Source organism: Trachypithecus francoisi, unplaced genomic scaffold (genome assembly GCF_009764315.1).
Source record: "Trachypithecus francoisi isolate TF-2019V2 unplaced genomic scaffold, Tfra_2.0 Lachesis_group0, whole genome shotgun sequence".
Classification (NCBI taxonomy): Eukaryota; Metazoa; Chordata; class Mammalia; order Primates; family Cercopithecidae; genus Trachypithecus; species Trachypithecus francoisi.
In genome coordinates this window covers 140341312-140474081 of record NW_022681453.1, presented here as the reverse complement: position 1 = coordinate 140474081, position 132770 = coordinate 140341312, and the positions used below count along the sequence as shown (strand labels likewise).

The following is a 132770-nucleotide window of genomic DNA, read 5'->3' as shown; positions in this document are numbered from 1 at the left end:
AAAGTTAGCCCAAGATCAAATCTGTCCTGAAGAAAGAGGAGTTTGGGCCTTTTATTGTTGGGGAGACCTGCTGCAGGTCTGACTCCTGTAAGGGGCAGAGGGAAAGAAGCTGGGAAGAGGAGGTGGAGTCTCAGGCTGTAGCTCAGTGCTGAGAACCTCTCAGCAGGCTGATCGGGGAGTTCTTGAGCCAAAGGTGTCCATTAGATAAGTATCCCTCCCCGCCACCACCACCCAGTGCTAGTCGTCACCTGGGAGCTGCAGTGGGAAATGTGGCCTCAGCATCAGTACTTGGTGGATTCAGCATGGCAGCTGGGCCATCCCTTGTTCTCTGCTGCAGGAGATCTGAATGGTGCATTTTCATGGTCACCATGGATCTTTATGACATTCCTTTTACCCAGAATATCTTTCTCCCTAACTGTAGCTTCCATCTGCCACCACCATAAACTGCCATGAGAACCCACACATCAAGACTCAGCTCAAAGCCAGAGATCTCAGACACTGCTGGGGCTGGGGGAGTGAAATGGTACAACCACTTGGAAAACCATTTGGCAGTTTTTACTAAAGCTGAGCACTTAGTTGCCCTATCTCTCAGCAATTCCACTTCTTGAGATATACCCAAGAGAAATGAGGGCTTATGTCAGCAAAAAGACATGTCTTCAAATGTCCATGGTTCTACTCTTAACGGCCAAACACCATAAACAATTCAAGTGTCCATCAACAGGTATATTCATACAATGGACATGACAATTTTAAAAAGAATGAAGTGAATCTCAGACAACATTGAGTAAAAGAAGGCAGACCCAAAAGAATACTTACTGTGTGATTGCATTAGTATGAAGTCCTAGAACAGGAATACAAACTTATAGCGATGGAAGTCAGAATGGTGGTTACCGGGAAGGGGGGTAAAGACTGGGATGGACACAAGGGGGTTGTGGGTTGGCAACATTGTGGTCTGGATGATGGTTGCACCGTGGACATTGAGGAAAGCCACCATCTTGCTTACACGGTACATTAGTGCATTCACTCACCTCTGCTTTCTGTACGGCACACTTTGATTTAAAAGGAAGACCACTTAGCCCAAGGGCCAGCTCTCCTGAAAACCCAGTTTGTCATACCCACAAAGCCTTACCCCTGCTGGCCCCACCACTGTCTCCCGGGAAGCACTTACCTCTCCACGAGGCATTGCTCACAGGCTGGGAGCTCAGTGAGGGTTTGTGGCATGTGGGTCACAGCCAAGTCAATGAATGGTTCCTTGGCTCAATGAATATATGTGTCTCTGCCTTTGTCCAAACTTTTTTACAAATTAGGAATCTGCTTTATGTGAAACTTTGCCCCCCCAGTTTTTTCCTCTAACATTATGACATGACCACTGCCATGTCACTGACAACTACTCTTTGGAAACAAGACTTTGGTTAGCTAGAGAATGTTGTGTACAATCACTAGGAAATTAACCTTCTTCCCCCAGGCTCCACGGAGGAGCTGGATCCATGCCCAGCAGCCAGGCCACCCCTTGACAGCACTAAGTAGTAGCAGCATTTTTTCTTTTGCTGCTGCTGCTTTTTTAAAAAACCATTTACTGGTGTTTATGTTGAAATACACAGATCTTCAGTGTAGAGTTACATGAATTTTGACAAATACATACATCGATGTAACACATACATCCCTATACAATAGAGACCATCTCCATCATCTCCATATTCATAGGGGGATGAATGTATAAATAATCTCTTATGACTCCTATACACACACACACACACACAGGAGTGGTAAGAGCTTATGTAACATCAAGGGCATTTACATTTCTCTATCCTGTTTATTATGAATCTGCATCTTAACCATCAAAGAGTCAGGTGAAGGGAAGAGCACAGGAGAGAGCTGAGGTCTGGGATATGCAGACAGCTACTAAGCCAAAGTCTTACAAGTAACCAGTGGCTCCCGGGGCCAGAGCTCCTCAGCCCTTGGCCTCTGCTCCTCTTCCCCCTGACTTCCGCCGTAAGTCCGCTCTGAAAGCATTCTGGCTGTAGGTGGGGTGGCAGCAGGGATGTGCCACGTCTGGGCAGGGGGCCCACATGATAACTTAAACCCATAAGGAATGCCTCAGGTGTTCCTCAGCCCCTGACCAGCCTCCAGGTGTTCCAGTCAGCCACAGCCCGATATAGTCAGGCTATCCAGGTGCCCAACAGTCCATGTGGCCTACAGCTGATGGAAGACCTAGTTAAGCCAGGGTTTCCACCCTTCAGGACAGGAGGGCAGTTTCAGGCCTCCAAGTAGTCCTTTTCCAGATGCAGGGAAGGACAGAAGGGAGGCAGCCTCCTGCTGCCACCGCTGGTCTCTGCTTCGAAGTGCAGCCCTGCACCCTCCCAGTCCAAGCGATGGTGATGATGATGGCCTGGCTAGGCCCCTGCAGTCAGCACCAGAGGCAGCGAACCAAGGCTGCATTGACCTGTGGACCGGCACTGTGGGCCTCCGTTCAGGAGGGTACAGGTTGTGGGGCCCAGGTCCCACCGCAGAAGCAGCACAAAGCCAGCCTCGCAGTCCGCTCTAGCCACACTGAGCCTGTGGGAAAGCAGGTGGGCAGAGTGAGTTACCTTAAAGGGACGTGGTCTGAAGCCTCCTGTGTCGTTTCTGTTTCCATTATGTTTATATATGAATTTTTGAAAGCCAAATTCGAATTAACATTTTAAAAAACACAACCCTTCCAAACAGCAGCATAGTCAGCTGTGTGTGTCCTTTAACCAAAGGAGTTTCATTTCTCAAAAAACTTCATGAAGTCACACACAACTAATTTAGAATTTGAGATAATTCTCTCCTGGATCCTGGGAATAAAAAGTACAAGAAGATGTAATCTTTGCCTTCTGGGAGGTTACATTTAGTGGAAATAATCAAATGATGCGTTTTTGAGTGTTGTACTTTTAGACTTTTGACTGGTTCAGATAGGTCAGCCTTTTCCTAGGGTTGCTAAATTTGGCAAACAAAAGTAGGGGACACCCAGTTCAATGTGAATTTCTGATAAACAATATTTTGCAATACTACCTTTTCCAACTAATGGAAAATGGGGGTGGGGGTGGATTACTGTATAACCATGAGGTTAATATCCCCCAGTATCCCCAAATCATTCCCATTTTCCAAGTTCAAATATAGAGACACTGGTGGAGAGGGAAGACTCAACCATGCCACCACTAAAATAAGAAACAGCAACAATACCAAATGCCAGCAATCATGCAGAACAACTGGGTTTACATTCATTGCTGGTCAGAATGGAAAATGGTACTCTGTGAAATAGATGAGCAGTTTCTTGAGAAATTAAACATATACTTATCCTATGACTCAGAAATTTGACTCCTGGGCATTTACCCCAGAGAAATGAAAATGATGTTCACACAAAAGCCTGTACACAAATGTTCCAAGCAGATTTGTTTGCAATAGTCAAGAACTGAAAATGACCCAGATGTCCTTCAATGGGCAAATCGTTAAACAAACCGTGGCACATCTGTACCATGGAATACTACTCAGCAACAAAAGGGATTGGGTTACTGATACATCAACAACTTGGATGGGTCTCAAGGACATTGTGCTGAGGGGAAGAAAAGCCAACCTCAAAAGTTTACATCCTGGGTGGTTCCATTTATGTAACATTCCTCTTGAAATGACAAAATTTTAGAAATGGAGAACAGATTTGTGGTTGCCAGGGATTAGGAATGAGAGAGAGTGAAAGGGATAGGTGTGACTATATAGGAGTGCAGGAGATCTTTGTGGCAGTGAAACAGTTCTTTATCTTGATTGCCGTGGTGTTTGATGAGTGTACACGTGGTAACAGGACTGTAGAATCACACATATTGTACCAATGTCAAGTTCTGGGTTTTGATATCACACTACAATTAAGGAGGATGTAACTACAGGGGAAACTAGGTGAAGGGTACACAGGACCTCCCTCTACTATCTTTGCAACTTCTGTGAATTTATAATTTTTTCCAAAACAGAAAGTGTTTAGGAAATCCTTGGAAGGGCTGGGGGAGTGTGCTCTAGAGTGAGCCTCAAGGAACAGTTCTGCAAACACCACAACCCCAGCAGCTGCTGCTGTGGCTGTGAGTTCAAGAACCACAAATGGAGCTGGGATGTAGGGATCGGGATGCTGTTACCAGTGTCACAACCACCTCTCAACCATCACAAAGCTGGTGACTGGGCACTGGAATCATAGTCCAGCCCCACTCTGCCAGCCTCCCACCCTTGGGACCCAGAAAGCTGGCAAGTGGATACTGAAGCCTGCTCTAGAACACCTCTTATCTCCACCACTTTGCCTGTGAACTGAAAATAGCTAAAAGGCACAGGAGGACATCCACACAGGAAGACAGCCCTCCCAGGACAGCATCTGAAAGGTAGAGTCTAATTTGCATCCAGAGCCCAGCTGCAAGGGAGCCTGGGTAATGGAGTGTGCAGCATTTCAGTCTCAGCACTGCAGGAGGCTCCGTAGAAAGAGGGTGGGGTGGAGGTTGGGCAGCCCAATTCCTGATTCACCATGGTCACCCACCAGAACTAGATGTGCCTTCATGTGGGCAGCAGAACTTCCATGTGGGCAGGACAGAGAAAGGATGCATCCATTCATTCCCGATGTGAAAATCATCCAAGATGCCTGGGATCCTACCCCACTGTTGTGTGTGGGTGCGTGTTTTAAATGAAGCAGCAGTCGTGAGAACCAGGCAATCAGATGTCCAAGAAGCAGGGCACCCTTACCATTCCCTTTAGGCGTGGCTTCCCGGGTCATGCTCCTCATACCCAAGGTGATGCCCAGTGCACCACTCACCCGACACATGGACACAGGGAGGGCAAAGCCTTGTGTCCTGTTGTTATGCAGAGTCTGTGGTATACAATGATCCATGGCAAATGTGGCTGGGAACACACACACACAGGAGACTGTAAAAATCCATATCCTCATATCCATCAGCTTTAAGTGACTTTACCTGTACCTACACCTTGAGGGGCCCTGGACCTCCATTCCCTCGGGCACTAGGGACCTTCCAGAGCTCACCCACCTTAGCCTGCTCTGGGTCAGGGGACAAGCCTGCGTTGGACCTATCACTCCACCTTCTGCTCTCTCCATGCACCTGCCTCAAAAGGCCAGATGTTCCCTAGGAATCCTTACGAGGAGTTAGGTCCTACAGTGGAATTTTGGACACTAGCAGTAGGTCAGCAGGGCCAAGTTAGACTTTCCTAGCATTTCTCAGATCACACCTCACATGTGGCTCCTTCTCCATCTACAAGTAAGCCTGCTTTCTTGCAGGCCAAGCCCCTCCCATCACCAGCACCCCTCCAACCAACACCACCTCTGGGGTTCCCTGGGCCTCACTCCACCATCTCCCCGAGAGGTGCTTCCTCCTCTGCCCCACAGCCTCCCAGAGTCCTGGTAGTCCAGCACTCTCCCCTACCCAGATTCTTCCAAGTCCGCTGGACCCATGACCCCTACTGCTATTTTCCTGCACAAACTGGGTGCTGCTACCTCTGCTGCTGTGTGAGATGTGTCGAACCCTGAGTTTCTACCTAGAGACACTTTCCTCTCTGGTTACATTGCCTTGGAGACTCAGTGATTCTTCCCTGGTTGGGCAAAACCACCCAATGTGCCCTGCCCAGAGGTCCCAGAGGCTAAGCTCTCAGGCACCCCAAAAGTCTTCAGTGCCTATACCCAAATGCCATATCTCCAGAACCCCCAAATGAGCACCCCTGAGCAATGCTAACCGGAACCCAAGATAGTTCAGGAGAGGCCTCAGGCAGCACTTTTGCTGGTCCAGGGTTGGGAGAGGGAGGCAACAGAGGAGGAAGAACTCCACAGTTCCTCGGAGAGATCATAAGAAATCCCCCTGGGCCTCCTCCCCATTGAAGAGACCTTGGGGCAGAGTAGGTGCATGTGTGAGAGGAGGAAAGACCAGTGTCAGTAGCAAGGCAGGCTTCAGAGCCAAAACCTCCTGCCTGGGCAAAAGGAAAATGGGTAGTCCAGGAGTGGGATGGAGGAAGTCTACCTGAGCCGGCCAGCGCACCTCAGAGGGTCAGGCGGTGGCTGTTTACTCACCCACAAGCCCAGGCCAAGTGGAAATATCTCCAGATATTCACAGAGGTCTCTCCTGCATTTCTGTGTAGGCAGAGATCTTCCTTTGACCCCCTTTTGCCAACAGTGCTTTGTCTACCCTCCCAGGCTTTCTGGATCCTCAGTTACAGGAGACGTGCTTACCATACACAACACCAAGACACAGACTCTGACAGCCAGACGGAATATGGAAGACTGGGCCTGTCCCCAAACATCTGGAAAGTGGGGCCACCACAGCATGGCCTCTTACTCCTTCCAAATTCTACGTTCTCTGTGGGAAATTTGCTTGATAATAATTGTTGAATAAGTGAATGAACGAATGAATGAATGTAAGAAGGAAGGAAGGATGCTATAGTGGTTGGGACCAAGGGCTCTGGAGTCAAACAGACCTGGGTTCAAATCCCAGCTCCACTAGTTACCTGCTCTGTGACCTTGGGCAAGTGACCCAACCTCTCTGAGCATTGGTTTCCTTATCTGTCAAATGGGAACAATAATGCCTACCTTGTGGAGTTGTGAGAGTTTGAGATGAGGAAGTATCTAAAGCTCCTGGCATGGCGTGAGACCACTGTAAATGTTCAGAACATGCCAGGTGGTGCTTATGGCTGTCTTAGAGTGAGCCTCCTCCCTCAGACAAGCTCAATGCTGCCCATTCACAAGGCAATGCAAGGGTGACATGTTCCAGTCAGGGATGCAGGGACAGGCTTCTCACGAGCAGAGTGGTTTATCGTTCCCTTCATACCCTTTGAAACATCATGTGGCCTGGGCATCCCCTCATCCCACACCACCTGCTTCTGCCACCAGCCCCTTTGGGGTAAGCTACATACAGCTCCTGGCAGCTGCCTCCCTGGAGTCACCCAGGCACTCCTCTGTTGAGGAACAATGACCATATTTCTCTCCACCAACAGGGGGCAGCATTTTCTGCCTGGGATTCCTGCAAGGAGCAGGTGTGGCTTCCCCATCCAGCTCTCTTCCCTAAGTGGACCTGAAATCTGGAGACCCGCTCTGGCATTCCTCAGGGGGACCATCCTTTCCAGCAGCTCTCCAAAGCAAAGAGCCCTGAATTGTAGCATTTACCGATGTCCTTAGTATAAATACTCCTACCGTGGCAGATTCCAGGCCACCAGTGTGACATCACTGAATGCAGAGTTGGAAAGAAATGCATAGTAGCGCACACTTACACAGTGTTTCCACTGTACAGATATACAATAGATGTAAATAAGCTCGAGGTCATAGATGATAGCAAAATATAGTAAAATAATTGTAAGTGGCATATTTTGAATACTTATTACTTTTGTTTCAATGTAATTTATTTAATGGTAACTATATATAGTTTTTTTTTTCTCTTTTTTAATACCCTTCAATTGGGATATGCTTTTTAAAAAAAAAAAATGAGGTGGGGCCTCGCTATATTGCCCAGTCTTGAACTACTGAGCTCAAGTGATCCTCCTACCTCAGCCTTCCGAGTAGTTGGGATTACGGGCATGCACTACCACACCCAGCATATAGTTTAATTTTTTTAATCATGGCTGTGCTTTACAACATAAGCTCTTGCAAGCCAGTATGAACAGACTAGAGTATTTCACTGTGGCCGGCTGAAAGAATGGCCTTCCAAAGAAATATTCACTTCCTAGTATCCAGAATCTATAATTATTACCTTAAATGCAAAAGACTGAATATTATTTTATTTGGTGAAAGTGATATCTAAAAATCCTGAGAGGAGGCTCTTACCTCCTTATCCAGGTGGGCCCTAGATCTAATAACAAGTGAAGTGTCCTTGTACGAGCAAGGCCACAGGAGATTCGATACAGACACACATGGAGTGGAGAAGGCAACGTGAAGACAGAGGTAGGGATTGGAGCGATGCAGCCACAAACCAAAACACAAAACAAGACCAGGCGTGGTGGCTCACGCCTGTAATCCTAGCACTTTGGGAGGCCGAGGCGGGTGGATCACCTGAGGTCAGGAGTTCAAGACCAACCTGACCAACATGGAGAAACCCCATCTCCACCAAAAATACAAAATTAGCCAGGTGTGGTGGCATATGCCCGTAGTCCCAGCTACTTGGAAGGCTGAGGCAGGAGAATCACTTGAACCTGGGAGGTGGAGGTTGCAGTGAGCTGAGATGTCGCCATTGCACTCCAGTCTGGGCAATAAAAATGCAACTCCATCTCAAAACAAACAAACAAACAAACAAGACAGGAGAAATGCCAAGCAGCCAGCACATGCTAGAAGAAGCATGCGACAGATTCTCTCCAGAGCCTCAGGTGGCAGCACGGACCTGCCAACACCTTGATTTCAAATCACCCCCAGAACTATGGTTTTGAACCACCCATTGGTGGTAGATTGTCCTGGCAGCCTGAGAAAACAGTTACAGGCCTGACGCTTCTTCTCACATGGACCTCAGGTATGTCTTGTCCTTAAGCAAACCAAAACCAATGGCTGCCTTCTTTGCAGAGATTTCTTCCTTTGGATTAAAAGCTGGGTTAAACTCCTATCCCTCCTGAGTCTTCCTATCAGTCTCCAGACTCTCCTTTTGGAGGGACTTACGTAGTTCATGTTTTGCTAGAATAAGCTGTTTGCTTAGTTCTCAAATACATTATAGAATGATTCCATCACAATTTCCAAATTGCCTGGCATTTTCATAAACTCCGGAAAGGCTCCACCTTTTCCTTAACAGCAAAGACTTGAAAAATGTTGTCCCTGCAACAGCAGTGCCAGTAGTACCTGAAACTTGATAGAAATGCAGATTCTCAGGCCAGGTCCCAGGCCCACTGAGTCAGAAATTCTGAGTGTGGGGCCCAGCAATCTGTTTCAACAAGATCTCCAGATGATTCTGATGCTGGCTCAAGTTCGCAGCTGCAGCCACAGATGGATGGTTTCAGAGTCTGCTCAGGCTCTCAGACTCAGCAGCAGGCCAGGGGACCCGGGATGATGCCTGAGAGTTGGGGTGGAACTCGCCCAGAGCTCCTGCACTGAGGAGGTTGCTCAGGGCTCCAAGCATGTGAGCTGCACACTGCAGGAATTAGAGCACAAGGAAGAGACCAGATCCTGCCAGGAGGGGCAGCCCCTCCAGCCTGGGTGGAGCCCTGCCATCCAGATGGCTTAGGCTATGGGAACTTCTGCCCATTCTTCCGACTGCCACTCTCATCCATCGGAGTACTCACTCTCTGGATCAGCCACAACCTCTCTGGTGCCTTTGAAACACAGAGTGCCTGGAGATGTGGACAGAGGAGAAGCAGCACTCATGCTTCCTACTTCCACTCAGTTGATAGGAGTCTGCCCAGAACTCTTATACTGGGCCTACAGTATGGCGGAAGTCAGTTAAACCTCAGCCCACTGAGGCACGTGGGCCAGCTCCTCACATCCTTCTAGCCTCATGGAGGATGAATGGGCCAAGGGGCTGCTTGGCTTCCTTCCAGTCTCCTGGCTCCCAACCCAACTCAGGGAACCCACATCTGACATTCCACTTAGGGTGGGGGCCGTGGCTAGAGGAGGAGGAGCATCGCATTCACCCCTCCAGGGAAGAGCCATCGCCTGCATCCTTGGTCAGGCCTTCCTATCCCTGGACTTCAGGATCCTTGTCTGCAGAACAGAGGGGTTTGAGCCAAGTCAGGATGGCTCACAGTGCATCTTGAGGAATGCTGACAGATGTTACTTAACGCTTCTGTGCCTCATCTGTAAAACGGAGATAACAACAGCAATACAAAGGCCACAAAAAAACAAAGAAAGGGCTCTTTGACAAAAGTTTAGGAAGGGCTGCACTGAACAGGGCTGTAGCCTCAGGATCACAGAGCCTTCAGATGCTGCTGTGGCCACATGGCCAAGATGCACCACACCCAGAGCCTCCACCTTGGAAACTTCTGAAGTCAAAGATCTCAGGATCCCTGAAGCATCTGTCCAGCATCACAGGTTAAAATCTGCTGCTCCCATCTGTGTGGCCTCAGGCAAGCCACCTCTTTCTTTTCCCTCCCCTGCTGCTCCCATCTGTGTGGCCTCAGGCAAGCCACCTCTTTCTTTTCCCTCCCCGCTACCTCTGTCATTCGTTCCTTATCTGTAGGGTAACCGTAATCAAATTGGGGTTGTTGTAAGTCATTCATGAAATAATCTGTGTAAAGCCCGTAGTAGGACTTATTACAGGTCTGTCCAGAATCCCACACTCAAACCCTGGGGGCCAGATTTGATTCAGAATTCGGAATCTTTCAGATTTAGAAAGGTAATATCGTGCACATGTCGTGCATTATGCAGTACCCTCAGCAGAGTCCGAGGGTACACCCAATAACAAAACACATCGCTATTTCTGCAGTAAGTTGTATAAATATTCACACTGAGTGAGACATGAGTTTTGGCATCAAACATAGAAAAAAGCTTTTGATTTTCATGCTCTCGGGAATTGTTGGAATTGCATCTGGAAGATTGTGAACCTATGTTACTATCATCAGCTCCTCCAGCTTGGAAACCATCACTTTTCTTGGAACAGCCCATTCAGCTGGGGATGCAGGAGGAGCAGGTTGGACCTGGGATGAGGCCTGTCTGGCAGCATGGAGGCTGGCAATCGTGATTGCCTCAGCAGAGCCTCTGAGGCCGGTTTGCCTGAAGCGGAGCAGAACCCCCACCCCACCCCACCCACTGCAGACCCATGGCAGCTCCAACCCTACAGACTCTTGTAAGGTTAGTGGGAACATCCTGATTTCCAGCTGTTTGCTTCACTTGGCACATGGTTCTCATTCCAGAGGGAACGGCTGGGTGAACAGCAAGCACTGAGGTGAAGAGCCTTTCTTGAAAAGGATAAAAGTGGATGAAGTTTCCAGTTTGCGGGAAAGACACAGCTAATAGATTAGGCAGACTTTAACAAGCAAAGAGCCAAATGCATGTGAATGTGCTTGACCAGGAGTTGCAGTTTGCGGCTCCCTAGTCCAGAGAACCAGCCCTGCCACATCATTAACAGAAAGTTATTCTGCTAATCCTTCTGAATCCAAAGGGATTAGCAGAAGAGGAACTGTCAGGGTGGCTAGGTTGGGGAGTGTGGTGGGAAAAGTGGTGGTCTTGGAGGCGAGACTTGCTAGCACAGTTCCTGCTGGGTTTGAAGTCCCACCCTTCTACCTACAAGCTGAGTGACCTCAGGTACATTATTTAACCCCTCTGTGCCTCATCTGTAAAATGGAGATGGTAACAATCACACTTCCCCATGTGGTTGCTGTGAGGTTAAAAGCTTTGATCCATGTAAACCACATATCCTAGGGAGCCTGTCCTTCTCCCAGCCCCAAGGAGGAAGAGGTCTGTGTTGATGGGAGTGCCTGGAAATGGTGTCCTTGCCAGATAAGCTAAGGAGGGAGTGCTGGCCCTATGCCACAGTGCTACAAGTGGTTGCTGTGCACTGGGCAGGCTGAGAGGGGTCACTCCATATCTGCCCACATGCCTCCTGTCTATGCTGAGCAGACCTGTTCACGTCAGCACACAAAAGGGCTTGGTGCAAGCTGGGGCCTTGCTCACTGACAGGAAGAGTCTGGTGTGGTCTTTTCAAAGAGAAACTCTACACACACACACACACACCACACACACACACACACACACAACCAGGCAACCCTGCCAGGCAGATTTCCCCTCCTTTCTTAGGTGGCCACCTCTGCCCCATTTCAGTGTAAAGGAAATCTGCTCTCAGGATGTGGCTCAGTTTGCCTGCTCTTCCAGGTGCTGGGCCACTGCCTTCACCTGGATTACCAGCTAACTTTGTTTAATGCTCACAGCCGGGCAGTATGGAAATCAACAAAGACCATCCAAGGGAGAATAGACAGAGGCTTGCTACGGCAAGGGGGTCAACACCATCACTTGCATTTGGCAGGGACTCCGAGACAGGCAGGGACTGGGAAAGCTTTATAGTGAGAAAGAAAGGGAAGGCTCCAGGTGCCCCTGATTGGAGGCTGCTGGCATGAGAGACACTGGAGGAGGGCAAACTAGAAGTGGGGCATCCTAAGTGATTGGTTAGGGGAGCATATTTGGCTTTCTCTGATTGATCCTGAGGTGGAAGTAGGGACAAAAGTAAGGAAGCTGGCAGTCACTGACTAGGTCCTCACCCTACTGGGCAGATGCTACAGACATTGTGGTTGGTTCTCTGAGCTGCTACAGAGGCGGTGGGTAGAGTGTTATTATTATATGTAGTTTGGTCATTGTCCACGTGCATGTTCAGTCTCTCGGTGGTGAGACGGGATTAGATCTGTTTTATTTCAAAGGGGCTGTTTAAGTCACAAAGTAGAATGAGCCTCATCCCGATGTGAGAGCTCCAACTCTGCTTTGCAATGAAATGTTTCTTTGTATTCCTTTCTCCTTGACATTTTCTAGGATGACAAGTGTCTCACTCCCACCTCTGGCTGAGTGTAGGTCTACCAGGCAGAAGGCAAAGCAGAGACTGTTAAACAGAAACTGGTTGAGGCCTGGAGGAGCAGCATCACTTGATAAGGGTATCCTTGGAAAGAAGTGAGAACACAGGAAGAAGAGAGGAGAAAAGACAAAAAAATCAAAGTCAAATAAACATTGGTGACCTTAAGAGAAATGCCTGAACTCTCTAAATCCAAACTCCCTTTTCCAAGGGCCTGAGTCTTGCCCAGGACACTTCTACATTTCCACACCCACTGAATATGCCAGGCATGTTGGTTTATTGCAGGCCCCTGCTACCTATCTCCTACAGGAGGTTGTAAAAGACCTAGCAAAAGGCACAGGGCCCGGGTGGTTTTATGGGAGAGTGCTATAAAACTTTTGAGGAATAAATGGTTCTTATTTAAACTGTTACAAAGCATTGAAAAGATAATATAATTCTGAATTTATTTTATGAGGTATGTTTAAATTTAATAGTAAGACAGCCATGGAGTGCCCAAAAAAGAAAACCTTATGAATATATATGCAAAGATTCTAAATAAAATATTTGCAAGTTAAATTCTGCAGTTCCCAAAATACTAACATACCTCAGCCAAATAGGTTTATTCTGAGAATGTAAAGATTATTCAGCATTAGAAAATAAAGGAGAAAAGCTAAATGCCCAATAGATATTGAAAAGGCATTTAATAAAATTCAATCCCCATTCTTGATTTTTGAAAAAGTATTTTAGTAAGCTAAGAATAAAAAGAAACTTCGTTAACTTGATGAAAGATATTTATCAGAATGATTTCATTAAACCTGACAAAACTTAATAGAAACCACAGAGGTGTTCCCATTAAAGTCTGGAATAAGATGTGGATGCCTACTATTGTTGCTCTCCAGAAAGCTCCCAACCTAAGTAATAAGACAATATAAATAAATGAGAGGAGTACACAAACACACTTGTGAAATATAAATGTAAAATTATCATTATTTGAAAGTATTATTTTCTACTTAAAAACTATAAGATACGCACCTAAAAGTCTATCTAGAAAAATCTAATCAAGAAAAAGAACTCATTCTCAATAGGAGTAAAAATTACAAGCTAACTTTAAAATGAGCTTATTTGTCGAAGAAAACTTTAAAATGTTACTAGAGGCAGGGTTCAGTGGCTCATGCCTGTAATCCCAGCACTTTGGAGGCTGGGATGGGCAGGTGCTTTGAGCTCAAGAGTTCAAGACCAGCCTGGGCAATATGGCAAAATCCCATCTCTACAAAACAATACAAAAATTAGCTGGTCATGGTGGTGTGTACTTGCCATCCCAGCTACTCAGGAGACTGAGGTGAGAGGATCACCTGAGCCTGGGAGGCTGAGGCTGCAGTGAGCTGAGATCTTGCCACTGCACTCCAGACTGGGTGACAGGGTGAGACCCTGTCTCAATAAACAAAAAAATATTGCTAGAGATTATCAAAGAATAGGTGGATTGATAAACCAAGAATAGGTGGATTGATAAACGTGAATGAGAGCACTCAATATTCAAATAAGTCAGATTCCCACTAATTATAAATTCAATATAATCACAACCAAAACACCAATGGGATTTTGAGGATAATAGGAGAGGGGTGGCATGCTTCATAGATTGACATTATCACATGAAAGACAAGTGCACAAAAATAGCAAAGGAAAAAAACTAAAGTAGAAGAAAAATATGGGAACTCAGTCTACCAGACAGCAAAAAAGAAAAGAATAAAGTAACTTTAATTAAAACACTGTCATACTAATGCAGGAACTGAAAAATAATATCAGAACAGAGTTCACAAATGGAACTCCATGCATGTGGGAACCTAGTATCTGATAAGAGTATACTTTCACAGCAGTAGAGAAAGAATAGACTATGAAATAATGTTATAGCAACTAAATATCCATTTGAAGGGAAATGAAACTTGTTAGATCCCTAACTCACACCATTCTCTGCTTAAATCCACCTATAAAATATAGGTTTCATATATGAATTTACAGGGAATATATAAGAAGTATATGAAAATATATAGTAAATACTATATAATATATAAGAAATATTATATAATACTAGAATAAAACACAGGAGATTATTTCAATAATCTTGAAGTGGTGGCAACATTTCTAAGAAGGCATGAAACTCAAAAGACTTAAAGGGAAAGATAAACAAATTTGACTACGTGGAAATTAACATTTTACACTTGGCAAAAGACTATAAACAAAGTTAAGAGACAAATGACAGGCTGGAAGAAAACATTTACACCAAGTCAACAGAGAAAAGATTGATTACACTCATTAGAGTCAAAGATTTCCAACAAATTAACAAGAAAAGGGCAAGCATCTTAAAAGAAAAGGACAATGCAGAAAAGAAAATACAAATGTCTGGCAAATAAGTGGAGAGATGATTTCATTCATGATTAAGGAAATGCGGTTTTTAAATAGGTTTTCCTCCTAAAAACCAAAAGTCTGAGAATGTTAAGTGTTGGTGAGGGTGTAGAAAAATAATCAGTCTCCTACCCTCTTGGGAGAAACGTAAATTGACACCACCACTTCGGACAGCAATTTGGCAGTTTCTCTCAGAATACTGAATGCCCATACCCTTTGCCCCAGAAATCCCTTACGGAAATCTGGCTCGCAGAAATACTTGCACGCCACGCAGTCATGTTCACGGCAGCAATGTCTGTAATTGATGAAAAATTGGAGCTACTTAAATGTTCAGGATTATGGGACCAGCTAAAGAAAATATGACACATCCCTGCCTTGGAATTTCATGCAGTCACCAATAAAGATTGGGTCAAATCAGATGGCTGACACAGAATATAGTTAATAAAGTAAAAATATAGTGAGTTGACAAACAAAGCATAACCACACTTTTATTTTTTAAATTGCAAGTAGTGTGACCATGAATAACACACACACACACATACACACTGCTAGAGAGTTTGTGGAACTTATGCTTTTTGTCCTATGCTTCTATTATTTATGAACTTGTTTTTACTGAGCATGTATTACTTTTAGACTTTTATAATTTTTTAAACCAAAAAAATAACTGAGTAATAATTGAAAAGTTAAAGTCTATAAAGACAAACACATTATGTGTCATTTATTAGACCTGAGTCTATTTTCAGCCAAAGCAACTCTAGGCTGCAAGTGCAGTTCTATGAAGATTTTGCCTTTATTGGGTTTGTCTCATGTATTGCATGCAGGCATGCACACATGCCACCCACACCTACACACCTCTACACACACACAAAGTTCTCCAGCTCTGCATATGCACATGCATCACACATTGTTACAGTATCTTGAGCAGCTCCAGAACATTTTTTAATGTATTTGTTGGTGCAAGGGAATAAATAGCCAGAGCCGAGAAAGCAGAAAGGGATGCACTGATATTGAAAACCCCATGCTACCTCCACCATCCCGGGCAGGTGAAATATCCCATGACATCCTTGTGCCCCTCTGGCTTCTGGCTTTTCCCATTTGTCCTCAAGATGGGTGAGCCCAAGAAAATGTGGCCATCAGGATGGATGCTCATTGACTCAGGGCTGGTGTGAGGCTCACAGGTCCTCGTCCCTGAAGAGTGTGAGGTTGTGCTTTCGGATGTGTCCCAGCAGCACCTGTCCTCGCCGCTCCAGGGTCTGGAGGACCTGCTTCAGCCCCTGGGCCCCGCCTTGGCTTTCCCAGAACACGGGGTCCATCTGCAGCGACTTAAGCAGCATATTCTGTAGACACCCTGATGTGAGAACCTTCACGGCAGACTCAGGAAACCTGGAGCGAAGGTCCCAGAACCCCATAACAGAAAGAAAAAGCAACAGTGATCTCAGAGAATTTCAATAACAGGTGAAGTCAGATGGCCAGAGCTTGCATAGTTGAGGAACTCTGGCAAAGTCACCCTGCAAACTCCCCAGGCCTGCACCTCCTATCTCATTAACAGAAGACCCTTTGCCTAGCTCTGCTGTGAAGGCAGGGGATAGACCTTTCAGATGGGTCCCATCCTACAGAGAAGCCAGGTGAACAAATTCTGCTATCCCAGGCTCCATTTGGCAAATGCAGGGCCAGAAAGAATCCTGGGAAGGCAGAGCTGCCTGCCAAGAGTGAGCAGGGAGGGGTAGACTCTTCAGCCTAGCGCTCCCACCCAGAACAAGGGAAGGACTAGCCTCTCCACACCGCAGCAATGCAGCTAGTATTCTGCAGGCACAGGAGGCCCTCTGGATATTGGGGTAGGCCCTGCCAACTGTGTCCCCTCTCAGCTTTCCCAGGGCTCCCCACCACCACCTAAAGTTCTGATCCAACAGCTTGTCTGATGGACCGTGGGCTTCTCAGGGCCACAGTTCAAGGTCCCAAGGTTTGCAGCAAGGCCATCAGGTCTCAGTCCCGTGAACTTCCACCCAACCCTTTTGACCCTCACCCATCTATGCCTTCCAGCAGCCGAAAATTCAGCTTGTCCTCAGGGTGCTGAAGGTTGCCAGCGTTATCGATGTAGACCAGGTGAGATGGATTGCTGCTCCGGACCTCAGGGAAGAGGGCGGACAGAGACAGAGGTGGGTAAGGGTGCAACTACGGCTGACACCTATGGACTTGGTCAAGATTAAGGGGCTGAGAGCCCTGAGCTGTCGGTCCCACAGTCCATGCTAACAAACAGTCCTCACAGCTGAGCACTTACTCTATGCTGGGCACTGTGCTAAGTGCTTCCAGGCATCCTGTCAGTTAATTCTCCCAGTAACCTTAGGAAGCGGGCACTAGTGTTAGCCCTATTTTACAGAAATGGTGGCACCTTAAGTTAAGCAATTTGCACAGAATCACAGTTAGTAAGTAGCTGGACTGTTTCAAACCTAGACCCATAGGGCTAAGGCAGAGCACCATCTGCTAAATTGCAAGGCCAAAGGACTGATCCTGTTTTGGTGGCTGAAGGGGTGAGGAGCACAGGCGGGAATCGGCAGGTGCCGAGGGAGCCTGCTCCTCAGGCCCATCACTGTGAGAGGCATCACACATGTGCTGCTCACATGTGTACACACTCAGTCACCCCTTTGTGCCACCTGTGCCTATGCACCTGGGCATCTCCCTTAGCATCACTGAGAGCACACAGAAATGTCCCTTATCCTCGAAAAGCAGTGACCACACTCTGTTTCTACAGAAGAGTTTAGCAGCTCCTAAACATTTTGAAAACTAAAATTAGCACCAGAGAATTCTTTAGTACCTTAAAGAATATAGTGTGGTTGTGAATGGGAGACCATCTCTTCTGGTCCCCACTCCCATGCACGTACTCCTTTCCCACAGAGCCTCCAAAAGCCCATGGGCATTTCCCACAATCCTCTCCAGTGGCCTAGGCTTAAGCTATGAACTTCTGTTTCCAGGATCCCAGCTTCCCTTCTCTCTGCCTCTTCTCCTTTCTCACCCCACTCCACATGTCAGGATCACTTTTTGCTCAAAGCTGGGTGGCTCTTCCCTCTAGAAACTGCTGTCTTAAAAGATCTGTGAAATGCCTGCTCACCAGGGGTAAACAATGGCTATTAAAACTTTGTCTCTCCTGTGGATATTTACCTTTGACAAGGGAAAAGGAGAGATGGCTCTGGGGTAAAGGAGGAGAATTGCCAGCACCCCCACTAAGCAATCCTGGCCTCCGGGTGATGTGGCCTCCCTGAAGCCCATCCCTGGACACCATGCTGACAGCTACCCTCCAAGAGGAAAGGGAGGCTATGGGGACACTATGCCTCACTGCAGGAGAAGATAGAGAAGCCCTTCCCTAGGGGAAGCACCTTGCTTCTTATGCAGAAGAAGTGCTTATTCTGCCCTCTCCGATGGCCACAGCACATTGCTTCCCACCCTGGACTCTAGTTTTGACAGGAGCAGCAGCAGCCTGTGAGCCACTGGGGTCTTGGGTTCGTGCCCTAATGCTGCTACCATATGGCCTTGGAGATTCCTTTCCCTCCAGACTGCAATTCCTCATTTACTGGCACAACGAGGATGTTCACTAGACACACCATTCTCAAACTCTACTTCCAGGAGCCCTAGTTGTTCTCTGGAGTCTCTTAGGGGCAGTGGAGACAGTGAAAACGGGGCTCCAGCCCTCACGCCACACTCTTCCTCAGGCACATTCTTAAAGCTCCATTTTGTCAGTTTATATATTGCAGACTCCTGGAAATATTCAACCAACTGGTTTTGCTGAAAAGAACAAGACTGGGAAACCCCAGCATCAAATGATCTTTGAAACTTGTTAGCATCTTCTGAAGGACACAGGAAGACCTGGTTCTGGGGTGACAAGGGGATGGTGCGGAGACATACCAGGATGTGGACCAGCCGCAGCTCGGCCGGGTTCCGACATTTCTCTCGGAGCCTCTCTTCTACACAGGGGTCTGAGGGCTCAGGCTCAAAGCCACAACAGTAGCGATCCAAGCGGTCGTGGACCTGTGGAGACACCCAGCCTTTGGTAGGGTGAGGCAGGGCACGGGGCCTGCCTCCACTAGGCACAGCACAGAGGCCACCTGACCTACTGTTTCCTACATGACGCTGGGGCCACAGCAGGGGTGACCCTCAGTGGTTCTCTGTGCTGGTCATTACTAAATGGGGCTTCCGCTTTCCTCCTCTGGCCAGCTCACTCTGCACACCAGGAGCTGTTTGCTCATGCCTCGGGCCAGTGTGGATTTTCACCCAGTGCCCACCGCTTGGCCTACACTGTTGCTCTTGAGCTCTAGCCCGGCACCACTGGGGCTCCAAATGCTGACTGTCTGCCTGTCTACCCAGGGAGATTCCACATCACTCTATTTTTTCTTTAAGCAGCAAATGCTACATCAGGGATTCCTCCTTTCTTTAGAGGTGCAAGTCCTTTAATGATCATCTCAACAGCTCCAACTGGACAGCTCTTTCACCCTGCAGCAGGCCTGAATCAAGCCGGGGAAAGAGGAGGGCATCCTCAATGTGGTGTGCGGTCAGTTCTGAGGAACTTTGCCACCCTTCCCCTGAATAGATACATACAGATGACACCCACAGCACTTTAGAGTGGATCAGAGGATTCCTAGAATCACGCTTCCCACTCACTTGCTTCTGGGATGCTTTCTTCAGAAGGAAAGTCACAGCCTGCAAGTCGGCAGTAGGAAGAATCGTGGTCTGCCCCAGCCCTGACCTACATGAGGATAGTATCTGCTGTAAGTATCTAGGACAAAGAGATTGAGGATGGAGAGGCATACAAGCAGAAGTGGTAGAGTTCCTCTGAGGATAGTTAGGGGAGGGCTTGCTGTGGGGAGAAAGACAGGAAAGGGAGAATAGTCGAAGTGAGGAGTTGGTCTGGAAAAGGCTTGGGAGATGCTAGGGAGTGGATGAAAGATGAAGTGAGGGTGGCTGAGCAGCACGGAATCACCATCACACACAGGATGTGCAAGCCTGGGAAAACTCACTCTATTTTCCTTTTACAAAGGAAACTTGGTTTGATGCAATACCCTGATGAGTGCTTAGGGTGGAAGGTGAAATTACAGGAGGTCTGGTTGCATTGCTTTGCATGGGACAAGAAGAAAAGTTAGTTTCTTGCTGTGGAAGGGGGAGGACAGAGGAATAGAGAAGGTGAAGGGAAGCAGGGAGCAGCAGAAGGCTGGGGCTGTGAGATGTACCCTCCCATAAGTTCTCCATCCTGCAGTGAAGCTGCCACCCTTGTGAAATGTTTGGTGGATGCTGAGCTTTGAGTTCAGGTTTGGTGTGGGGCAAGTCAAGGTAGTGCTCATGGCACATCAAACAGAAGGAGTCCATCCACTACTTGGGATTTATCCAAATCCTAGGAAGGGCTCCAAACCCCACAGGTTATGGGACCAGGGGTTTTAGTTGTTTTCTTAAATCTCTCAGGTGGTGGTGAAAGTCAGTGGGGAGGCCTTGAGGACCTCTGGGATCTACCAATCAGGACAATGAATCACATAGGTAACTAACTCTCAGGCTGCAAAATGTACTAAGTTCCTGAAAGAGCCTGCTGTGGGGAAGACCTAGATTGGACACTCTGATCCCATCTTTGCAGAATGGCTAGTCTGAATTAGAAAGCCTAGGAACACCACTGGAGAGGAAGACATCAGCCTGGGAACCTGGAAACTCAGTATGAAGGGAGCAGAGCAGACCTCATTTCAAGAAAATTGTCATTATCTGAACTGTCTGGTGATTCCCTGGTAAATTCCACTAAAAGGCATGGTTTTTTTTTTTGGTTGCCCAGTACTAAAAGCCTTCTCCTGGACGGGTAGAGGACATGTGTTGAAAACATTTACTGGCAAATGTTTCAACAGCATGGCTGTCTGAGACAATGGATAACAGTTGGGACAAACAATAGATTAACCAAAAAGCTTAAAAAGGAAGAGATAAGAAATGAAATGTCCAAGGGGCTGTGAAAAGCTCCAGTATGTTCCTGGAAATCTGGAAGGCCACATGCACATGTGTAGGACTGTGCACATGTTCAGGAAAAAACTGAAAAGACCCTAAGCTCTCACCTCTGGTTGACCTTGAGACTGTACAAGCATGAGTGAAGGTCAAAGCAGATTTATCAACTGCATACATATGTGTTGGAGATGCCTCAACACACACACACACAGACCCTTTGGCAAACACTAGGAGACTTACTGGCTCCAGAAATTCATGAAAATCTGCTCGATCATCAGCTGATCACTGACCTAACTGAGCAGAAATTTCAGTGGCCATATACAATAAAGAATACAGATGAATATAGAATGTGTTCATAAAAATAAAACAAGCAAATAACAAAGAAAATAACTATAAACAAAAAAAATTACAACAAACAGCAACAATAAAAATCCTGGGGAAAAGAAGAATCTGATTTTCAGAGTGGCCACCTTATATTATTTAAATACTCAGTTTTCAACAAAAAATATGAGACAGTCAAAGTAACAAAGTATGGCCAATATGCATGAAAAAAGGCAATCAATCAAAATTGTTCCTGAGCAAGCCCAGATGTTGGAGAAAAAATTTAAATTAGCTATTTTACATATATGTTCAAAGAACTAAAGGAAATCAGGCCTAGAGAAGTAAAGTATGAGAATGATACCTCACCATAAAGACTACATGAATAATGAGATAGAAATTATAAAGAGAATCCAAATATAAATTATGGAGTTGAAAAGTACTATGGCTTTTAAAAATTGACTGAGAGGATCAAACAGCAGTTATGAGCAGGCAGAACAAATCAGAAAACTTGAAGATAGGTCAACTAAGATTATCAAGTATGAGGAATAAGAAGAAAAAAATGAAGAAAAATAAACAGTGCCTCAGAGACCCATGTAACACCATCAAGTGTACCAACATATATATAAGAGGAGTTTTAAAAGGAAGGGAGGAGGATGTGAAAATAATATTAGAATTAATGTCCAAAACCTCCCCAAATTTGGTGAAAAGCATTGATCTACACATCCAAGAGGTCCAGTGAACTCCATCGTTAATAGAAACTGAAAGAGACCTATACCTAGAATAAAACTGTCAAAAGCCAAAGACAGAGAGAGAATCCTAAAAGCAGCAAGAGAGAAGTCACTCATCACACAAAAAGGATTATTTCAAAGAGTGGTTTGGTATCAGATTTATCAAAAACCATGGAGGCCAAAAGACAGAGGACTAACATTCAAAGTGTTGAAATTAAATTAAAAAAAAGAGAGTCAGTCAACCAAGAATTTTATATACAGCAAAACTATCCTTCAAAAATTAAGGATAAATGAAGACATTAACAGAACAACAAAAACAGAATTTATTGTCAGCAGGCTTGTTCTACAAGAAATACTAAAAGGGGGCCTTCAGGATGAATGAAAGGATACTAAGTAGTAACTTAAATTAATATCAAGAACTAAAAAGCTCTGTTCAAGATAACTATATAGATAAACATAAAAGACAGTATAAATGTATTTTTTTTTTGGTCTGGACTTCTTTTTTCCTCTCTGATTTTAAAAAACAACTGCTTAAAGCAATAATTATAATCTATGCTGATGGGCAGAAAATGTATAAAGATGTAATTTGCAACAAGAATAGCATAAAAGTGGGAGGAGAACAGATTTATATAGAAAGAAAGTCTTTTTACATTATTAAATTGCTGGTAATCTGACCTGGATTGTTATAAATCAAGATGTTAATGGTAATCCCAGTGCAACCAACAAGAATATAACTATAGTCCTAGTCACCAACCAATCTCACAAAACCAGATGTTGAGAAATGAGACAGCATTCAATAGTCCCAAGTACTGTCCCCAAACATTATTTTCTCTGTTTTATACAGTTGAAAATGGAGAAATCACCCCTCAGGTCTAGATAGGCTGAGGGCATTTCTGTGAGGCCACATTAGTAGCAGTAGACCAAATGGATTAAATATATCCACTGATTCTAGTAAAAAAGCAAGTTTATGCACAGAGGCCAATGCACAAAGCCCAGAAGATTGGTCCAGCTTGGCAAAGAACCACAGCCCTGTTTATGCAGTGAGCCAATTAGCAAGACTTCCTGAGGAGGACCCTCTTTACTGCTTTGGCCTCCTGAACTTTGGGTAACCAATACCCAATTTTCCTTCTTTCCTCTAATACCCTATTATGAAAAATTTCAAACATACAGCAAATTTGAAATAATTTTATGGTGAATACTCACATACCCATCACCAAAATTCTACCATGAATATTTTACTTATTTTATGACATACCTAACCATCGATACATCTCTATATCCATCCATTAAATCATCTTATTTCTTATTTTTTATGCATTTCAAAGTAAGTTGCAGACATTAGAAATTTCCCTCTTGGCCGGGCACGGTGGCTCAAGCCTGTAATCCCAGCACTTTGGGAGGCCGAGACGGGCGGATCACGAGGTCAGGAGATCGAGACCATCCTGGCTAACACGGTGAAACCCCGTCTCTACTAAAAATACAAAAACTAGCCAGGTGAGGTGGCGGGCGCCTGTAGTCCCAGCTACTCGGGAGGCTGAGGCAGGAGAATGGTGTAAACCCGGGAGGCGGAGCTTGCAGTGAGCTGAGATCCGGCCACTGCACTCCAGTTCGGGCGACAGAGCGAGACTCCGCCTCAAAAAAAAAAAAAAAAAAAAAAAAGAAATTTCCCTCTAAATATGTTGGCATGCACACCGCTCATTAGAGTTCCTGGTTTTCCTATAAGAGAACCAATCTTCCCTGCTAGATACAGTCTGGTGGCATCATCAATCCAAGTACCCTGCGCATCCAGCCATGAAGTGAAGATGGGGTCCAAGCTCCTCTAACCATATATCCTTCCCCTGACTCTTCAGGCTTCCCAAGCCTTTTTCTTCCATTCCTTGACGCCCTTAATGTCTTACCAAATACAGATTCTTTCCTTGCTTATGTTAATCAGAGTTAGTCTCTGTTGCTTGGAATCAAACTCACTTCAAGTGATGTACCGCCTGAATTTTCTTTCTTCCAGGTTAAAACACACTTGGGTTCTGAAACTATGGTAGATGTTTTTGATGCCCCCCACCCATGAGCCTAGGGCTCACCTACAGAAGGTCCCAACCATACAGTGCCCATATGTAGAGGTACTCTTGCCCATAACAGGCTTAACCCACCCACGCAGCAGGCTGAAAGTGCTGGAAAATCAATGCTCCCAGGAGCAAGCTTCAACCAATGACTTATGGCAGTTAGTGTACAAATATTATAGCCCCTCATCTCCCAGGGGAATGATACCCTACAGCAGTGTTCTACAAAGTCTGTCAAGGGCCCTCATCTGGGTTCAGCCTCACTTGCTCATGGTGGCAGCCTGCTCTTTACTGTACCCTTCATTAGCTTTTCTTCCTTCCCTGTTTCACTTCCCCATTTGCTCACCAGGTTTCCTAGGACCACCTCCCAAATAAATTGCTCTATTCAAATTCTAGTCAGAGTCTCTTTTTGGGGAACTCAAACCTAGATAGAAACCTGTCACAGTCTCTATTGCTGTCACATGTCCAAGTTCTTGTTGGTCAATATTCTTGTCATACTTTAGTACCTAGCACTGGACACAAGTACCTAGCTGAGAATCAAGTTATAGAGTAGCACAGAAACATTGCCTCCCTGATTCCAGATGCTAAGACTAGATTCGCATCTTTGCCAATCTCATCATATTGTTGACACCTATTTTGCATGTCCAAAATTAGCAAGTCTCTGTCTCATATAAGTCCATTCAGCCAGGGCTTCATTAACCTGCATTTATACCACTGACTCACAGGCCCTCAGTAGAAGACTTTGCATTTAACACTATTCCATTTCCTCCTTTAATCTTTCATTACAACCCATTGAATATTTTTTGGATGGTTTTGTTGTCACATTCATTTGCTTTTCCTTCCCCTGCCAATTTTAGGTTATGTGCCAGCCAGATCAGTAAGCTACTATACCAATGGGAGTGTTTTCAGCCACAAGTAACAGAAAACCTGACTCAAAATGGCTTAAACCATAAGGAAGATTGAGATTATCTATAGAAGGAAGTCTTGAGGAAAGGCAGACTGGGTGGATTTAGCAGCTCTATATTGTCATGATAAGGACTTGGGTTTCTTTCTGCCCTCCACATACCACCCACAATGTTAACAGCATCCCAGTGTTGTCTTAGGATGCCTGCAGGTAGTTGCTGTGGGAATGTTTCCTTGTTCTTGTCCAGCAGGAGAGAAAGAAAAAGAGTATGAGAGAAGGGGAGACAGAGAAGGAATCTCTCCCCTCAACAACCATGGAATAGAAGGCCTTCCCTTCAGCCAAATTAAGAGGCACACATTCTTGGACCAATAGCACTCAGTGGAAGATGTTAATGCACTGATCCTTGAACCCATTGCCTCTGAATCTAGGAATAGGTGGAAGGTGAATCAAATCAGAGCTCCGTGAGGAAGGACTACAAGAGACTGGTTGGGTCCCCTACAGCCCAGATGTCCTCATTCAGGCTACTAATAAAAATGTTGGCTAGGACAGGATTAGAGAGCCCTGCAGCATACCACCAGAGACCTCACAGCCTTCCAGTTCATTTTAAGTTACTAAAGCTAGTATCATACCACCTGTATTAGTCTGTTCTCATGCTGATGCAAGAGATGGTCTCCCAGTCTTGGGCAGCTCTGGCCCTGTAGGGTAGAGACCCCTCCTGACTGCTTTCACTGGCTGGCATTGAGTGTCTGCAGCTTTTCCAAGTGCAACAGTGCAAGCTGTCAGTGTATCTACCATTCCGGGGTCTGGAGGATGGTGGCCCTCTTCTCACAGCTCCATGAGGCAGTGCCCCACTGGGGACTCTGTGTGGGGACTCTGACTCCACATTTCCCTTCCACACTGCCCTAGCAGAGGTTCTCCATGAGGGTTCCACCCCTTCAGCAGACCTCTGCCTGGACATCTAGGTGTTTCCACACATCCTCTGAAATACAGGTGAAGGTTCCCAAAGCTCAAGTCTTGTCTTCTGTGTAGCCACAGGCACAATGCCATGTGGTAGCCAATAAGGCTTGGGGCTTGTACCCTCTGAAGCAACGGCCTGAGCTGTACTTTGGCCTTTTTTGGTGCAGCTGGGATGGAGGGCACCAAGTCCTAAGATTACACAAAGCAGCAAGGCCCTGGACCCGGCCCACACAACCATTTCCTCCTCCCAGGCCTTTGGACCTGTGATGGGAGGGCTGCTGTGAAGACCTCTGACATGCCTTGGAAACGTTTTCTTCATTATCTTGGCATTGACATTTGGCTCCTCGTTGCTTATGCAAATTTCTGCAGCCAGCTTGAATTTCTCCCCAGAAAATGAATTTTTCATTTCTACCACATCATCAGGCTGCAAATTTTCCAAACTTTTATGCTCTGATTCCATCTCAATCATAAGTTCCAATTCCAAACCATCTCTGTAAATGCAAAAAACTGAATGCTTCTAAGAGTATCCAGGTCACATCTTGAATGCTTTGCTGCTTAGAAATTTCTTCTGCCAGATACCTTAAATCATCTCTCTCAAATTCAAAGCTCCACACATCTCCAGGGCAGGGGCAAAATGCCACCAGTTTCTTTGCTAAAGCATAGCAAGAATCACCTTTATTCCAGTTCCCAACAAGTTCTCATCTCCATCTGAGTCCACTTCAGCCTGGACTTCACTGTCCATATCACTATCAGCATTTTGTTCAAAGTCATTCAACAAGTTTCTAGGAAGTTCCAAACTTTCCCACATCTCCCTGTCTTCTTCTGAGCCCTCCAAACTGTTCCAACTTCTGCCTGTTTCCCAGTTCCAAAGTCACTTCCACATTTTTAGATACCTTTATAGCAGCACCTCACTCTTTGTGGTACCAATTTACTGTATTAGTCCATTTTCATACTGCTATAAACAACTGCCCAAGACTGAGTAATTTATAAAGGAAAGAGATTTAGTTGACTGACTGGTCTGCATGTCTGAGGAGGCCTCAGGAAATTTACAATTATGGCAGAAGGTGAAGGGAAAGCAAGAAACCTTCTTCACAAGGTGGCAGGAAGGAGAATGAATGCAGGAGGAACTACCAGGCACTTATAAAACCATCAGATCTCATGAGAACTCACTATCACAAGAACAGCATTGAGGAAACCACTACCATGATTCAGTTACCTCCACCTGGTCTCTTCCTGGACATGTGGGGATTATGGGGATTACAATCCAAGACAAGATTTTGGGTAGGGACACAGTCAAACCACATTCACCACCCATATATGAGCCTACTCCATGCTTTCATATGCACCCTATCCTTAGCAAGAGTCACCAGAGGCTACCAACACAGTGGTTTACTGCAGAGATCAGAAAACTTCTCTATAAAGGACCAGAGAGTAAATATTTTAGGCATTAGAGGCCATACAGTCTCTGTCATAACTACTTAAGTCTGCCACTGTAGTGCATATCTTATATATTATAGATAATACATAAACAAATAGGCATGACTATATTCCAATATGTTGGTAGAAGAGCTGAGGCAAGACTGGCTTGTCTGTCATAATATGAAAGAGTCTCGGAAGATGTCCAGGGTCCAGGGTCTAAAACTCCTTGTGGCCTTTGGAACACCAAGCTCTATGCCAAAGGGTGGAAGGCTACCCTGCCGCACCACAAATCTAAGCCCAGGGCATAAAACCCCTCATGACTTGGATGGAATCCAGGGCTCAGGGCATAAAACTCCTTGTAGCCTCTGCAATATGCACAGACTTGTTGGTTGCTCTCCCAGGCTCGTAAACATGCTGTACATTATCTCAAGCAGCAGAGTATATTATATATGTGTCAAAGAAAATGCTAAACCATCACAGCTACTCTTGATGTACCGCTACATTTCTACCCCCACATCCTCACGCCCTCACCTGTTTACCCCCACGTCCTGAGCGTCTTCACCACCTGCTTCTTTGTTTGATCACCAATAAATAGTGTGGGCTCCCAGAGCTCAGGGCCTTTGCAGCCTCCATACCAGCATTGGCCCCCTGGACCCACCTTATGCCCTCTTAACTTGTCTTTTCTCATTCCTTTGACTCTGCCGGACTTTGTAGCCCCCACAGCCTGGTGTTGGGTGTGATCACCCCTTCCCCTTCCACTCTTTGGCACAGAGCTTGGTGTTCCAAAGGCTATGAGGGGTTTTAGACCCTGGACCCAGGACATCTTCCAAGACTCTCTTATATTATGACAGACAAGCCAGTCCTGCCTCAGCTCTTCTACCAACATATTGGAACACAGGTAAAACCTTATGTGCACTGAAATTGAATTTCATATAAATTTAGATGTCCCACAATATTATTCTTTCATTTTTTTTAACCACTTAAAAGTGCTAAATCATTCTAAACCATTCTACAAACAGGTGAGGAGTAAATTTGGCAACGTTGTGGGCCATGGTTTAGTTTGTGACCCCCAGTTTGAAGTTCAGATGAATTTGGGGATGAATACTGCCTCCACTATGTCCTGGCTGTGTGAATTCAGGAAATTATTCATCTTGCTGTGCCTCAGTTTTTTCATCAACAAAATGGGGAGGTGATACTCCCATGGGGCCGTGTTGAGGATCACACAGGATGTAATGCAGGAGGCAGATGTTATGGAGAGTTCCCAGAAGTCTCTGGCCCTGGAGGGGACAGGTCAGTGCTTCTCTCCTAAAAAGCACTGGCCTCACCCCCTACTCACCCAGCACTACAGGCCTGAGAACCAGAGTCTAACATAAAGGAAGTTATGATGGTCTAGTATCTCTTCCATGCACAAGTCTAGTGTTTGGAGCATGGACATATCTGTGAGACAGAAACCCACCAGCTGAATTACCTTGGGCCAGGAGAGCAAATGTCAGGACAGCTCTAGCAAGCCTGAAGTGCAATAACTGCTCTGGATTTTGCTTCACACCAGCTGCGTGGCCAGCCAAACCACCTTGTTCCCACCAAACCCTCCCTGCTCCTGTCTCAAGGCCATTCTATGCAGATTTAAACTTGCAGCAGCATTTATTTCCAGAGGAAACTACAAGAAATACTGGCCCATATGATGCGTGCAGTGCTGGCTTCCCAGAATCTATACCCATTTGAATGTTTCACAGTGAGGGCTTGGCTGACACACTTGCCAGTTTGATTATTCTGCTATGCTGTCTGGTTGGTTTTTTCTACAGAAGAGAAATTAGGTTTAAATAGTAGAAGACTAGCAGCCAAACAAGACCAAGCTTAACTTTCATTCCCATATTCCTTCAAGATTTGATTTTTTCCCCTTTTTGAAAAAATGAAGAGATACCAAGAAAAAAATGATACACCTTTAGAGTTTGGGTTTTCTGGCAGTGTTACATAATCGTGTGGACTGAAGTTTTTGTTTAATTTTAGTTAAGCCATTGTAATGCCCTTACTCTGTGCCAGGAATTATCCTTAGTGCTTTACCTATCACAAGTCATTTGACCCCTGCTAGCAGCCAAGAGATAGATACTGTTATTGTTCCCATTTCAAGGATGAGGCTGAATAATGAGTCACAGATGCTGAGTAATGTGATCCAGCCCCCAGAACATGTTTGTCATAACCAGAGACTTAGTTGAAGGTTTTGGATGTAAGAACAAACTGAAGCACATGAATGGCTGCCAGCATGAAGGATATAGTAGGGTCATTGTTTCTGTGACCTCCCAAACAGGACATCTGGATGGGACAAGATACTGCAGGCTGCCAAGGAGGGATACCAGGTCCAGCTGTAGGGGTGGGATGGTACAGGGTGAAGGCTCTGGGGCCAAGACTCAGGTTCCTCAATGAGTGCCTGATTTGGGTCTGGTGGAGTCCAGAAGAGCCATCTGCTGTCCCTGGTGTCCCATGCCCCCAGCGCAGAGATGCTTCCCCAAACTGGGAGCAGTCACAGGCCTGGGACTTTCACGGTGGAAAGGGTGGCTGCTGGCTAGGCAGGCTCACTGCCTGGGGGTCAGAGAGTTGCAGCATAGTTGGAGGCAGGAGGAGAGTCAACTCCCCTTCCCATACCCCAAAACCTCTCTCCAAGGAGGGTGGCAGGCTGCTCCCATACTGGCTGGCTGGCTGTTGAAGAATTTGGTGAGGCTTTGGGAAGGTCAGAGTGTGGAAGAGGAGGGAGTTACTCGGCACTGACTCTCACTCTCCTCTAAAGACTCACCTTGCTGTGCTCCTTGCCTTTCCACATACACGGCATCTTCCCTGGAAGCTCCAGGGAGGGAACATCTAGACTGCTTCATCTGCCCAAACCCCAAGGCCAGAAGTCTCAGCACCATCTTCGGAAGCCAGTGAATAGACCAGCTGATGAGCTTTGAGGAGCTGGATTGAGAAGGGCTGCGGCTTATCTAAAAAGACATCTGTGGAGCCTCCTAAATTTTAAACATCAACACAAAACCCAGCAGCTGTTAAAAGATGAATCCACCACAGCAAAATAGGTTCCGACCAAGAAAGCTAAGATGAATCACCATTGGAACACTGTCACAAAATATCCCCACTTTAATAATTAGGGGGGAAAATATGGTGACCTCTTCCACAATACCCAAAAGGCGTTTGATAAAATTACAATCCATTCCTGACAATGAAACTTTTTTTTTGTTTTTGTTTTCTTTTGAGACAGGGTCTGGCTCTGTCACCCAGGCTGCAGTGGTGTGATTATAGCTCACTGCAACTGCCACCTCCTAAGCCCAAGAGATCCTTCCCCCTCAGTCTCCTGAGTAGCTGTAACTACAGGTGCATGCCACCATGCTTGGCTAATTTTTAGTTTTTAATTTTTTTTTTAGAGACAAGATCTCCCTATGTTGCCCAGGCTTGTCTTGAGCTCCTGGGCTCAAGCAATCCTCCCACCTGGCCCACTCAAACTGGAATTACAGTGGTGAGCCACTGCACATAGCCTGAAAACTCTTAATAAAATAGCAATAATGAAGAATTCCTCATATCTTCAGTCAAAAGCCAGCATAGTGTTTAATGGTGAAACACTAGAAATTGTCCCAAATCTGTAAGAAACATGTCATGTCTCTGGGGCCAAGACGGGTTCCTCAAGCAGTGCCTGATCTGGGTCTGATAGAGTCCAGAAGAGCAACCTGCTGTCCCTGGTGGCCCATGCCCCCAGCACAGAGACGCTTCCCCAGACTGGGAAGAGTCACAGGCCTAGGGCCTTTAGGATGGAAAGTCCTGGGATTACAGGCGTGAGCCACTGCACCTGGCCTGAAAAACTCTTAATAAAGCAGGAATAATGAATAGTTCATCACGTCTTTGGTCAAAAGCCAGCATGCTGTTTAATGGTGAAACACTAGAAATTGTCCCAAATCTGTAAGAAACATATCATGTCCATCATTCCATTAATATTTACCATTGCTCTGTGACACCTGTAAATGTAATGAGGTAAGAGTAAGAAAGAGGAAATGAAAAGATACAATCCCATTTGTTACAGATGAAATGATGGTATGCAGGGGAAGCCCAAGAGGATAAACTGAACAAACATTAAAAGCAAGATGAAGTCAGAAGGTGGATGGTGGCAAAGTTAATATGCAGAAGAAATAGCTTAAATATGGACAAAGAGCTACCAGCCAGAACATGTAATGAAAAAAAAGATCCTATTTCCAATAGGCACAAGAAGACAAAATGCCCAGGAACAACCCAACCTGAAAGTGAAGACCCAGCTGAAGAAAACATCAAAATGTTTCCGAGGAACGTGAACAGATGGAGAGGCATAACCTGTTCTCGGCTAGAGTGACTATATTTCAGGATGTAAATGCTCTCTATATTAATTCACAAAAACTTGACTTGATTTCAAGAAAATCCCAAAAGGATCTGGGAAGGGGAAGGAAGTAACAAGCAAAAAAGTATACAAGAATATCAAAAAAATTCTAAAAAAGAGCAGTGAGAAGGATCAAGTCCTACTAGTTATTAACATAAAATATAAAGCTCAGTAATTCAAACAGTGTGACTCTGTCATATAAATAGACCCTTTCCTGGAACAGAAAGGAGTCCAGAAATAGACCTAGATACATATGGAAATTGGCTCTATGGTAAAGGTAGCCTTTCAAGTTGAGGGAAAGATTGATTATTCAACAAATGTCACTGGGACATTTGGGTTGCCATCTGAAAAAAAAAAAATAGTTGTTTTATACCTTATCCTTTACTCCAAAATAAATTCCAGATGGATCAGAGATATATCAAAAACATGAGAGAATTTAAAAAATAACCCTGAAATGAGAATAGCCTTTTAAAATATAACACATGAACCTAGAAATCAGAGAAAAGCCTGGTCATTTTAACAATGTACATTTTTAAAACTTTCTACACTGCAAAAAGACTACAAACAAAGCTTAATGACAATTAATCTAAGGGAAATATTATATACTACAATGGAAAACAAAGGGCTAAGTTCCTTAATTTATAAAAAGCTCTTAAAATCATTAAGAAAAAGACCAACAACCCAACAGAAAATGGGGCAAAGAACATGGATGGAGCTGGAGGCCATAATGCTAAGCAAACTAACTCAGGAACAGAAAATCAAATACCACATGTTCTCACTTATAAGTGGGAGCTAAACATTGAGTACACATGGACACAAAGAAAGGAATCACAGGGGCCACACAAAGAAGGGAACAACAGTCAGTCACAGGGGCCTACTTGAAGGTGGAGGGAGAGGATCGAAAAACTACCTCTCGAGTACTATGCTTATTACCTGGGTAACAAAATCATCTGTACACTAAACACCCACGACACGCAATTTACCCATATAACAAACCTGCACATGTACCCCTGAACTTAAAATAAAAGTTTTAAAAATAAATAAATAAAACCTACCTAGGCTGGGCACAGTGGCTCACGCCTGTAATTCCAGCACTTTGGGAGGCTGAAGCGGGCAGTTCACCTGTGGTCAGGAGTTCAAGACCAGCCTGGCCAAAATGGCAAAACCCCATCTCTACTAAAAATACAAAAATTAGCCAAATATGGTGGTGGGCGCCTGTAATCACAGCTACTTGGGAGGCTGAGGCAGGAGAATCACTTGAACCTGGGAGGAAGAGTTTGCAATGAGCCAAGATTGCGCCATTGTACTCCAGCCTGGATGACAGAGTCAGGCTCCGTCTCAAAAAAATAAATAAATAAAAAATCTACCTGGTGGCAGATTGTGCTGGTAGCAAGAAAAATAGATGTTTTAAAAAAGAAAAGAAAATGGGGCAAAGAATATGTATAGTATTTTTGTCTTTTAAAAGGCTTTTAAACAGAAGCAGGACTAAGATTGAGGCCAAAAAAAAAAAAAAAAAATCAAAAGAGGTACTCACTTTCTTTTTTTATATATATATACTAAAATAATAAAGATTTTTATTAAGCATTGTAAGTTGCATTCAATAGCCTTCAGATACACCACACCACAATCCATCAACAGTCAATCAAACCCAACAGCAGTTCATTCTTGCACAATCCATGAGTCAGGGCCGAACTCCCTTCAACTTACAGTAAGATCCTACTTAGTTCTTGTGGGCAGGGGTGGGGATTACACCTCATTTCTCATCACTAATGTGATGAAGAGCATCAGAAGTACATGAAAATGATAAGAAATGATTCTGATTTCAAAGTACATTGTTTGGAAACATTAACAAAAACATCAAAATGATAGGAATATACCTGCTTCTACTAAATTCTCAATGGGAAAGTTCTCAAGAACAAGCAATTTGTTTCCTGCTACAGAATGGTGTGTGTGTGTGTGTGTTTTTTAAAGATCAAAGGGTTTTTTTCACAGAATTTCGTATTTGCTAATATGAAAGCATAAAACAGGAACAAAGAACAATAGTGCATACAGCAGTGAATACACCAGTGTAATATTGATGTTCGAAATGGCTAGATAATTTTGGGGGGCTTTAGAATAAATGCAACAGAAGTCAATAATCATAAAATTGCAAGGTTAGCGCAAGATCAGTCAATGACTAAACAGAGTTAACATCTTTTCTAGGACTATTACTAATTATTAGCATTTTTGTTTTGCAAATGGACACATACTGATAAGAATGGAAGAAAGGATGATAACATGCATAATATTAACTATACACTTCAAAAATTACGAACTATGCAGAAGTTTAGCTCAAGTAGTAGTACTAAAGGTCTACATCCGATTCAAAACCACATAGTTCATTGATCACAGATGCATGATGTGAGTCACGAAAAGTTTCAGAACACATTGTGTTGATTTTGAAAGGTCATTTGCATCTTCTATTTCAACTTTATCTCCATTTAACTTGCTCACAAGTATGTATGATGTATTGTATATTTAAAATCAGCAGAACAGCAATATTACTCTATAATTTTTTAGTTTTGATAGTTGCACTTTTTTTTAACACAAAGAACCACATCAACAGTGATGAAATTTAAGAAAGAAAAACTGTGGTTGTGCCTTATTTCTTTCATAATCATAAAAATCAAACCTTAAAGAAAGCTTCATTGTGAAACAGCAATGCAACATCAAATATAATGGCATACATATGGTGCCAAATACGAAAAATTATATTTTAAACTATATATACTTCAAGACTGCCAAAATTTGTTTTCTTTATACTTCAAGAAACACAACTATAGGCTTTTGTCATAACCAGTTTATTAAACTTGATGTGTACCTCATTTTAAGAGTGGGAGTCAAATGCTCTTCATTTTCTTTCTCTTTTTTGTTTTATTATAGCATTTTGACTATAACTGGTTAAAATTTTAAATGTATTGTTTAAATCTCTGATATTAAAGAGGGATCTGAATTTCAAAGTCCTCATTTTTCTCTTACAGAAAGGACAAAATGTACATAACTGCAGGTTCTTTCTCTCCAGATATTCCTAAATCCTTACCTTCCAGCATCCTTCACCCTCTATAAAAAATACATTTACTCTTCTTTATTTAAGACAGCTGCCTCCAGAGCAGCTTCTCTGCCACAAGGGCTGTCTGTACTTAGTGCATTTAAATGACGATTTGTATCGCACGTTTTAGAGTCATTATTCAAGACACTTTCAGAGTAGCTGGGGGCCCAGGCATCACCTGGGGTCCCGTTCATCTTGGGAGTCGGCTTCACTCCATTCCTCAGCCATCACTCCATTTTCAGCCAGGGACCCTTCTGAAGACAGAGGACTTCGATTCCCCAGATTTTAACTTAGGTTCTTTGGCTGCTTCTTCCGCTGAAGCAGCATAAGGAGGTCTGCCCTGAATCGCTGCCTGGTTTGAGGTACTCACTTTCAGTGTTGTGCAATCACAGGGTCAGTACCCAAGAGTGAGTATGCTCTTAATTTTCTGCACCTTGGAAACCTCCCTTGCCTCATGTGTTAGTTTTCTATTGCCATGTAAGAAATTACCATGCGCTCAGTGGCTTAAAAGAACATATCTATGATTTCACAGATTCTGTGGGTGAGGAGCCTATACATTTTTGCTAGGTTCTCAGCTCAGGGTTTCCCCGGGCTACAATCAAGGTATGGACCAGGGTTGGATCTCACTCTAGCTCAGGGTCCTCTCTTAAGCTATTCAGGTTGCCAGCTGACACCATTGCTTGCAGTCGGAGGACTGAGGTCCTCAGGGTTGCCAGAGTCCTTCTAGATGTCTCCTCTCCCCATAGGCAGTTCATAACATGGCTGTTTACTTTTTTCCTTGAGGCCAGCAGAAGACTCTCTGGTGCTTCACCTTCTTTAAAGATTAGGTCAGACCCACCCAGGATAATCTCCTATTTGATTAACTCAAAGTTAACTGATTAGTAAACTAATCACTGGAGTAATATTCCTTCATATTTGAAACTGGCCCAATTGTCCAACCAGCTGGATGCCCATAGAACTGAAGCTTAAGAAAAGTACATTTGTACAATAAAATGTACCTGCCGCCTGTCGACCAGCTCCTCTTCCATACCCCTAATTCCTGTTTTCCCCCACTGGTTACAATGACGCTAGACCACCTGCTGCCTATTAACCAACTCCTCTTCCTTGCGCCTGTTGTTTTCCTTCCTGGCTATATAAACTCTTCACTTTGGTCAGGGAGGAAGGATGGATTTGAGATTTGGTGCTCTGTCTCTCTGGCTAGCATCGCTGGTAAAATAATAAAGCCTTCTTCCCTGGCAACACTTGTCTCATTGATTGGCTTTCTGTGAGGCAAGCAATGGGACCTAAACTGAAACCCTGGTGTTCAGTAACAAAGTTTGGTTCTGACCAGAAACACCTTACTTGTGGGTCAGCTGCCACAGGCTGGGAGAGTTTCAGCAGCCTCCGAAGCTGCTGCCTGACTACATTTGACTACATTTGGCCCAGTGGTTGGCTTTGGGCTCTCTCTCTGGCCTTGTCACCGCTGGCCCCAACTGCATTCCTGATTGTCTAGGAAGGCTTTGAGATTTGACATGTGCATCCAGACAAGTGAGTGGCTTTTGTGGGTACCAGACAGCAGGACTGGCTCCTCTCAATTTGGGAGCTGAAGGAATATCCATTTGAATGTTGAACACACCCAACTGACTGAGAGAGGAAAACATCCTGATTGTTTCAGTTTGGAAACTCTTAGGGCTTGTTGCTTGTTGCAGCAGTTGAATTGTATTTTAGTGACTCTGTGTGTGTGTGTGTGTGTGTGTGTGTGTGTGTGTGTGTGTATGCATGTTTAGATGTATTTACACATATTATACATTGTATCTACCAAATTGGTTTATAAATACAAGAACACTCATAAATAAGTCCAAGTGTTTTTCAAGTCCATGTGACTTAAATAAATTTTTAATAAACAAACTGGCCCTGAGATTTTGGTAAAATAAAAATAGGAATGGCTTTGGAATTGTCAGCATACCCTTTTGATTGGGTTTTATATGTGTCTCTGCTAGATATTTTGAAGTGTCACGGTTTGGCACAGAGGGTTATAAAACTATGATAAACCCAGCCACAACAAAATGATCTTTGTGTGAATTTGTTTTCAGCCTCGGCCCCCAGAATGAGAGCAGACCTGAACCCAACCCACAGCTTGCAGCTCAGCTCAGTTGAACCCAACTGACCCATAGATCCTGGAGCAAGAATAAAGAGCTGGCATTGTAAGCCATTGAGTTTTGGAGGTTTGTTACATACACAGTGTTATTTCAACAATCCCTAATAATACAGAGTGTTATATGGGATTTGTGAAGCATAGGTAGGCTTTATAGGGTGTATAAGAAATGTGTATGTGTGAAGTGCTTGTGTTTTGTACCTAAGTAAATGGGATGTGGAGATGTACACAGAAAAGCAAGGGTTTATACAGGATAAAACCTACCCCAGAGTGGGCTGAATGCAGTTTATACCCAGCCCCTCATCAGAAGGTTCCTGGGCAGGAAAACCCACATTCTATAGCCCTGCATCTCTCTGACTTGTCAGTGGTTTCTAGGAAGGTGGCATTAGCCAGACAGGGGGTGTTTGACTGGACTGGCATTCAGCAAACCAGGGAAGAAGTGGCACGAGTCCAGCCGAGTCATGTCTGCCCATACAACCAACCTGTGTGTGTTTTGGCTACAGAGACTTGTCCCCACAGCAGGGCTTGGCAGCTGAGGAAGAGTCCCACGCTGCAACCCTGAGAGGTGAACAGAGGGGCTCTGTGTGGAGCAGAGAGCAGCTGCGAGCACATCAGCTCGACTGGGGCTTTGCAAGGAGCTGTACCTCAGAGATCAAGGCCCCAGGACACCCCTGCAAGCATCCCCTTTTCCTGCCCTCGTTCATGGACAGCTGAACAGTGACTGTGGTTCAGAGACTGAGCTCTAGAGTCAGCCCATCCAGGCTGCTGCTCAGCCTACCAGCTGCCACCTTGGGCAAGTAACCTAACTTCTCTGGGCCTCAATTTCTCAACTTTAAAATAGGATTAAATGTAGTATCTCACTCATAGGTTGCCATGAAGAGTGGATGAGCAAATTCCCATAAAGTGCGATGGTACCTGCTTATTATTGAGTGTGTGCCATCAGCCAGGCACTGTACTAAGTACATTACACGAATGACCTTGCATCCAGAAACTATGCGTGATCAATGTTATTATCTGACGAAGGCTGGGATCCCCAGAGGACAGACCAGGATTCAACTGAGAGCAGTTTACTTGTGAGCTAACTCCAAGAAACACAAGTAGAGTGGGGAAGAGTCAGCAGTTACCACTGTGAATAACTGGGCTCCAATCCTGCTAGATTAACTGAGAGGTGTGTAGAATATGCATACAGGGCATCTATACACGTACTCTCCTCAGTTACAGTTGGAGGCTGCTCCTGGAGACAGCATGACCAACCTTCCTTGTTTGCTCACGACTGTCCCAGCTTCAGCCCTGAAAGTCCTACGATCTACGATCTGGGAAACCCCTCCTTCCCAACCTGCATGGTTGGCCACACTACTTGGAGTGTGCTCATTCCCCAGCACGTCCAGTGCAGCAAGCAGAGCAAGCCTGCAGATGCAGGTGCCAGCAACCAGGAGTATACCAGGTACTAAATGGTCAGGCTCAAGAGGATGAGGTTGGGGTGCACAACCCCATTTTGGGGTGAGAAAAGTAGAGCTGAGAAAGGTTAGATAATCTGCCCAGGAGTACACAGTGGGAAGTGGCCTGGGGGTGGGGGTTCAAACCCATGTCGGTCTGATGCCAAGGCCCGTGCTCTTGACCATCAGGGTCCATAGCTCCTCCTTCCACAAAGTAGCAACGGGGACATAGATTGGAGGAGCTGGGAGGACGACAGGAGATCAGCTAGTCTTGTGACTGGAAACAGACTTATCTGTAGGCAGACTGGGGTAACATTCAAGAGGCCAGGAGGACAGTAGGTGAGTGTCGAACAATAAAGAGGTAGAGCCTGTGGCCAAAAGGAGAGTACAGCAGCCTCCAAAGTGGGCAGCAGATGCTCAGCTCAGGCTGCTTTCTGCTGTATAGGAATGAAGGACCAGTATTACTAAACCATCCAATTTTTCAAGGGAAGCTGGATTTTTATGGTAAATCTCTGAAGTATTACATATTATCTAAGAATTTTCTAAAATAGAAACCCAAACCCGTGTGAATGAAAACACCGCATATTGGTCCACTCACCTCTGCATGTAACCCTAAGGGCGGACATTGAGGACCCTTTTCTTCAACAGGGGTCTCTATAGAAATGGGGGCTGGCTCCATGTGCATTTGGTGCACACATCCACCCTCACTGAGCTTTATCTGTTTTTTGTCTTTGTTACTGTCTGGCCATGTTTCCCCACATGTATATCTATGGTAGACATCCAGCTCATGGGCACCAGAACAGCCACACTGGTTGTTAACAGACCAGTTAGTAAATAGCTGGTGCCTGTAGTCCCCCAGTCAGCCCATGTACCCTGACAGTCCAACCCCTTCCCTGGGATTCCCACACTACCCCTCGATCCAGCAACTCCAGGGTTAACTCCTGACAGGTCAGGGGCCTCAGCAAGCACAGTTCCTTCTCATTCTTCAGTGCCCAAGCATCCTCCCTTTCTCTCTCCCTCTCTCACTTTTTAAAAAATTATACGACCATCTTGAATCCCTGTTGAGTCAAAGATGTAAAGTTATAAACAGTGGTGTGCTGGTAGATGTGGAAAAATCAGCTCTCCAGGAGTAAAGGGGAGTCCTGATTGGTAGCATTTGCTGCTTTCCATGGTGTAAACAGATATTCACACCCTGATGGATTTCAAGCTACCAACATGAGCAAATGTGGAGTTGTTGAGAGATGTGCAGTGGCACACCGTTAGCCAGCATTTATTTCATAGACACGAAGCTGCAAAAGCACATATGATAGGAAAATACTTAGGAAATAATGCATTCTGAGTAGTTATTACCTTTGTTGCTAATATAACTTATTATTGTTTCTACAACTCATTTTTTTCATAATGCCTGTGTTTCACAACTAGGTACAAAATTCCTGAAAATTTTAGCCATCAGCTCTTGTGAGCCGATGAGCTGGCTCTGGTAACCACTGGATAAATAAATAGAGGAAGGAAAATTACAAAAACAGGTGCTTGGTGGTCAAAAAACCAGGACCTGGGGGAGAGTCACCATCCAACCTCAGGTGAGCAATTCAGGCCTCTCCACCCGGAACCCCCTACCTCTGCAGCTCTCTACCCCCACTGCCCAACCCTACCTACCTGCAACAGGAAGTCAAAGAGTGCCAGGCGTGCCCACTCGGTATGGTGGATGCCCAGGCATGGGGCCTGGCCTGGCCAGCTGCAGCCGTGTGCCAGCATGGCCTGGTACTGCAGCCAGCCCAAGGCCAGAGAATTCTGATCCTCATCCGGGTCACTCAGGTGCTGCACATCGGGCGCCCACCAGATGACAGGCCTCGCTCTACCGTCTGTGTAGCGGTAGGGCAGGAGGGGGCTGTGGAAGCGGCGGGCCACAGCAGGTAGGCTCCGGCGCAGCCCCAGCACGCGATCTACGTGGAAGGACAGGACCTCAGGCAGGTCCCTAGGCCTCTTGATCAGGCCACAGAACCCCTGGGAGCAGAGTTGGCTGAGCCTGGGAGAGGACGTGCCCTGAAGGGCACCCTCAGAGGAGAAGCCAACCTGTAGCACCTGCCCATGGGCAGGGACCCTGGCTTTGCTCCCCACCTCCCCCTGTGCCAACAGCCGGAGCATCTGCAAGTCATGGTCTGTCAGCCATGGGGGAGCCTGCCCACCAGTCCTCGAGCTGCTCAACAGCGTCTCAGCGTCACACCATACTGACCCTTGCAGCTTCTCAACAGAGCCAGGCCACTGATGAGCCCCTGAGGCCAAGGTGGGATTCTCTGCTTGTCGCCCACCAGTCAAGGCTCTGTTCTCAGCTGCCAGCAGATCCCTGCCTTCTGCTGTATGGAGCCAGAATGTCAGCCCAGCAGTAGCTCTCCAAGCCCGTAAAGCTGCCACGTCGCTCCCTGCGAGTGGACCGACCAGGGCAACCATCTCACTCTGTGTCTCTTGGATGGGACCACCATGCTGGGGGTGACCCAGGTCTTTGGCTCCTGGATCTCGGACCTCATCCTCCCTCAGGAGCACAACATGCTGAGTACTGAGTCTTGGATGCCCTGACAAAGTAATGTCCCTCCTGACCCTCCCTGGATGCCTGAGGTCCCCTCCTGGGGACTCCCTGCTTCTGTCCACTCTTGCTCTATGGCCTTGCTCCTCAGCACAGACCAAGATGGAGTTCCTGGGCAAAGCACAGCGTCTCCAGAAGCCCATGTTTCTTGCCTGCTGCCTCCGACTGGAGCTCAAAGCCTGCCGGATACGGGTTGCAGGGGTGCCAGTTACCCCCTGAGGCTCCATGGGACCAGGGTCTATGCTGGCAGATGGACGCTGTGGGGGAAAGCGGGTGACAGCCATCGCAGAGAGGGTCATCAAGAGGCAGAACGCTATTACTGGCCGCCTCTTGCCACGCAGCCTTCTCCAGAGCCAAGATGCCTGGGAGACAGGGTAGAAAAAAAAACTTGAGACCTGGGAAATATATCAGCCCAACCCACCAAACAATGGGGATGGTAAGCAAAGGAGATGCCCAGTTCATGAGAGACTGAGAAGAGCACAACCCAAGTGGAGGGACAGCTGGCTGCCTTCAAGAGAGGAAATGGGCAACTCCAGCCAACTGCACTCCTGCTTTTAAGCTTGGCTTGCTTCTCCTTCTAGGGCAGCCTCTGCTGAGGCCTGCAGACCCATGCTCTTCTGCCCTATTCTCCCTTTGAATAAACTGCCATTACAACACCGTCACCTTGCACCATAAGGGGCTTTTCTCACGTCTGTCCCCACCACCAAGATCTGGCCTTCTCTTTTTGTTCCCATGTGATCCCATGGGCCCATTCTGGCAGATCTCTTGATGTCCCCACATACATGCCCTTACCCTTTTCCAGGCACATGGAAACCCAGTCAGAGATGACTTTGCCAGCCTCCTTAGCAACAGGGTGTGACCACATGACCAAGTCTCTGACTATGTCATGAGAGCCAACCACTTTTGCTGACCCCACATGCTTAAAAGGAAGTTGGCCGCCCTGGCCTTTCTCTTTCGCCATCCTTGCTGGTTGCACACAGATGTGGCAGCAACAGCTCTGCACATGTTAGCAAGGACACACCCTAGGGGCAGTGATTTCTTAACACGTAGTCCTTGGACCAGCAGTATCAGTGTCACCTGGGAACTTGTTAGAAATGCAAATTCTCAGGGCCCCACCCCAGAACTACTGAATCAGAAACAGGGGCTGGGCAGCCTGTGTTTTAAGAAGTTCTCTGGGTAATTCTGATGCGGGCTTAAGCTTGAGAGCCACTGCTCTAGGGCATCATGAGCCACAAGAGGGAAGGAACACGGTGTCTGGAGCAGTGCAAGCCTGCAGCTGGGAGTCTCTGTACCTGCGAGCCTTTATGTGACAGACCTACAGGCAGAGCCCTGGTACATAATGGAATTCAACAGATATGTGACTGACAAAATGCATGGAAAATCTAGTCCAAATCACAAAAAAAACTCCCCAAATTAAGTTTACTTATTAAATCCATGAGATATTCCTTAGAGATTTTTGCTACTATATGCAGTGTGAGGCAATTGGCTGGCATGTACAGAAAAGGCACACAGGTAAACAGAATTATAAAGATGTCAAAGAAACAACACCCACAAAACAAACCAGATTCCACTCTTTCCCCTGCATGTGCTTGCTCTTCTGAGAAGCTCCCTTGTGGATGTCAAAAGAGGATTATCTGGGATCTGCAGTGGACATGTGGGTGAAGTCCATCAGCAGCAGCCTCCTGCGTTCTCTCAAAAGTGCCACCTCTATCCCCTACAATCCACCCAAGCCATATCTATCCAGGGACCCCAATCCATGACCTAAGCTGATGGGGCCATCCTGGATCCTGACCCACGCTGGACCAACAGATCCTCACCCCCAACCCAGCCCTGGGAGCATGGGCTTGTGATAAATCAGCAAGGCTGACTTGTCCTGCTCATGAAATAGAGAGCAGGGGCCCATTGCCACCCAGCCAGAGATGACAGCAGTGGGCCATACTCTGTTGAGAGCCAGTCTGCAGGGAGAGCGAAGGAAATAGTTGCATAGACAAACCAGAGATGAAAACAGGAGGAAGAGCCTTGCCCAGCTTTCTGCGCTGCGGTTCCAGTTCTGAGTCGCGGTTCCAGTTCTGAGGCTGGCCCAGGAACAGCAGTAGCCACTGCCTGGGGCTCTTCGGGACTGAGCAGCATCCACGTAACCCATTCTCCCTCTACACTTGAGCTGTGGGTCATGGGTACTCCTGCTACATGCAGCCAAAAAGGCCTAATTCAGATCATCTCTGAGTTCTCTTTCCTCTACAATTAAAAGAGCATTTCCTGGCCAGGCGTGGTGGCTCACGCCTGTAATCCCAGCACTTTGGGAGACCGGGGTGGGTGGATCACTTGAGGTCAGGAGTTTGAGACGAGCCTGGCCAACATGGTGAAACTCTGTCTCTACTAAAAATACAAAAAGTAGCTGGGTGTGGTAGTGCACGCCTGTAATCCTAGCTACTCGGGAGAATCACTTGAACCTGGCAGGAGAACCGCTTGAACCCGGGAGGTGAAGGTTGCAGTGAGCCAAAATCACACCATTGCACTCCAGCCTGGGTGACAGCAGCAAAACTCCATCTCAAAAAAAAAAAAAAAAAATCACAAAAGAGCCTTTCCTCCTTCAGTACCCATTTGACCTTCCCCTTCCTTCCAACCGCATGGCCTGGAGGAATGTCGCCCCTCATGAATTTTCTAATTTGTCTGTATTTTCAGTCCCTTCTAAGTCAGTGACAGTTTCTGCAGGAACCAAAACATTTCTCAGCACCGTGAACATCAGATAATAATCAAAAGGAAGGGGAAGTGGGAAATCTCAGTTACAACCCAGCCTTAAAAAGTGCCCATGGCTGCCTCCTACCTCCAGTTCCTCCACACTGGTTCTCTCCCTGTCCTAACCCCTTCTGCCTCCTGGACATGAGGCCAGCATCTCCCTCTTAGTGCCTCAATGAATGGTGCACTGATGTCTCTTGGCCCCACTTTCGCCAAACACCTCAGCCACAGGAAGCCAGTGTGTGGTGGTGGAAGGAACGCTGGACAGGAGTCAGCAGGCTGCAGTCTGTGGGGCCACCTTTACCCACTCTCTGGACCAGCTTCCTCATCTACAAGGGGTTGGGTTGGATGAAATAGCCTTTGAGGTCTCACTTCCCCCAATACCCAGTGATGCTAACTCTTGGGGGACAGTGGAGGTGAACTGACTCAGCTGTGGGCTCCCCTGAACCTCCTCCTGTCCATGACAAGCACCTGTAGCAGAATAAAGCTGCACAAGAGGACCCACACACCACCATTGCCCAGTAAGTCAATGTAGGCCCTTAAGGGTGGCTTTCAGAGAAAAGGGTTGAGATAAGGGTTTTCTGCCCCTGCCCAGTCACCACTGGGAGACCCAATCACCCACCTTGGCCTGAACAGTAAGACCATGATAACCAAAGCCTCCCTTGCAGCTCTGAACTGATCCCCCAAGACTCAGCGGGACACGCCAATACAGGGTGACTCAGGGCCAATGGACACTTTCCATCTACCTGAAGTTGCTGCTGGAGGGACCAATTAAGCTAACCTTCCCTCCCCCACAGGTGGAGGGGAGGAGACAGTAGAGAAAACCCCTCTGGCCTCTGGCACCCACGTGCTAAAATATCTTTCCCCATCACCTGACACCCCATGCATTCATGCTTCTGTGAAGCCAGCAGGTGAGCCTATGTCCCAGGGCCACAAAGCCCTGCTTGGACACCTTGCTTAAGGAGGGGTGGGGTGGGGACCAGCAAGCTAAATAAACAGTGGGGAAATCAGGTGAAGTCATGCTTCTGATATCCCCCTCACTTCAGCCAGGGCCTCCAGGACCACAGGGCAGGACAAAGCCTAGAGAATATTTTCCTTGTCAGTTGTGTGGTCCTCTAGACAACCTTTGCTCCCCAAACCTGGATTACATCTGGAATCTCTCTCTGGCTTACCAGAGATGGGACAGAACAATGGTTCTTAAACTTGCTCTGGGGCTTCCTTCATGTTCTACCATGGGGTGGGGGGTTAGGAGATGACTCTGTGTGCTCTGCATTTGCCACCGCCACCCACACCCACATACACTTCCACCAAGGGAGCTCTGTGTTCTTTATGGTGGGTTTAGCTAATTTACATTACTTGATATGCCATACATGTTTAGTCTTAGTTCTGTTGTAATATTTTGTGGTATATTTTCTGTATTGTAAACTCAAAATAAAATTCTAAGCCCCCTTACCATCTGAATGGACCCCTCCTTTTGGCCAAGGGCCTTCCAAAGTTAACCTGAAAAACTGGTTGAGGCCATCATCGGAAGAGGAAGCCAGACATGCCTCATTATACCCTTATCCCCTTTGAAATTTAGGCCCAGTTGACCAGCATTGACATAAACACAGACCTTAAGACTGACAGAACAGCCTCTTTATGTCTGATAAGAAACATTTACAATCTATTCCCTCAAGCCAGCTACCTAGAAGCTTTTATCTGCATGATAAAACCTTGGTCTCCACAAGCCCTTATCTTAACCCAGACAGTCCTTTCTATTGATTCTAAGTCTTTAGACAATAACTTAACTCTTTCAATTACCAATCAGAAAATCTTTGAATCTACCTATGACCTAGGAACCCCTGCTTCCAGTTGTCCTTCCTTTCTGGACCAAAGCAATGTACATCTTAAATGTATTGATTGATGTCTTATGTCTTCCTAAAATGTATAAAACCCAGTTGTAGTCTGATCCCCTGTTCTGAAGATCTCCTGAGGGCTGTGTCACAGGCCACTGGTCACTCATATTTGGCTCAGAACAAATCTCTTTAATATTTTATAGTTTGACCTTTTCATCAACAATATTTATAATATTTGAAGTCTTATACTATGTTTTCTCTTCACTTACTGTGACTTTGTCTTTTGGTGTATATTCCTTATAATATTTAGGACATTTTGATTTGGGTCCTAATTATTACCTTTATTATTATATGCCCTTAGTTGTCTGGTTCTTTAGACTGTAGCTCTTAATCCCCTAAAAAGAACAATATTAAAATTATTTCCTCTTCCCCCTCCTCCCCCTCTCTTTCCTCTACCAATCAATTTTCATTACTAGTATTACCTTTTTTAATGTTTATCTTTGTACAATTAAATATGTTTACATTTCTAATATTTCTCAGCTTTAAATGATATTCTTTAGTTCTCTGCTATTATTAATGAAGTAAACAGCATATTACTTCTTTCTCCCACTTTTGCCTTCATCCCCCTTCCAGTTGTTTATATTTGTGTCATTTCTGCATTGGTACAATAGGAAGCATATACATTCAGTTCCATCACTCTAATACCCACATTTATTCAGGTCTTAGTTATTCAGTTAAATATATTCTATGCACACTCCTGTCCCCTTGGCCCCAGTTTCCCATTATTTCTTGGTTGACTGAAGTTCACATGGGAACAATATTCTCTGATTTCTTGCACGTTCAAACTGTTTTCTACAGCATTCGTACGTGAAGTAAAGTTGCTTAGATAGAAAATACTTGGCTCACAGTTTCTTTCTTTGAACAGCTTATGGGTTCTGCTCCACTGTTTTGTAACGTTAAGGGAAATCTAAGATTAAACTGATTTTTTACCCTGCCTGGCTGCTCTAAGAATTCCTTCTTTTTCTTTAATATCCAGTAACATTCCTAAGATCTATCTGTGTTGACTGTTTCAGGTCAGCTTTTCTTGGCACGCAGTATGCCCTATTAGAAAAGGTAAACACAAGTCTTTTTATTTCATCAGAATTTTCTTGAACTAAATATTAAATATTTTTTCATTCCATGACTTTATTTTTACTTTTTTCTTTAGGCTCTTCAATTATGTACATGGTGGCTCTCCTTTATCTTCCTTATATGTTTCTTACCTTCTCTTTAATCCTTTCAAACATTTTCATTTCATTTTGTTCACTGTTCTTGTTTTTATACTCTATTTGACTTATTGTGTTTTATCTAATATTTATTCACCCTTTCCGTTATTTTCCACTTTTCCCTACTTCTTTCCAACTCATATTTCACATCTTTCCATCTTACCATTTTTTCTTGAGTTCTTGCATTTCTGCTTTGTGGTATTTATTCACAGAGGGTATTTTAAGTTTTAAAAATTCACTGTGATAAGATTGCTCAAAATTCCACTGTTTCCGGGTAACATTTTCAGGTGACCAGCCCTCATCTGTTAAGAAACATTGCTGTTCTTTGTTTCCTTTTTTCTCACAGTGTCTCTGTATAGCTGCTGAACTCTTTTTATTGTATGAGTTGGACCAGTCAATTGAAAGAAGTTCCTTTCAAATTCTGGTGGAATTTGAAATCATCTGGTTTTCATAGTGCAGATACTCTCTTCTTCTCATCTACCCCATGGCCAGGCTGCATCCTGAAATATGGCTTGTTAGCATGGCTCTTTATGTATCACAGTGTCCTCTGCTTTTCTAATCCCAACTGTCCAGCTGGATCCTCTGAGCCACTAAACTTACCCCATCCCATTTCCACACCCTCTTTTGCAGACAAGTGGGGGATGGTGATTCTGCTCCTCAGGCGTGTCACTCACCTTCAGGTCTATTTCATTGGTGCTTTCTGAGATCTGCCAACTTGGGCTCCCTCTTCCACTCTTTCTCACTTCCTCCAACACTGCACCTGCATGAAACTGGCTGCTGCTTACGCTGTTCCCAAGTATTTTGGTGACTGCCTCCTAATTTAGCTGAAAAAGGAATTTGCATTTTGTCTTCTATCTTCTTTGTTGCTTTCTGCTAGTTTCCAGGATAAGGTGAGGATGCAGAGTTTATGCTGCCGTGTTTATACCAGCAGTCCTCAATGGCACATTTTTAAAAAGAAAGGAGTGCGCCCTTACTGAATGTAGTGACTAATCGGCCCTCAGAGCAATGACCTTTTTCCAACTTCCGTGCTTGGGAAACACAGCACCCAAACAGCCCTGAGAATTCCAAGGATTTTGCTCCTGCTGCACATTTCCACAAGATCTATTCACCAGCTTTGTGTGAATTGAGTGCAGCCTCCAGGCTGATCACTTAGCAACATTCTTCTGGAAAGACCACCCTTGAAGCCCTTTGGAGTGACATGGACCAGGAAGTAAGGTGATCCACCTATCCCAGTTAGACTTCTAAGAGTCAAGGGGAGAGGGAGGGACCACAGGGTCACCTAGCAGTTTTCCACTTTATAATTTATGCACCATCTCATTCCCTCTCCTATGGATGCCCCTCCTTCTGTTTCCAATCTGGCTAAAAGGTAGCACTGTCCACCCAGATACCCAAGCCAGAAATCTGGGCCTGACCTTCATTCCACCTTTCCTCTGCCCCAGACATCTAAATCTTGCCAATTTTTTCCCCTTAACAGCTCTTGAACCAGTCCATTTCTCATTAGACCCTCTGTGACTGAGCCCAGGTGCCCTCTTCTTTACCAGGACACCTGCAACCGCTCCCTTGGCTCCCACTCCTGCTCCTCTGCAGGCCACTTGCCACAAACTGGATCACACCCTTCAAAATCTCTTTAGAGAAGATCTAAATGCCAGAACGGCTCTAACCATACCAAACTTCTTTCAATTCTGGACAGTGCCAGACCCACTCTGTCTCCAGACCTTTATATGTGTTGATCCTTCTGCCTGGAATAGACCCCCTCCTCCTGTTTCCATTGCTCAGGTCTCAGCTTAGACACCACCTCCCCCAGGAAGGCTTCCCCTGAGACTCCTCAATGAATTGGATGCCCTCACCATGTGCTCCCGTAACACACTGTTCCTCCCCAAGCACACCCCTTTTCACTCTGTACTGGATTTGATCATTTAATGTCTGTCTCTCAATGGATAGGCTGATCCATGCAGGCAGGACATGGGCTCACAATTGCATCTCCAGACTATCACAGTGCCTGGCACGTGAGAAGCTCTCTGCAAAATGAGCTGTCAGATAAGAGGGGTTATCAGGGAGGTGGAAACACTGTTGCCTGGCCTGTGGCACTGCAAGTCTGCTGGTGAGGAGGGCTCCTCCAATCTCCAGTGCTCTTTTCTGTTTGGAATGCCAGCCACCCCCACCCACGAACCAACACAGCAGATGTGTTTTGTGCTCCATTATTTTAAAATGCACACAGAATTTGTTTCAAGCCGGTATGGTAAGACATACAGACACAAAAATAATTGCCATGAAATAAATTTTTGTTACATTCACAATCCACTAGAAACAGGAGGTGCGGCATGCCACACAGGGCCACACAGGGCCACAGGAGCTGAGATGGGCAGGCAAATTGAGACATCAAATGCAGCAGAAGCCTTTACTGTGGTTTTCACAGTACAGAATGAGCAAGGAAAGTGAAGCAAACTGAAATTGAATAATTTCAGCAGACTCTAGGCTATAGGTGATAGGGCAGAATACAGACAGAAACCTGATAAAAGAAGACGGGTGATATAGACTCAGAACTGGTTGGTTTGCACACGAATGGTATGCTCACAGGCCATTTGATTACTCTCTCTTCTTAAGAATTAGCTAACCCTGGGAGGCACAGTCCTTCCCTGAGTCCATAAGGCACCAGACACCAGAGCATCAAAAAACCAGAAAATAAGAGAATATAGTGAACACACCCGTGTTATGTCCCCGTGGCCCCCAGTTGACTCCAGCTGCCCCCACAGCAGACAATCTCCTGTGCACTGCCAGTCCCCACCTCAAGGACCTGATCGCTCCTGCTTTCTTGCCTGCTGTGCCAGGAAGCTCAGGGGAAATTAACACCTCTGGTGACAGCCCTCAACCAATAGGGGACAAAAGTCAGTGGGTATATAAGCCATCCTCCCTTTTGAGAGACATTCAATATGGTTGCAACTAAGGGTGCTCAATAGGACTGAGCCTCTTTTCTATAAAACAAATGATGCCTTGTCACCCCCTAAGATACCTTTATCTGATGATTTTTCTGAAGTGAGAGCCTAAATTTCTGTCCCAATTAGATATGTTTTTAATTTGGTCTCTGTTGCTAATTTAAAAAACACACAGGTACCACATGCGTAGATATGCACTGTTAAAAACCCATGTAATACCAAATAAATCAGGGCAAAATCGAACATCGCCTTCCCCTCCCCAGAGGAAGCCACAGTTAGCAATTAGGGTGTGCATCTTCTCAAGCTGTTGCTTTTCTTTGCATTATAATATATGCATATGTCACAGTGTATTAGTTTCCTGTAGCTGCCATAACAGACTACCACGGACTTGCTGGCTTAAAACAACATAAATGTATTCTCTCACAGTTCTGGAGGCCAGAAGTTCCACATCAGTTTCACTGGGTCAAAATCAAGGTGTTAGCAGAGCCGTGCTACCTCCAAAGGCTCTATGGGAAAATCTATACCTTGCCTCTTCCGGCTTTTGGTAGCTGTCAGCATTCCTTGTCTTGTAGTCACATCACTCCAGTCTCCGCCTCCACGGTGTCTTCTTTTGTTTGTGTCAAATCTCCCTCTGCCTCTTCCTTACATGCATATTTGTGATGGCATTTAGGGTCCACCTGGGTAATTCAGGATAAGTTCCCCATCTGAAAATCCTAAATCAGATCTGCAAAGATCCTTTTTCTAAATGATGTAACACGCACAGCATTTGGGGATAATTTTTCAGCCTATTACACGTGGTAATTATTTTCAGCATAGAGGAAATGACTATGCTACCACTTGCTTTGATTGACATAAGAGGCCCTGAAGCTTTTTCCATACGTATCCATATAGAGGTACTTTACTCTTTTTAACTGCTGCATAATATTTCACAGTGGAAATGTGCCATGATTTCTTTACCCATCCTTCAACAGAAGATACTTAGATCATCTCCAGTTTTTTATTATAACAAACAATATTGCAGTGAATATCCAATACATGCAGCTCTTGGAAAGAATGTAAACATTTCTATAGAGGAGATGCCGCCAAAAGAGGAAGTTGTTGGGTCCAACTCCTTCTTATTGCCCTTACCCTTTCATCATATGTAAGTTACTATCTCCTTTAATCCTCACAACAACCTAGAGAAATGGGAATTATAAAATTCCTATTTTACAACTGAGAAAACAGAAAGGTCCAGAGTGCCAATGTTTGCCCAGGGCCATATAGCTGGCAAATATACCAACATTTTAAAGTAACACTAAAAAGGAAAATGGCCATGGACAAGTTGGCTTGGGTTTTTTTTTTTTTTTTTTCTTCTACAATGAAAAATGTGTTGAATTCCTAATCTGTATTCTCAAAGTATTGGATACCACTAGGGAAAAATAAATCATCTTTTAAAAATGTTTCAAGAAGACAGGCTGTTTTGATCCTTCTTTCAGCCTCACTTGGCTTCAGAAAACGTGGGGAAAGTTGGCAGTTGTGCAGAAAGAAAAGTTTGAAATGACCATGAGCAGATGTCCCAGGCAGGGCCACCCAAGTAAAGTTTTGGGAAAAGAAAAGCAGCTTTGATCAGACTGAAAGAAAACATCATCTGAAGAGAAATATTCAGCTGAAGAATAAAGAGTACATTAGAGAAAACATAAAGGGGAATGATGCAGAATCTACTACAAAGTTTGCCAGTGAGACCCAAACTGACCCTGTCACTGCGGACATGCTGGAGGGGGTGGGGGGGCCCACCTCCTCCCCTCAATTCTGACCATCCAAGTAACACACCCTGTCTCTTCTGCCCTGCAATGATCATGGCAGAAGGGAAAGAGAAATGGAGTTACCTTCACTGTCTGATTCTACAGCTACCCTCTTTCTCCTTCCCTGTCAAGCCCCTACCTCCCACCCCTTCACAAATACCCATCCTTAATTCCTCAGAGAAGATGCCCACAGGCTTAACAGTCCCATCCACCGACAGTTGCAGAGGAGGAGCAGTGAAAACAGGGGGATAGCCAGATAAATAGACACACAGGTTTTGTGGAAGACACCTCTGAGTTCTGCTTCTGCTCTTCTGAGCTGTGTTGCAATAGGCAAGTCACACAACCTTTCTGCTCTGTTTCCTCAGCTGTAAAATGGGGAGAATGAGATATCTTCTCCCTCCAGGAGTTGGCACAATAAATAAACGAGTCAAAGTATGTAAAAGCCCACTACATGGTTGGGTATATTTATATGAGTTGTGGGATCCGGAATTTTCTGTCCCCACTTCTGGATACAGTCTACCTTTCTGGGGTCTGAAAACACTTCTCTTCCTGGGTTTTGGCTCATCGTAAAATCAGAGTAAAAACGAGGATATTTGGGAACATAACGGAAGGTAGAGACAGAAAGAGAAGCTCTTTCATTGTAAAACCACAAGCGTCAGCCAGGAGGAGGCCACCTGGGTAGTGAGAAAGTTCTCACTGTCTGCTGAAGCTGCCTCCAAAGATAACCAGGATGGAACAAGAAAGAATTTCTTGACCTTTTAAAATCACGTGGGAAGGTGAGAAGGGAAAGGGTGGGAGCCAGAAGGGAAGTATGTCAGGGAGTTAAAGGAGAAGACTGAGATTCTGACAAGAATGGAGTTGGGGCTGCCTAGCAATTGAGGGAAGGGAAACCAGGAGAGTTCTGCCTGAAGGAACCCAGCCCACTGAGAAGCTGGGGAACTATGCGGGGCAGGGGACAGGAGCCACTACCAAACTCCCTGCCATTGCCTCCATAAGGGTGGAAACAGCTCTCAACCGGGAAGTTCACCTCTCAACCATGAAGTTCTAACCATCAAGGGCAGTGTCCTTAATGGCATTATTTGTTTACAATTCTTCCTTCTTCCCCACCTTACCATGGTTGCACTGCAGATGCAGTCTACTTCCCTGCCTACTTTCTTTGACCTTGGCCATGTGACTTGCTTTAGCTACCAGGATGTGAGTGGACATAACATATACCATGTCCTATGGGAGGCTTTAAATGTGCTTTTGTGGTTTGGCTTGCCTCCTTGCAAATCTGTCCTCATGATGAGAAGAGCTTGCCCCAGGTGAAGCACCTGGAGCAAACCTGAACTCAACCTCCAGCCTGGAACCAACCCAGCCATGCTCAATGGGCCCAGCCTACCCAACTCCTATTACCAAAATATAGGCATATGTTTTGGTTAGCTATTGAGACTTTGAAGCTCTTGGTTATGCAGCATTATTACAGCAAAACCCAACTAATACACACCTTTTGGTGGCATCTCTAGGGCTCAATGTGTGCCCTTGGTCAGATAACAGGCAGGCAGGTTAGCAATGAAACCTAGCACCCCTCCCTCAGTTAACAAGAGTGTGGTGCTGTCTCTACAAATGGGGCTCAGGCTGTGATGAGGATGATGGTGCAACACAGTCACAGATACATCTCTTGAACCAGTTTCCCCAGTAAGAGAGTATGGAGGGAGGCTTCTGTCAAATGGAGGTCTTTTAAGAAGGACTTTTCTGAAAACGTGTAGTACAAGTGAACTTTGCCCAGAGACAGCTTGAGAAACAGGGACACTTGGAGGAAAGGACTGAACTTACAGTTTATAGTTTGTACTGTAATAGGCAGCAGGAGATTTTCCTCATTTTGTAGGGAAACGAAAGCTCTTCTTTGGGGAAATCCAGTCAGGATCTTGCCTGACAGTCTGGCACTAGATCACCACTCCCCAGATTGCCTCTACGCCCTGCACCACTCTACACCCTGACACCTCCACTGCTTACAAATATGACTAGAGTTGGCTGACTGCACAGGGACCAGCTGGCAGAGACAGAGGCTAAGTCATCTTTCCTCAACTACCAGATATCAAAAAAGGATGACAAAAATCTGGTCCTCCACCAAACTGCCATGGACAATGGATAACATGTTGGGCAGGGAAGATGGGGAGAAGACAGATCACATGCTCTTCTCCCCACCCAAAGAGAAAAAATCACAAAGCCCTTGTAAAGTGTTTTTTAAGAGTTTTCTGGGTGGGAGAAGGGGTAGAGGGAACTATGTGATAGTGTGTGTGTGTGTGTGCGTGTGTGTGTGTGTGTGTGTGTTAAAAACTGAATTTGGGTCTAACTCTGGAGTCATCACTAAAGGTGTGACAACCCCTTAGTTTCTGTTCCCCGACCTTTGCCCCCTTCTAAACAGCCACCCTGTCCGATTCATCACTACTTAAGCTCTGAGTTAAACTGGCAAAAATTCGGGAATTTGGAGTTTCTGTTCCATTTCTTAAAGTGCAGTTTGTCATAACAAAACTATGGCTGGGGTGAAAGGGAATATATGAGCAGACTTTCAGAGGGCTGGATTAAAACCACAAGTCCCAGCCCTGGGAGGAACACAGCAGGCAACCCTGCTTTCCTTGACTTCCCAAAGTCAGACCCCAGGCAGGGAGAGCTGAACCGGCCTCTGGGGCAAAGGCAACAGACACAACATCCCTCTCCAGTCGGATCTGCTGGGTCCTGGGAGACTGGGCTGTTTGCTCTACTGTGGGCAGAATAACAGGCATCCTGTCTCCAAAGCTACCACCAGGCCAGGCTCCCTTGCTCAGCTCCATCAGAGGACTTTGATTTTTCCTTACACATCAGCAACTTCAAGACAAGAGTGGACTTTTACCCCTATAATTTCTGGCTCAGCCAATTCCAGGAAAAAGAAAGAAAACCAAAGGAATGATAACTAACATTGATTCACCATTTGCTACATGTCTGAGACTGCTTGAAAACCTTACTTATAATTTAATCCTTATGCCCGTCTTATGAGGTATATACTACTGTTATCATCTTTATTTTACAGGTGAGGAAAACAACACATAAAGAAACAGAGAGGTCAAAGGTTCACACTGCTGGCAAGGGCAGCACCAGGACACGAACCCAGGCAGTCTGGCTTCAGTGCTAGCTGACCTAGTTGCTGTGCCACCCTAGGAAGAAGCTGCCACCTAAAGCCCCTGCTCCAGCCCTAATTCTGAAAGACTGCACTAGGTCTCAGGAGTGGGCCTTCTGTCAAAGGAGGCTTATCTGTTCAGGACTAACCAGTTCATCCATAAAGTGGGGCTTGAATGAAGTCAAAGGCAGGTTGCAACCTTTTTGTATCAGGACAAATTAAGGAAAAATAAAAATGTTTTCAGGCTAAATGTTTTTCATTCAAAATGAAAACAGCTTTGTTATGTCTCTTGTCCTCCTTTATTCGTTATTTGAGAAATAGAAGAATATCAATGAGAAAAATGCCACCACACTTGATACACTCCAATCTGGAATATTTGAGAGGTAGTATCAGAAGCAGCTTACCAATAATCTGTTATCCTCCAATTAGTCTAGGGCTTGATATCTAAACCAGGCAGGTTCTATGCTTCCTGCTCATTCCAGAACCAGATGGTGCCTCAGTTCCATGTCAAGAATTCTCCAGACTGTCAGTCAGGAAATTGAAAACATCTGACTTGTGAGGTGACTACAGCAGATCCCAATAAAAATGATCACTTACTGAGCACATACCATGTGCCAGGAACTCTCAAAATCCTACAACATATGTGCTAATATGATAACATTACAATGGTAGAAATTCAGATTAGTGGCAGGCAAGATTTAAATTTTTCTGATAGTCCATGTACTTTTCACTTCACACACAAGGATGAGGGAAGAATCCAGAATCTTGGGATAAAGATGTGAGTATAGGGGGGTGCTAAGCACGGGGAAGAAACCTGGAATTTTGCTGTGATTTTTGCTGTCTTGTTCAACAACTTCCTGTAACTTCACACAGCCCTTCCATCTAACTAAATACAGCCACTTCCTGTGACCTCAAACAGCCTTTCCTGTGACTTCATACGGCCGCTTCCAGTGACTTCACACAGCCCTTCCTGTGACATCACACTGAATCTTCTGAGGCTTAACACTACCTCTTCCCATGACTTCCCACAGCTCCTTCCTGTGGCTTCACCCTGGCCCTTCCTGTGGCTTCACACAGCCCCTTCCTGTGACTTCCCACAGCCTCTTCCTGTGACTTCACACTGCCACTTCCTGTGACTTCACACTGACCCTCCCTGAGACTTCCCCTTGCCCCTCCCTGTGGCTTCAGACAGCCCCATCCTGTGACTTCACACTGCTCCTTCCTGTGGCTTCACACAGCCCCTTCTTGTGACTTCACACAGCCTCATCCTGTGACTTCACACTGCCTCTTTCTGTGACTTCACACTGCCCCTTCCTGTGGCTTCACACTGCCCCTTCCTGTAGCTTGACACGGCCCCTTCTGTGATCCCACACTGCTCCTTACTGTGAACTCACACAGTAACTTCACACAGTGACTTCACACAGCCCCTTCCTATGAATTCACACTCCTCCCTCTGACTTCCCACTGCCTGTTCCTGCGACTTCACAAAGCCACTTCCTGTGGCTTCACACTGCCCCTTCCTGTGACTTCCCACTGCCTCTATCTGCGACTTCTCACTGCCCCTTCCTATGACTGCCAATTCCTGTGATTTCACACTGTCCCTCCCTGTGACCTCACACCACCCTTCCTGTGACCTAACACTGCCCCTTCCTGTGACTTCACACTGCCTCTCCCTGTGACTTCACACTGCCCCTTCCTGAGACCTCACAATGCCACTTCCTGTGACTTCACAATGCCCCTTCCTGTGGCTTCACACACTTCCTGTGACTTTACATGGCCCTGTCCTGTGACCTCACACAGCCCCTTCCAGTGGCTTCACACAGACCCTTCCTGTGAAATCACACAGCCCCTTTCTGGGACTTCACACAACCCCTTCCTGTGACTTCACACAGCCCCTTCATGCGACTTTACACTGCACCTTCCTGTGGCTTCCCACTGCCCATTCCTGTGGCTTCACACAACCCCTTCCTATAATTTCCTACAGTCCATTCCTGTGACATTCCACTGCCCCTTCCTGTGACTTCACACACTCTTTCTGTGACTTCACACAGCCACTACCTGTGACTTCCCACTGCTGCTTCCTATGACTTCACTCAGCCACTTGCTGTGACTTCCCACTGTCCCTTCCTGTGACTTCCCACTGCCCATTCCAGTGGCTTCAAACAGCCCCTTCCTGTGCCTCACACAGCCCCTTCCTGTGAACTCTCCCAGCCCCTTCTAGTGGCTTCACACAGCCCTTCCCTGTGACCTCACACAGCTCCTTCCTAACGCTTCACATAGCCCCTTCCTGGGGCTTCACAAACCCCTTCCAGTGGCTTCACACAGCCCCTTCCTGGGGCTTCATAAACCCCTTCCAGTGGCCTCACAAGCCCTTCCTGTGGCTTCACACTGCCCCTTCCTGTGACTTTACACTGCCCTTCCTGTCACGTCACACTGCTCCTTCCTGTGGCTTCACATAGCCTCTACCTGTGTCTTCACAGGTCCACTTCCAGCGTCTTCACACTGCCCCTACCTGTGGCTTCACACAGCCTGTTTCCCTGTCATCAGAGCCCCTTCCTGTGACTTCACACTGCTCCTTCTTGTGGCTTCACACAGCCTCTACCTATGACTTCACACTGCCCCTTCCTATGACTTCACACTGCCTCTTCCTGTGACATCACACAACCACTTCCTGTGACTTCCTATGCCCCTTCCCATGGCTTCATACAGCTCCTTCCCGTGACCTCACACTGCCACTTCTTCTGCCCTCACACAGCCCCTTTCTGTGACTTCACAGAGTCCCTCCCTGTGACTTCACACTGCCCCTTCCTTTGGCTTCACACTACTATCCCTCCCTGTGGTTTTGCACTGCCTCTTCCTGTGACTTCACAGTGCCCCTTCCTGTGGCATCACACAGCCCCTTCCTGTGGCTTCACACTGCCCTGCCCCTCCCTGTGACTTCACACTGCCCCTTTCTGTGGCTACACACAGGCCCTTGCTGTAGCCTCACACAGCACCTCCCTGCCTGTGGCTTCACAGTGCCCCTACCTGTGACTTCACACTGCCCCTCCCTGTGGCTTCACACAGCCCCTTTCGGTGACTTCCCACTGCCCCTTCCTGTGGCTTCACACAGCCCCTTTCGCTGACTTCTCACACACCCTTCCTGTGACTTCCCACTTCCCTTCCTGTGATTTCACACAGCCCCTTCCTGTGACTTCTCATGCCCCTTCCTGTCACTTCACACAGTCCCTTCCTATGACCTCCCACTGCCCCTTCCTGTGACCTCACAAGCCCCTTACAGAGGCTTCACACAGCTCCTTCCTGTGGCTTCCCACAGCCCCTTCCTGTGAATTCCCACTGCCCCTTCCTGTGACTTCCCACTGCCCCTTCCTGTGATGCCATGTTGCCCCTCCCTGTTATTTCACACCACCCTGACTCTTTCTGTGACTTCCCACTGCCCCTTCCTGTGGCTTCACACAGCCCCTTCCTGTGACTTCACACTGCCCCTCCCTGTTATTTCACACTGCCCTGTCCCTTTCTGCGACTTCCCACTGCCCCTTCCTGTGGCCTCACACAGCCCCTCCCTGCCTGTGGCTTCACACAGCCCCTTCCTGAGGCTTCACACAGCCTCCTTCCTGTGACTTCACACAACCCCTTCTTGTGACTTCACTCTGCCCCTTCCTATTCCTTCATACAGCTCCTTCCTGTGACTTCACACTGCCCCTTCCTGTGCCTTCACACTGCCCCTTCCTGTGCCTTCACAGAGCCCCTTCCTGTGACTTCACACTGTGACTTCCCTGTGGCTTCAAACTGCCCTTTCCTGTGTCTTCACACAGTCCCTTCTTGTGACTTCAGCCTGCGCCTTCCTGTAGCTTCAGAGAGCCCCTTCCTTTGGCTTCACATTCTGCCTTCCTATGGCCTCCTATGCCTTCCTATGGCTTCACACAGCCATTTCCTTGAGTTTACTCTGCCCCTTCCTGTGACTTCACACTGCCCCTTCTTGTGGCTTCACACAGCCCCTTCTTGTGACTTCCCACTGGCCTTTCATGTGAGTTCACACAGCCCCTTCCTGTGACTTCACACTGTGGCTATGCACAGCCCCTTCCATGTGACTTCAGAATGTGCCTTCCTGTGGCTTCACATTGCCCCTTCCTGTGGCTAAACACAGCCACTTCCTGTGACTTCACACAGTCACTTCCTGTGACTTCTCACTGCCCCTACCTATGGCTTCACACAGCCCCTTTCTGTGACCTCACATTGCCACTTCCTGTGACTTCACACAGTCCCTTCCAGTGGCTTCACACAGCCACTCATTCTGACTTCCCACTGCCCCGTATTGCGACTTCACAAAGCCACTTCCTGTGACTTCCCTCAGCCCCTTCCTGTGACTTCCCACAGCCACTTCCTGTGACTTTACAATGCCCCTTCCTGTGGCTCCATAATGCTCCTCCTTTTGACTTCATACTGCCCTTCCTGTGGCTTCACACTGCCTCTTCCTGTGATGTCACACTGCCCCTTCTGTGACTTCACACTGCCCCTTCCTGTGACTTCACACTGCCTCTTCCCATGACTTCTCACTGTCTCTGCCTGTGGCTTCACACAGCCCCTTCCTGTGACTTCACATTGTGCCTTCCTGTGGTTTAACACTTCCCCTTCCTGTGGCTTCACACAGCCCCTTCTTGTGACTTCCTACTGCCCCTTCTTGTGGCTTCACACAGCCCCTTCCTGTGGCATCACACAACCTATTCCTGTGACTTCACACTGCCCCTTCCTGTCACTTCACAAAGCCCCATCCTGTGGCTTTACACTGCTGTTTCCTGTGGCTTCACTTTACCCTTCCTGTGATTTCCTACTCCCCTTTCCTGTGACTTCACACTGCCTCTTCCTGTGACTTCCAAAAGCCACTTCTTGTGACTTCCCACTGCCCCTTCCTGTGGTTTCACAAAGCCCCTGCCTGTGAACCTACACTGCCACTTCCTCTGACCTCATCTAGCCCCTTTATGTGACTTCATACAGCCCCTTCCTGTGACTTCACACAGCCCCATCCAGTGGCTTCACCAAGTTCCTTCCTGTGATGTCACTACCCTGTCCTGTGCCTTTGCACAGTCCTTTCCTGTGACTTCACACAGCACCTGTAAATTCCCACCACACATTCTAGTGGCCTCACACTTCTCCTTCCTGTGACTTCCCACTGCCCCTTCCTGTTGCTTCACACTGCCCCTTCTTTGGCTTCACAATACCTCTCCCTGTGGCTTCACAATGCCTGTTCCTGTGACTACCCACTGCCCCTTCCTGTGGCTTCACACAGTCCCTTCCTGTGACTTGACATAGCCCCTTGCTGTTACTTCCCACTGCACCTTCTTGTAGCTTCCTACTGCCCATTCCTGTGGCCTCACACAGCCCCTTCCTGTGACTTCACGCAGCTCCTTCCTGTGACTTCACACTGCCCCTTCCTGTGACTTCACATAACCTCTACCTGTGATTTCACACTGCCCATTCCTGTGGCTTCACGCTGCCTCTTCCTGTGACTTCCTACAGCCACTCCCTGTGACTTCTCACTGACCCTTCCAGTGACTTCACGTAGCCCCTTCCTGTGACCTCATATTGCCCCTTCCTGTGACTTCACACTGCCCCTTCCAGTGGCTTCACACACCCCTTCCTGTGACTTTCCACTGCCCCGTCCTGCGACTTCTCACAGCCCATTCCTGTGATTTCCCATGCCCCTTCCTATGGCTTCACCAAGCCCCTTCTGTGACTTCACACTTCCTCTTCCTATGATTCACACAGCCCCTTCCTGTGGCTTCACACTGCTTCTTCCTGTGGCCTCACACAGACCCTTTCTCTGACTTCACATAGCCCCTTCCTATGACCCCACTGCTCCTTCCTATGACTTCACACTGCCCTGCCCCTCCCTGTGACTTCACACTGCCCTGCCCCTTCCTGTGACTTTACACTGCTCTTTCCTGTGGTTACACACAGCTCCTTCCTGTGGTCTCACACAGCCCCTCCCTGCCTGTGGCTCCACACTGCCCCTCCTTGTGACTTCACACTGCCCTTTCCTGTGACTTCCACTGCCCCTCTTTGTGACTTCACACAGTCCCTTCATGTGACTTTCTACTTCCCTTCCTGTGACCTCACACAGCCCCTTCCTATGGCCTCACACAGCCCCTTTCATGTGACTTCACACTGCGCCTTCCTGTGGCTTCACACTGCCCCTTCCTGTGGCTTAACAGAGCCACTTCCTGTGAGTTCACACTGCCCCTACCTGTGACTTCACACAGCCCCTTCCTGTGGTTTCACACTGCCCCTTCCTGTGGCTTCACACAGCCACTTCCTGTGCCCTCACACAGCCCCTTCCTGTGACCTCACACTGCCCCTTCCTGTGACCTCACAAGCCCTTCCAGTGGCTTCAAACAGCCCCTTTCTGTGGCTTCCCACAGCCTCTTCCTGTGACTTCCTTCTGCCCCTTCCTGTGACTTCACACAGCCCCTTCCTGTGGCCTCACTCTGACCCTTCCTTTGGCCTCACACTGCCCCTGTGACTTCACACGGCCCCTTTATTTGGCTTCACACAGCCCCTGCCTGTGGCTCCACACTGCCCCTTCCTGTGACTTCACACTACCCTTTTATTTGGCTTCATACTACCCCTTCCTGTGACTTCACACAGCCCCTTCCTTGACTTCATACTGCCCCTTACTGTGACTTCACGCTGCCCTTTTATTTGGCTTCACACTACCCTTCCAGCGACTTCACACAGCCCCTTCCTATGGCCTCACACAGCCCCTTCCTGTGACCTCACACAGCCCCTTCCTGACTTCACATTGCCTCTTCCTGTGGCTTCACACTGCCCCTTCCTGTGACTTCATACTGACACTGTGCAGCCCCCTCCTGTGGCTTCACACAGCTTCTTTCTCTGGCTTCACCCAGCCACTTTCTCTGGCTTCACACAACCCCTTCCTGTGACTTCACACAATTTCTTCTTATGACATCTTCCAGCCCCTTTCTATTGCTTCACACTGCTTCTTCCTGTGACTTCACTCTGCTTCTTCCTGTGACTTCACATTATCCCTTTCTGTGACTTCACACAGCCATTTTCCATGGCTTCACACAGCCTTGACTTGCTGCAATTCAGTGTGTGCTAAATCCTAGAAGCCAGCCCTGCCTTGTAAATGACAGCCCACACAGTGCGTTCTTACATACAGAAAAACGTTCCTATTTGCCATAAAAATCTCTTGTGATCTCCTCCTAACCATTTTTTTTTTTTTTTTTTTTTTGAGATGGAGTCTCACTCTGTCGCCAGGCTGGAGTGCAGTGGTACAATCTTGGCCCACTGCAACCTCTGCCTCTTGGGTTCAAGTGATTCTTCTGCCTCAGCCTCACAAGTAGCTGGGACTACAGGCACGTGCCACCACACCCAGCTAATTTTTGTATTTTTAGTAGAGATGGGGTTTCACCATGTTGGCCAGGATGGTCTTGATCTCCTGACCTTGTGGTCTGTCCACCTCAGCCTCCCAAAGTGTTGGGGTTACAGGTGTGAGTCACCACGCCCGGCCCATTTCTTAATCTGCCTAAGCAAATGCCCTCTTGGCACATTTGAAGAAAACTATTTTGAACACTTAAAAGCACTATAGATATTTGACCTTAATGGATTTGTTGGAGGGTGGAAAGCGGGGGAGCTGGGGGAGGTAGGAGGCTAAAGGTCCATGGCAGCGTATAATTTGAAATTCCTCTGAGGCTCAGATTTGAATCTCATTTACTTCAAGCAAATACGGTAGGAGGAGCCAGCCACACATCCATGGCTGTCTGCCCAGGTTCTGCTGCTTAGCTTCCATTGCATAATATCAGGGATATTGTAATCTTATTAGGTGATGGAAACTTCCTTGGTGAACAAATGGCAATAGCTAGTGCTGGGGAAGGAATAAAAACCAAAAGAAGCCTTAGAAAATGATGGTTCTCCGTTGGGATGGGCGTGGGGAGTGAGTGGTATACAGGGAGACAAGACCCAGAAAATATTAGCTTTTAAAGCAATAAAGAAAGCAATGTCAGACTTAGAGATTGCAGAAATCTATAATCCAAATGAATTCTCCACCCTCATGAAATAAGAAAAGCAATTCAAAAAATCATTTCAGCAAAGGCTTCAGCCAAGGTAAAAATTATTTTTCAAGAACAGTGATAGAAATTGAAATTTTAACTCTTGCAGCCCATTCTATTGCATTTCATGGGAGAACATAAAATGCTATAATGTTGTTTCTCAAATTCGGGGATTTGAGAAAGCCTCAAGAAGTACGCTTTGTTGAAAAGCCTTGAAAGCATTAGGGTTCTACTGAAGAGTATGGCCTAGCAGGAAGAAGGCTCTGGCTGGGTAATATCTGAGTATGAGTTCACCTTTTCAGACTCCCTCCTTCACCAGAGTGGTTTCTGTTATTGTAGGTAATGAGTTGCTATCTATAACTGCCTGGAGGCCAACGTGTGTCTGGTAGACACACATTGGAAAGGCATGTGATGTTAGGCACTTTGGAGACCCTCAGGGCACCAGTGTGGGAATCCAGAGCACCCTGGGGCAGGAGACAGCTTCCTCCAAAGGAACAGTGTAGGGGTGAGGTTGCTCCCCAGACAAATTGTGCTGCCTTATAATTCTATCCTTCTATTCTGACCTCCCCTAATGCCAAGCACTGGACCAAGAAATAAGGACACCAGTGTGAAGAAGGCTTGGCCCCTGCCCTCCAGCAACTCACTGTCTCAAGCAAAGACGTAATGATCTAATCATTTCCCCCATGCCAATTCTGGCAAATTTAGCCTTGCCTACATTCAGGCCACTTATCTTTCCAAGCTTGTGGGACAGGGCTGGTGAAGCATGGAAAGCTGGACAGTAGCTCTGGGTGCCACCACCTGAGGACTCCACCAACGTCTGATGACACCATGAGTTTGTTACACGTTTTTCACTGTTATGGCTAGAAGGATGTTGCCTCCAGATATTCTCACAGTGACTCTAGCACATAGGAAGCAAATATCATACCATTTTATGGCTGAGGAACTTGAAAAAGAGACCTCGAAATTTGCTCAAGGTGACACACCATCTAAGTAGAAGAGCTGGGATTCCAACTCTGGCCTCCAGCCTGCAGAGACCAAGCCCTTCCCAGCGCACAGGAGCCAATTATGGCCCTGGGGACTTGAGGGCACATGGGGAAAGAATTAGCTTGGGCTATGAGGGATTTATCCAGAAGCATTTTCAATGCTCCCAGATAATCTGGGGGAAGCAGTGCTAGCAGAAGGATTTTAAAGACCTGAGAAATACCTGATCTGTACCTTCAGTACATGGGCTGGGGTTCCTGACACCAGCTGAGGCACAGGAGATGATGAATTGTGTTTTCCTTCAACAAACACTTACACTCACTTCAGAAAGGCAGCATCTGGAAGGATGCACTGAAGGATACACAGGAGCTGGACTCTCTAGGTCCAACCCCCAACTTTGCCACTAATGAGCATATAACTTCACATCAGTTTCTCCATCTGAAAAATGAGTATGAAAATGGTTCCTCCTTCACCTCAAAGAGTTGCTGTGAGGATTCAACACATTTTAATATATATAAAGTGCTGAGAACAGAGCTTTGCATACATTTTTATAGTTATTACTTAGCGTTATCATTAAATCTCATGATTATTACATCTCCGAGGTACTTGGTAACACCGGCATCTCCTTTAAGTTACTGCCCCTGCCGCACTCTCTCCATCTGTGGATGGGCTGCTAACAGTTAGGCTCACAGCACTCTGAACACTGGTAAACCACGACTGAGAAGAAAGCATGTGAAGAGGTTTCAGGGACTGATGCCAAGGTGCTTCCTCAGAGCCACCACTTGCTCACGTGACCAAAAGAGTGACCTCTGACTCCCTGCTCTGCTGCTCCCAAGTGCAGTTGACTTCTAAAGCATGGCTGCTCTGTATACACCTTAGAGTCCTGGCGAGGGTGAAAGCATTCCTGGGCAGATTCCTGGCAGCAGAAGATCAGGGCTCAGACACAAAATACCTAGAAGATTGGCACTTGAGAAGGTTAAAACAAAGCTATAGTTGAAATCTGAGATGGAAAAATTAAATCTTTCCTTTTTCCTTCAGTGAGTCTATCAGATAGGAAATCTGTAAACTGAATGGGAAATAAAGAGGCCCTGCAGTTGGGATGCTCATGAGGCATTTCCTGACAACCGTGGGCATGGAGCCCCTTTCAGCCAGGTGACCTCCGGCTTCAGAGAACTAGGAAGGAAGCAGTCAGCCACGTCTGGGGATGCACGTGGCACCATGGAGGCATGGAGGTCCTCCCTTGAGAGACTCCAGAACACCAACTGTAGCCAGCATTGCTGAGCATCTCCCGTGGCAGGCCCTGTGCCAGGTACCTGATACGATGGTTCCTCTACTTCCTGCAACCTCCCTGGAAGGAGGTATCATTCCTCACATTGGGAAGCTGAGGAAACTGAGGCATAGAGAGCTTATGTTGGTTTCTTACAGCCTCATAGCTAAGTGGCAGAGTTAGATTCAAACCCAGGTCTAGCTAACTCCATCAGTTTATTAGCCGGAGTTTTGACCCTGCTATTATAGAAGCCTAAAGAATGAGTTGTTTCTCCACCTGCCTCCCTTCTCCAAGCAAGCAAGCAAGCAAGCAAACCTGGAGAGCTGGAAGCCAACCTCTTCCTGCCCCAGGATAGAATAAAAAGGCCTTTGCTTTAAAAGCCAACCAAGGCTCCTAGAGGTAAATTGAGCTGGGCTGTCTGACTGATATCAGGTCACCTGGGTGAGGACAGGCTTGGAACCAGACAATTCGATTTAGAAAAGTAATGCTGTTGTTCAGCTAACAATGGTAGATTAAGCACCTGCCATTCTCTTTCTTTCCTCCTGAAATATGAAAATAATAATAAAGTGTTCTTATTTTTAAAGAACAAACCCCTAAGGATAAAGAGAACAGAAAAGCAGACAACCATAAAAGCAAAATTCAGGAAGCTGGAAAGCAGGTGAATGAGTAGCAATGGCCTTAGCAGACTCATGAAGGCTGAATCCTAAACTAGAAGGCAAGTCAAAACTCAACATGATTTACACCAAGGGAGCCCCTAACAGGTCAAGGACTGGTGTTGCCGGGTGGCTCCAGAAGAGGCAGTAAAGATGAATAAAAAACAAAAGGATTGGCTGAAAGTTGACTTAAGAAGAAGATAGACACCCAGATCTCTTATTCTATACCATGAAGTCAGGCAGATGCCACTCCTGCACCCAGCGAAAGACTGAAGATTGTTCTATGGAGAGAGAAAACCAGGGAATCTACATGCTGGGAGACACGTGGGACAATTGAGGGCCGTGGGGACTATACTGAAAACAGGAGTTTTAAGAGAACATTTACATGCTGAACATTGGATTATTGAAAGGGCCCCCCAGGTATCTAACACAATGGCTAAAAAGTGAAACCTTAGGGGTATAGAATTCAGTTATTTGCAATTGTCCCACACACTTGCATTTTGACGAGATCACCCCCTAGCAACAGTATGTCCTGTTTCCATGGTCATGGAGACAGTTGGTTGCTGCAGTCATTAAAAGCAAAAGCTTCCATAGCAATGGCTGCTTGGGGTCACCTATCCTGAGCTTCACCACTTGGCTGTGCTGTGCCTCTCACCTGCTCCCCTGTGACTGACTACCAGGTGTGTGATACTGAGGGGTACACAATCCGGAAGTATAGGGAAATTTATGTCAAGTGGAGCAAAGCTTTGATCATTGGGAGACTGAAGGCAGTGAGTAAATTCAAGTGGTCCTGAATTCAATTTATGCAGCTTCTTGGATAGGTCCATAGGATCACACAATCAATTGCCTGTAGCAGCAGCCAGCTTGATAATACATCGCCATATCATCTCTCCTGTTTCCCTGCTTCTCTTTGGGTGTTTCCTGAGATTGTACTCCCAAATAACAGCACATAAGCCTCCAGCCTCCGGCTCTGTTATTAGAAAACCAGGTTAAGACAAACCAAGGCACATCAATGTAATGTTTCAGAACACTGGGGAAAATATCCTCCAAGTTTCCAGAGAGAGAGGGAGAAAAAAATAAAACAAGTTTTATACCAAGTAATCAAGAATCAGAATGGCTGTGGAATTCTTTACTACAATACCAGAGGCTAGAGCACCATTGAGCAAAGCCTTCAAAATCTGACATAAAATTATTTCTTATAGTTCTATACTCAAGCCAAACTATCAATCAAATATGAGGTAGAATGAAGGCAATTTCAGGCATATAACATTTCAACATGGTTTACCCCTCCTGTAGCCACTTTTAACAAGCTTTTGGATACATTACTCCACTAAAATCAGGAGGTAAGCCAAGAAAGAGGAAGACACAGGATGCAGGAAACAAAGATGCAACCCAAGAGAGGCAAAGAGACTCGTGGGATGCTGGGAAAGGAGCATCCTAAGCCAACGGCTGTGCAGCAACCAAGAAAGCGACCAGCTCAGAAGGGGCAGGTCAAAAGGCTTTGGGCAGGGGTTTCCAAAGAAGGTGAAATTGATGTGTTCTTGAGTCTATTAAGAGGAAGTTGACTTGTGATAAGTACATGAAAAAAACTAAGGAAACAAAAAAGACGATTACTAACTACAGAGAAACAGAAAGGTGCCCAGGAAAGGAAAAGTGATCATAACATAATACAGCAGTCCCCACCCCTTATCCTTGGAAGATAGGTTCCAAGCCCCTCAGCGGATGCCTGAAACCTTGGACAGTACCAAACCCAATTGCCATAAATCAGAACACATTCCTGGAAGTTCATGTCTTCCACCCACAAACTGAATGCCTTTTCCATCTTAACCAAATACTTATCACACACTGTGGCTGTAACTTTTGCCAGTTTGAGGTGCAGCAGCAAAACTAGCATGAATTTCTCTTTCTTTCTTCAGAAGACAATTTCACAGATAGCAGATTCATTCTTGCTGCAGATCTTAGCAACCCCAGCCTACGATTTTTTTTCTTAAGTCGAGAAACTTTCATCTTTTCACTTCAATGAAGCACTTTCAGCGTCTCTTTGTCATACTCCAATTGCTGGATCACTACTCTTGCACTTTGGGGCCATATCATGAAGTAAAATAAGGTTTACTTGAACATGGACAATGCAGTACTCCAATAGTCATCTGATAACTGAGATAGTTACTAAGTTACTAATGGGCAGAGAGCGTCTGAGCGTGAATATACTGGACAAAGGGATGACTCATGTCCCAACTAGGACAGAGTGGGATGCCACAAGATTTCATCATACTACTCAGTACAACACACAATTAAAAACATAAATTGTGTATTTCTGGAATTTTCCATTTAATATTTTCAGACTGCAGGTAACCTTGGGTAACTGAAACTGTGGAAAGTGCAACCAAGGATAAGGGGTACTACTGGATAGCGCTCAGCCATTAAGATATCCATGTCCTGATCCCCAAACCTGTGAACGAGTTACCTTACATGGTTAGAGGGATTTGGACGGTGTGATTAAATTAAGGGTCTTGAAATGGGGAGATTATCCTGGATTATCTGATGAGCCCAATGTTATCATAAGTATCCTTTTAAGAGGGAAGCAAGAAGGTGGCCATGTGATGACTGAAACAGGGAATCAGAGTCAGTGAGAGAGAAGATGCTGCACGGGTGGCTTTGAAGATGGAGGTGGAGACCACAAGCCAAGGAATGCAGGTGGCCTCTAAAGGATAGAGGTGGCAAGGAAATGGATTCTCTCCCAGAGCCTCCAGAAAGAACCAGCCCTGCCAACACCTTGATTCTAGCCATAACTGTAAGAAAATTAATTTGTGTCATTTTAAACCAACAAGTTCCTAGCAATTTGTTACAGCACCAATACGAAGCTAATACAGCTGTGAATAGGTTTTAAGTAGTCATAATGTAAACATTGATCTCACCAAAATTATTACCTAATTATATTGGGGGAATAGATGGATGAGAATGATGTGTCTGTACTGGAGGTGGGGAAACGTGGTGAAAGGCCCAAATCCTCATCTTCCAGAGAGGGAAGTGAATAAATAATGGTCAAAATTGAGAACAGTTTGGGAAGCACTGTTCCAGTTTTCCACCCTCATTTTTGATAAATGATGAAAAGGAACTCCAGAGAAGCTGTAGTTGAGCTATCCAGTGAGTCATCTTCTCCTGAGAAGAGGGTGGGTGGGTGTGGGCTCTTGTGTGATGATCACTCATAAGTTAGTTTATGCTTTGTGTCTTAATTAAGCAATAAAACAGCTGATCAGTTAACCTAGTCATCCCCCTGTTAACCTGGGGGAACTATTGGCAAGATCTGATATTTGCAGTCTCAACTCCTAGGTGAGAAGTCATTCATTAGCGTTCGCTCTGAGCAGCTAAACATCTCCTTGGCCAATGAAATAGCTTTCACCTGAAGTCAACAGGTTTTATTTTCCATGGCCTGACCCAGACATCTCTCCCCATTGAAGACATGCTAAATACTAAAAACTCACCTCGGGAAGCTTAAGAAAAAAGGCCTTCCTCACTCATTCTGCCACTCCCAAACACCTGAAGCCTGCCAAAGTTCTTCAACCATGAGGCAGGCAGGAAAATAACAGAGTCAGAATCCAGGCTCTCAGATGGCAGGTAAATGTTACCAAAACAACGACAGCCTCATAGATCCTAAATGAAAGAATGAGTGAATGAATGAATGAATGAATGAAGTACATATATTCAAAAGAGTCACTGATACAGTAGTGGGATTCAATTATCACTAGGGAGCAAAATCACCTTCTCTGGGCCAGTAGTCCCAAAACATTTTGGTCATATACCTTTACTGGTAAAAAATCTGAGAACATCCTTCCAATATTTACAAACCATTTTTTCCACTATTTACAAATTAGAAGCATGCAATACTACATAAATACATTCATTATAAAACATGGACAATAAATTTAAAATCATAAAAGAATTAGATAAAATAAACGTAAACAGCAGTTCTGATATTTTCCTGCTGCACCTGGTGGATTTTCTAGTGTATCCACCGAAGTGGCTGAGCCCCACTTTGAGACCTTTGATCTAGTAGCAGACTGCCTTCACACACAAGATGTCTCTGGCAGGGAGTGACTTGAGTTTGAGTCTGTCTATCATCTATTATTATTTTTTGTTTTGTTTTGAGACAGAGTCTCACTCTGTCATGCAGGCTGAAGTGCCGTGGTGCCATCTCGGCTCACTGCAACCTCCGTCTCCCTGGTTCAAGCGATTCTCCCACTTCAGCGTCCCATGTAGCTGGGATTACAGGTGTCTGCCACCACGCCCGGCTGATTTGTGTATTTTTAGTAGAGACACGGTTTTGCCATGTTGGCCAGGCTGGTCTCGAACTCTTCACTTCAGGTGATTCACCTGCCTCAGCCTCCCAAAGTGCTGGGATTACAGGTGTGAGCTACCATGTCCGTCCTCTAAGGTTTTACTTTTAACACATCTATTCTCTTTTAAAAATGCATATTTATCCACAGTGTACTAGACATAATCTGAAGGGATTATGGGACTAAGTAAAGTAGCTATTTTTCTGTGTGAGTCAGTAGGATCACCAAGATTGAGATCAGTGCCCTAGAGATTCATTGCAGAAATAAATTAATCAAATGGATTCCAGGCACATTTGAATAAGAAAATTAAGGCATAATGAACACCTGTCATTCTCAAACATTCAGAAATGAAAATCAGAGAAAAAGGTCTGGAAACAAGGAAGGTGGGAATTGTTGGGCTTCATTTTCAAGCGTAAAAGAACTGAAGAATGAAATGGCCGTAAACCAATGTTTTCCTCACTCAGAACCGTCCAATAGAAATACAATGTGAACCATATAGGAAATTTCAAAGTTTCTAGTGGCCAAATTTTTAAAAAAAGAAAAAGAAACAATTGAAACTGATTTTAATAATATATTTTATTTAACCTGATACATAAAAATATTATCTGTTCAACATGTTATCAATAGAAAAACTATTAATGAGATATTTTACATTTTTTGTAATGTCTTTGATATCCAATGTGTATTTCACACAAACAGCACATCTCAGTTCAGACTAGCTACATTTCAGTATGTGGCTGGTGGCCGCAATATTGAACAGCACAGCTCTAAACCAAGGCAGAGGTCCTTGGAGCCCCAGGAGCCCACAGAATGCTTGAGAAATGCTATACTAAAGGATAAACAGCAGCAGATCACTCAGACCAATAAAAACACAAAAGCAAGCATAAAAATTTGTGGTACAGTAGAATCCCAACTTATGAGAGAGTCAGATTCTGAATACAGCAAATCAGACAAAAATTAAGTCCAGATCAGAATTACCCTTGAAAATCCCTTAAGAAATTGATATGCCATCAGTTTTTCCTCCAGTCTTAGGACACATGCTGAGTCTTTTGTCTCAACAAATTAAAACCGCAGAGTTGGAAAATTATGTCACGTACTCAGCCTCTGGGATTGTCAGTCTTGAGAAATAAACTAAACCATCCGACAAGGAGGATTCTGGGAAGAAGAATGTTTGAATGCGGACCTACCTGGCTCCACTCACATTTAAAAGGAGACCAGTGATTATTAACACCAGAATAGTAAGCTGATTTCCAAAACTTCCAATCAGCAAGCTTTCTATGCTGTGTAGCTTTTAGTAATAAAAAAGCATCCCAAAGGGAAGGGAGGGCATACGTGACCGTAGAAAGGGCAGGGCACCCAGGAAGCCTTGAGGAGCCACAACTGCGGGTGGGAAAGAGGGTGGTTGAAGAGAGACAGGCAGCCGGTCAGACCCCTGGAGCCTGCAGGAGAAGGTGAAGGGGCGAGGCAAGGACCCACCTCACAGGAAGCCTCCCTACCCCTCAGAAATTCTTCATCCAAAGCAAACTTGACTGCCTCCAGAGGCCCCCAATGCCAGCAGTCTAATTACACCCGCAGAGGCCCACCTGTCCCCACCTTCACCTTTCTCACCTCCTCTCATGTCTCACTGAGGCGCCTGGAAAAATAAAGTGTCCCTGGAAGTAAGTGGCCATAGACCCTCACCTTGGATTTCAGCTCTTCTCTTTTGAAAGGGATCAAATTAATCAGTATTTCCCCTCAGCTCCCTGTCTGCAGCTTCAGTTCACAAACAAATAGACAAGCTCTGCATTCTTGTCCACATACTTGCTAGAGGCTGCATGAGCCTGCTGAGCACAGACCAATATTTCATAATATCTGGCTCCTTTTCTTTGTTCTGGCCTCCTGCCCCGCTCTGGCCAGGCCAAGTCCGTTGCAGGCTAGATGTGGCCACGTGCTGTTTGGATTTAGCTGTATCCAGCGTTAGAAGGAATGATGTCTTTCCCGGACTGCATATCATCAAGTTCCACCAAGAAAAGCAGCAGCTGGAAGGGTTTTGCTCCTTCCCTTGTGTCATGACGTGGAACTTCTTACAGCACATGACCTGGGGTCAGCTTTCTGGAGTAGGCCCACAATGTCTGGGCCCTGCTCAGGGTTCTGCCAAGGTGAAGATCTGGCACTGGGTGTTCCCAACACTGAGGCGTCTGGAATGATGCATCTGGTGGACAGGGCGGGGCAGGGGTGGAGGAGGGGAAGAGGAGCCAAGGAGAGAGCTCTCCTCCTAGGCAGGGAAATGGGGACTCAACCCCCTCTACCTTTCTGTGACAGGCACCCAGGCATCTCCACCAGTTCATGATGGTACCATAGGGTCTCAAAAGAACAAAGCTTTTCCTGTCTTCATGGAAATGTAAAATTCAGTTGAGGAAATGCGTCCAGGCCAGATTTTCAAAGACAAAACTAGCAAGCAGGAGAAATTAATCTTCACTGTCCTCCGTGCCCCACCTTGCCCCAAAATACAACTACAGTGAAATTGTCCATCACCTCATCCATGTGTTGAATGACTGTACAGTTAATTTCTTGGGAGCAGCACTCTACAACTAAAGTGAGAAGGATATTCTTTACAAAGTATGAATGTGATTTTCCTGCTTGCTTTCCTGAGAACCTGAGCTTGATCTTATTCATCTACTGGGAAATGTGACAGAGGAATGTTACAAAGATAATATGCAGCGTGGGCCAAGGGAATGTTTGCCTTCCGATATGTGAAATAGAATTATATGGAAATGCATGGTCTTGTAGGCATGGCTGCTGTCTTGGGGGAAGATTTCCCAGATTTCTTCATCTCCCTCTTTAGCATCAAAAGCCAAGCATGGAGAATCTTGCTGATTTGGCCCAGGGGCCTCCAGTTTGAGTCCCCTGTTGATGGATCTCCTTCTGCTTTTGAGACTTTGGCTGCCTGTCCACAAACTCAAAGAGGAACCTGACTGAAGAGCAAATCCCTACCTCTGGAAGTGGTAGAACACAGCAGTTTCTTGTTAAATATCTAGTAACTACTGATTTTTCTTGTTTTGGTAGATGGGAGTCAGAAAGCCTTGGAAAGGCCACACTGGTCTAACTCAGCTCCAGGAGCACACAGCCCTAGCCTGACCGCTCTCACAGGACTGGGCCAACCGATGATGAGTAAGAACACATGGTCCTCAAGGCAGAGCCTGGACAGCCCCTGTAGTTAACTGAATACTGACTCCAAAGATGTCCAGGCCCTAATCTCTGAGACCTGGGGCCTTTGCATATGTGATAAAGTTAAGGTTCTTGAGAGAAAAAGACTGTCTTAGATTAGCTGGGTGGGCTCTAAATGTGATCACAAGTATCTGTATTAGAGGCAGGTGGAGGGAGAAATGAATACAGAAGAGGTGACGGCAAAGTGATCATGAAAGATGAAAGCAGAGACTGGAATGATGGTCTCTGAAGATAGAGGAATTCCTGGCACAAGCCAGTAACACAGGCAGCTGCTAGAAGCCAGAAAAGGCAAGAAAAAGGATTCTCCCCTAGAACCTCCAAAGAAAGCCAGCCCTTCCGACAACTTGAGTTTAGTCCAGTGAATCTGGTTTTGGACTTCTGAGCAGAGCCTTAGAGAAAAAATTTGTGTTGTTTTGAGCCACTCAATGTGTGTTCATTTGTTACAGCAACAATGGGAAACGAACACAACCCCTACACTGGCTGCTGCAGAGATTGGCGGCATGGCCTCCTTAAGGTGCCTTTCTATTGTAGGAGTCCCTGGGCAACAAGGGGACCAAGAGGGCCAGGCCCAGCATGCCCACCTCAGGAATCTGAGTACATCAGGGTGGGCTGCGAGAGAGCCAGCCACTGAAGCCTCAGTAGATAAGCTCCTCCCCACAGCCCTGCCCTGGGAGGAACAGTGGGGAGGCAGGCTTGGGGCTGACAGCTAGACCCAGGACAGAGGTTGCTGAGCACCTTCACCCCAGGGTTTGCTGCATGTGGAAGGCGTCTACCTGTGGAGGAGAAGCACCAGTGTGCACCAGCTCCGTCCAGAATGTGGAGAATACACAGGCAGGAGCAGTGATTTGAAAATGCAACAATGCATGCACTGCCTTCTAAATTGGCTTCATACCCACCAACCTGAACCAAGTTCCAGAAGAGAGGCAGGTCCATTAAAACGAGAGAGTAGTTCAATCAGATTGTCACACTGTGATTGGAACCCATTAGTACAAGGGAAAGAAAAGGAAGAAAAGAGAAAAAGAAGAGAGGAAAAAAATAAGTCATAAGGGTATATTATTTCATGAGACTTTAATTTCAGCTATACACACTGATATGTACATGTGCACACACACACATGCACATATATTGGGTCACAATGTAAAATGTATTCCTATGCATATTGGTTTAAAAAAAAAAAAAGTCCAAAATCCAATAGATAAAATGACATAGTTGTGGCAGTAAGAAACAAAGAGGTTTTTCCCACCCTGTGAATCCTAGGGAAGCTGACACGGATTAGAGGGTCCCTCCACCCAAATCTAGGTATCACTAGTAGCCACAGAGGAACAAGTCAGCACCAGTTATAACCAGAGAAGTGATATCAGGTGAACTGGCACCAGAAAACCCCAGGTTAGCACCTAAGGTCACAGGGAGCAGGAGTGAGCAGGTGGGAGGAAGAGCCACCAAGAGGAGAGGGCCACCCACACAGGCAGTCTGTCATAGCAGGAGGCAGTGTACCCGCCGCACACTCCTGTTGAGACAGCTGTCCTGGGTATCCTAGCTCTGCACTCATTTCTAAAATGGTGGAAAGCTTAGCACCCACCTCATAGGGTTGATATGAGTGTTTAATGAGTTAATGTGTGTACAGTTCTATAAAAGTCACAGGGACATAGTAACTGTTCAAAAGGTGGTCGCTCCCATTATTAACATTACCCTGGTAAGAAAAAGCTACAGCAAAGGGTAAACTGAGCTAAGGAGCTGATGAGCTCCCGGTCCACCCTAGACACACCCACCAGCCACAAACTCTGCCAGGAGGCCCAGTCCTGAGTGCGTCTCCATCGCTTGCCCTGCCCCCACCACCTCTTCTCCTTCAGCCTCTCCTAGTTCTTGGATATGAGGCCCCCAGAGTATTCCACAAAAGCTGACCCTTCATCCAACCAGCTCTTGGGTGGAGACCCCTTCCATTAGGCGTTCTCCCAGCTGCGTCTTCTGCAGTGTTGGAGCTCATCACAACCAATGTCCTCCATACAGTGGACAGCAAGGCGATGTCCCAGACCCCTTAAAGGACTTCAGAAGTGGTCAGCAGCAGTGTGCCTGCTGGGAAGCTAATACCCCCAGGAGCAGCCCTCAACCTATGGTAGACAAGAATTGGCGAATAAAGACTCCGTCCTCTTTACCTGTGGGGGAGGACAACTCCTAAGAGTGGCATGTTCCTCAAGGTCTCCCAGAAGTTCCCAGCAGGACCAAGCCCCCGAAGTCCCCAGCAGGAACCTGCCCTCTCATGCACCCTGCACTGGCTGTCTTCCCTGTCTCGCTTCCTCCCTACCTGCTGCTGTCTTCTGGTGACGTCTTCCAGATAAACTGCTTGCACTGGAATCCTGGTCTCAAGGTCTCCTGCTGGAGGAAGCCAACTTAAGACACAACCTTATAGGGCCATTATGCTAATTAAATGAAACAACTGTCAAATGCTTACAATTATTCTAGACCCACAATAGATGCTCAATAAACATAAGCTATGAGGGGGAAGAAGAGGAGGAGAACTCCTCCATTGTGCAGTTGTTATTCCAGGTACAACTGAGGAGGGAAGAATCTGCACCCAGTGAAGGCCAGAACAGCCCATGGAGGAGAGGCTCCTGGGAGATACACCTTTGAAAAAGAATGTGCATGTGTTGTTTTCCAATCTAAAGATGATTCTCTCCATCTCTGTGGATCCCAGATCTCTCTCTCTCTCTCTCTCTCTTTCCACACTCACCTCTCTCTCTGTGTCTCTCATGCATGTGAAAGTAGTAGCTTGAACATGTAATACCTGACACTTGAAACACGGAAAGTCAGGCCAAAAGGGAGCTCCGAAGAGCAGGGAGCAGAAGCCAGAGGTGGGGTCAGCAAGACTTACTGAGGCCTTCTCACCCTCAGACCCAGCAACTGGACCCCAGACACTTCACACACAAAACTATGTTCCTCTGCCTCTCTGAAATGGAGTTGCAGATGTCACCCAAGGTGCAGGTAGCAGAGGGTAGAGTGTGGGCAGGAAGAAAAAATCATTCATCTCCTGTCCCAGATGAGGAACCCTGGCTGGTGGGGTTGCTCATCACAGGGCCCCTCGGCCTGGACATGATTCCAGCCCAGGTTCCAGCCTCCGCTCTGAAACTGCTCAGCCTATGAAGGGTGCATGGGATGTGCACTTCTGCACAGGGCTCTTAGCACATGCAGCTGCCAGCTCTCTGCTCCAGGGACAGAGTGACCTACTTGTCATCAGAAAGACAAATGGCCTCTCAGAGTTTGTGCACATTCTCCAAGGAGACCACAAGTCCTGAGGCTCAGTGTGGATGACCCATAGCCCACGGGGCACAGGCTGAGCCAGGAACTGAGTATCCTACACCCAAATGGTCACAGGGAGCACCCCTCAGTCCCTGACTACAGGACCATGACCTTTCTCCAGTCCCCAAACTATTTGACAAGTTTCATCCCTGGGCCTAGAGGGGAGATGGCCAGGTCCCTGTGGCCTCCTGCCATCACCAGCCTAGCATAGCTGCAAATAACACATGGGCTATTGATCCCAACTCCACTGTGGGCATTGGTCTCAACTCCACTGTGTCCTTGCTGTGTGACCTTGGGCCTTGATCTCCTCATCTGTATAATGGGGGTCATAACAGTACCTAGTACTTCCTTCATAGGGTGGTCCATTCATTAGTTCATTAAGCAGGTATTTCCTGAGCCAAGCACTGTTCCAGGCAGAAGAGAAACATCATGAACAAAAGAGACAAAAGCCCTGTTATGGTGGTGACACTCTGATGGGAAAAAAATGTGACTTGTCAATCATAAAAATAAAATCACTCTACTAAACACTATGAGAGTTACATGAGGTGTTGTAGATAAAGCATTCAAAACAGAGCCTGACACGCAGTTAAGTTCAGTCAATGTTAGCTGTCATTAGGATTGTTGCTATTACCATGATGGTAATTTTCTAGCAACGCCCATGGGATCAACTCCATGGCAGGGATCCTGGCACTGTGCTCAGAGCAAGAGCCCCATAGGTGGGAATGTCAACGGAGTGTCCCTTATGTCCCCCCGTTTGCTGGTTGCCCTGGTCCAGTCTCCGCGTTGATTATACGTTGGGGCTTTGCAGCCCTGCTGGCCCCAGGAGCCCTCTCCACATCCACAGCTGAATTAGCATTTTGTTCCAGCTCACAAGAGCACCAGTGTGGGAACACCACAGGCCAGATGGAATTTTGGAGACCCTGTCATTTGTTGGAAAATTTCTCTGGCTGCCTTTGTATTAACAGCCACATATTTTGCTCTCAGATCTGGGAGTGGGACTGGGATCAAGAGGGGTGGGGATTGCTGCTGAAAAATAAAGCAAGTTTCTTTCTGGGCTATACCTTTCCAACCTTCCAGAGATTTCTGCTCCCTGGCTGCTCAGAGGCCAAGATGCAACCTCAGAGAAGAAGGGGAGGGGAGCAAGTATGTGCCTTCCCTGTGCACTTCTCCTCTCTTTTGACTAAACACATGACAACAGGGGAGGCCGAGCCAATTAGGAATACTTCAGGACAGAATCCACCTCGCTCTTCACCGGACATCCACCCTAGTCTCCAGGAGGCGGTAGAGACTCATACAGGATGAGACGTAGAGAAGAGCTTATAAACCAGGACCCACAGGCCAAATCTGGCCTGCAGATGTGTTTTGCTTGGCTTGTAGTGTTTTAAATAAATTTGAACCAATATTTAAAATCCAGGATATTTCACATAAAAATTCAGATTTCCAGCTTCCCTTGAAAAAGGGGAAGTTCTAGTTACACTTTGGGCCCAGGTCCCTATATGGCTGGCGTAGAGTATGGCACTTTCTCTCAATGATATGCTCCCTGAAGTTCCCCACAGGCCCCACAACTCCCTATTGTCTCCCAACACCAAGGAAGGACAGTTGCCTTTGGCATCTCATTTGCCTTATTGTTTTTCTTACAGAAGATGAAGACTTCTCTGACTACAGCTCAATTAAACCTGAAAAAAACAAAACATAGGCTGATGTGTTTTCGTTACACCCAGCCCACTTCCTTCACTTATGCTAGAAGCCTGGCCTCCATCTGCACTTCAGTTTTTATCTCTCGGTCCAGGGCTACAATGTCCAATATGAGAGCCACTGGCCACATGTGACTATTTACATTTGAATTAATTAAAATTTTAAAATTTCCATTCCTGGTTGCACTGGCCACATTTCAGGGGCTCAACTGCCACCTGCAAGTAGTGGCTATTATGTTGGACAGCACAGGATAGAACATTTCCATCATCTCAGAAAGTTCTGTTGGACAACTCCGGAGATATTTAAATATGAGATGTAGGAGGCTAACAACCAGTCGAAACATCTGTTGCCCACATCCTCCACATCTACACTGTGCTGGACGCTGTTGGGGGAAATGATATGCATTGGGGTCGCTGCCTTCCAAGAGTTAGGGAGAAAGCCTAATTAGAGAGTCTCTGACTTCTCAGTCAAAGACAAGAGAAGTGCCTCGCAGAGTCTGATGGACCCTCTTGGATTCGGAGAAGAGGAGCAGGTCTCTGTGTCCATGGCACAAAGAAAATGCTCTGCTTGTCTACCGCATGCCCTCTCAGCCCAGTCCCAAGCAGAAAACTGCATCGGTGGCCTCCAGAAATGGAAGTTCCCTCAGCCCTCTCATGAAGATGCTGCTTAGAAGACTGAGGCTGAGTCTCCATGCATGTGTCTTGGAGGCTCCCCAAGCAAAACACACAAAGAGAGTCAAATTGGGCTTCAGAGCTTGCCCTCCCTATCAGTGCTTCCTCCCCAGCATTGGCCTTCCCCATCCCTCTAGGCCCGGCTCCTGCCTCCATGCCTCCCCTGGGGTTGTCCTCTGCCCAGGCCTCCCCAAATCCAGACCTAGTTCCCTCCCAGGGCCCATTCTCTAGTATTGCCCTTTCTTCTCCTCTGTCTATACAAGATGTCCCTGAGACCCAGACCCTTGGGACAATGCTTGATGCACCAAACTAATTTCCAAGGATATTTATTTTTAACAAAAAATTTCCAAAGACTAGATATCAAAATGCAAGGGCTAAGTCCAAGTGTGGGAATTTTCAGGTTGATTGAGTGGAAAAGCATCACATTTGTGACTGGAGGGCCCACCTGGAAGTCTTTCATATTTATGAACTGCATGACTTGGCCGTGACTCAGATTCACTGAACCTTTATTTACGGATCTCTAAAATGGGTCTCACACAGTAGTCTTAACATTTAAAGGATGAGAATTCCAGGAGATGATGAATGAGAAAGCTACAAAGCCTAATGCTTTGGGCATTGTTGTTATTGAGTTGTTATGCTACAATGACATAATACAATATGTTGTAAATACAGTATGTTATTATTACTGAGGGGAAATTATCTTCCAACACCCAGCATGGTGCCTGGCACACACCAGGTTTTAATTTTTTTAAAGATTATTTTTTAATGGCCGTGGAGTAGAGGCTGGGCAAAGATGCTTTTAGGCAAAGGGGTTTCTGTCACTCCCCCAGAAACAGATCACATTGATGAATATCTACGCAGAGGCAGGGGTTCCGAATCTTTTTAAAACCAAAGACCCTTCTGGCCACCTGGTGAAGCTGAAGATTCTTCTCAAGATGTGTTTTTTTATTGTATAAAATGAAAAATACAAGGTTACCAAGATAATCAATTACATTGAAATAATTATCCAGATCTTCTAAAAAACAGATGTGTGATATAATTCTACACGTGCTTCCTTATTAACACATTAAAAACCAGTATCTATCAGTATATCTAAAAACAAATGCACTTTCAAAGCAGTGATGAATAAAAACTATATTTCAAAGTATCTGCTTCTGCTGTCATTACATACAATATCTGTGACTTCTCTTGATGACAAAGTCACAGGTCCTGCCAACACTACTGTGGCTGGTGCCTACATTCATTATTGAAGAAACACTGAATTCCAGTTAGAGATGAGTGAAAATAAAGATGTAACTTTCTTTAACCTAGTGCTCCCCTGAATTCCATGCATTAAAGCAAACTAAATATGGCCTGAGAAGGACTCTGTACTTCTATATTTGAGTCCTTGTGGATGAACTGCAACCTAGCTTAATAGTCAGACAAAATTAAAAACCTAACTAATAGTATGCAGCAGTAACAACGGCTGAGTATTCACCAATCCCAGCAGCCATACTTCAACCACTCATAGACTGCCGAATGTTCAAACTGCTCAAATAAGGCAAACGCCAAGCTGTAACCAATCTCACTGTTTCTGTACCTCCTTCCGATTCCTGTACGTCACTTTACCTTTTTTGTCTATAAATTTGTTCTGACCATGAGGCACCCCCGGAGTCTCTGTGAATCTGTGTGATTCTGGGGGCTGCCCAATTTGCGAATCATTCATTGCTCAATTAAACCCTTTTAAATTTAATTCGGCTGAAGTTTTTCTTTTATCACATGCTTGGACCCCAGATCAAGAACTCTTGAACTAGGCGTCCCTTTCCCCTTCCTTTAATTCCCGTTCACCGTCATAGGGATGGATCCCCGGGGATGAGGCAAAGGCAGCCCCTCTTTGGCATACATCCCAAACTCCTTCTGAAGGGAGCCAGAGTCTAAGGCATCCCCCACTCCTAATCGTCGTGTTGCACTGAAGGATCCTCCTGACAGTTCTAGAAGCCCAGGCCTTGCTGTGCCTTCAGGCCTGTCTGTTGTCCGAGGACAATGTAATCACAGCTCCCATTAACTGAGCAGTGACTATGTGCTGACTGTTATGCAAGGTGTCTCATGCTCATTAAAGCATTGAGCATACATTCCCACAAGGAGGCCCTGGTATTGCCAAGGGAAACTGAGGCTAAGAAGTTAAAGGTTCACTGACATGTCCAAGGTGGTGAGCAGAGTTTGAATTCAGTTCTGACTACAACTCACCCTCTGAACCCTTCATGCTTTAAAGCCACACCAAGTAAGATACCACGACAATTACAGTCTAAACTCAGCCACCGCCAGGGAGGGAAGTGAGTGTGAACCAGGAGCCAGGAGCCTCTCCAGACTCCCAGCGAAGTGACTACACAAGACATCCCTGCCCAGTCAGCCTAAAGGGAGATGAGGGGATTTTAACCAGAGTTTTAGGGGAGAATGTTCTGAAAGAAAGGAATACAATAGCATCTTTGTAGTTGCAACAGGATCTTGAGCAGAGGGGTGGGGGTGGGGGGCCAGAATGTGGTGAGTAACTGTAAGAGCCCACTAGGTCCAGGGCCTGCAGACAGTGGCCAGGCATGCAGGGAGGCTGGGAATGGGCACCCGTGCTATCCAGGAAGCAACCCTGCCAGCAGACAGTCCCTGAGCTGGGGTCCAGGTCCCCCAGGAGGCACACACTGAGCCTCTATGTGGACAGACAACAGAGCCACTCTGTCCTTGAGAAAGAACCCTGTGTGTCCCACTCGCTCTCCTTCCAGCACAGGCACAGACATCCAAATGGCCCATTCACTGGCCATTACAGCCTCCAGCCCTCAAACTGCCTGCAGCCTCCACCTCCACTGGGCCCAGGCACCCAGGCAGCATGACTGCAGCCCCCACCATAGTCTGGGCACAGCTTGAGTCTGGCTCCAGCCCCACTACTCCATCAAACACCTCTGCTTCAGAGCCCAGGCAGCACCTCTGCAGCTGCTCTGTGGCTATGCAAGTGTGTGAGGGTGTGTGAGTGTGTGTGCAAGATCACCAGTGTGTGGGTGAGTGCGTGTTTCACTGCGACACTGTGAATGTCAATGTGAGCATGTGGTTTATGTGTGAGTGTGTGAATAATGCATCTAAGTGCATAGAGTGGGTGGATGTGTGTGTGTATATCTGCGTGACTCTGTAGAGGGTATGAATAGCAGAGACAACAGCAAGAAAAAGACTGATTGGCCAGGGTGGTGGCTCATGCCTGTAATCCCAACACTTTAGGGGGCTGAAAGGGAAGAATCACTTGAGGCCAGGAGTTTGAGACCAGCCTGGGCAACAAAGTGAGACCTTGTCTCTACTAAAAATAAGAAAGAAAAAAAGAAAGCAGGAAAAGGAGACTTACAGAAGAGAAGCCCCCAGGAGACTCCCAAGACCTCAGACGACATCCTTACAGGAACTTTCCCCAGCCAGTGGCCTGGCCGGGCCCCCACCCCCACTGCTTCCACCTAGACAGATCCAAGAGACTTCAGGGGTCCCCAGACCTCCTCCCAACCAGCTGGGGTGAAAAGAGTGAGATAACCACACCCATCATTTGCTTACTTGTCCATAGTCGCCCCAGGCACAGGCCTCGAGCTCATTCAGGTTTGGGTCCAGCCCCTTACCCTACCATTTCCCAGCCACAAGAGCTCAGGCAAAGCGTTTGGTTCCTCTGAGCCTTAGTTTCCTCAGTAATAAAAAAGAGTGACACCTAGCTGACAGAGCAACACACCTGGCCCACAGAACAACATGCCTGGAACATAGAACAACACTGCCAGGACTCAGAACATTACACCTGGGACTCTCAGAACATCACACTGGGACTCAGAGCTTCACACCTGGGATGCAGTCAACGCACTGTCATTAAGTAGGCAAGTAGGCTGGCCCCCATCCTCCCGAAGACGCAGAATTCCTGAGGGACCTAGGGTATAAGGCATGCTCATTCTCATCTCAATGCTCAAATGGAGGCTGGGCACATGGCAGGCAGATGCCTCTCTGAGAAACAAACTTAGTAAATGTGGGTTTCCTTTGTCCTCCCTTCCTCCACCACAGACAACCACCGCTGCTGTCCCAGAAGCAGGCAGAGCAGCACTCTGGGAAGTTGGTTGGGAGTTATCCCCAAGGGTGTATGCATAGGGACTCACTCTGTCACCCAGGCTGGAGTGCAGTGGCATGATCATAGCTCATTGCACCCTCCACCTCCTGGGCCCAAGCAGTCCTCCCACCTCAGCCTCTTAAGTAGCTGGAACTACAGGCATGCACCTTTTTAAATTTTTGTAGAGATAGGGTCTCCCTATGTTGCCCAGGCTGGTCTTGAACTCCTGAACTCAAGGGATCCTCCCTCCTCAGCCTCCCAAAGTGCTGGGATTACAAGCATGAGCCAACACACCTGGCCCTGCACAGGGACTCTTGACCATGCAGACCTCCCAGCAGGTGCATCTGTCTATGCTGTGAGTCTAAGGCTGGGAGCACCACACAGAGACTCCTCCAAAGAGACCCAAAAGCAGGTAGGATTTTCCATGATAAGCAGGTATTGCTCTTGCAATTCACAAAAGACAGAGATAAAACAAGAGAGTTGCAAAACCCTATCAGGCCCAAAAGGAAAATCGAGGAAAACATTCCCCTATGATTAGGTCAGGAAGAGAAGCAGTGACAATATTCAAAAGAACAAGTTTCTAAGAATCCTACCTCAACTCTACATTCACCAGAAAGAGAGATCAATGGCATTCTGAACGCTAAAAGGGAAGTCCAGACAGACAGAATGGGATGCCTAGAAGAAAGAGATTGCACAGACCCGGAGACAGAAAGCAAATGTGAGGACCCGTCCCATCCATTAATGCGCCTTTTCCCAGGCTCTGTAGGAAATGTGTTCCTTGCTCCTCCCTGCAACCCTCTCCCCGTACCAACGTCTGCCCCTTTCCTTCCACCTGGCCAGTAAGAGTTATCACATTATCCCTGAGCTGCAGTTCATTCATCTCCTTTGTAGATAAGAATGAAAAGGAGTGCGGCTCCTGCACTTTTTGAAATTACGGCCCTCTAATGTTATGGGTTGGCTGTATTTGGGTCTTCCCTTCCCATCTCAAAGATATCACCAAGCATTTAAAAACACTACAGTTACTTTACCAGAATATCTTGAGAATTTCCTAGTGCCCAGTGCATTGGAAGTCAACTCACAACACTGCTGCAAAGCCAGTCTGGCTAGAAGCAAGACTGGCCAGTGGAACCACTGGGTTTGTCCTGCTGATATGCCTCCCCAGCAGGAGCACAGAGCTGACACTAGGGACAGCCCCGGAGCATGTGAAGCACAGAGAGGCAGTGGCAGTCAGCCTTCAGTCCATCCAGGCCAGCAGAAAAGAGCGCTGCTCTGCCAAAGGGCAACAACATTGACGAAAGCCAGTTCAGAAGAGCGTGCCCCATGCAGCCCAGGAGCCCCACTGCATGGCATGCTCACAAGCTGAAAGGGGCGCCTGCCTGGCTCAGAACCATGCCTAGACATGAAGGGTTCTCCACAGAGCTGGTCTTGTTTGTCTCTGTGCCTTACTCTCTTCATCTCACATCCCTGTGTCTCTGGCTCTGACTCTTCTCGTTTTTCCCTCCCTTTCTCTCTTCTAGTCTTATCCCCTCTGCTGTCTCTGACCAGTTCTTTGGCTGATGGCATTTCTGGAAAAATCCCTACCCAACTTGGCTCTTACAGAACCATGAACCTGCTTCCCCAAGATGGGAGGATTTGAATCCTCCAGCTGGTTCTGGAAGAGGCTGTTTGCTCATTGCAAGCAAACACCCTCAAAAGCCAAACAAAAACTGCCCACAAGTAAACAGCATGTGATACAGCCCCTTCCCACGGCCACTTAGCAGAAATCCAAGCCCATGGCAGGCCGAGAAGTTGGGCTAGGAAGGATGCAGCGGCCACAGCCCCTAATCACTCTCCAGCAGTGGTGGTCAGCTGGGTTGGAGGCCAGAAGGAAGGGAGTCAGGTGTCTATACCAGCTGGAGGAGAGCATCAGGGACCACAGGCAAGGTGGCTTGGGGGACATAAATAAACCTATACACACAGTTATCACTGGAATTCTCTCTATCCTACCCTGGATCCCTTTTTTTTTTTTTTTGAGCTAGAGTCTCGCTCTGTCACCGAGGCTAGAGTGCAATGGCTCAATCTCAGCTCACTGCAGCCTCTGCCTCCTGGATTCAAGCAACTCTCCTGCCTCAGCCTCCCGAGTAGCTGGGACTACAGGCACACGCCATCATGCCCAGCTAAATTTTGTATTTTTAGTAGAGATGAGGTTTCAACATGTTGGCCAGGCTGGTCTCAAACTCCTGGCCTCAGGTAATCCGCCTGCCTCAGCCTTCCAAAGTGCTGGGATTACAGGTGTGAGCCACCACACCCAGCCTCTCTCTATCCTACTCTTGTGATTATCAAGGCAATATGTACAAAATCAGTTCAAAGGCTTTAAGGAGAAGTATCCAACATTTCACCATTGCTTTTAAGAATATAACATAAGTGATTTTATAGAACTAAAATGATTAGTATCATTGTTAAGTTACTTCTATATATGATCATTTGGTGGGATATGATGAGGTTTCTCTTCCAATAATCTGATCAATCTTTTATTCTTTAATTCATAGTACCTGCGCCCCAGCCCACCCCTGCTTTTTTCTCCTTTTTTTCCTTTTTTCCTTTGTTAGATGCCCAGGCATGCCACAGTATCAGGTGTTATCAGTACCAGCTCGCATTCCTTTCCTTATTTGGAAAGAGGACTTACTTTCTAGCTCATTACAGACACCCCTTCCCCTTCCTCTCCACTTTCTTTTACGTGCCCACCCTATCTAAAAAAACTCAAATGTTTAGCCAACCGGGATTAGTTTAGATTGAACTACCCAACCCTGGCCAATGAGGAAAGGGTACAGGGGCAGGACTTGCGTCAGGAATAAAGGCTCTCGTGCCCCTTTGTTCAGGTGTGCTCTCACGGCCACTGGCCACGGAGGAAACCCTCTACGCAGAAGTAAAATTGCTTTGTTAAGAATCTTTTGTTTGAGTCTTCAATTTCCTTAGGATTTGAGCATTATTCCTAACAATTTCTAAGTGTGACTAGAAAAGAAACACCAAAAGCTAAATTTAAATGAAAATGAAGAGAAAGGAGGAAGGCTGACAGAGACCCATATATCCAGATGCCTGAACAAGAACCTGGAGTCACTCCTGACCTGCTCTCAGCCTCCACATCTGAGATTATCAAGGGCTGGAAGTTCTCCTGCCCAAACATCCTCCTACCTGCTCCTCCAGCCTGCTACAGAATCCATACCTCCATCCCGGCCCGCTGGATCACACTCCTTCTTCTCAGTCCCCAAAACTGCTCTCTAAAATGCAAATGCAATCGCACCTCTCCAAGCTCAAAAGCCCTTCCATTGCCCCCTCTGCCCTAGGGACAATAACACAAACCCCTAGCTGGGTGAGAAGAGCACCCACATCCAAGAGCCAGGCCCTGGCCCCAGTCCCATCTCCAGGAAGTTCCCCTGTGGTCCCAGCCCAGCTCCTTCCCAGCCAACTTTTAACAGCTCATTTTTGCCTCCAGGGGTTTTGCACGTGCTGTTCCTTCTGCTAGAATGCCTTTCCCTCTTCTTTTTGTTATATATATTTTTTAACTTACATACAGTAAAACTGAAACTTTTCTGTATCATTCTATGAGTTTTAACACATGTATTAGATATGCATGTCCACCACCACAGTCAGGACACAACACTTCCATCACTCCAGAATTCTCCTTTGTGCTGCCCCTTTATAATCACAGCCTCTCCACCCCTAACCCCTGCTCATCTGTTTTCCATCCCTATAGTTTTTCCCTTTCTAGAACGTCATATAAAAGGAATACCACAGTATGTAACCCTGTAGGATTGGATTCTCCCACACAGCATAATGCCTGTGACACCCCTCCACACTGTTGCATGGACCTATGGTTCTTTTCTATTGCTGAGGAGTAGTCCACCGTATGGACATACCACAGTTTATCCAATCTACAGCTGAGTGACATTTGGGGTGTTTCCAGTTTGGGGCAATTATAAATAAAGCTATTATAAACATTTGCATCCTTTTTTTTGTAGACATGGTTTTCATTCCTCCTGCATAAATACACAGGAATGGGATTGTTGGGATATATGGTAAGTGTATGTTCAACTTTATGAAAAACTAACAAACTGCTTTCTACTGTTTCCCACTTTCATGTATGAGAGTTCCTGTTGCTGGCATCCTGACCAGTCCTTGAGGTTGTCAGGGTGTTTTGTTTTACTTTTTAACTATTCTAACAGATGTACAGTGGCTTCTCCTTTCTTCCCTTGACAGAATCCAGATCCTCCTCAGATACTCCCTGTCCTGGAGCCTCCCTCTGCCCCACTCACTCCTCAGGTTGGGTCTATCCTTTCTCTATATCTTCTGCAGAACATTTGGCCTACGGGGCTGAAGCATTTCTTTGTGCTTCCCTCTCCCCTGAACCTACCACCTACCCCCTGCCCCCACCACCTCTGCCCACACACACACGTACGCACAGGCAGCCTCAATAGACGGTGCACTCCTCAGAGGCAGAGTATGTGTTTTTGATTTTTCTATTTTCTGCCCTGCACAATGTCTGGCTTAAAGAAGACATTTTCTAAATGAATTGATGAATGAATGAATGAATGAATGAATGACAAGGCGGCAGGGAGACAGAGGGAGCATTAACACACATTTACACATTGAATGTGAATCCTCCTGTTGTGGCCTTCCTGATATGCCACTCAGGAATTCCAAAGCCACTTGGGAGCAAGACTCAGCCCCTGCCCATGGAGACACTCATTCCTTCAGAGCTCGTGAAGGCCTAGAGATCAGAGTGAGGCCCCTATAACCGAGTACCCCCATTTGTCTAAGACAAAGAGAATAAATTTTTTAAAATTATTTTTTCTTCTTTCTTTCCTCTTTTTCCCCCAGTCCTTGCTTCCTACTTAGCTCTTTAGAAATGCAGTTAGAAGCTCTACCTTCCCTTCACCAAACACTCCCTACATGAAAAGCTTATCTAACTATGTGCTTACTTAGAAGCTCCAGAGCCTGAGCTACCTTCCACCAGGAGCTTGCCTCGAGAGATAACAGTCAATTTGCAACCTAAATTATGCCCACTCCAAAACTCTCTCCCACCTGCAGAGTATCTCAAGACAACGATGACCTTACAACCTAGATCTGCCTGTGATGGTGCTAGCTCAACTCCCTGGTAGAAAAAGGCACCCAAGCGAGTCATGGAGACCCCCACCTGCTTGCTCACTCCCCTGCATGCCATTCATGCCAAGTATCCCTTTAAAGGACTCTGCTTTCTGCTCTAAAGCAAAGCGGTATCCTTAAAGGCAGGAGCCTGTACCTCTTCCTCTAAGCTAAGCTTTAGAATAAAGGTACTTTCTTTATACCAGACCTCACTCTGGTTAATTGGACTCTACAAGTGGTGAGTGACTGAATCTGCATTTCGGTTACACTCCTGCTGTTTCCTTGCCCTTCACATCAGCCCTCATCCTGCTTCCCTTTCACTCTTAACCTCCTTGACCCCAGGATTCACCAGATGCTATCATAAAGACTTTCCATCTTCCACTCAGCTGGACTCTGGGGAATAGGATCAGATCCCAGGCCACTCCCAGGAGTATGTGTGCATGTGTGAGTGTGTGTGTGCATGCACGTGTGTGCATATGAGTTAGGTGTGTGATGTGTGAGAGTGAGTGTGTGTGTGTGTGTGTGTGTGTGAGAGAGAGAGAGAGAGAGAGAGAGAGAGGAAGTGAAATCCACATAAAGAAGGGCGGCCTGGGGTTTTCCCACAATCATGGCTCCCTCTCATTCTCACTCTCAGGCCAAGTGGTCCTTCACACGCAGGCCTGTGCAGACACATCCAGAAAATGAAGGGATCACGCCCTAAACTCCCTAGGCGGAAACACTTTAGCAGTCACATCACAAGATGATCCAAGCAAAGACAGCCCCAGGTGACTCACAGCAACCATGCCTCAAAGAAAACTGATGCACTCTGTTCCTTTACCAGTACCTTAGGTGGGAGCAGATACTGGGCCTCCCAGACCTACGTGGAGGGATTTGTCAGCATCTTTGAGGCCAAGCTGAAGCATGTTTCTCTCACTAGTCCCTAAAACAACTAAGGAACTCATTTCTTTGTGAGACCTGTTCCCACCACCCCCTACATCCCTGCTTTTTGGATCAACCCTTGTTTGGTATGGTTGGGGCCAGTGGATTGTTTAAAACACTCTGCTCCCTGCCCAGCCCTGCACAAAGCCTGGGTTAGGTATGCAGCAGGAGCGACAAGTAAGGGCTGTACCCCAGAAGAGAGAGGGGATCAAATTTCCCACAGGCTCCATGGGCTGCATTTCAAGGTTCCAATACCAGTTTAACCTCTTTGTCAGCTGAGCCTGATAACTTTTAGGACTCATTCAGTGCAGAGGGACTCAATGAGGGGACCCCAGCATTAGACTCCAAGGGCCTGCAGCCATTTGGGGAGCTACATTCTCATCCAGTCAGCAACATTGTGCAAGGAGGCGCGTGGGAGACAGACTGGACAAACATCTGCAGGCTGGGTTTTCCTGCCTGATGAGAAGACAAGAAGCAAGAAAACTACTTGAGGATAAATTCCATCTATACTAGATCCTTACTTAGAGAAGAGTCCCACAAGCATCCCCTTGACTGGTATTGAATGAAAGGCACCTGTGACTTCCTTACCATTTGTTTTAGACCCTAACAAAAAGCAAACCTATTTTTGTGGGTCCTTTGTAAAGCCCCCAATCTTACAGCACCTTTGAGACACCAAGTGTTTTCACCTCCATGACTCCATTTGCTCCTCACAATGACTCCTTTTCCAGATAAGGGGCTGAGGTTCAGAGCAAGGCAGCACTTACCCAGAGCCACATGGTAACCTAGCCCAGCACAAACCCCATTCTTACTGCAAACCCTGGGCCTTTCCTCTGCCACTCCAAGCCACACCACATCCAAGTATATGATGGGGCTGTAGTGCCTGTGACAAGACCTGCACGGGGAGTGGAGGGGGACCTGGGCCCTAGGAGACCTGGGCCCTAGCCCGGCTCTAAGTGACCCTAAAGAGGCCACATCCCTTTTCCAGCCTCAGCTCCTTCTCCTCTGAGTCTTAACCTCCAGGGATTTTAGCTCTTGGTTCTCCCAAGGAGGACTGGCCCATGTGGGCTCCCCTGGGACTCCCTTTCCCCCACTGCTGCCTGCCTGATGACCTGCCCACAGCATAGAGTGAAGATAGGCAAGAGGAAACTCCTCCCGCAGCACACTGGGCCCTGGGAGGGTAGTTACAGTAAAAGCTTGGATAGAGACAGAGGCCGGAGCAATTCATTCTTGTGAATTTGTCTGATTTCCACATAGCTGGGCACTCAGGTCCTCATTTCCATGGATAATGAGAAGGTGGCCACATGCCACTGAAATCAGCCCCAATCCTGAAGTGACCTAAATGTCCACAAACAGGGAGACGATTATCAAAATCATCGTACTGAGCATTAAATGTACGGTTATGAAAAATTTTTCTAGAGATGTAGACATGGAAACGTGTTTTGATATAAACTGAAGTAAAACAAATCAGACTGCAAAACTGCATGTGTGGTGAAATCTCAGCTCTTTAAAATAATACTCAAAGAGAATAGGAAATGTGCCAAAATGATAATCATGGTTCCTGTAGAAGTTGTATATTTTTTCTCAAAAATCAGGAGGAAAACATTTTTTAATTGGCAGTAATAGTTTCAACTTTCTCTATCAATATTTTTTCTTTTTTAATTTTTAACCCAACACATGTACATCTGATTCTATCAATATTTTTCATCAAGTACAGAGTCCTTGGCAAACACCAAACCTCCCACCACCATCGCAAGGAAAGAAACTGACAAGTGTTCCAATCTTAGCTTTAGAAAAACACACACCAAGCCATGGCAATGACCCCGACCCCTCAGGATGATCAAAAAAAATGCCCCCACAGATACTGCAGCTCAATGCTCTTTTCTTTCTTTATTTTTTTTTTTGTTTTGTTTTCCAAAAAGACATTTAAGGATTCTAGACTTTTATTTGTATACTTCTAACCCAGAATTTCCCATCATATGTACCTCAGATCAATAATAGGACGGCATTAGGGAATTACTGAATAATGGATACCGTATTCAAACATGCTGGGCAAGTTCAAATCTCAGTGTAATGAATTAAAAGAGGATACTCTACGGAAGGACCCTCAAAGAGATATAGCGTATGATATGTGCGATATGATATAATGGGAAATGACATAGCATCTATCATTTCCCAAAAACTATTTTAGGACTATCTCAAGGAATGACCACTCTATGGACATAAGGATATCTTGGGAAGTGCAGCTTTGAGTCCCAGCTTTCCCCCATTCTCTCAGCCTTCTTGCCCTGTGGTTCTCAGCCCTGGCAGCACACTGGGCTCACTTGCAGAGCCTGAAAACATCCCTTGGTCTGGGTCTCATCTGGATTTGGGCTGGGGGATGGGGGCAGCCTGAGTCAGGGCTAAGAACCATTTCTTCCCCACACCTTTTTAGTTGTTCAAGCATAACTCAACACTAGAATTGAGATCCAATCTCAAACTTATTCACATATCGCCCATTTTTGGAGCTAAATGGCACCTTGAATAACATCTAGTCCAATCTCTCATTTTACAGAAGAGGAAACTAAGGTCCTCAAAGGATTCCTAGCCCCCTGTCTCCTCCCATGCTGCTTCCAGCCAGTGCCAGGCTGCCCTGTGGCCTCTGGACCTCAGGACCCTTCATTCAGAGGGAGAAGCAAAGGAGAGCCTTCAGATCTCCAAGGCCATTTCACTGCCAGAGGACGCCCATCAGGCCCCTCTCTCTGCAGGTGAACCCTGAGACTACGAAATGTTGACACAAGTCCTCTTCCTAACACAATACCAGAACCCAGAGCCAGGGACATGAAACAGGGAAGCTGCACTGCCTCACAGAACTGGAAGCTTGTGCTGGCAGTGGGGCAAACACACCAATGGTCCCCTAGGCAGCCTGAGCAGAAGGCAGGTACCATCTCTCCTCCAGGCACTCTGCTTCAGCCGCAGACCACAGAGCCTCTGCTACATCTGCCTTTAAAGCCAGGAGACTCCAGCACAGTGCTAATGCCCCTCAGAATGGATGGCTGTGGCCTCAGTTCTGGCAACACTCTTGCTCTTAAACAGGGAATTTGTAATAGGATATCTCCACTCTTTTCGTTTCACATCCTGCACCCCCAATCATTCCCCCTTTTGAAGCTTAAGATTCCACCATTTCCTTCTCTTAGCAGCTTTGAGAAAAAACCTGAAGCTGGATAGGTGTCAGGAGGGGTGAAACATACACACACCCCTGGCCTCAAAGTCACCCTTCCTGAGCCCCCAGCGCCTGATGACCAGCCCTCCACCTCTGCTCCAGCCACGTGCCAGGCCCCCCTGCACGCAAAGGAGCTGTTCTCTCAGAGACCCTCCATCCTACAGCGCAGTCTCTAGACAGCCTTCTAAACTCCAGGCCCAGCGAAACTCCCCACGAAGCATCTCCGGTGGGGTTCCGATCTGCCCTCTGTGAGCTTGGAAGGGAAGGGAAGAGGCCAGAGGGCACAGAAGCAGACAGGGGAGCCTGGTGAACTGCAGGACCCCAGTTGGGGTTGCAGGGGTTTTCTGCTGCAAGAGAAGCAGAGCAACTAACCAGTGGCGGGACCTGAGGGATGCCCCTTTCCTAGGGTTGCATGTGTCCTTTAGCTAAGCACCTGGGCCACATTCTCAATGGGTTTTTCTTTTCTGCCTGTTAGTGTCTGTGAGGTTGATCAATGGAAGGACCACGTCCACAGGACCGTGGTTTCATCGTGACATCCCAGACCCACCAGTGCTTCCACAACTGCCTGATAGTCCTCCTGTCGGAGAGGTAGAGGGAGGCGGATTGGAACCTTACTAAAGCCAACTTAATAGTAATAAACGTTAGGACATTATTTTTAATGTCAATACATAGCTAAATTAGAAAAGATAGTACATAATCACATAAACTTTGGAGAGTATTAAAATGACTTCAAAAGCTTCTTATCAGAGGCTGCCGTGGGTTCCCCAGGGAATGCTCCCCTCTCCCTGCCCTGTGGATTGCATGAAGATTGCACAGAGTTGCGAGTGGGTTACGGTTCGGTTAAGGTGTGAGGATCCGTAATAAAAGCCCCCTTACTACCGTCCGCCCCGCCAAGAGCGGCAGTAGAGCCCATTGCCCCCAGTTCTGGTGCAGAAATGAAAGCCGCCGCTGCCCCATGCATCTTTCGGGGGAACAACTCCAGCCTTGGGAGGCCGCGCAGGCTGCGCGCGCCCAGGGCCGCTGCGCGCTGCCTGCAGCCACCTGTCCGGGTGATCGCCCCACCTTCCGCTTGCGCGTTCCTTCCCGCGAGTCCTACCATGTCCCCGGCGGTGTCCTGGCCGGCTCCTCGACGCGCTCAGCCGGCTCGCAGACTCATCCCGCCTCCCCTTGCCCGCCCCCGGCGCGGTGGCTCGCCAGGCTCCACAGGATGCGCGGCTACTCGGCTGGGGCGCGTTTCCCGGACTGAAGGTGCACACCTTCCCTGCAGCCAAGTGGCCTCGCGCCAACTCTCGGGAGATCGCTGAACGCCGGGATACACCGCGGGTGGGGAATGCACGCCGGATCTACTGAGATCTGCAGGGATCTGCGGGAGCCTACCCGCAGCCGCGAGCCTCTGCGGTCTACTGGGGACGTTTGCAGAGTTTGCAAAGTCCCTGCCGCGCGTCCGGGCCCAGCCTCCCCATTCCCCCGAAAGCGCGGGAGGGGGGAGCTCCTTTCACAATAAAAGCCCTGCCGGGGGCTCGGCCAGCCGCAGTCTTCTGGAGTAGGGGCCCAGGTGCTAGGAAGGAAAGGTCCACGCTCTGCCTGCCCGCCTGCCAGGTGATGTGTCAAGGCTGGGCGGTGAGGGACGCCTCTAAGGTGTGAGGGTGCTCGGTGAGTTCGCTGCAACTCGCAATATAGCTGAGTGTTGTCCAAACTGCCACCCTCTTCTGCCAAGCAGGACAAGTCTTTTTTTTTTTTTACTGTCGCTTGTCAGAAGGACAAGTCTTTTTTTACTGTCACTTCTTCGCTTTGTTTGGGTTCGGTCCCCAAGAAGATTTGGAAGGAAAATCCGTTGACCACTACATTAATTAACAGTGAAGAGTTTTTGTCCTTGAGAACTAATCACTGTTAAAGTCACTGAAGTAAGTGGCTGATACCTCTCTGCTTTGGATGCACAGTGCCTTTGTGTCCCCTGAGTCACCTACTGCCAACAGTGGAACAGTCAGAGCAAGACCTGAGAGTCTATCTGCTCCTCGTTGGGGAGTGTCCTGGGCTTAGGGGGGTCTGTAGTCCCAAAATCAGGGCTAGCCCCACTACTCACAACTGGGTGACCATCGACTAGTCCCCAGACGTCTTTATGACTTGTGTCCCCCAGTGGCCCAATGTTTGGACCCCAGGATTCTTAAGAGCCTGTAGGCAATAGATGGAGGTGAGGCAGACTCAGTAGTAGGGTGTCCTGAGAGAATCTGGGGGCCAGGCTGAAAAATTAGACTCCAATATTGAAACTAACAGGAAGCATCATTAGTTAGATGAAGACAGGCATCTTCCCAGCAGTCATCTGCCCCAGAATGATTTGAGGTTGTCACTGATGGCAGTGCTTCTAAAAGGAAGCAAAGATCCAGACGGTCCCCTTAAATTGTATATGTGTGTATGGGCGGGAGGAACAGATGAAGGGCAAGTATTGAGTCCTTAACATTCCAGATGCTTTCTGTACATTATTTCATTTAATCATCACAAACGATCCTAAAAGGAAAACTTTTGCAAATGAGGAAAGTCAGGATTAGGGAGGTGAAGTAACTTTCCTGAGACCAGATAGCCAGTAAACAGTTTAGCAAATCCAAGTCTATTTGCTAGAACATGAAACGAAGAGGAAGACCTAATATACGGCAGAAACAGGAGGCAGGATGTAGCACTGCAAACTGCAGCTTGTCGGTGCATATGGAGTACTGAAAGGACAGAGAGTTTGAGCCCTGGTTGGGAAATGAGGGAAGAGGGAGGAGGACAGTACAAACCATTCAGGTTTGTATTTAGATGTTCAGGGAGACGCTGTGATCTTTTGAGTCTCATTTTCTGACTGTGACTCCACACAAGATGTATATTAAACATATATGTATAAATGTAACTAAAATAACGTTTTATAAAACATTACTTCATGTAATCCACTCTGACATTTTCTACTCTATTTCAATTTTACATATTTTTAATGGTGCTCTCAAATCATTAACCTAGGAAGAGAGTGCCCAGTATTTCCAGCATTACTGGAAGCAGAAATGTTTTTCAAAAGAAGCAGCTCCGATGACTCATGGAACACACTTGGGAAAAGCTGCTGCAGGATCTAGCCCAGCCAAATAAAATGTCACACAAGAACATGGGTAAGTTGTAAAGAATTGTTTGTTGTTATAGCATATCCTGGTCCATCCTAATAACATGAATAAAATTACTTTTAAGAAGAATTACTTGAAAAGAGTCATAAATCAGATTTTTGTCATTTCTCTGCTCAAACCTACCACAGGCTTCACATCTACTGCTTCACATCTTACAGGGGTCTACAAGTCCTTTCACATTTTGGCCCTCATTGCTTCTCTAACATTATCTCTGCACGCTCTCTCTCACTGTGCTCCAGGACACACTCACCTTCTTATTGTTCCTTGCATATTACAGGCATGATCCCACCGCAGGACCTTTGCACTTGTTATCCCTCTCCCTAGAATGCCCCAGATATCCCCATGGTTTGCTCCCTCATCTCCTTCAGGTCTTTGCCTAAGTGTCACCTCTTCAGTGAAGCCTTCCCTGACCTATTTAAGATTACACACTCCATTCCTCTTTGTAATTCAAAGTTCCACCTTGTAATTATTTTTTTCCTGAACTAGGCAACTTCTTGGAAACTATATTAAAGGGTTTTAAATTTACATAACCAGTAAAACCCTCCCTTCTAGGAAACAACGCTTCTTGTTTTGTTACTTTCCAAATTTTGGTTGATTGGTGGTTGGCTCCTCGCAGGTTGTTGGCAGAGCCTCTGGTTACACTGCGGACCTTGCAAGTAGGAAACACTCAACTCAGTCAACTGAGACAGGTTGGTGCTAGAGAGGAATATTTTATTATTTTCATGACAGGGAGCTTCCAAGTTCAATAGGAGTGAGTCTATCTTTCACCAGTTACCAGGAGATTTCCAACTTGCTCTAAGGACGTTTTCGGGTTTCTTATAAACTGGTCAGGCAGCTGCCCAACAGGCCCGCTCTCTAATAAGATTCCATGTCTAGCTCCGTTCCAGACTTACTGAATCAAAATTTCCAAGGCTTGAGTGTCTTTATATTGTTTAAGCATAGCCAGGGCTGAGAACTGCTGAACTAAGCAATTCCTCTTCCTTGGCTCCCATATCCAAATGGCCTTTCTAAATGATTCTGGAATCTTTCTCCTCCTCACGGCCAGTTCTTTGGCTCAAACTTTTGTCATCACTTACACTACTCTCAGAAACTCAACTAGCATCTCAGGCTCCACTTTTGCTCTCTCCAATCCATCCTGCACATCACTGCCAAAACATAAACATGGGTCTGCCACTGACCTGTTCCACATAACTCTCAGGATTAAGTGCAAATTCCTCAGCAGGATAGCTTTCAGACTTCTTCAAGGTTTGACCTCTTATTACCTCTTCAGGCCTTTTACACACTCATAAACCTCCTTCAGGGCACTTTCCTCCAACTCAAAGCCTTTTCTTGACACATTCCTATTTCCAACCTGACATATCTCCCTGCACCAGTCCTCTCCATCCTGAAGGTTCAGCACAGCATGTCCCCTGAAGTTCCTCTGTTGCAAATATTATCTCCTGTGACTTTCACTCCCTAGAGGAAAGGACCATTCTGGGCCTTCTGTCTTCATCTCCCTGGTACCAAGTAGCTACTTGATAAATGCTTCTGAATAAAGGAATGAGACAGAGAACACTGAGGTTCAAAACTGAATCTACCACTCACAGAGCATGGGTCCTCAAGCAAAGCCACTTCCTCTCCACTGACTTCAAGTTCCTCATCTGACAAATAAGAACCATCATCCCAGCCCATCCCTGGATTCCTGCAACCATGTAGTGTGCTCATATAAGTTACATCATCAAGGACAGGACTTTTCTCGTGGTAAACTTTCAAAAACATTTATTGAATCCAAGAATGATGAATGAGAAAAAAACTTCTTTTGCAGCAGAGAAGGTTAGCATCCAGTTTACATTCTCTCTTTTTTTTTTTCATTCACTTAACTCCTATATTTTAAGGGGCAGCAGTACACTTGGCCAAAAAATTATATATTTCACAACCTCCCTTGCAAAAAGGAACAGCCAATAAGAAGCAAATGGAAGTCACTGGTGGAGCCCACAGAAGCATGTGAAGGGGGCTGAGGTAATTTACATTATTGTTCAGCAAATATTCACTCCCTATATTAGTCTGTTTTCATGCTGCTGATAAAGACATACCCAGGACTGGGCAATTTACCAAAGAAAGAGGTTTAATGGACCTAAAATTCCACATGGCTGGGGAGGCCTCACAATCATGGCAGAAGGCAAGGAAGAGCAAGTCATGTCTTACATGGATGGCTGCAGGCAAAGAGAGAGAGTTTGTGCAGGGAAACTCCACCTTATAATAAAGCCATCAGATCTTGTGAGACTTATTCAACATCATGAAAACAGCATGGGAAAGATCTGTTCCCATGATTCAATTACCTCCCACAGGGTCCCTCCAACATGTGGGAATTCAAGATGAGATTTGGGTGGGGACACAGTCAAACCATATTATTCAGCCCCAGCCCCTCCCAAATCTCATGTTCTCACATTTCAAAACCAATCATGCCTTTCCAACAGTCCCCCCAAAGTCTTAACTCATTTCAGCATTAACTCAAAAGTACACAGTCCAATGTCTCATCTGAGACAAAGCAAGCCCCTTCCACTTATGAGCCTGTAAAAATCAAAAGCAAGTTAGTTATTTCCTAGATACAATGGGGATACAGGAATTGGGTAAATACAGCCATTCAAAATGGGAGAAATTGGCCAAAACAAAGGGGCTACAGGCCCCATGTAAATGAAATCCAGCAGGGAAGTCAAATCTTAAAAGTTCCAAAATTATCTCCTTTGACTGCATGTCTCACATCCAGGTCATGTTGATGCAAGAGGTGGGCTCCCATGGCCTTGGGCAGCTCCATCCCTGTGGCTTTGCACGGTATAGCCCCTCGCCCTGGCTGCTTTCAAGAGCAGGCTTGGGTGTCTGCAGCTTTTCTAGGTTCACAATGCAAGTTGGTGGATCTACCATTCTGGGATCTGGAGGATGATGGCCCTCTTCTCACAGCTCCATTAGGTGGTGCCCTAGTAGGGGCTCTGGCTTGGGGTTCACACCCCACATTTCCCTTCCACACTGCCCTAGCAGAGATTCTCCAAGAGGGCCCCACCCCACAGCAAACTTCTGCCTGGACTTCCAGGCATTTCCATACATCCTCTGAAATCTAGGCGGAGATTCCCGAACACCAATTCGTGACTTCTGTGCACTTGTAGGCTCAACACCACGTGGAAGCTGCCAAGGCTTGGGGCTTGCACCCTCTGAAGTCACAGCCCAAGCTCTACATTGGACCCTTTTAGCCATGGCTGGAACAGCTGGGATCCAGCGCACTGAGTCCCTAGGCTGCAAACGACCCTGGGTCCAGCCCACAAATTCACTCTTTCCTCCTAAGCCTCAGGGCCTGTGATGGGAGGGGCTGCTGTGAAGACCTCTGAGATGCCCTGGTGACATTTTCTTCATTGTCTTCGGGATTAACATTCAGCTTCTCATTGCTTACACAAATTTCTGCAGCTGGCTTGAATTTCTCCTCAGAAAATGGAATTTTCTTGTGTCTCCCATTATCAGGCTGCAAATTTGCCAAACTTTTATGCTCTGCATCCCTTATGAAATTGCCTTTAATAGCACCCAAGTCACTTCTTGAATGCTTTGCTGCTTAGAAATTTCTTCTGCCAGATACCCTATATCATCTCTCTCAAGTTCAAAGTTCCAGAAATCTCTACAGCAGGGGCAAAATGCTGCCAGTCTCTTTGCTAAAACATAACAAGAGTTACCTTTGCTCCAGTTCCCAAGAAGTTCCTCATCTCCATCTGAGACCACCTCAGCCTAGACCTTATTGTCCATATCACTATCAACATTTTGGGCAAAGCCATTCAACAAGTCTCTAGGAAGTTCCAAACTTTCCCACATTCTCCTGTCTTCTTCTGAGCCCTCCAAACTGTTCCAACCTCTTCCTGTTACCCAGTTCCAAAGTCGCTTCCACATTTTCAGGTATCTTTTCAGCAGCACCCCATAATACTGGTACCAATTTAATGTATTAGTTCATTTTCATGCTGCTGATAAAGACATACCCAAGACCAGGAAGAAAAAGAGGTTTAACTGGACTTACAGTTCCACATGGTTGGGGTGGCCTCAGAATTATGGCAGGAGGTGAAAGGCACTTCTTACATGATGGCGGCAAGAGAAAATGAGAAGAATGCAAAAGTGGAACCCCCTGATAAAACCATCAGATCTTGTGAGACTTATTCACTATCATGAGGACAGCATGCAAAAGACCATGATTCAATTATCTTCCACAGGGTCGCTCCCACAACATGTGGGAATTCAAGATGAGATCTGGGTGGGGACACAGCCAAACCATTTTACTCCCCTTCCCCCTGCTGCGAGCAGAGCATATATCTTTACTGCACTGTTGTTGGGGTTGGCCATGGACTAACTCTGACCAACAAGACGTGAGCAAACAGAAGCACTGTGTGTGCTTGTGCAGTATTGCTTGGCTTTACATTCTGATGATGCATCATGTGAAGAACAAGCACAAAGGTAATTTTATCTTTTGAAATTAAAGTTGTATTCTAAATAAGTTACAGTCTTTAATAAAGAAAATTTTTAAAATCCTGTTTATCTTGGCTGCCCTTTCCTGGTGACAGTTTTTGAAATTCTGAAATCATCTCCTAAAACTCAAGTCATTTTTTGCTACTTAAGTTTTTGAAACAGCCTACACATACCCATCGAACGACTCAGGTGTAGTCAGTTCATCCTTTTTCAGGCTCCTTGTTGGCCTCTTCAAAGAGCATCAAACAGTTTTGGAGAAACCAGCATATAAATGTATATAAATGTGTTTACTATAATCTTTTCTCCATTCTCATCCTCAGTATATTTCCAAATTGAAGAAGAACATTGTTATGGACTGCAAACCCGGGGAGCCCTCGCCAAGACACTAACCCTGCTGTCACCTTGATTTTGGACTTCCAGTCTCCAGAACCATGAGAAAATAAATTTCTCTTGTGTCATGGGTGGGCAATGACTAGCTGGGCCCATGGCATGGAGAGGGAAAAGAATTCACCAAGACAGTTTTAAATAAAGAAAGACAGATTTGTTAGAGAAAGTATGCAAATACATTCCAAGAAAGCAATGAGCAAATCAACATGAGAAGAGCTGAGTGCAAAGAAAAAGGGCTTGCTGGAGATTTCATACAATAGTGTTCATGCTGAAGAGGGCTTTGTGCAGTACTGATAACACCAAGGTTGCAGTGAGCTAACCTGCAGGTATCTGGTGATCCTTGGACGCAAGAGGGCTACGTGTCCTGGACCATGAAGAAAGGCAGGCTTATAGCTTATCTGCTTCTCTTTTGCTTTCCAGTCTTCTCTTTTCAAGCCATCCAGTCTATGTTAAGGCAGCCCAAGACTACTAAAACAGACATCCTTTTGTCCAACACTTTGAAAATATTATTTTATGGCAGGCCAACATTTTAGTATCTTTTCTATGGTTGACAACAATGACAGCCAGGTTTAAAGAGGTGTTTTCCACTTCTATATAGTCGAAAACCTTATTAAGTGTTTCTGCAGGTTTGAGGAATTTTTAAGTGGCCAAAAATTTTCATTATAAAAGGCTCAATGTCAAGTAAGCAAATTATATGCCTTTTTAGCAGTATTGCATATAAGATATGCAGGTTATTTAGTAGGTAAGGTGTTTTCTTTTTCTTTTTTTGGTAAGAAATTTATAGACTGAATGGAATTTGCCAAAATTTGTATCTGCACTGTCTGCTGAATAGGCAGATTGCTGAGTAAAGTCTAGTTTGTATTTGAACACAATACCAATTACTTTTTGTGTTTTCTATAGTTTTATTAAGATCTTAATAGAAATCAAGAAAATGATTTGAAACCTTGTTTTTCAAATCAAACTACCTAATAGGTAGGGACATTTTTTGTTGCTATGATTTGACACATCACTTAATGTATGGTAGAAAGTATGATCATTGGTAAGATTTGACAGAATCAGCTCTATATGCTAGGGGGCTAACACAGCAGTTTCCCCCTCTAAAAGCCCACAGGACTTTTTAGTTGCAACTTCTATAATCAGGGAAAAAGCCTTACTCAGTTTCATAGAGCAATCAAAGGAACAATACAATAATGCATGTCTGTTCATTCATGTGGTATGCCCAAGCTAATTCAGCGGCCTCTATGTTCTACTGAACATTGATGTCTTTTGGGCAAGAGAAGGGAAAAATACTTTTGATTGATTAGAAGTATTTGAATTTCTTATCCTAGACTTGTGAGATTCAGTCTCTATCTGCATTTTCATATCTCCTTCTCCACCATGCCCAAGCCCAAACTCTTTCCATAACAGGGTACAATATGCTTTGTTTCTGTCATTTACCTCCCTGATCTGGCTGGATGTGTCCTTCCATCTATCATTAAAATAAGTTATTTAGTCTTTTTTTGCAGTGATATCTGGGTCATGCTGGCAATAGTATAATAATAATTCTTATTTACAATATCTGAACTCTTAGAAAACATGGCCATAATATTCACAATGTTGAAAATTAAACCAGCACTATCTCAACACAAAGTTCAACAGCTGATCCACAGACAAAATCAAAAACAGACTGTTAACACTCACAATTACAACACACTTAAGATGGACCCTTAGGTCACATCACTTGGAGTGAAGCTACAATGAATACTCCATTACTGTGAACCGCAAATCATGGTTGTCAACATTAGTGGTCAAGGGAAAAATAAGAAAGAGCAGCTACAAAAGGCAGATAATCTATACCTTACCCATTTGACACTAAAACTAGTATTGCTTTCAGCCCCTATTTTTGGGGTAGCAATGTGGTTTATGTACTTTTCTCCCTGTCTTCCCCAACCAGCGCCAAAAACTGGAACTTTTCATGTCCCAAGCAGGGGTTCCCTGGGACATGGAACTTTCAATGCTAAACCGGAACAGTACTGAGCAAACCAGGACAGTTGGTCACCCTAGATTAAAGGAAGCCCACTGAATATATCAGTCATATCCACTTTCAGAACAGATGGATTCAACTAGCAACTGATACACTTACTGAGCATCCACAATGCACCAAGTATAGCGCAAAGTATTTTCATGTACATTTAATTTTTAAATATATTTAACAGCCCCATGAAGTAGCTGTTATATTTTCCATTTTATTACATTCTCCATTTTATAGATGGATAAACTGAGGCTAAAAATCTAGACTCCATCACTTATGGACTAGGGGAAAGAGGAAAATGGATTTTTGTCCTTTCCTTGGCTAGAGAGGAATCATATCTGAGTCAACCAAAGATCAGACACACTGGCAAAGAGGAGCAAACTGGAGAACTCTAAGGAAAGGACAGCAAATTATAGGCAAATGAATTAGGGCCTCATAATCCCACTATTCTTTACTTCTCCTGGTGACTTACTTTGTTCCTGGAAGATTGGGACCTTGTTTAAGAGTTGCTGAGGCAGGTGGATCACAAGGTCAGGAGTTCAAGACCAGCCTGGCCAATATCGTGAAACCCCGTCTCTACTAAAAATACAAAAATTAGCTGGGTGTGGTGGCGGGCACCTGTAATCCCAGCTACTCGGGAGGCTGAGGCAGGAGAATCGCTTGAACCCAGGAGGCAGAGGTTGCAGTGAGCGAGATCGCGCCGCTGCACTCCAGCCTGGGCAACAGAGCGAAACTCTGTCAAAAAAAAAAAAAAAAAAAAACCACAGTTACATCCCTGGCTGGGTGTGGTGGCTTGTGCCTGCAATCCTAGCGCTTTGGGAGGCCGAGGCGGGTGGATCACCTGAGGTCAAGAGTTCGAAATCAGCCTGGCCAACATGGCAAAACACTGTCTCTACTGAAAAATACAAAAATTAGCTGGGCGCAGTGGCAGTTGCCTGTAATCCCAGATACTCAGGAGGCTGAGGCAGGAGAATCTCTTGAACCTGGGAGGCGGAGTGGAAGTTGCAATGAGCCGAGATTGCACCATCGCACTCCAGCCTGAGAAACAAGAGTAAAAGACTCTGTCAAACCAGAGAAAATTCAGACCCCAAGGCACCATGACCATTACCTCACAGCTAGCATGAAATTCTTTCACACCAATCCACTATATACATGTGCAATTATTTTAATGTTAAAATAATTAAATTATTATTTAAATATTGTAAATACATTTCTGACACTGTGTTTCAAAATCTTAGGTCTAAAATTACTGCTTCAGAAGGTTGTACTGTGGGCAAGCCATTTATCATTTCTAAGCTTCTTATCAAAGAAAATACAAAATACAGTATAAATAATTGTACTTTTTCTGGAATTCTAACACTAGTTCTCACTTGCAAACAGTCACAGCATAACCAGAAAAGATATATCACATTTAAAGACTAATTCACTGGCCAAGCCCAAAGAGTTAAGATATCAGAATCTCATTTTCATACTTATTTGTCTTGTGTTCCAAGTGCAGGCAACTAGGTAAGTATTATTTCCATGAATATAAAGATTTATTATCTCCTCACCACTACAGATCTTACAGACACTGTAATAGTCTAACTCCACTATTGACGTTTGACAGCCAGCACTTTTGATTCTCCCCTCTTCCTCTTACCCTCTTGCCCACACCTGGACAAGCCTATTAGAACACCTGTGGGCTTCCTGCCTTGGTGCTAGCAGCAAGTTGAAACCATGTAAGCCCCTGCAGGCACACTGGGAACCCTCACCCCAATTTTACCCCATAACCACAATTAAACTTCAAGCCACTCTCCCTTCCTTGTTCTTTTAACCTACTTTCAGACTGGCTCGGGTGCCTTCCCGGCCCTCCCCAGAAAGCCTCAATATTTAAGTAAAAATCCCCTCATATCCTCTCTGTACATGTGTGGCACCATCAGTTTTGATACCCAATCCAATTTTGGATGCATGGGTGGGTGGATGGTTCCATCTCACCTGGCAGAGTGATTACAACAGACATTAAAAACATAAAAGGATATTATGAACAACTTCATGCCAATAAATTTGATAGGTGAAATGAACAAATACTCTGAAAAACACGACTTACCAAAAGTAGCAAAAGAATAATAGAAATTTTGAATATAATTAAAGATATTGAATTCAAAATTAAAAGCCTTCCCACAAAGAAAACTCTAGTCCCAGGTGGCTTCACTGGTTAGTTCTTCCAAATATTTAAGAAAGAAATAATACAAACCTTATCAGAGGACGAAAGAAAAGTAGGAACACTTTCCAATTCATTTAATGAGGCCCTGATACCAAAACTTAACAATAACATTATAAGGAGGAAAACTTATAAGCCCTTACCTCTCAGGAACATAGACACAAAAGTCTTAAAACAAAGTATGAACAAATAAATCCAGCAATATGTATACACACACATATATGTAGTGACCTCCTCCATTGAAGGCTTGAGCCCCTGCAAAATCATCCATGAGGGTTGGAATCAACTTCTTCCAAACTCTTCTTAATGTTGATATTTTAACCTCCTCCCATGAGTCATGAATGTTCTTAATGGCATCTAGAATGGTGAATCCTTTTTAGGAGGTTTTCAATTTACTTTGTCCAAATCCATCAGAGGAATCACCATCTATGGCAGCTATGGTCCTACAAAATGTATGTCTGAAATAATAAGACTTGAAAGTTGAAATTACTCCTTGGTCCATGGGCTGCAGAATGGATGTTTTGTTAGCAGGCATGAAAACAACATGAATGCATCTCCTTGTGTATCTCCATCAAGCTCCTGGATGACTAGTGCATTGTCAGTGAGCAGTAATATTTTGAAAGAAATCTTTTTTCTCTGAGTAACAGATATCAAAGTGGGCTTAAAATATTCAGTAAACCAATATTCAGTAAACAGATGTGCTGTCATCTAGGTGTTGTTCCATTTATAGAGCACAGGCAGAGCAGATTTCACTTAATTCTGAAGGGCCCTAGGATTGTTTTTGAATGGTAAATGAGCACTGGTTTCAACTTAAAGTCACCTGCAGCATCAGCTCATCAAGAGAGTCAGCCTGCACTTTGAAGCTTTAAAGCTAGGCATTGACTTCTCCTCTCTAGCTATGAAAGTCCTCTTCTTCCAACATAAGGCTGTATCATCTGCACTGAAAATCTGTTGTTTAGCGTAGACATCTTCATCAATTATCTTAGCTAGATCTGGATAACTTGCTGCAGCTTCTCTGTCAGCACTTGCTGCTTCATCTTGCTCTTTTATGTTATGAAGACAGCTTCGTTCCTTAAACCTCACAAACCAACTTCTGCTAGCTTCATACTGTTCTTCTGCAGCTTCCTCATCTCTCAGCCTTCATAGAACTGGAGAGAGTTAGGATCTTGCTCTGGATTCGGCTTTGGCTTAAGGGAATTTTGTGTCTCGTTTAATCCTCTACCCAGACCACTAAAACTCAAGGTTATTTCATTTCCGTGAATTCACTAGGGTAGCATTTCTAATTTCCTTCAAGAACTTTTTCTTTGCATTCACAAATTGGCTGTTTGGGGCAAGGGGCCCAACTTTTGGCCTGTCTTGACTTTTCACATGCCATCTTCACTAAGCTTAATTATTTCTAGCTTTTGATTAGAAGTAAGAGATGTGTGACTCTTCCTTTCACCTGAACACTTAGAGGCCATTTTATAGTTATTAGTTGGCTTAATTTAAATATGATTAAGGTCTGGGGAGTGGGAGAGTGATGGAGAAAATGGCTGCTTGGTGGAGCACACCAACATTTACTGAATATGTTTGCCATCTTACATGGGTGAAGGTCACGGTGCTCCAAAACAATTACAATACTAACAACTAAGATCATTGATCACAGATTGCAATAACAGATTTAATAACAATGAAGGACTTTAAAATACTGCAAGAATTACCAAAATGTGATACAGAGATACAAAGTGAGAACATGATGTTGGAAAAATGGCGCTGATAGGCTTGCTCAATGCAGGGTTGTCACAACCCTTCAAAATGTAAAAAATGCAATTGCCTACCCTGTAACAGTTCCATTCCCAAATATATGTATGCGTATATTACATATGCATATGTTATGATCAAAAAAAGTGTATATTACGACCAAATTGATTATGCTAGTCTCAAGCTTGCTTTTTCATACAGGCTATATATTTACATATATACACATACATATATATGGGAATGGAATTGTTTTATTATAGTGTAGGCATATGTTTAGCATACATATACATATATTGTGTATATGTATATATTTACATATACATATATATATCTCCAAAAAGGAGTACTGAATAAGTTATCCCAAAGGCATATAAAAGGATGTCCATATGAGCTTTATTCACAATAGTCCCAAATCTAAAACCAACCAAATATCCATCAACTTGTGGTATATTCAGTCAATGGAAGAGTATTCGGCAATTTTAAAAAGCCTCTGCTACATACGACAACATGGATAACTCTCACAGATATATTCTGGTGAAAGCATCTAAACATAAAAGAGTATATATTAAATGATTTTATTTATATGTAGAATAGATAATACTAACCTATAGTAATAGAAATCATAATGGTAACTAACCCTTGGGAGGAGATTGACTGTAAGAAAACTTTGAGGAAGCCTTCTGTGCTACCTTGATCTGGGTGGAGGGTACAATAAATCTCACTATTTGCCTCTGCTAATACTACCTTGCTAGTCTCAAGCTTGCTTTTTCTCACTTAACAATATATTGTGACCATTTACATGTCAGCAAAGATATCTCTTTCATTAATATTAAGTTGTTGACGTCTTTTTTCTTTTCTTTTTTTGTGACAGGGTCTCTGTCTGTATAAGCCCAGGCTGGAGTGCAGTGGCGCCATCACAGCTCACTGCAGCCTCAAACTCCTGGGCTTAAGCGATCCTCCACCTTAGCCTCCTGAGTAGCTTGGACTACAGGTGCATGCCACCATGCCAGGCTAATTTTGTTTTTTAGAGGCACGGTCTTGCCATGTTGTCCAAGTTAGTCTCAAACTCCTAGCCTTAAGCTATCCTCCCGCCCTGACCTCTCAAAGTGCTGGGATTACAGGCGTGAGCCGCCGCACATAGCTGGACATCTTTTTTTTATTAAACATACTTTCAGGAATCTTGTTCTCCAAAGTAAATTACAAATGCTACAGTGGCAGGGGCTCCAGCTTACAAATCCCATGAAGAAAGGGAACTTGGAGCTGTGGAAACAGTCCTGGGTTTAAAGCTGAATTTTGCCCCTTTGCCTGTGCAACCTTGGACAAATTACACACCTTCTCCAGGTTCAGTTTCCACATCTATTTTTTTAAAATCAGGATAACGCCTATACATAAAGTTGTTAGAAAGTTTTAACTAGGCAATGAATGTAAGGAGCTCAACACCTAGTAGGTTCTCATCAAATGATAGCCCCTTTCTCTTCCATCCTCACCAAGCCTTGCTCATAGAGCCCTCAATAAAGCTGTGATTATTTTCTTACTTTGTTCCTGTATCCAAGCACCAGGGTAGAGAATGAATGAAGGGCAGTTATCAGCTCAACAGTCTTCCTAATACCAATCATTTCTTCTCAAGGTCAAGAGTTTGTTTTTAACTTGCTTTTAACAAGAGCTTGTTTTTAATTTGGTTTAACTTACCACATCATTTGAGATTTGAAGATGAATCCTGAGAACTCATAGTAATGGGTTCCTTGATTCCTCTTCTCACCAGTCATGGCCAGCAATCCCATTAGCAGGAATAAAAGGGAAGAAATGCACTGAGCTCTAAGCCTGGCAGGCAGGGTCTGACACGTCCAGGCTGATCCCAGAATCAAGGGTACAAGAAAGAAAGATAAGGAGAATTTGAAGAAGCAAATAGCACCACCAAGTGGCCAACATTCCATATGGAAGTCATTCTATGCCTGGATTCAGCCATGAATCTTTCCTAGTTACTATATAATGTCCTGGCTTCACAGGAGTGGAGACAGAAATAAGATAAACAAAGGGCAGTGAGCACAGTTGATCCCTCCATCTGTTCCTCAACAAGATCTGGGGATATGTGCCCATTGTATTTTGGGCCTCCTAACTTCATAATCAGGCTCTAATTCAACCTCTTGTCGTGGCATTTTATATACTTTAACCTGTACAAACTCCACCCTACTCCGACTTACTGCCAGCTGAACTCTCAATGTGGGGTTTATAAAAACATATTTCTTGCCACAGTTCCTGTCTTCTACCATATATGGCTGCCTATCTACTTACGGGTTTTCCTGAACAATATGAGGACAGTTTATTCAAAGATGTAATCTTAGCACCAATCATGATGCTTGGCATGGAGAATGAGCTTAATAAATGTTTTTGAGCAAACTAATATAAAAGTGATGCAACTGTTCAATATATGATATATCCACTGACTTCAGAAATCATTTCACTCACTCCTTGATTCAACATATATTAAGTACCTCCTATGCGCCAATAATTGTGTATGGGGCTAGGGTGACAAAGATGACTAGAACACCAGTCCTCTGCCTGCAAGTATCTCTAGGTGGGCAACAGACAGTTATGAACATGAATAATATAACCAGAGCTATAAGAAAGGAATTAGCAGGCTTCTCTTGATACCTGGAGGAGAAAGAGGAATTCAACTTGCCTGAGTTGAAGAGCTAAGGCCTCCAGGGCTTCTGAGTCAAAAGAGTGTTTAGGATGAGTAGTTCTCCAGATGGACTATAAATTGGGGGTTGGAGAGAGGAATTCTAGTCAAAGAGAACAGGATGCTGTGCATGGAGTCTGAGCAGGTCTCACCTCTGGACTTCACAGAGCAAGAAGCTGAGCTTTCTGCTGTGTTTGAGGAATACAAAATACCCATCTTCATAAGGACAGCATTTGAAGGCATGGTGGGAAGCAATAGGGCAAAGCCCTCAAAACCTTCTCCACAAAAGTAACAATTCCCTTTTTGGCAACCAGGAATATTTGAAAACATTTCAAAATAATGACCTCTCTTTTTCCTCCCTGGTAGTCCTTTGGCAACTCTGCTTTCCTGACCCCTTGTCTGTTTCTCTCCTCTCTCCTTCCTCCCAAACTTGTTACCTTTCCCCTACCCAGTCTCAGAATCCCTGCAAGAATCCATAGGAAGCACTGCTGCCCCAGGTTAAGAGAAAAAATTAAAAATGAATCTTGAGCACATTTCAGGACCACAGACAGTGGCATGAAGCCTACCCATCTACTGACATTTCAGTCGTGGCAACTCCAACTCATTAGGCCCTCTACAGACTTGAAAACATGGCCTCCAAGTTTACCAAGTAAACAAGGAAACATGGACACATCCAGAATCAATAGGAGAGGTTAACATAACAGATAGAACAATCAGACAAATATTGAGTCAAGGTATAAGAGATAAGAAGAATATAAAACAAAGTTGGCCTAATGGATCTTTATAGAATACTGCAACCAAAAATTGCAAAATACATATGTTATTTTAAAGTATGGAACATTTCTTAAAATTAAGCATCCATTGTACAGTCTCAACATATTTCAAAGGATTGAAATTATAAGAGTATATTATTTACAAAGTATTTAGCCAAGCTAGAAATCAGTTACAGAAAATAACTAGAAAATTCTCATGTATTTGGAAATTAAGAAATACACTTTTAAATAACAAATAGATCAAAGAATATATTCATAATATAAATTAGAAAATTTTTGGAACTGAATGAAAATGAAGATAACAACATTTGGAGATGCAGACAAAGTAGTAAATAGAGAGAAGTTAACAGCCTAAATTCATATGTTAAAAAATAAAAGGTGGAAAACTAAAGAGTTAAACACTAGCCCAAGAAGTTATAAAAAGAAAAGCAAAAACAAAGGATAAAAGGAAGAAGTTAGTAAAGATGAGAGAAAAAATTAATAAAAGGGAAAACAAACATACAATAAAGAAGATTAAAGTGAAATTTAAAGTCCTTTGAAAAGACTAATAACATCGATAAACTTCTAATGAGATTGATCAAGAAAAATGAGAGGTCACAAATAACCTATATCATGAATAAAAAAGACATAACTGCAGATTCTATAATAATTAAAAAGAAAATACGATGATATGAATAACTTTATGCCACTACATTTATAATTTAAACAGGAAATGAAAATTTTTTCAGAAAAATACAACAGAAAGAAATTTTAAAAATCTGAAATCGTCCTATGAAATAGACTGCATCAATAATTAAAATCTTCCTACGAAGAAATCTCCATCCCCAGAAGCATTCAATTGGGGTTCCACAAAATTAACTTGGAAGAAACAATGCCAATCTTATAAGTCTTCCAGAGAAAGAAAGAAAAAGGTATATCTTCCCCAACTCATTGTATGAGGCTATCACAATCTTGATAGCACAAAACCCTATGAGGACAATATAAAAAGAAAATTTAGAGCCCAATATCATTTGTGAGCATGGATGCCAAAATACTCTATAGTATACAATATAGTATACATATTTGTTATGAAGGTAACAAAATTTGGAGATGCAGATAAAGTAGTAAATACAGGGAAGTTTGCTATATAATACTATACAGTATACATATTTACAAATAGTAAATCAAACATCAATTTTTAAAAAGGGGAGAAGGAACTAATATATCATTACAAATATTAGTTTATTTCAGGGATGAAAGATTTAACATAACAAATCAATCAATGTAATCGGCTACATTACTAGATTAAAGGATAAAAATCCTATGTTCATCGCAATAGATTTCAAAAGAGCGTTTGATAAAATTCAACCTTCTTCTCTTTCCTAATTATAAATGAAGGCAAAAACCTTACTGACTGGGCACAGTAGATCACACCTCTAATCCCAGCACTTTGGGAGACCAAGGAGGAAGGATCACTTGGGCTCAGGAGTTCAAAACCAACCTGGACAACAAACATAGTGAGACTTCATCTCCACTAAAAATAAAAATAAAAAAATTAGCTGGGCATGGTGACACGTATCTATAGTTCCAACTTTTGGGAGGCTGGGGCAGGAGGACTGCTTGAGCCTGGGAAACTGAAGCTGCAGTGAGCTGTGATTGTACCACTGCACTCCAGCCTGGGCTACAGAATAAGACTCTGTTTCAAAAAAAGAGAAGAAAAGAGAAGGAAGGAAGGAAGGATGGGAGGGAGGGAGGGAGGGAGGGAGGGAGGGAGGGAGGAAAAACCTTGCTAAAACTAGAAGCAGAGGGATTCCCCTTCATCTTATAAAGAATATCTATTAAAAGTTGCAGTAGGGCTGGGGGAGGGATAGTATTAGGAGAAATACCTAATGTAAATGACGAGTTGATGGGTGCAGCAAACCAACAAGGCACACGTATACCTATGTATCAAACCTGCATGTTGTACACATGTACCCTAGAACTTAAAGTATAATAATAATAATGAAAAGTTACAGTAAAGATCATACTTAATAATGAAATTATTGAGACTGGGAATAAGGCAAGAAAGCTCACTATCATCACTGCTATTCAGCATGGTAACAGAGGTTCTAGCTAGTTTAATAAAAGAAATAAATAAAAAGTATGAGGATTTAAAAGACAGAAACAGAACTGTGATTTACAAATGATATAAATCTAAAGTAATCTACAAATTAATTATGAGAATCAGTAGTTTAGTAAGATAGATATAAACTCAATATAAAAATGGCAATTATATTTCTACATAACAGTAACATTGGCCAAATTAAATTTTTAAAAATCCACTTGTACTTATTTTCTGTCACTGCAGTAACAAATTATAACAAATTTACTGCTTTAAATTTTTTTAATGTATAGACAAATTTATTATCTTACAGTTCAATAAATCAGAAGTCTGACACAGGTATTATCAGGCTAAAATCAAGATATCAGCAGGGCTGTATTGATCTCTAGAGTCTCTAGTGGAGGATCTATTTTCTTACCTTTTCCGGCTTATGATTCTTTTCCTTCGTTCTTAGAACTAGTAACATTGCATCACTTTCGTCTTCTTCGGAAGTCACATACCTTTCTGACTATAGTCAGGAAAGGATTTCCAGTTTCAAGGTCTCAGGTGATCAGATTGGGCCCATGCAGATAATCCAGGATAATCTCCCCATCCTGAGGTTCTTAGCCTTAACCACATCTGCAAAGTCTCTTTTGCCACGTATAATATGTATAAGGCAATATATTCATGGATTCTAGAGATTAGGGCACAGATATATTTGGGGGGAGGCATTATTTTGCCTATCACAGTGCAATTTATAATAGCATTAAAATGTCAAGTATCTAGGAATAAGTCCATCAAAAGATCTTTAAAATGCTACACATAAAACTATAATACATTATTGAGGATAATGACCACACAAAATGGCAGCATAGGAAGCTCTAGGAGTTAGTCTTTCCGCCGAAGCAAACACTGGGCTGGAAAGAGCAATTTGAATCAACTAATTCAGAAATCTGGAACCTGATCAGTACCAGGTTTCTCACTGAAGGAACAGACTGCCTGGGGGGGCGGGGGGGGGGCAGTGTGGGTAAGCAGTCTTGTTTTGGTGACTGGTTGACCACCGATAATGGATCAGAAACTTCAGTGACCACAAATAAGGAAAACACATCTTGCAAAAACAGTTCAGAAAAGACACAAATAGATGGCTGCAGGACTCAACAAGCAAAAATAAACAATTCTTAAGTAGTAAAAGAATCAAATTTCCAGAGTTACCATTCTGGAGTTAATATGCAGAATGTCTTGTTCTCAACAGCAACAACAACAAAATTACAAAGCATACAAAGAAATCTGGCCCACTCACAGGAAAAAAAGAATTTGGTAAAAACTGTCACTGAGGAAGCACAGTGGTTTCTCTTGTATTTGAGGCCACCGATCCACCACATACTGACCTCAGGCCTTGTTGCATGTAGTTTCTTTCCTTTTACTATTGCTCCATGTTAGAGAAAAGGCCTAACCTTCTCAGGCTTTGTTTAGCAGAGTTTCTATTGCTACCGGGCTTTTGCAACAAATATTGACACTCTCATTTGATTCCTCCACAGTAACTTAGCATGCTCTATCTAGTGCCTCCAAACTCAGGGACATTCGTAAAATCTTGCGTGGATATACTCTAATTACTGTAAACTTTCTCAGAAAAGGTCTTGAGTCTTTCTCAAAGAAGACTTCAGTCCAGACCCACCTACACCAGCCTGAAGAAAGTCATCAGTTAGAAGCAATAAGGTGGTGCTATGGTCTGAATGTGTCCCACAAATTCATGTGTTAGAAATGTAATCCCCAAAGGAACAATGCTGGGGTGGGGTCTTTTGGGAGGTGTGTAGGTCATGAGGGAATTGGTTAATGCTATTATAAAGAAACTTAATGGAAGAAGTTTGGTTCCCTTTTGCCCTTTCACCTGCTGAATAGACAGCATTTCTCCCTTCCAGAGGATGCAGTGTTAAGGTACTACCTTTGAAGCAAAGACCACACCCTTACCAGATACCAAACCTTCTAGTGCCTTTAGTGGACTTCCAAGCCTCCATGATTATGAGAAATAAAATTTCTGTTCTTTATAAATTACTCAGTCTCAAGTATTCTGTTATAGCAGCACTAACAGATTCAGACAAGTGGTATGTTGAGATTCACTCTCCTCTTTACGTAGTCTTTTATTCTTTTCAGGTCAACATCAGGCCACAAGGGTGGGGAGTTAGAGAGTTGGATGTCTGTGCTCAACTCATCATCTTAAGCTGAAACATTCTGAATGGTATTTTAAAACACAGAACTGGTCTATTACATCCCTATTAGCTGCAACTTTGGGGTGAAGTGAAGTTCATAAAAACGTAACTCACTTCCTAGCATTGCTATTAATGTTGTTTCAGTTCCCATTGTGCTACAAAACTCAGTAAAAGTAAACTACCATTTTTGTTATAACTGCATAGACACTTCTGAGACCTCATTCTGCCTGGAGAAAAAAAAAAAAAATTTATTGAAGTCTAATCCAGTAAATATGGTGCTGTCAAGGAATTGTTTTATGTATCATCTCAATAACTCTCCAGCTCAAACTGTATTTCAGGGCTTCTCCTTCCTTCAAATTGTTGGTCTGGCGGCTGGCTCCTTGGCATGGATGGCCTGTGATATGGTTTGGCTGTGTCCCCACCCAAATCTCATCTTGAATTGTAGCTCCCATAATTCCCACGTGTTATGGGAGGGACACAGTGGGAGATAATTGAATCATGGGGGTGGTTTTTCCCATACTGTTCTCATGGTAGTGAATAAGTCTCACAAGATCTGATGGTGTTATAAGGGAAAAACCCTTTTGCTTGGTCCTCATTTTCTTTTGCCTGCTGCCATGTAAGACGTGCCTTTAGTCTTCTGCCATGATTGTGAGGCCTCCCCAGCCACATATAACTGTGACTCCACTAAATCTCTTTTCTTTATAAGTTACTCAGTCTCAGGTATGTCTTTATCAGCAGTGTGAAAACTGACTAATATGGCCTGCAATGCAGATTCTTTTGTGGTGTGGCTTACTAGACTCATGTCCCAATTAGATCTGAGCAGTTTCTTGGCATAGGCAATACTACTGAGGCAAGCCACTCGTTCTCACTACTCCAACAGCTCTAATAGCTTCCTCTCTACAGAGAAGTCTGTGGGTCTTCCAAATCACTTTAGGATCCCGTTTCCATAGCCTACCTTATGCCTACTGGAAACACTGTAACCCCCCCCATGCCAAACTCCACTTAGCAGAAACAATCATGGCTAAGACATGGCAGGCAAAGAATGGTCTCTCATAGCTGGGCACGGTGGCTCCCGCCTGTAATCCCAGCACTTTGGGAGGTTGAAGCAGGTGGATGACCTGAGGTCAGGAGTTCGAGACCAGCCTGGCCAACATGGTTAAACTCCGTTTCTACTAAAAATACAAAATTAGCTGGCCGTGGTAGTGGGTGCCTGTATTATTATAGGCTATTCAGGAAGCTGAGGCAGAAGAATCACTTGAACCTGAGAGATGGAGGTTGCAGTGATCCGACATTGCGCCACTGCACTCCAGCCTTGCAACAGAACAAGCCTCCGTCTCAAACAACAACCACCACCACCAAAAAAAAAAAAAAAAAAAAAAGCCTCTCCTGCCATTCTTCCCAACATCTTTGTAGAAGCGTAGCCTGTTGGTTCTGATGCTCATAATAAGCAAACTCCAGAGATGTGGGAACTTGGCCCTCAGTCCAGTCACCTCACTTGAGGACATGACAGGATTAGGTCTCCCATCCCACTTCTTCCCCTGAATTATCCACGAAGGGAGAGAGGTAGCAGGGATCATTTTCCCCAAACTCTCCCTCCAAACCACTTTATAAATCTACCTCTGTTTGGATGGAAGAAGAAACTAGTTTTTTGGGTCACAAATTTGACCTCACAACTGGCAAGTGCTCTTTGAGCTTCCTAATTGTGAGGCAGGGTCTTTGTGCTCTTTCCTCAGTGGAGATCTATCCCCACAGTAATCAACATGATTCTTGGCTTTAACAAAAGATGAAGTAAAGGAAAAGTCAGTCAGTAAAATAGGGAGAAAAAGAACTTCGCAATAATGCTTCATATTCATGCTGTTACACAAGGTTCCCTCTCACTTTTTCAATGTTAAGATTTGATAAGCTCAATATAACCATGAGAAATGTGTATGGACAGAGGATTTTTTTTAGGGTAGTGAAAATATTCTGTATGGTACTAAAATTTATACATATATAATAATGATTATAACAAGGCTGGGCACGGTGGCTCACACTTATAATCCTAGCACTTTCGGAGCATGAGGTGAGTGGATTGCCTGAGCTCAGGAGTTCGAGACCAGCCTGGGCAACATGGTGAAATCCCATCTCTACCAAAATATAAAAAATTCACCAGGCATGGTGGTGCGTGCCTGTAGTCCCAGCTCCTGGGGAGGCTGAGGTGGAAGACTCACTTGAACCCAGGAGGCGGGGGTTGCAGTGAGCCGAGATCATGACACAGCACTCCAGGCGGGATGACAGAGCTAAGCAAACAGTAAGGTGAACTATAGACATTGGGTAATAATGATGTGTCAATGTAGGGTCATCAATTGCAGTAAGTGTACCCTCGGGTAAGAGATGTTAATAACTGGGGAAGCTACGCATGTGTTGGAGTAACGGATATACAGGAAATCTCTGTATTTTCCTCTCAATTTTGCTGTGAACCTAAAAGTGCTCTAAAAATGTTTAAGTATTTGGAAAAAAGGAAAAGTGTGTGGAAAAATAAATGAGTGCATAACAGATTAACATTTTTAAAAATCTGGGTGATGGTTACACGGTATGTATTCTTACACTTTAAAATTATGAAGTATTTTAAATATTTAAGAAAGTACAGGGAATGTTGTTGAAACAAATGTACTTGAAATACACTCAATGAATGGATAACAGTCCCACCAGAAATTAAAACAATCTCTAAGCAACTAATAACTAATAGTTTAACATACTACTGTGAAGGAAAAAAAAAAAGATTCAGTGATTAATGGAGCAAAATAGAAAGCCTGGAAATCAATCCTACTTTATGTTAGAATTTAAACACATGATTATGAGGGCCATCATAAATGAACGGGTCTCAGAATACTTATTTACTTACGGGAATACTTCTAGGTATTAAAAAAAAAATTCCAGGTGGTTAGATGCTTTTAAATCAAGTTATATTTGCTAAATATAGCATAAAGTAGAGATGAGTAGGTATCACTTTTCTGAAGATGGATTAACAATGGGTTTTTTGGGTTTTTTTGGTTTTTTTTTTTTTTTTCGTTTTAGATGGAGTCTCGCTCTGTTACCCAGGCTGGAGTGCAGTGGCGCAATCTAGGCTCACTGCCACCTCCGCAGCTCACTGCAAGCGATTCTCCTGCCTCAGCCTCCCAAGTAGCTGGGGTTACAGGCACGTGCCACCAAGCCCAGCTAGCTGGTGTGTGTGTGTGTGTGTGTGTGTGTGTGTGTGTATATTTTTAGTAGAGATAGGGTTTCTTTTTTTTTTTTTTTTTTTTTATTTTTTATTTTTTATTTTTTTTTTTATTTTTTATTATACTTTAAGTTCTAGGGTACATGTGCATAACGTTTATATCATGTATAACTCCCCAATGCAATCCCTCCCTCCTCCCCCCTCCCCATGATAGGCCCCAGTGTGTGATGTTCCCCTTCCCGAGTCCAAGTGATCTCATTGTTCAGTTCCCACCTATGAGTGAAAATGCGGTGTTTGGTTTTCTCTTCTTGTGATAGTTTGCTAAGAATGATGGTTTCCAGCTGCATCCATGTCCCTACAAAGGACGCAAACTCATCCTTTTTGATGGCTGCATAGTATTCCATGGTGTATATGTGCCACATTTTCTTATCCAGTCTGTCACAGATGGACATTGGGTTGATTCCAAGTCTTTGCTATTGTGAATAGTGCCGCAATATACATACGTTGCATGTGTCTTTGTAGTAGAGTAATTTATAATCCTTTGGGTATATACCCAGTAGTGGGATGGCTGGGTCATATGGTACATCTAGTTCTAGATCCTTAAGGAATCGCCATACTGTTTTCCATAATGGTTGAACTAGTTTACAATCCCACCAACAGTGTAAAAGTGTTCCTATTTCTCCACATCCTCTCCACATCTATTGTTTCCTGACTTCTTAATGATTGCCATTCTAACTGGTGTGAGATGGTATCTCATTGTGGTTTTGATTTGCATTTCTCTGATGGCGAGTGATGACGAGCATTTTTTCATGTGTCTGTTGGCTGTATGGATGTCTTCTTTTGAGAAATGTCTGTTCATATCCTTTCCCCACTTTTTGATGGGGTTGTTTGTTTTTTTCTTGTATATTTGTTTGAGTTCTTTGTAGATTCTGGATATTAGCCCTTTGTCAGATGAGTAGGTTGCAAAAATTTTCTCCCATTCTGTAGGTTGCCTGTTCACTCTGATGGTAGTTTCTTTTGCTGTGCAAAAGCTCTTTAGTTTAATGAGATCCCATTTGTCAATTCTGGCTTTTGCTGCCGTTGCTTTTGGTGTTTTAGACATGAAGTCCTTGCCCATGCCTATGTCCTGAATGGTGCTACCTAGATTTTCTTCTAGGGTTTTTATGGTATTAGGTCTAACATTTAAGTCTCTAATCCATCTTGAATTAATTTTCGTATAAGGGTAAGGAAAGGATCCAGTTTCAGCTTTCTACTTGTGGCTAGCCAATTTTCCCAGCACCATTTATTAAATAGGGAATCCTTTCCCCATTTCTTGTTTTTGTCAGGTTTGTCAAAGATCAGATGGCTGTAGATGTGTGGTATTATTTCTGAGGACTCTGTTCTGTTCCACTGGTCTATTTCTCTGTTGTGGTACCAGTACCATGCTGTTTTGGTTACTGTAGCCTTGTAGTATAGTTTGAAGTCAGGTAGCGTGACGCCTCCAGCTTTGTCCTTTTGACCTAGGATTGTCTTGGCAATGCGGGCTCTTTTTTGGTTCCATATGAACTTTGAAGCAGTTTTTTCCAATTCTGTGAAGAACTCATTGGTAGCTTGATGGGGATGGCATTGAATCTATAAATAACCTTGGGCAGTATGGCCATTTTCACGATATTGATTCTTCCTATCCATGAGCATGGTATGTTCTTCCATTTGTTTGTGTCCTCTTTGATTTCACTGAGCAGTGGTTTGTAGTTCTCCTTGAAGAGGTCCTTTACATCCCTTGTAAGCTGGATTCCTAGGTATTTTATTCTCTTTGAAGCAATTGTGATGGAAGTTCATTCCTGACTTGGCTCTCTGCTTGTCTGTTACTGGTGTATAAGAATGCTTGTGATTTTTGCACATTATTTTGTATCCTGAGACTTTGCTGAAGTTGCTTATCAGCTTAAGGAGATTTTGGGCTGAGACGATGGGTTTTTCTAAATATACAATCATGTCATCTGCAAACAGGGACAATTTGACTTCTTCTTTTCCTAACTGGATACCCTTGATTTCTTTCTCTTGCCTGATTGCCCTAGCCAGAACTTCCAACACTATGTTGAATAGGAGTGGTGAGAGAGGGCATCCCTGTCTTGTGCCAGTTTTCAAAGGGAATTTTTCCAGTTTTTGCCCATTCAGTATGATATTAGCTGTGGGTTTGTCGTAAATAGCTCTTATTATTTTGAGGTACGTTCCATCAATACCGAATTTATTGAGCGTTTTTAGCATAAAGGGCTGTTGAATTTTGTCAAAAGCCTTTTCTGCATCTATTGAGATACATGTGGTTCTTGTCTTTGGTTCTGTTTATATGCTGGATTACATTTATTGATTTGCGAATGTTGAACCAGCCTTGCATCCCAGGGATGAAGCCCACTTGATCATGGTGGATAAGCTTTTTGATGTGCTGCTGAATCCGGTTTGCCAGTATTTTATTGAGAATTTTTGCATCGATGTTCATCAGGGATATTGGTCTAAAATTCTCTTTTTTTGTTGTGTCTCTGCCAGGCTTTGGTATCAGGATGATGTTGGCCTCATAAAATGAGTTAGGGAGGATTCCCTCTTTTTCTATTGATTGGAATAGTTTCAGAAGGAATGGTACCAGCTCCTCCTTGTACCTCTGGTAGAATTCAGCTGTGAATCCATCTGGTCCTGGACTTTTTTTGGTGGGTAGGCTATTAATTGTTGCCTCAATTTCAGAGCCTGTTATTGGTCTATTCAGGGATTCAACTTCTTCCTGGTTCAGTCTTGGGAGAGTGTAAGTGTCCAGGAAATTATCCATTTCTTCTAGATTTTCTAGTCGATTTGCGTAGAGGCATTTATAGTATTCTCTGATGGTTGTTTGTATTTCTGTGGGGTCGGTGGTGATATCCCCTTTATCATTTTTTATTGCATCTATTTGATTCCTCTCTCTTTTCTTCTTTTATTAGTTTGCTAGCGGTCTGTCAATTTTGTTGATCTTTTCAAAAAACCAACTCCTGGATTCATTGATTTTTTGGAGGTTTTTTGTGACTCTATCTCCTTCAGTTCTGCTCTGATCTTAGTTATTTCTTGCCTTCTGCTAGCTTTTGAATGTGTTTGCTCTTGCCTCTCTAGTTCTTTTAATTGTGATGTTAAAGTGTCATTTTAGATCTTTCCTGCTTTCTCTTGTGGGCATTTAGTGCTATAAATTTCCCTCTACACACTGCTTTAAATGTGTCCCAGAGATTCTGGTATGTTGTATCTTTGTTCTCATTGGTTTCAAAGAACATCTTTATTTCTGCTTTCATTTCGTTATGTACCCAGTAGTCATTCAGGAGCAGGTTATTCAGTTTCCATGTAGTTGAGCGGTTTTGATTGAGTTTCTTAGTCCTGAGTTCTAGTTTGATTGCACTGTGGTCTGAGAGACAGTTTGTTATAATTTCTGTTCTTGTACATTTGCTGAGGAGTGCTTTACTTCCAATTATGTGGTCAATTTTGGAATAAGTGCGATGTGGTGCTGAGAAGAATGTATATTCTGTTGATTTGGGGTGGAGAGTTCTATAGATGTCTATTAGGTCCGCTTGGTGCAGAGATGAGTTCAATTCCTGGATATCCTTGTTAACTTTCTGTCTCGTTGATCTGTCTAATGTTGACAGTGGAGTGTTGAAATCTCCCATTATTATTGTATGGGAGTCTAAGTCTCTTTGTAGGTCTCTAAGGACTTGCTTTATGAATCTGGTGCTCCTGTATTGGGTGCATATATATTTAGGAGAGTTAGCTCTTCCTGTTGAATTGATCCCTTTACCATTATGTAATGGCCTTCTTTGTCTCTTTTGATCTTTGATGGTTTAAAGTCTGTTTTATCAGAGACTAGGATTGCAACCCCTGCTTTTTTTTGTTCTCCATTTGCTTGGTAGATCTTTCTCCATCCCTTTATTTTGAGCCTATGTATGTCTCTGCATGTGAGATGGGTCTCCTGAATACAGCAGACTGATGGGTCTTGACTCTTTATCCAGTTTGCCAGTCTGTGTCTTTTAATTGGAGCATTTAGTCCATTTACATTTAAGGTTAATATTGTTATGTGTGAACTTGATCCTGTCATTATGATATTAACTGGTTATTTTGCTCAGTAGTTGATGCAGTTTCTTCCTAGCCTCGATGGTCTTTACATTTTGGCATGTTTTTGCAATGGCTGGTACCGGTTGTTCCTTTCCATGTTTAGGGCTTCCTTCAGGGTCTCTTGTAAGGCAGGCCTGGTGGTGACAAAATCTCTAAGCATTTGCTTATCTGTAAAGGATTTTATTTCTCCTTCACTGATGAAACTTAGTTTGGCTGGATATGAAATTCTGGTTTGAAATTCTTTTCTTTAAGAACGTTGAATATTGGCCCCCACTCTCTTCTGGCTTGTAGAGTTTCTGCCGAGAGATCTGCTGTTAGTCTGATGGGCTTCCCTTTGTGGGTAACCCGACCTTTCTCTCTGGCTGCCCTTAAGATTTTTTCCTTCATTTCAACTTTGGTGAATCTGGCAATTATGTGTCTTGGAGTTGCTCTTCTGGAGGAGTATCTTTGTGGCGTTCTCTGTATTTCCTGAATTTGAATGTTGGCCTGCCCTACTAGGTGGGGAAGTTCTCCTGGATGATATCCTGAAGAGTGTTTTCCAACTTGGTTCCATTTTCCCCCTCACTTTCAGGCACCCCAATCAGACGTAGATTTGGTCTTTTTACATAATCCCATACTTCTTGCAGGCTTTGTTCATTTCTTTTTCTTCTTTTTTCTTTTGGTTTCTCTTCTCGCTTCATTTCATTCATTTGATCCTCAATCGCTGATACTCTTTCTTCCAGTTGATCGAGTCGGTTACTGAAGCTTGTGCATTGTCACGTATTTCTCGTGTCATGGTTTTCATCTCTGTCATTTCGTTTATGATCTTCTCTGCATTAATTAGTCTAGCTGTCAATTCTTCCACTTTTTTTTCAAGATTTTTAGTTTCTTTGCGCTGGGTACGTAATTCCTCCTTTAGCTCTGAGAAGTTTGATGGACTGAAGCCTTCTTCTCTCATCTCGTCAAAGTCATTCTCTGACCAGCTTTGATCCGTTGCTGGCGATGGGCTGCGCTCCTTTGCAGGGGAGATGCGCTCTTATTTTTTGAATTTCCAGCTTTTCTGCCTGCTTTTTCCCCATCTTTGTGGTTTTATCTGTCTCTGGTCTTTGATGATGGTGACGTACTGATGGGGTTTTGGTATAGGTGTCCTTCCTGTTTGATAGTTTTCCGTCTGACAGTCAGAAGGACTGTCTGTTGGTCTGTTGGAGATTGCTTGAGGTCCACTCCAGACCCTGTTTGCCTGGGTATCAGCAGCAGAGGTTGCCAAAGATAGAATATTGCTGAGCAGCGAGTGTACCTGTCTGATTCTTCCTTTGGAAGTTTCCTCTCAGGGATGACTCCACCCTGTGAGGTGTGGGGTATCAGACTGCCCCTAGTGGGGTGTCTCCCAGCTAGGCTACTCAGGGGTCAGGGACCCACCTGAGCAGGCAGTCTGTCCGTTCTCGGATCTCAACCTCCGCGTTGGGAGATCCACGGCTCTCCCCAAAGCTGTCAGACAGAGTCGTTCGCCTCTGCACTGCCCCCGCTGCTTTCCCTTATTGGACCTCAGCTGTGGGCTGTCCCCAGAGGTGGAGTCTACAGAGACAGGCAGGTTTCCTTGAGCTGCTGTGAGCTCCACCCAGTTCGAGCTTCCCAGCGGCTTTGTTTACCTACTTAAGCCTCAGCAATGGCGGGCGCCCCTCCCCCAGCCTCGCTGCTGCCTTGCGGATAGATCGCCGCAGACGCTGTGTTAGCAGTGAGGGAGGCTCCGTGGGCGTGGGACCCTCCCGGCCAGGTGTGGGATATATTCTCCTGGTGTGCTTGTTTCCTTAAAGCGCAGTATTGGGGTGGGAGTTACGCGATTTTCCAGGTGTTATGTGTCTCAGTCCCCTGGCTAGGAAAGGGATTTCCTTCCCCCTTGCGCTTCCAGGTGAGGCGATGCCTCGCCCTGCTTCAGCTCACGCTGGTCAGGCTGCAGCAGCTGACCAGCACCGATTGTCCGGCACTCCCTAGAGAGATGACCCCAGTACCTCAGTTGAAAATGCAGAAATCACCGGTCTTCTGTGTTACTCGCACTGGGAGTTGGAGACTGGAGCTGTTCCTATTCGGCCATCTTGCTCCGCTATCCGAGATAGGGTTTCACCACATTGGCCAGGCTGGTCGCAAACTCCTGCCCTCAGGTGATCCACTCACCTTGGCCTTCCAAAGTGCTGGGATTACAGGTGTGAGCCACCACACCTGGCCGACAATGGGTTTTTATATATTGCATTAAATATCTCAAATTCTTAGGTATAACATTAAGAATTTACTATATTAAAAGGCACATGACACAAAGAGAAATTTTTCACTGTGGAATTAAAATTAGTAAAGTAACAATAAATTCAACCTCACTAATTATAGTAAAGAAATATAAGGCTGGGTGAGGTGGCTCATCCCTGTAATCCCTGCACTTTGGGAGGCTGAGGTGGGCAGATCACAAGGTCAGGAGATCGAGACCATCCTGGCTAACATGGTGAAACCCCATCTCTACTAAAAATACAAAAAATTAGCCGGGCGTGGTGGCGGGCGCCTGTAGTCCCAGCTACTTGGGAGGCTAAGGCAGGAGAATGGCATGAACCCGGGAGGCGGAGCTTGCAGTGAGCTGAGATCACACCACTGCACTCCAGCCTGGGCGACAGAGCGAGACTCCATCTCAAAAAAAAAAAAAAGAAATATAAATAAAAACAATCATACCAATTAACTTTTAAAATTTTAAATTGTAATATTTATTGTTGATAAGATTGAAATTAAGTACTGTATTCATACATTTCTAATAGCAGAGTAAACTGGTACAATCTTTTAAAAAGGCAATATTGCAGCATGTTTTTAAAACATAAAATAATTACATTTTTGGATTTGGTTAATCTCATTCTTGGGAATTTATTTCAAGCAAATCATTCAAAAGAAAGGGAAAAAAACACTATATTCATGACATTGTTGACAACACCACTATTTGCAATAGCTCACAGATAGAAATGTCCTAATGCCCATCAACGCATTTTAATAAAAATGAACTAACACCAACTGGATGGATGGTGGGGCGGGGAATGTGATTAAGACACAGTCTCACCCGGGCACAGTGGCTCATGCCTGCAATCCCAGTACCTTGGAAGGTGAGATGGATGGATTGCTTGAGCTCAGGAGTTCAAGATCAGCCTGGGCAACAAGGCAAAATCTCATCTCTGCAAAAAATACAAAAATTAAATCAGGTGTGGTGGTGCACGCCTGTAGTCCCAGCTACTGGAGAGGCTGAAGTGGGACGAGTGCTTGAGCCTGGAGGTCGAGGCAGCAGTGAGCCAAGATCATGCCACTGCACTTCAACTTCAGCCTGGGCAAAAGAGCGAGACTCTGTCTAAAAAAAAAAAAAAAAAAAAAAGACACAGTATCTACCCTAAAAGCAATTCACAGTTTGGAGAAGGGAATAAAGAAACGTACTCACACGGGTAATCAAGAAGGGTTATCACAAACAGTAATTATAGGGTATACAGAATTGGGGGAAAGGGAGGATACTTAAGATAATAGTAATGAAAAGAAAAAGACACGTAACATTTTATCTGTTACGATTAAATTATGTATACATATGGACAAGGGTTAGCAATGGACATAGAGAAATAAAAATGGGGATCTACTGGAGTATCAAAATTGGAGGTATGGAGGTATATTTTTCTTTAAATCTTGCTTAGTTATAATTTATTGGTACAACACTGTGATAAATTTTTCAGTCCTATAAGATTCATAATACATGAACACACTATGAATTATGTAGTCTCAGCCTACAAAATACCAGTGTCATAATCAAATGAAACCGAGATCCAACTGTATTGCTTAAAACTAATTCAAGTTTTAGGAAGTCCAAGTGGTTACCACCTTCTTCGCACACCTGCGTATCTCAACAGTTGACTCTGCTACATATACAATGTGATCCTCACACATACATTCATTTAGGTACCACCCATTCCCAACAAACATGGCCGGACGCTAACCCTCTTCCCCACCCCAAGTTGTGAGCAAGGCTGCAGTTGTTCTCCCCAAGCCCTCTCTCTCTCACCCCCATTTTTTCTTTCAGTTTCTGACCTCTCACCAGAGAGGCTCAGGAGCAAGATCTTCAGCCACTCCCAATCTTGAGCATGCGAAGATATAAACTGTAGCTGGCTATGTGTGGGAGCAGGATCTTGGGATATCTTTCAGCAGTGCAGGGACAGAAGGAGGAATGAGTAGCTTGGGATCCCTGACCTCAAAGAGCCTAGCTTAGGTTACAAAGCATCAACAGGGGTACCTAAATGAGAAAGGTGGTGCAATCACAATAGCATGTGAATCATGGCACGGCTCCCTGGGTTTGAATTCTGACCACTCATACCCAGTATGCATCTATAAAAGGATGACAGTAATAACCCCTTACTTCACACTTATTGTAGGACTGAGATAAAGCATATAAAGTCTGTATCACAGGACCTGGTTCATGGTAAGAATGTAATAAATGGTAGTGTAACTATATGTTATTTCTATTATTGAGGACTTTCTGGACAGCCCTGTTCCTTATAACAGGCCCACCGCTCACATAAGGGAGGAGTCAAAACATCTGGGTCTCAGTAGCAAATGGCAGGCCATGCCAGCAATTTACTCTGAACATTCTCTACAACCTGCCTCCCACCACCATTTGCCTATTGGGCACTGCACCCCATTAAGGATACTCAAGGTTGACAGCAGCAGGCAGAGTTACTGATGCTATCACAACTGGACATCGAGGTTACAGCCATGAAACCAAATTGGACACTCCAGCGGGGAGCAGGGGTACCAAACTGGAGATTTCTAAGCTTGACTCCTAGCCAACTTTGCCTTAATTCACTCTGTAGACTTTCTTCATAGCAGCCCCTACACAACGTGTTCCAGGTTCATTTAAGAGCCTAGCTTTACTACAGTGCAACAACCTGGGAAATACAAATTATAGTTCACATTAAACACAATTACATGATAAAAACCCTTATCTAAGGCTGGGTGTGGTGGCTCACGCCTGTAATCCCTACACTTTGGGAGGTCGAGGTGGGTGGATCACCTGAGGTCAGGAGTTCAAGACCAGCCTGGCCAACATGGTGAAACCCTATCTCTACTAAAAATACAGTAATTAGCGGGGCATGGTGGTGGGTGCCTGTAATTCCAGCTACCTGGGAGGCTGAAGCAGGAGAATCGCTTGAACCCAGAAGGCAGAGGTTGCAGTGAGTGGAGATTGTGACACTGTTCTCCAGCCTAGGCCACAAAGCAAGACTCAGTATCAAAACAATCAAACAAGCAAAAATGTTATTTATGAAGGGTTCTTGGTGGTTCCAGTCATTCCTCTGAGAATTTTACACTCGCAAGTTCTTGTCCAATCACACTACTTATCTCTCCATGGCTTAATGGAGTTCCCTTTAGCTCTCAATATCCCAGGAAAAGCAGTGCCTTTTGCCCCAAGGTACTCTGACTGTAGAGCCAACAAATTCTCTTCAATTGTTCAACCCACTAACCTGACAAACTCCTGATTTGATCCATAAAGACAGTCTAATGCCCTACAATTCAAAGGGGGGTTTGTGGGCTAGTGTCCATCTGTGGACTCTTTCTCACTGGCCTCTAAGTCCAGAAATTGAGAACTAACATTTAAAAATTTATATAGCATTTTACATTGCCAGGACATCCAAGCATACGATCAGCGAACTCATTTCACACAAGGTTTATACCAGTTTGGAACCCATCAGTGGGTCACATGAGGCATGAACTATGTGTTAGTCATGTGCAACAGAAGCATTTATTTGTCTATGAAAGATTGGTGGGGGGAGTGGGAGACTAATCCTTAACCAGAGGCAGTATGGAAAGTTCTGGTTTAACCTCCACTCAATTTTCCAAAGATGATCCAGAAAAGTTTAGCAGACTTATGATAGTTAATATTAGGTGTCAACTTTGTTGGATTGAAGGATGCCTACGTAGCTGGTAAAGTACTGTTTCTGGGTGTGTCTGTGAGGGTGTTGCCAGAGGAGTCTGACATTTGAGTCAGTGGACTGGGAGAGGAAGATCCAGCCTCAGTGTGGGTGAGCACCATCCAACTGGCTACCAGCACAACTAAAACATACCAGGCAGGAGAAGGCAGGATCTTTGCTTGCTGAGTCTTCTGGCTTTCATCTTTCTCCTGTGCTGGATGCTTCCCTCTGTTCTTCCTGCCCTAGAACATCAGACTCTAGGTTCTTTGGCCTTTAGACTCTTGGATTTACACCAGTGGTTTGCTGGAGGCTCTTGGGCCTTTGGCCACAGAATGAAGGCTGCACTGTCAATTTCCCCGCGTTTGAGGTTTTCAGACTCAGACTAAGCCACTACTGGCTTCTTTCTTCCCTAGCTGGCAGACTACCTACTGTGAGACTTTGCTTTGTGATTGTGTGAGCCAATTCTCCCTAATAAACTCCCTTCCATGTGTGTCTATATATATATATATATATATATACACACACACACACACACACATATATATATATCCTATTAGTTCTGTCCCTCTGGAGAACCCTGACTAATACAAGACTGGTTAGCTATCTTTTCTATTTCACAAAACAGTTTTTAAAACATGAATGGTGGACAAAAGGAACAGAAATATGGCATGGTCATCTTCTTATTTTCCAATAAAGGACATCAAAAACAAATGCATAACTATAACAAAAGCATACAAGGCTCATGACTACTTCATAAAAGATAACTTTTATACCAAAAAGAGAAAGAACAACAATGCCTAAGTTTCCAAGAACTGTGGGTCATCTTATGTATACATATACACCTCATATATACCTAGATTTCTACCACATTTCCTTCATTTTCTAACTTCAAATTAGTGGAAATTTTATCATGGACTTCCTCTAGTCCGCAGACTCCCATTTTGGAACTGCTGGTCTATTTTGCCTGGCTCCTATTTCACCAACCCTTAACTCTTCCCATGCTGTCAATGACCTTGCTAGAAAGCAGATCGACTATACATATAGCCCTGCTTTAAACTCCTGATGAGCTTCCCCTGGCAAGAATAAAGTCAATCTCATTAGCATGGCATACCAGCTTCTTAGTAATTTAAATGTTGTTCACCTCTTCAACATTAATTCTTAGAGTAACCCTCAACATCACGCTAAATATTTTCAGCTCCCTACTATGTCTGGATGGCCCAATATGCCCCAGACACAAGAAGTTCCATGCAGGCTGGTAATTACAAATAAATGAAATTAACATAATCCAGTTGGTCTGAGCTTAATATACAGGTGGGGGAGACTGTTTCATGTGAGTGCTCAGCCTCCTTTATCTTCTTCTTGGCCTGGTAACCTCTCAATCTTATGAACGGATCTCAAGGACAAGTTCCCTTTTTGTCAGGTATCTAGAAACAGTCCATGGAGGCATTACCCATCATCCATCATATGTAATGTAGTTACCAATAATGCACTCAGGCCATAAATACCACAGCCTGGACCTCCAGGGATGTTTCTTCTTGCTCTCTGGATTGATGCTCCTCATCCTGGGGTTCCCAAACCTCTTTGCTGTTTGAATAAATCTGTGAACTCCATTAACTGAGGTTCTTTCTTTTCTCAGCTCACAGTATGTCTCCTCTAGACCATTTCCCTAAGTGACAATGCTGCTTTCAGCTACAAGACCTTGTTCTGAGTTCATACTTTCTAACCTTGGATAAAATGGTCTCTAAGTAGGTTGTGACTATTCTGGCTCAAAGTTACCAACATCTAGCTCGCTTACATTTTTCTAAACTGTAGCTTCTGGCCAAGCATAGCCTTTGACTATAACAAAGGGTAACCTTTGACTATAACAAAGGGTAACCTTTGCAAAGCATAACCTTTGCCCACAACAAAGGGTAACATTTGCAAAGGGGAGACAAAGGAAAGGGAGGTAATTCATCACTCTATTCCTGAAAATGTCATCTAGAAGCAGTCAGCCTACAAAGGCTTATATACCTTTTTCATAAAAAACACTGCTTGACCCAGTTATGGAGGGAAGAAGACAGACACATGAAAAGTAAGTAAATTATTCCTTTGGACCTAGAAAAGATGTCCCTATATGGAAAATAACAAACTGACTTTTTGGAGACAGGATCTTGCTCTGTCACCCATGCTGGAGAGCAATGGCATGACGGCTCAGTGCAGCCTCAAACTCCTGGGCTCAAGTAGTCCTTCTGCCTCAGCCTCCTGAGTAGCTAGGACTACAGGTGTGCACCACCACACCCATCTCATTTTTTAATTTTTTGTAGAGATGGAGGTCTTGCTATGTTGCCCAAGCTGGTCTTGAACTCCTGGCCTCCAGTGATCCTCCTGCCTCAGCCTCCCAAAGTGCTGGGATTACAGGTCTGAGCCACCATGCCCAGCCACAAACTGACTTTTTGTTTAACAATTCAGTCTCCTGTGAAATGTCAAATGAACTCAGTGGCTAGTATTCATTGAACGTGGCACCCCAGATGAAATCAACCCTCAAAAAGTAAAACTGAGGACTGGTTCCCATTTACTACTATGTTACAGCCTCCTATGAGGTCAAGGCATAAACACCTCTCTAAAAAGTCCATTTCTGGCAGCAATATCTTCAGTTTCTATTTGAATCCTTCTCTTCCTGAGTTGAGTGAACTCACTCATCACTCACTTCTGCCATTCTTATAATGTACTCAAATGATCATGCTATATATTCATTTACAGTGGAAATATATTCATATTTCCTGACCTTTTTTCATCTAATTGTTGCTTCTTGCCCTTGCTACAACAGACAAAAACAGAAACCTATGTCCACCACAGGGTATAAAATTGAGCAGCAAGCGTGCTGTGGCCAGCTACAGAAAGGTAAAAATGCAAAATGGAGGAGGGTGCAAGTTAAGACTGAATGTAAAAGGCAGTATGAAATTTACAAAGGGCAAAGGGCCTATGTAAGTCCAGTAAAGATCACAGAAAGGACAGAAGTGATGATGGCATTTGGGGGAGCTCCAGTGTAGTTTTTCTGACACTGAAAAAAGTCTGAACTGTGACTGCAATGTTTGTCCCACACATCAGATTTATAGAAAATCTGTATACCTGGTCCTTGCAGATGCGTTTCATGCTGAGAACTAACACTAATATTTCTTTCTGATTTCTTTTGTAGATGGTTTGTATTTTCTACATGAAGTTTCTCATTATTGATTATCTCCTTCACAGAACCTTTCTCATTTTTATTCATTTCATCCCTTGTGAAATCTTTTTTATGTCTCGCTAACTTGCCCTCTGATCTGCAAATTATCTTGAATATCAGGTCCCCCCTCTCAGATATTCACCTGATACCATGCCACAAGATTTGCGTTTATCAGAAAGTGTTTTGATGTCAGATACTCATTCTCAGCCGAGGTTTGTCCACCTGATTAGAGAAGAAGAAATACAAATACCCACCTCTCAGCAATGCTAGAGGGAAGTATACCAGAAGTTAGCAAACATTTCTTGTAAACGACTAGATATTAAATGTTTTAGGCTCTTCAGGCCATACAATTTCTGTTGCAACTACTCAACCTTATCATTGTAATGTGAATGCAGACATAGACAAAACATAATGAATGAGCATAACTGTATTTCAATAAAACTTCATTTATAGACACTGAAATTTGAATTTCAAATAATTTTCATGTTACAAAATATTCTTCTTTTGATTTCTTTCAGACACTAAAAATGCAACCATTCTTATTTCACAGGTCATCTCCAAAAAGATCAGTGGTAGGCCAGATTTTGGCCTGAACTAATCAGCAAGTAAGATTAATATGTCCTAATATTACGCAGCTTTTGTGTCCTTATAAAATGTTTTTCTTTAAAGACACAAGGTCTCACTCTGTCACCCAGGACTAAGTACAGTAGGGTGATCACAGCCCACTGAAGCCTTGAACTCCTGGGCTCAAGTAATCCTCCTGCCTTAGCCTCTTGAGTAGCTGGAACTACAGGCTAATGGTATGTTTTCAGAGATGGGGGTCTTACTATGTTGCCCATGCTGGTCTCAAACTCCTACCTTCAAGCAATCCTTCCGCTACAGCCTTCCAAGTAGCAGGGATTACAGATATGAGCCATCACACCTGAAATGCCTTTAGAATATTTAGGGAATAAAGTGTGAAAAGGAAAAGTCTTGAATCCCAAGAGAGAAGAGAAAGCTTTATCAGAGTTTAGAAGTCCAAAGAGAGTTCAAGATGAAAAGATAGCTAAGAAGATAGGAGAAATCAAAAAGGGAAGGTCATGGGCTATGGGAATGAGCGGTAGTGTAAAAATACCAACAACAAATAAGGATGGGAACATGAAACAGAGGACTCAGATACAGTAGGAAAAGAATGGAGACATAATTGGGAGGCATAAAGTTAGGAGAGAATCTCTTAATTAAGTGAAAAACAACAAAAAATATCAAATAACTCTGTATAAAGTGTTATGGCATAAATGAGAAAAGTATTATATTATTCCTGCTGTCAGAAAGCCTGTAACTTCCTTGGGAAAGATAATATACATACTATAGTTAGAGAACATAGCATTGGATTTGGAGAATGCATATCTAACCCACCACCCAAAATAACTACTCATGAATCATAATGTCACTAAGTCTTTGCCAAAGACTAGCCAATGAAATCCAGCAGTATAAGGATTGTACATTACTGACTATGATTTATCCAAGGAATGGAGGGTGGGGTTCAACACACCAAAATCAATCAATGTAATGTATACCATATTAATAGAATACAGGAAAGAATCAAATTTATCAGTCACAGAATATCATTTCACAAACTAACACCCTTCCACGACAAGAACTCAACAAATTAGCAACTTGATAACCTGATAAAGAGCATTTACAAGAAAATCATAGCTAACACCATTCTTACTGGTAAAAGACTGAATGCTTTCCCCATAAGATCAAGAATAAGACAAGAACGTCCACTCTTGCAACTTGTATCCAACACTGTGCTAAAGGTTCTAGCCAGAGTAATTAGGCAAGAAAAAAAGTAAAAGGCATTCAGATTAGAAAGGAAGAGTTTGTAAAACTCTATTTGCAGATGACATAATTTTGTATATAGAAAATACAAAGAAATTCACCAAAATTCAAAACTGTTGTGCTTCAAAGGACAGTATTAGGAAAGTGAAAAGACAATTCACAAAATGGGATGAAATATTTGTAAACCATGTATCTGACACGGATTTAGTATCCAGATGTCAAAACTCTTAAAACACAAAAATAAAAGTAACCAATTTTAAAATGTGCACAGTTTGAAAAGACATTTCTCCAAAGAAGATACATAAATGGCCAATAAGCACATTGAAAGACTCTCAATGTCATTAGTCACTGGAGAAATGCAAATAAAAACTACAGTGAGACAGCACTTCACATCACCAGGATGCCTACAGCCAAAAAGGTAGACAATATTAAGTGTTGGTGAGGATGTGAAGAATTAGGAACCCTTGTACATTGCTGGAGGAAATGTAAATTGGTATAGCCACTTCGGAAAAAGTTTTGGCATTCCTCGAAATGTTATACAAAGAGTTACTATAAGACCCAACAAGTATCTATCTAGAATATGTACCCATGAGAAAACACATTTGCATTATAACTTGTATACTACTATACTGATGCATGTTACAAAATGGATTAACCTTGAAAACATTATGTTAAGTGAAAGCCAGTGGCAAAAGGCCATATGTTGTATGACTGCATTAATACCAACTATCCCTAATGAGAAAATTTATGGAAACAAAAAGTAGATAGGTAGTTGCATAAAACCAAGAGTTGGGGTTGGGTATGGTGAATAATTCCTAATAGATAGAAGTTTCTAAAGATCTAAAAGTAGACTGT

The 132770-nt window shown here is 44.7% G+C and overlaps 1 protein-coding gene across 3 annotated transcripts; it reads right to left on the bottom strand.

The window, feature by feature from the left end:
* Positions 1-14683: 14683 nt before the first annotated feature.
* GASK1A (golgi associated kinase 1A) lies at positions 14684-93681 on the bottom strand. Of its 3 annotated transcripts, XM_033212241.1 has the most exons (6): positions 93077-93681; positions 68934-69102; positions 39871-41157; positions 18726-18848; positions 16852-16955; positions 14684-16211 (listed from the first exon to the last, which is right to left on the bottom strand). In XM_033212241.1, the coding sequence occupies exons 3-6, from the start codon at positions 41092-41094 to the stop codon at positions 16001-16003; spliced, it is 1662 nt and encodes a 553-aa protein (XP_033068132.1). In that variant the 5' UTR covers positions 41095-41157; positions 68934-69102; positions 93077-93681; the 3' UTR covers positions 14684-16000. The 3 variants fall into 3 exon arrangements, with proteins under 3 accessions (XP_033068132.1, XP_033068131.1, XP_033068133.1); XM_033212240.1 differs by lacking the exon at positions 68934-69102; XM_033212242.1 differs by lacking the exons at positions 18726-18848; positions 68934-69102.
* Positions 93682-132770: the final 39089 nt, after the last annotated feature.

What these genes read in the sequence shown, in the direction of transcription:
- GASK1A (XM_033212240.1), bottom strand. An exon ending in TCTTTGACTTCCTGTTGCAG is followed by an intron (nt 18,849 to 39,870) that starts GTAGGTAGGGTT and finishes GTGTCTCCACAG; the next exon opens with GTCCACGACCGCTTGGATCG. An exon ending in CTGCTGGAAGGCATAGATGG is followed by an intron (nt 16,212 to 16,851) that starts GTGAGGGTCAAA and finishes CCTTCGCTCCAG; the next exon opens with GTTTCCTGAGTCTGCCGTGA.